The 121,896-nt window shown below is 46.4% G+C and overlaps 3 protein-coding genes across 5 annotated transcripts; 1 reads left to right on the forward strand and 2 right to left on the reverse strand.

The window, feature by feature from the left end:
• Positions 1 to 1,772: 1,772 nt before the first annotated feature.
• Positions 1,773 to 98,625, forward strand: BAIAP2L1 (BAR/IMD domain containing adaptor protein 2 like 1). Of its 2 annotated transcripts, none has more exons than XM_084762517.1 (14): positions 1,773 to 2,116; positions 33,198 to 33,273; positions 39,540 to 39,626; positions 76,987 to 77,048; positions 77,152 to 77,223; positions 77,827 to 77,964; positions 78,849 to 79,001; positions 81,347 to 81,514; positions 82,236 to 82,383; positions 84,465 to 84,672; positions 85,413 to 85,490; positions 88,737 to 88,929; positions 96,428 to 96,465; positions 97,048 to 98,625. In XM_084762517.1, the coding sequence occupies exons 1-14, from the start codon at positions 2,066 to 2,068 to the stop codon at positions 97,121 to 97,123; spliced, it is 1,548 nt and encodes a 515-aa protein (XP_084618643.1). In that variant the 5' UTR covers positions 1,773 to 2,065; the 3' UTR covers positions 97,124 to 98,625. The 2 variants fall into 2 exon arrangements, with proteins under 2 accessions (XP_084618643.1, XP_084618642.1); XM_084762516.1 differs by having other exon boundaries at positions 1,775 to 2,116; positions 84,462 to 84,672.
• LOC311586474 (uncharacterized protein) lies at positions 42,204 to 48,107 on the reverse strand. The gene is made up of 5 exons (XM_084762525.1): positions 48,023 to 48,107; positions 44,281 to 44,393; positions 43,099 to 43,195; positions 42,931 to 43,020; positions 42,204 to 42,725 (listed from the first exon to the last, which is right to left on the reverse strand). Exons 1-5 carry the CDS (start codon positions 48,053 to 48,055, stop codon positions 42,663 to 42,665), a joined length of 396 nt encoding a protein of 131 aa, XP_084618651.1. The 5' UTR covers positions 48,056 to 48,107; the 3' UTR covers positions 42,204 to 42,662.
• Positions 98,626 to 98,733: 108 nt separating the features above from the next.
• Positions 98,734 to 121,394, reverse strand: BRI3 (brain protein I3). 2 transcript variants are annotated; one of them, XM_084762528.1, is made up of 3 exons: positions 121,234 to 121,394; positions 106,740 to 106,842; positions 98,734 to 99,128 (listed from the first exon to the last, which is right to left on the reverse strand). In XM_084762528.1, exons 1-3 carry the CDS (start codon positions 121,358 to 121,360, stop codon positions 98,996 to 98,998), a joined length of 363 nt encoding a protein of 120 aa, XP_084618654.1. In that variant the 5' UTR covers positions 121,361 to 121,394; the 3' UTR covers positions 98,734 to 98,995. The 2 variants fall into 2 exon arrangements, with proteins under 2 accessions (XP_084618654.1, XP_084618653.1); XM_084762527.1 differs by lacking the exon at positions 121,234 to 121,394 and adding an exon at positions 107,119 to 107,419.
• Positions 121,395 to 121,896: the final 502 nt, after the last annotated feature.

The raw sequence follows: 121,896 nt of genomic DNA on the forward strand, positions 1-121,896 counted from the left end.
GCACACGCATGCAAGCAAAGCAGCTTACACATAACATAAAATTTGAAAAAAATAAAAAGAAGTGCCAGGAGCTACACCCCTATATGGCCTCTGCAAGATGAAAGGAGGACAGATATCATCAGTGTCTCAGCTGACCATGACTCCAAAAATGTCCTGCAACAGGGGGCCTGAGGAGATGGGTCAGTCTGCAAACATAGCGACCTAAGTTCGATTCCCAGAGCCCATGTAAAAAAGATACATATGATGGATATACTATCGCAATTTCAGTTCTGGGGATGTGGGAGACAAGTGGACTCTGGTAAGAGACTCTGACTCCAACAACAAAACCAACAAAAGTGGATATTGACTGAGGAATGACACCCAAGATTAACTCCTTGTAACACACACACACACACACACACACACACACACACACACACAGAAAACCTTATAATAATCTTGTGATTTACACAGTTGTACGGCTGTGTTGTTGTATGGAATTTTAAGTTATTCTCTTTTTTGTTTTAAGACTTATTTATTTATTTATTATGTATACAGTACTCTGCCTGCATGTACATCTTCAAGCCAGAAGAGGGCATCAGATCACATTATAAATGGTTGTGAACCACCATGTGGTTGCTGGGAATTGAACTCAGGACCCCCGGAGAACCAGTCAGTGCCCTTAACCTCTGAGCCATCTCTCCAGCCCTTGAGTTATTCTTTATGTTTCGTTATTCCAGTAATCGGATCTTGGCGTTGGTTACGTTTTTGACACACCTGGAACTTCCAAAGTTGCAGGTGGCAACTCTTTTCCTCCATCCATGAGAAGCTGTGCCCTGTGGAACTTGGAGGTGAGCAGAGAGAAGTCGATGAGGGAAGTCGATATGCATGCGATATGTGAAACACCCTCTTCTGAAAGCCACTCAAAAGCTTAGAGGATTCGCTTGCAGAACGTGGGCCTCGAGCTTTCAGGGTCAGCACTTTGTGACGGACACAAGACCAAAGACCTAGATGCCCTAGGTCCAGGTCCTGCTCTGAAAGGCACTGCAAGGGTGAGTGTAGGAGAGTGACTGGAATTGCGGGAAGGCCGGGAAAGGGCGCACCAAAGCCAACCCCCCACTCCTCTAAGCCTTAGGTGAGATGGCCTGGCCCATTGGACCCAAGAGCTTAAATCCCGCTGATGCCCCTGGAGTCTTTTCTAGGCTACACTCTACCCACCTCGCCTTGTACCCTTTCAGCCTCGCCCCCTCAGGTTGCTTGGCCACGCCTACTAGAAGCACGACCCTTCCATTCCTTGCTAGTCTCAGCTGGGGCGGCCCAACCCACTCCATCCTCGCTTCAGCACCGCCCATCAGTCGGCTAGACTACGCCTATGGGCTCAACTCTGCCCCGCCACTCTGGCGGCCTCTGCTAGGGCTGCTTCGTCCACTCTGTCCCGGCTTGTTTCGGCCACGCCCATCCGCCATGTAGGCCACGCCCAGCAGGCCATTTCAGGCTCCAGGAGGGGCGCGTCTACTCCCCTTGGTTTCTCCCTTCCGTTGGCCCCCTCAGTCCCCCACCCCTTCCTCCATCGCCTCAGCTGGGGCCAATCAGTCCTGCAAGCTGGCCGGGCTTCTGCTCCGCGCTGCAAGCCTCTAGGCCACGCCCACCTAGCGCAACAAGTCTCCTCCCAGTCCCCCCGCAGTTGCTTCTACGGGGACCGCCCCACCCACCAGGCCGGAGGCCGCCCCGCCCACTCCAACTTACCCAGCACAGACCACGCCCACCTCAGGTGGGGCTTCCCCGCCCTCTGGCCGGTCAGCCCCTCCCACTCCTCCCGCCTCAGGTGGGGCTGCCCGTCCTTCTGCTAGTCCCAGCCGCGTCAGGCTGCGTTTAACTTCCAGCTCCTCACAGGTCCCGGCGCAGCAAAGTTTTGACGTTTTGGCAGCGGAGACGCGCACTGGCTCTGTCCCGCTGACGGCCGCGGCGGCAGCCGACTCTCGAGGGCCGCTCAGTCGCAAGTCCTAGGCGCTCCCGCCGCCCGGAGTCCGGCGGCCACGAGGCCCCGCCGCGTCCTCCCGCGCTCGCCCTCCCGGAGGCTGCAGCCATGTCTCGGGGGCCGGAGGAGGTGAACCGGCTCACGGAGAACACGTACCGGGTGAGTGTGGGACTTGGCGGGGACCGAGACCGGAGAAAGGAGGTCCGGGACCCTTTGGGGTCGGGGTTCGGAGGCTGAGGGCGGAGGCTGGGAGGCTCAGAGACTTGGGGACTCCAGGGTTCCAGGCCAAGGAACGTGGTGAGCCCTGCTAAGCAGCTGACCACTGTCGCCACGGCGGGTAGGTAGAGATTCTTTTTCACTTTTGAGATAAAGTGGGGGACTTTCCATGGGAAGGGTCTCCCCTCCCCCTGGACCCTCGGAGACTCCCAGGGAGCCGTGTTGGGGGAAGGGGATTGGAGACGTGTACGACAGTCTGTGGGGGTCCCCGAGGTCCTTGTCCTCCCCACAACTTCTCTTAGTGATCAGTGGCTGTGCTGGTCTGTCCGTTGGGGGTAAACCCTTCCCAGATCAGAGAGAGGAGAGAGAGAGAGAGAGAGAGAGAGAGAGAGAGAGAGAGAGAGAGAGAGAGAGAAGCTAGAGTTTCCTTCGAGAAAAGAAAGCGCACAAGAATGTAGGGAAGGAACTCCTCCGTAATTAGGAATCCGTCGCCAGGCTCACCTGGCTCCCTGGGCTCAGGGAATTTTCTTGGCTGCCAGCGAGTCTGCTCTTGGGAAGACTTGAAAAGCCGTCCCCCTCTCGGACTGTTTCATACAAGCAGCTTTCAAATTCAATTTGGCTTTTCTTTTGGTTATTGTGTTGTTGTTTGCTGTTACCGTTTTGACACTTTTATACCTCTACACAATGTATTTAAGCACGTTAGACCGCGTTTGGCTTTTTTCTACCTCAGTGATTTGGGGAAGTTATTTGAGTCAGAGAGCACTGAGATTTTAATAAGAATTGACCTAAGCTGACAGAACGAGTGGTGATTGGTCGCTTAACTTGCATGTTATGTGAGAGAATTTTTCCAGAAACAGACATGGGATTAGTGGCCAGTTTAGTAAGTTTAAGTACTTATAAATGAATTCCATTTGAAATAAGATATGCGTTTAATCATCTGCTATTAATAGAATACAAAACAACTTTTGTTTTAATTCCACTTAGGCGCACACACAGACACACACACACACACACACTACCCCCAGCCTCCATGATTTAAAGTTCTCTAAATTTGCTTGTAGTCACGGTTAAATCACACTCTTTGGTCATTTCTGTAGATTTTTTTTTTTTTAATCCCTAAAACTGAGTTTCTAGATTTGCAAGTTCCTGAAATCAGAGGGGTTTGTTGACTTGCTGGAAAATCATATATTTTTAAATGTTATAGAAGCGTTTATTAAATGAGCGTGGGGGGGGAAGCAGAAGGAAAGAGGGGTAGGGTACCCCAAGAGAGAGAGAGACAGAACAGAGGAAGAGTAAAAGGAGTAGAGTGGAAAATAATTTTAAAACAACATAAAGATATTTTCAGAATCCACTGATGCTCCAAATTTAGCCACACCCCCATATGTGTACTATAACACTTAACATGAATTACATTTTCTAGATAGACTAAGTAGACCTTATTGTTATTATTTTGGAGGTTTGCAACTGTGACAAAAGCCTGTTCCTCTTGGTGTGTTTCCTTAATGAGCTGCAATTTTCAAAATGCCAGAAATTTGAATGTTTAAAGCCTTATGTTTCGAGTGAGATTGTTCCTACTTAAATGATCTGACGGTGGTAAAATTGGAGGCGTAGGCTGCTGACTCTTAACTCTTAGCCTTGGGGGAGACAAGTTACTCAGATGATAGTTAAGGAGAAACCGTAGCTGAGGAGTGTAGGTTATTTATTGTAGTTTGTATGGAATTGGAGTATCTGCTTAGGTAGAAAATACAGGAGCACTGACGTTTCTCAAACACACGGATTGTTTATCTTGCTAGTCTGGAAAGAAAATAACTTGAGACAAGCAATCAGATGTTCTGGGTAAACTGCTTTTTCTCACTTTTGACTGAGAAATCTTTGGTTGGGGTGTGTGCAAGCAAATTATAGTACCACAGATACTAACCACTTTGGCATGTCTTTTTATACACAGAACTCTGGGGCAAGAGGAAAATTGATTTTATTGTTTTGGTTGTGCATATTTGTAGACATAAGGCATAGTAAATCTTCCTTAGGATGTTTTGTTTTTCTTACTTATTTAAAGACAGGGTCTCACTACTTAGCCCAAACTGGCTTGCAACTTGATATGTAAACCAGGTTGGCCTAAGATTCAGAGGTCTACATTTCTCTGCGTCCTCCTAAGTGTTGGGGTTAAAGAGCTACCACTCCTGGCTGGTTTTTTGTTTGTTGTTTTGTCTGTTTGTTTGTTTTTGTTTTTCGAGACAGGGTCTCTCTGTGTAGCCTTGGCTGTCCTGGATTCACTTTGTAGACCAGGCTGGCCTCGAACTCACAGCGATCCGCCAGCCTCTGCCTCCCGAGTGCTGGGATTAAAGGCGTGCGCCACCACGCCCAGCTTTGTTCTTTGTTTCTTTCTTTTTGGTGACAGCTTTGGCTGTCCTGGAACTCACTCTGTAGACCAAGCTGGCCTCGAACTCACAGAGATCCGCCTGCCTTTACTGGGATTAAAGGCGTGTGCTGCCGCCAGGTCCAGCTCTGTTTTGTTTTTCTTTTCTGAGACACTCTTGTGTATGTAATCTAACCCAGCCTCCCTCTGAACTCACTATTTAGCCTAGGGTGGACTCAGACTCATGATCTTTCTGCCTCAGCCTCCCCAGAGCTGGGATTGAAAGCGTACACCACCATTCTGCCTCATTTTCATTTTGGAAAGTTCATAATAGGTTGAAGATCAGAGACCAGTGCTTTATTGGTTTCCATTCCCAGGTGTCAAAAACATTTCAAAAGCTTGCTAAGTGTCAATTGATTTTAACCAGCATTTCCTTGTTAGTATTTTAGGATCAGGTTTTCTTTTCTTTTCTTTTCTTTTCTTTTTAAATGTGGAGATAATGGGATTAAAAAAAAAAAAAATCACAACACCAGACAGGAGGTTCTATAATACAAAGTGAAGGCTGTTAGCTCATGGTTTGCCTCTAAGGACGTGCACAGTTAAACGTTGCATTTTCAGGGAGATTGGAAGCCTGAAAGGCCTTTTATTATAATCAAGGCTAGAAACAATTTAAGTTCAATTGCGAAAATTCTACTGGCAATGTTGGTGAATGGCGTGGTCTTTTAAAAACAGATTTCTCTTTGTGTTACCTAGCAGTCTACAATATTTTACTAACAGAAACACAACCTAAGCAGGTACGATTACAGAGGCCACCTGCAAATGAGATTTAATGTCTTGCCTGTCTGGGTTTTAGTTGTATGTGTGTGTTTAATACTCAAATATCTTTTAAATAAAGGAATAAATTTTTTTATAGCAATGGGAGGTTGGTTAAGTAGCGTGATCCTCTATGCAGTGTCAGATATCATATATATATATATATATCACATCACATTGGCTTAGTTTTTTAAAAAATGTACTTAGACAAATGACTACCTAGACATCCATGCTAACAAATAGCATGATAACGAGCACTGAAATATGACGTTCTGTTGATAATTTGAGTTTAGCCAACAACCCCAATCTCCTTCCCATGCTTAGTCTACGGTGTGCCCCTAATTTGCCCTCAAAAGCTGTTTTTATGATTTTGCACGGTTTTCTGATGAATGCACCCTTTAGTGAATGAGGGTGAAGTAAAGGTCAAACAACTTTGCCTAAGAGGAACCACCACCTTCCTAGCAGTTAGAACCTTAAATTCTTTGGGAAACTGAGGCAGACCGGATGTGGTACTGCAGGGACGCCCTACCTGTGTGAGTCTTATAATGAGCGAAGGGAGGAAAGGACACTCACAAAGGAAAGACAGAAAGCGATGTAGACACCATCTTCATCCATTGCCACCAGCATAGTAAGATCATCCTGTTAAGGAACTAAGGTACAACACACACACACACACACACACACACACACACACACACACACACACACACACACACACCTTAGAGAAAAAAAATACATGGAAGCTGGAGAGATGGCTCAGCATTTACTGCTCTTCCAGAGGACTCCAATTCTGCTCCTAGCATCCATGGAGGAAGAACACGCATTTAGTACCAACTGTAGTTTCAAAAGCTATCCTTTTCAGTCTTCACAAAATTATATGTGGTACCAAGGAACAATTTAGAGTGGGGTGTGTGTGTGTGTACATGTGTGTACATGTGTGTACATGTGTGTAAGTAGTGGAGAACAGAGGTCTACATCGCGTCTTTCTCAATCACTTTCCACCTTATTTTTGAGACATGAACTCTGACTGAACTTAGAAGTTCCCCCTACTAGCTACACTGGCTGGCTACTGAGCCCCAAACAGACGTCTGCGCTTGCATCACCAGTGCTGGGATTTCAGGTACACACTGCCTCCACTGAGTTTTTACGCTGTCGCTGGAGGTCTATACTAAACTTCTTAGACTTATGAAAAAAAAAAAACAATACTTCCCCACTGAGTCATTTCCCAAACCCCAATTTTAGTTTTAAAAAGAGTTGTGCAGGGCATGGTGGCACACATCATTAATCCCAGCACTCAGGAGACAGAGAGATGCACGTGGATCTCCGTGAGTTCAAGGCCAGCGAGGTCTGTAAAGTGAGTTCAGGTGACCCAGGGCTACACAGTTAGACTCTGTTTCAAGGGGAAAATAATACAACAAAATGCTTCACATAAAGCAGTCAGTTGGTAAATGTCAGCTTTACCAAGCTCCCAACCCCACCTTAAACTACTTTACCTTTTCCCCCATAAAATTTACAGCTGTAAGATATGCTGTGTGCCATGTTTATTCGTTATGTTTGTTCATCTCTCTTTCCTCCCCAACGGGAATGTGAGCCGTACAAGGTAAACAGCTTTGTATTGTTGTATTTCAAGCGCCTAGAACAGTTCCTGGTTTGAAGGTGTATTTGTTGAACCAATGCACATTAAATCAACTTAAGTGTTTAATCCTGTGTTCAGATCTCTGGCTCTCTCCTTTGATGTTTTCATAGAATATTTCCTGTCATTTTAATGCTACATCTACCCCCCAAAGGTAGATGTGGATTTTGTATTTATTACCGTTTTTTAAAATATTTATTTAAAATTTTATTTTATGTGTTTACTTGCATGTATCTATGTGCCCCACCTGCATACCTGGTGTCCGTAGAGGACAGAAGAGATGTCAGATCCTCTGGAACTAGAGTTACAGGCAGTTCTGAGCTGCCTTGTGGGTGCTGAGGGTTGAGCCCCGCTCCTCTGCAAGAGCTGCCACTGCTGAGCCATCTTTAGCACCAACCATTTTTAAATCGAAGAACTGAGATCTGGCTTCAGCCATTTACTCCCAGCGCCTCTGAATAGTGATTCAGTTTCTGGTGGCCAACAAATATACGCACCAAATATATTTTCATACTTTGGTGATCTAAAATATCACTCAAATTTCCCCCCTTTTCTGGAAATTCATCATCGTGGACGTGTTTTGAACAAACCTTTAAGGAGGAGCTGGGCGCGGTGTCACACGCCTCTTATCCCAGCACTGAGGGAGGCAGAGGCAGGTGGATCTCTGTGAGTTCGAGGCCAGCCTGGTGGTCTACAAAGTAAGTTCAGGGCAGCCAAGGTTACACAGAGAAACCCTGTCTCCAAAAATAAAAAAGGATAAAACTAAAAATGAAAGGAAGGCAGGAAGAAACTGAGATGCTTTTGTTCTTTTACTGCGTAGAGCAAGCCATCATCAGGGCCTGTGTTTCCTTGTTTGCTTTCTCAGTTTGAGTTTAATGGGGGTTGTGCAAGTGAAAGGGTCTGCTTTCTGGAGTGGACAGACAAGTCTGGTGTGGAAAGCTTTAAAATGACTTTATAAGAACCTTTCCTGCGGAGTGTACTGGGAGGCTAAGGCTGGAGAACGCCTGTGAGTTAAGAGCAGCCTCGGCCACAGAGTAAGATGCTATCTGAGAAAAGTAAAAAAGCAAGTGTTGGAGAGTTGGCTCAGCTGTTAGAAGTGTGAACTGCTCTTCCAGAGGGACCTGAGTTTGCATCCCAGCACGTGTGTTAAGTGCTCACAACTGCCTGCAACTCCAGCTCAAAGGAATCACATGTCCGCTTCTGGCCTCTTTGGGTACCTGCATACACATGGCACACACCCTCACACATACATGCGCGAACATACACACACATTAACACACACATATCACATAAATAAAAATAAACCATTTTTTAAAAATTAGTACCTTTTTTAAAAAGTAAAAACAGAGCCGGGTGTGGTGGCGCACACCTTTAATCCCAGCACTTGGGAGGCAGAGGCAGGTGGATTGCTGTAAGTTCGAGGCCAGCCTGGTCTACAAAGCGAGTCTGGACAGCCAAGGCTACACAGAGAGACCTTGTCTCAGAAAAAAAAAAAAAAGTAAAACAACAAAGACTGCTCTCTGAGGCATATTTCGTATATTGATTTCTGTAGCTCTGTACACTATTTGGAAATTCTATCTTTTCCTATAACTCTTCTTCCTTCAGGAATCCTCAAGATAAAATGAGATTTGCCTAAGTGTAGGCAACGTGCTCTTAGCTCTCCAGTGACTAAAAATGGGTGTAAGAACCCCGTGCCAGGGAACAACAGAAAGAGTTGCCAGGTTTTGAGTACGAATGGGAACAGCCCAGTAGTTTAGCTTTTTGTTTAGCAAAATAAAAATATAAAGCAAACAAATAATAGTTTGCTGTTTGCTATCAAAACACGTTTTTGTTGCTAAGGAGTTTTACAACTATGACAACTTGGCTGTGTCGCACCCTTCATTGTGAAATGAGGGAGGTTGGGCCCACTTAGAGCACTGGCACCCTCTCTCTGTGAGGTTTACGTAGCTTATTACGTTTATATCTGAGACACTTTTCAGTACTTAACATGAAGTCTGGCCTTGCGCAGACCTGCAAAGGAAACCTAATGTGTGTGGAGTTGAAAGGTCTTATTTTTTTCCCCCTCTGACATTCCATGTGGATGTTTATTCTGTAGATACAAAGTAAAAACTATCACAAAAGCTGCACTGACCTTGACTTAACTTGTGACACAGGCAAATACGTTTATTTGTAAAACTTTTTATTGAATTACACTTTATGTAAAGATAGACGTGCCTTAGTACACATGGCTCACTACCTTGTCACAAACTAAACACTGTGTGACGAGCACCCAGATCAAGAAGTAGACTATGACAAGCCCCCCCCCCCCCCCCCCCCCCCCGTCATCTGCCTTTGTGCCACCCTCCAGTCACTGTACCAGCATGGGTAGGCACTCTTAACCTCTAATGGTATTTGCTGTTTTATTTGTCCTTTACCCAGAGTGGTTATCAAATTCATCCATGTTGGTAGAATAATTGTCATGGTTCATTCTTGTTGCTGATGGATATTTTACCATCAGGATATGTCACGGACATGTGGGCTGTTTTCACGTTTCTCCAGGCTGTCACAAGTGATGCCTTACAACACTCTGGCTCTGGCACATGTCTGATAGTCAACAGTCCTCGCGTGTCTTGGGTATGCACATAGAAATACACTACGTGTGACACATTTGCATCTTGAGATTTAGTAGGAAATGCTGAGCGGTTTTCCACAGTGGCTGTACTGCTTGCCTGCCCCCAACTTCCCTCCAGGCAGCCTATGAGAGTGCCAGCAACTCTGTAGCCTTGCCCAAATATAACCTTGCCCCAAATTGATATTGTTGTTGGTCTTCGCTGTTCATTTTTGCTCTCCGATAGTTATGTGTAAATGAAAATTTGACATTCAGAATGTTTGTCCCAGCCGGGCGTGGTGGCGCACACCTTTAATCCCAGCACTCGGGGAGCCAGAGGCAGGTAGATTGCTGTGAGTTCGAGGCCAGCCTGGTCTACAAAGTGAGTCCAGGACAGCCAAGGCTACACAGAGAAAACTTGTCTTGAAAAATCAAAAAAAAAAAAAAAGTTTGTCCTAGACTTGCTGATGATGTTTCTGTGTGCTATGCCTACAGCCTCATGAATCTGGTAGGGGGACACATTGTCAGAGACAGAACCAGGACCTAGGGATTGTGGGTCTTGGGTTGTATTGTTACGGTTTTCACTATAGTAAAACACTAACTTTATTAGTCTCCACACTGTCATAACTGAATATATTAAAAAGTTTTATTGTGGAAGAGACATCCAAAACCTAGATGAGTTCTATTTAAATACACTGGGATACTTAAAATAGAGTGCAGAGTTAGTCAATTGGATTTTCTTGCTAATTGAATATTAATGAAAATACCTTTCTCTTTCTATGTAACTTTTCTTGGAAATATATAGACTTTATTGGTATGGACACAGTAAGCTGGTTTTTTGTTTTTGAGACAGGGTTTCTCTGTATAGTCCTGGTTGCCTGGACTAACTTTGTAGACCAGGCTGGCCTCCAACTCACGGAGATCCGCCGTCCTCTGCCACCTGAGTGCTGGGATTAAAGGCGTGTGCCGCCGCCACCACCTGGCGTAAACTACTTTTTAAAAAGTTTCAGTGAGTTACAGTTTAATCCAGAAATTTCAGGACTGATATCTGCTAAAGGAAATGTTTTGTGTCTCTGTCTATCTGATTGATATTCTCTGTGTGGGGGGGCATGTATATGCATATTTGTATGGATGTATACATATGTATTTGGAAGCCAGATGTCAACATCAGGTGTCATCACCAATTACTCATCACTGTGTTTTTAGACAGGGTCTCTCACTAAACATGGAGCTTTTTGATCATGTTAGCCTAGCTGACCAATGTGCTCTAGGGATGCTCTTGTGCCTGGGTCTCCACCCCCTGAGCTGGGATTACAGACATGGCTGCTGCTGTACTTGATGTTTACAAGGTACTAAGGATCCCAACTCAGGTCTTCATGCTTGCTGGAGGGTTCTATATCAATTAAAACATCTCTGTGGTCCAGAAAATGTTTTGTTTGTTTGTTTGTTTGGTGTGTGTGTGTGTGTGTGTGTGTGTGTGTGTGTGTGTGTGTATGTGTGCTTGTGTCCATGGTTTTGTTGTTGTTGTGTGCCTGTTCTTGAAACGAGGTCTCACTACGTAAATTCTAGGCTGGTCTAGAATTCAGACTCACAAATTAAAGGCATGTGCCACTACACCTGGCCAGAAATGTCTTTTTTTTTTTTTTAGTTTGTTTTTTGTTTTTTGAGACAGAGTTTCTCTGTGTACCCTTGGCTGTCCTGGACTTGCATTGTAAATCAGGCTAGCCTCGAACCCACAGGAATTCACCTGCCTCTACCTCCCCCGAGTGCTGGAATTAAAGGCGTGCGCCACCAGCATTATAATTGTATATGCTTGAGAACAAGTCCAAAAAGGTATACTTTTCCCCATTTCCCACATTTGTTAGAGTGTTTTTAAGACTGGTTTTCACTGATAGCAAAATATTTCCAAAATTTCTATAAAAATTCTAAAAAAAAAAAGTCATTCTGAATCTCATAATAATGCATAGATAACACTGACTGCTGTAGTCAACTCTTTCCAGAATATATTTCCATGTCGGTCAGTATTTGGTGCTTCATCATTTTGATGACTCCACAATATTCTAAAATTCTTCGTCATCATTTATTGATTCAGCCCTGTTGTTAGATATAGATCACTGCCAGGATGTTGCTATTAAGACGCTGCAGTGGGCGTGGCTGCAGATAAAGCTTTGTCCCAATCCAGGTTGATTTCCCAAAGTTCAATTCCCAGAAGGGAGCCGTGAGTCCAAGGGCTGCCGCATTTAAAGAAAAGATGCGCCGAATAATGCTGTAATATGCATTGTGCACCTTACCCTGAACTCCAGCCATTATAGAGCTATTTTAAAATTCCTTTTTTTTTTTAATCCAGAGAGAGATTTTATGTGTTTATCACAGAAAAACATGTCTATCAACAATGTATAGAATACAGACACCGTCTAGAACGCCCAAGATTTCAGGTCTACCACTATTAGTGTAATTTATAATTTGGAATTTATGGGTATTTACAAAGTAACCACATGGCATTGTGACTATTCAGACCTGTATGCCTCTGTTCTTATTTTCAGCAGCCTTACTTCAATATTTTCTGTTTCTCTACTTTAATTCTCTTTCTGGTTAGTCACTGGTTGTAACTGTTACTGTAGATAAGAGTGAGACAAGTGTAGATGAGGTAAAATGTTGCAGTTTTCTCTCTCTCTTTCTACAGGAAAAAAATGTTGCCAGTGTGTTCCCAAAACAAGGAGTAAAATGGAGGTCTAAAGGCTTGTTAACAGCCCGGAGAGCTGCACATTTGGCCCGGTAACAGCAGGAGGTTGAGATGCCCTCCAGTTTGTTGCTTCAACTGCTTTATTTATTTGGTGCTTTGGAGACTGAAAGTCCTGAAGCTATGAAACTTGGTAGCAAGAGCTAGAGAGATGGCTGAGCAGATAATAGCATTGCCATCCTTACAGTGGCCTTTAGTTTAGGTCCCTACCGCCCAGACACACTGCCTGTGATTCCTGGAGCCAACAGACTCTTCTGGCCTCCACTGCACTCACATGTACACCTACGCACACACATACACACACACACACACACACACACACACACACACACACACCACTTTTTAAAAATAAAGATCTGGCTGGGTGTGGTGGCACATGTCTTTAATCCCAGCACTAGGTTCGACTGTGTCCAGGTCACATTCTAGCGATAACCTGTGAAAGGTATGGGGAAGTTCATCTGATGAGAGTATACCCCCGGGACAGGTCCGCCACTCTTAAGTACAGAGCTGGGCCCGTGACTTCCTAAGAAAGTTACAGGCAACAGTCCTGTCACTTTCAGATGCTTGTCAGAGACTGACTCCTGGAGTGAAAGCATAGGGACCTGAGGTCTAATTCAGTTCCCATATAAAACCCTGGGCATGGCCACAGGCTTGCCTATGACAGCAGCACTGTGCAGCATAGAGGCAGGAGGATGGCAGGAACTGCTGGCCACTAGCCTCGCTCCAGGTATTAGGAGAGGCCTTGTCTCCAGGGAAGAGAGAGGACAGTGATAGAACACGATATCCCGTCCTCGTCCGGCCTCCACATGCGTACAGGCACACGAACCTGCTCACACGCAGGTGTGAATAAGGTAAACACTTACAATTGGTACTCATCACGTTCTCACAACTAAAATTGTTACCTGCTCCTTAAGCCAGGGGACTGAGAAAGTGGCAATAATAACAACAACCTGGTTTCAAACCCCTGTTATCTGTTAAGCATCTACCAAGCTTACCGCAAGCATCCATGATTGCTTCAGCTGTTTTCTGACGTACCACAGCTAGCTGCGCCCAGGCCCTGTGGTCAACACCAGAAACCACCGTGGAGAATAAAGCAGCAGGGTCTGCATAGCTAGAGACAGGACAACATCCCAAAGTTTCACACTTCCAGCCTTTGCCCTCAGCCTTGGCCTGCCCAGTGCCATCGACTGTTTCCTTGACCTGACCTAGAGTGGTGTTGCCTTTCTTGTTCGTTTATCTTTTTTTTTTTTCTTCCTTTTCGTTTTTGCAGTACTATGGATAAAACAGCACACTAGGCAATTTTTACTACCGAGTCATACTTGGAGATGCTCTACTACTTCTAACCCTCTTTTTCCTCTTCCTTTTCTTTTTTTCTTTCTTTTTTTTTTAGGTTTTTCAAGACAGGGTTACTCTGTGTAACAGCCCTGTCTGTCCTAAATTTCTTTGTAGTCCAAGCTGGTCTTGAACTCATAAAGATCCCCCTGCCTGTGCCTCCCAAGTGCTGGGATTAAAAGTGTGTGCCACTAAGCCTAGCTTTTTACATTTTTGTTTGTTTACTTTTCTTTCTCACTAAATTGCCCTAAGTAGCTAGGATCCCAGGCTTAGCCCCAGGCCTTGTTTGTCTAGTCATTTCTTTAAACTTTGTTTTGTTTCAAGATTAGACAAACAGAAATTATGTTTGAGAGGTTTTTTTTTTTAAGGCAATTTGTGCCGGGCATGGTGGCCCATGCCTTTAATCCCAGCACTCAGGAGGCAGAGGCAAGCAAATCTCTGTGAGTTCGAGGCCAGCCTGGTCTACAAATCGATTCCAGGACAGCCAAGGCTACACAGAGAGACCCTGTTTCTGTGGGGAAAAACCAAACCAAACCAAAACCAAAAAAGGCAATTTGTAAGACGCTTTTGAGATGTTGGATATCTAAAGAAGTTGATGAAGCTGGGCGTGGTGGTGCATTCCTTTAATTCCAGCGCTTGTGAGGCATAGGCAGGTGGATATCTGTGAGCTTGAGGCCAGCCTGGTCTATAAAGTAAGTTCCAGGACAGCCAGAGCTATACACAGAAAAAAAAAAAATCATGGCTTGAAAAACCAAGAGGAGGAGAAAGAGGAAGAGGAGGAGGAGACACAAAAAATTATATACTTTAGGGGCTGTAGAGATTGCTCCATGGTTAAGACTACATAGTGCCCTTGCAGAGGACCCAAGTTCAATGTCCAGCACCCCCACTGGTGGCTCACAACCACTTTAATTGCAGGTCCAGGGGATCAAACACCCTCCGATCTTTGTGGTCAGCCACATTCACACGCACATACCCACACTCAGGCACACACACAAATCTAAAAGAGCATATATTTAAAAGAGATTTTTGCTCCTCGTCCTTCGATCTGAGGATATAAGTAAAGATCATGGACGTCTTAAAATTATTTGATTTTCTAATTTTTTCTCTCTGATTACAAGGGGTGCAGTTTTAACGCACAGTGGAATCATCTGTCTCTTTGTCTGGGACTTGCTAGAGTTTTCCCAAGTATTCTATAAGAATGGAATCTACAAAGAGCTGCTGAACTAAAACAGCAAACAGCACGTGTGTGAAGTGAGTGCACTTGGATCTGATGAAGTTCCTGTCGCTGTTAAGTACTTTGGGGGGGTTCTAAACAAAGTTCAACACAGCATATAAATCGGCCTTTCCTGCAAATCCATTGTTTGTTTTTCTGTTTTGGGGGGTTTTTGTTTTTGTTTTTTTAAGTCTCAATATGTCACTCTGACTGGCCTGAGACTCACAGAAATCCTCCCGCCTCTGCCCTCCAACAGCAAGCGTGCAGGTTAGACCACTTAACCAAATGGTCTAGTATAGTCCTTCAGAGTGTATTTCCATTGAAAGTTGTTCTAAACCCAAGAATGACTCAATTATTATTTCCTTAATGTCTGCCCTTTTAAAAAAGTTATTTGGGTACATGTGTGCGTGCAGCAACACGCTTTTAGAGGATTGAGAACAATATTCTGGAGTTGGTCCTCTCCTTCCAGCCGTGGGTCCCACAAATCAAATTCGGGTTGCCAGGCTTAGTGGCAAGCCCCTTTGCCTGCTAGACCATCTCGCTGGCCCCGTGTATGCCTTTTCTGTGACAAAATTATATTTCAAAACGATATGCATTTCAAATGTTTGTGTGCATGCATGCATGTGCGTGTTACATGTGAATGAGTGCTGTTGTGTGCTTGCCACAGAAAACATGCGGAGATCAGATTACAACCTCTCATGTCTGTCCTGATCTTTCTCCTTGTTTGGGACAGGTTTTCTAGGCTAGTTGGCTTGGAAGCTTCAGGCAATTCTCCTGTCTCTACATCCTGTCTCCCCGTAGGAGTACCCTGGGGTTACAGACGCCTGCACCGCACAACCAGTGGGGTTCAAACTCAGGTCTTCTTTCTTGCACCACGAGTTAAGTTTACCTTCTGAGCCATCCTCCAACCCAATATTTGCATTTTCGCTTTTCTCCATCTTCTTTTGGATTGCCTTGGTGTTTTTTACACTCTTTCCCTTATTTGGCCATGCAACTGGGTCTCCCTTTCATTCCTCTTTGCAGATGAATGGCCCTAGGGAAAGGCCAGCCTTGATGCGGGCTTCTAATAAAGGATGCACAAGTGTCTAGGGTCTGTTGTTGTTTTGCTTTGACTTTTAGGTTTTTTGAGACTGGGTTTCTCTGTGTAACAGCCCTGGCTGTCCTACGCTTGCTTTGTAGACCAGGCTGGCCTTGAAATCACAGAGATCCTCCTGCCTCTGCCTCCGGAGCACTGGGATTACAGTAGTGCACCACTGCACCCAGCTAGTTTTTTTTAATGTTGTTTTAACTATCATAGTGGGAGGACTTTATGGAGTTAGTAGAATGAAATTTATGTATACATATTTTCCAGTTCTTGCCATGATCCACTTATTCTCATATTTATTTTTATTTCTGGAAAATACCAGAAGGAAAGGTGCATATTCAGATTCTGGTTGAAATGTTACTTTCACATTTAAAGTTATATAACTGATACTGTACTTTAGACTAGGAAGATCTATTTGCACGCTCATTCTTTCAAACAAAGCAAAGAGCATTATGAAGCCATAATGGAGACACTAGTATTGTAGTTGGAATTCTGGGCAGTTTTTGTTTTAGTCATAGATACTGTTATTCTCTCTGAAGTTCATAGTCTAAAATTCTGGAGTGACATTCCAAAATCCCCTGTCTGGTGGGCCAAATATATAGTTACAGTTGTATAGCTGTATGTAGCTACCTAGCATTATAGAGTCTTCTAACCTAAAGTCTGGTATAATCACCTGTACTTGAACCACTGGGAAAGAGGCTTAGAATAATTCTTCCCTGACACAAATGTTAAACTCGAATGTTTATAGTAGAATGCAGCTTTCTAGTCTTCAAACGAGCTATCAATCACTTTTTAATTCTTGGTTTTACTTCTCAGATGGCTATAAAGTCAGGATACCTATGCATGCCTCCCCGAGTTACTTTGGTTATTTAATTTTTGTTTTGGGGACAGAGCCTCACTAGCCCAGAATTGAACTCTCAATCTCCCAAGAGTTGTCATTATAGGCATGCACCTAACTACATTCTTCCGTGTTTTCATTTGTTTGTTTTTGTTGTTGCTCTCTCTCTCTCTCTCTCTTTTTTTTTTTTTTTAAATCATATGTGAACGGAAGCATGCTACTGGACACCTTCTGGAACTTGGTTCTCTCCGTGTACCATGTGAGTCCCAGAGATCAAGCTCGGGTCATCAGGCCTGCAGCTAAGCACCTTTACCTGCTCGGCCGTCTCAGCGGCCTGCTTATGTACTTCTTTTGGACAAGGTCTGACTATGCAGCCCTCGCTCCTGGAACTCACACTATGTAGTCCATACAGCCGTGAATTTGCCATGATGCTCTTGCTTCCTGAGTGCCAGAATAATAGATGTGCACCTCCACATACCCCCCATATGTGTGTTTTTTTAAATAATTGAGAACATAGATTTTATATATTAGCATGCTGATTTGAAAGCTCTGGAAAAAAAATATATATATATATATATTTTGGCAGCCTTGAAAACTTTACTCAAAAGGTAGAAACAATTGCAGGGCAGTCTCCTACCTATGTGGAAGAGAAGCCTTTTCATTTGGTTTTGTTGTGCTTTAGCTCCGGACGAGACCTTGCTGCCTAAACAAGTAGGGAGCAGGGGATGCCTCACGGCAGTCTGTTTCTTTTTTGTTTGTTTGATGGGGTGGTAGGCCAGGCTGACCTCTTGTAGCAGAGGCTAGCCTTGAATTCCTGATCTTCCTGCCTACCTTTCCCAAGTGCTGGAATTCCAGGCCTAGCCACTATACCTGTTTTTGTTGTTTGTGTTTTGTTTTGTTGTTGTTTTGGTTTGTGTTTTTGGTTTTTTTTGAGACAAGGTCTCTCTGTGTAGCCTTGGCTGTCCTGGACTCACTCTGTAGTCCAGGCTGGCCTCGAACTCACATCGATCCACATGCCTCTGCCTCCCCAGTGCTGAGATTAAAGGCGTGTGCCACCACGCCCGGCACACTATACCTGTTTTATGCGGTGCTTCGGATGAACAAGGCATGGTATGCAAGCACTCTGCCAACTGAACTATGTACCCACCCCCAACTTTTCCTTTGACAGTAGAATAGACGTTCATAGAAGCTGGATCGCACCGGACAGTATAAACCTTGTATTCTGGGTGGTCATATTGGCTTCTGACTCCTTGATTGATTATTGGGACTCTCAGGACAAGGTGCTCCTTTGATTGTCCCAAGAATAGTCCTCTACATCAGAGGGCTGTCCCTGTGCTTCGCTGCCTCACTGCCCCAGTACCTTCGTGTCAATCAGGCCGCATGGCTAGGGACAGGTCCGAGTGAGCCTACAGGCCTTTCTACGTGAGCTTTGTACCCTAAAGGACTACTTTTGCAGAAATAATTCTGTGTAACCAAAACCTGCCTTACGGAAGAAGGGGAAATGCTGTTGAAGTCATAATGAATGATCAATGGAGGGTTTTCTCTGGTCTGGGAATTTCCTATGGAAATTCTTTTTATAGAAGGACACAGTAAGGTTAAATTTTCTTGGAAACAAATGTTTGCCAAACACCTTCTCCACCCATAGCTAGGAAGACAGATGCTAATCCAGCAGATCTGTCTCAAAATGGGTGTGTTATCATTTTCTGCTAATGGGACAATTGATTTTTTTTTTTTACCCTGGGAGAGGCAATTGCTACAGACAGTGACATGGGCATAAAAGCCAAGGATACTTTCTGCTCATCCTGAACCCGTGTTCTCTGATGACAATGGGTGACCTCATCTCGAGGCATCTGACTTGAACTGTGACAATAGCTCAGTAGGCAAGCGTGAAAATCTAGGTTTAATCCCCGGAACACACATTAAAATAAAAAAATCCAGCCAGGCGTGGTGGTGCATGCCTTTAATCCCAGCACTGGGGAAGCAGAGACAGGAAGATCTTTGGGGCTCTCTGGCCACCTGTCTAGCTTAATCATGAGCCCCAAGCTAGTGACAGACTGTCTGAATGAATGAATGAATGAATGAATGAATGAATGAATGAGGTGGACAGCACCTAAGGAATGCATGGGTTGTTCTCTGGCTTCTATATACATGGAGTGTGTGTGTGTGTGTGTGTGTGTGTGTGTGTGTGTGTCTGTGCATGTGTGTCTGTGCATGTGCGGTCGCACACCAGCTGGATCATCTATCTATATGTAAACTGTTTAGCCACAACCAAGGAATAAGCAACTGCATTGTCCCATCCGGTAGCATTAAGGATATAGAGTGAATCTTTACCAGTCAAAGTGATGCTATGTTTTTTAAGCTGTCGATTTCTTTTGTTTATAACATCTGCTTATCAAGGGAGTCATATATGCCATGATGTGTATATGGAAGTCAGGGGACGGCTTTCGGGATCATTTCTTACGCTCCACCATGTGGGTGCTAAGAGAGGAGGACTGTGAGTTTGAGGCCATCATGGCTTACATGGTGAGAGCCAAGCCAACCTGGGCTGTGTAGTGAGACCCATCTCAACATAACAAGAAGCCAACTGTCTTCACTTCATATGGAGTCTCCATCACTGGTTATTCCATGTAAATGTCAATGCCCCTGCCTCCTCCTCTTTTTATTTCTGGTGTCATATAATCAGCTGAAAGGCCTTAACAAAACTGAGGTGTCCCTGTGATACTTGGGGGCTGTGTCACCTTCCAGCACTTCACAATACTCACTCACCCCCACTCACAATCACATTTTGTACTTTTTTTTTTAACCTTTTTTTGTTTTTTTGTTGGTTGATTGGTTGGTTTGGTTTTGTTGTTGTTGTTTGTTTTTGTTTTTTTCAAGACAGGGTTTCTCTGTGTAGCCTTGGCTGTCCTGGACTCGATTTGTAGGCCAGGCCAGCCTCGAACTCACAGCGATCCGCCTGCCTCTGCCTCCTGAGTGCTGGGATTAAAGGCGTGCGCCACCACACCTGGCTCCAGTTTGGTTTTTTGAGACAGGGTTTCTCACTCTGTAGATCAGGCTGGCCTCAAACTCAAAATCCACCTACTGGGATTAAAGGCTACCACTGCCTGGCCAACATTTTGCATGTTTTAATGGACACACACACAAATATATACATATTGTCATATAAAACATTGTATTTTGTCCAACTATTCCTCCACTGAATGGAAAACTAAAATACCACGGAGCTACCTCTCCAGCCCAATATGTGGTCTTCTGAGACTGGCTTCTTTACTGAGCATAGTAGAATTCACCCATGTTGGAGCTTGAGTCTCACTTGATGCCTTTTTAATAGCCAATTTTTCATTGTATGAATATAAAACGTTTTGTTTTTATATTCACTAGCTGATGGACATTTGGATGGTTTCTAATGAGGTGCTCTTTTTAAAAGAGGCACATTACTGTGTGGATAATAAATGACAGCTAGGAAGGACACAGGGTTTGGGAGCAAAATTCACAAGGATAACTCTGGTATTTTCAGATTTTGCAAGCCTGTTAAACCTTAGTAGACAGAGGGCAGAGCCTTGTAGCTTTTATGATTCTCTAGTGAAGCTTTTACTTTTGAGTTAATGAAGTTGCAGGCAGTGGCCCCATTACCTCATGCTTGATCTTCATGGCTAATTGGCCCACTGGGCCATTGTGTCTATAGCCGTGTGTTCAGCTGTACCTGTGGAGCTGGAGGGACAGCAAGCAGCAAGGCAGCCTGAACACACACACCTCGCCATAATACCGACTTCCAAAAACTGCCACCTCACTCCCTGTGGGACACTGAAGGTTGGCACAGCTCCTGTTCCTGGTGATAGCAGTGCCGTGGGGGTTAAACTCAGGTCCTTGACCTTAATTCACACATGCTTTCAAATAAGGTGACAGGGAGTAAACAGGTAATATCATGTAAGGTAACAACAAACACAGGAGCACAGCAAAAGCAAAGGGGACAGGGAGGCTGCAGTCACCGCTGCCCGAGGGAAGAAGAGGGTCAGGGTAGGTGTCTACAAGGTGAGTCGAGCCCCTTGGGCCTGGTGTCCAGAGCAGAGCCTTCAGCTGGGCGGAGCGAGTAATACTCCCCATGGAGGAATGGATGTGGCTCTTTGAGACTTGCAGCTTATCAAGGGCCCGGAACACGGTGGCTGGGGTGGAGTGTGGGGCCTCGGTTGCAGGGAATGGCCTGGTCCGAAGTATTTCTTTCTCACACCCTGCTGCCAAAACACAAAAATCAAACATGAGAAGTGGAGATAAACCCTTTACATTTTACCAGGATCTACGTTATATTGTGTCTCATCTTCTAATCAGATAGATTTTAGATGTGTCATCCTGGAGGGCTTTGCTTTTTGTTTTTGTTTTCGCTTCTGGGTGCTGGGGATCACCCAGAACCTGGTGCATGTGAGACAAGCACTCCCTTGAGCTATAACCTGAGCCACCAGATACATAGACTTTTAATACTGAAATTCAAAACAGCTTTTGGTACTTCTGTAGAGGGCTTGCCCATTACCTATCAAGTAGGCAAACGTTATAATAATTGAAAATATTGGCAAAGATGTACTAAAATGGTATTTTTGTGTAGCAGTTATGGGGTTATAAATTGCTGCAGCCACTTTCTTCCAGTTTGGTGGTATGTGTAATTAAATCCAGCACACACACACCGTGTCCCAGAAGTTCTGTTTTTGGATAAATTCTTACCTCTGCGTGTAGGAGGCATACAGTTTAATACTGCACAGCTGGTGGTAGCACAAGATGTAAGAATCAGTTTGCCACTCGGTGGAGAAACAGATGGACAAAATACAATGTTTTATGTAACAAGCGTGTTTACATTTGTATGTGTGTCCATTAAAAAGTACAAAATGTTAGCCAGGCAGTGGTGGCATGCACCTTTAATCCCAGCCCTTGGGAGGCTGAGGCAGGTGGATTTCTAAATTTGAGGCCAGCCTGATCTATAGAGTGAGAAACCCTGTCTCAACAAAACAAATCAAAACAAAAGGCAGAAAAGTACAAAATGTGATAGTGGGCAGTGGTCCGCCTGCTTCTGCCTCCTAGAGTGCTGGGATTACAGCCTCTCTTTTACACCTTTAAAAAAAAAACAAACTATTTTCTTTTAAAGAAAAGCCTGAAAAAAATGTATTTGTGTGTGTGTACATGTGTGATGTTAGAGCAACTTAGAAGTTTCTGTTCTCTCTTTCAACCATATGAGTTCTGTAGCACAAACTCTGGTCAGTCAGTGAGCTTGACAGCAAACACCTCCACCAACTTAGCTGTCCTGCTCACTCCAGATTCTTCTTTCTTCTTCCTCTTTTTGTTTTCTTGTTTTGTTTTGTTCTTAGACGGGAAACAAAAGTAGGAGATTAGAAATAACTCAAGAATGAGTATGGGTAAGGATGCTATTAGAACATTAATTACAAGCCGGTGTGGTGCACGCCTTTAATCCCAGCACTCGGGAGGCAGAGGCAGGCGGATCACTGTGAGTTCGAGGCCAGCCTGGTCTACAAAGGGAGTCCAGGACAGCCAAGGCTACACAGAGAGACCCTGTCTTAAAAAAAAACAAAAACAAAAAACGAAAGAAACTAACAAAAAGGTGAATTACAGTAAAAAAAAAAAAAAGTAATTTTTAAAAATACTGTAGCTATTTCCATAATATCTGATAATGCAGTTTCCTGACATGAAAGCATTTTTATCCCAGTGTGTTTCACAACTCACTTGAAGGAACTGTTGAGGAACCAGGGTGAGTGCAAAAGTTGGTAGTGAGCCCCTCTGGCTGCCCATTGGATGTTTATCAAGGTTTAAGATGTTATACCTCAGAAATCCTTAATCTCATCAGCAAATGGGGTAACTAATACCCAAGAGGTTAGGATCAAATAAAACTCAAGTCAAATGTTGGCTATAGAGCCAGGAATGTAGCTCCATGAGTATTAACAGATACTTCAAATGAAAACAAGCAATATGAGAATCAAAGCCTCTCAGCTGAATAAAGCAGATAAGAACACCCCTAACTTTCTGTGGTTGGCCCCTCTCTAGATGTTTTGTGGTTGTGACCTCTCTCATCCTGATAACGACATTTTGAGGCAGGAGAGCTGATATGTTTGTTTCCACGTTACCAAGATACTCCTGAGTCAACAGGAATCTGTTTGAAGATCACCCAATACTTTAGAGCTCTGCTCTTGCAATATTAATTACAATTGGTTCAGGGTGTACCAAGCAGCAGGTATTATGAAGAGTGGGTAAGTGCTCCCTAGAGCTGGGGGTGGGGCTTAGTGGCGGAGGGTTTGACTAGCATGCACAAGGTTCTGGCTTTGATCACAGAACTGCAAAAAAATAGGTCTGTAATAAAACAATAAGTCAGTGCTCCATAACATCAGATTATTACATTCAGTCTTCATACTTCTTAGGAAATAAAAAGCATCACTACTTCCCTTTTGTAAAGCAGGCTAAAGCTCAGAGAGGTGATGCTATTCACCCAATTATTCAAAGTGTGCCTTGCCCCCTATACTTGCCGTCCCATTGCTCCTGATTGCATGTTACAGATTATAGATAATACAAAAGGTAAGTAATGCCATTTGATAGATAATATAATAGATAATGTCACAGCACAGATTTGTGGGAGCCAAAATGTTACTCATCTTTGACAGGGAGCTTTTGTTTTACTTTGTTTTTGAGACAGGGTTTCCTCTGTGTAACAGTCTTGGTTGGCCTGAAACTCTTGTAGACCAGGCTGGCCTGGAACTCACAGAACTCTGCTTGCCTCTGCCTCGCAAGTGCTGCGAGTAAAGGTGTGTGCCACTGCCCAGCAACAGGGAACATATTTTTTTTCTTTTTTGGTTTTTCAAGACAAGGTTTCTCTTTGTAGCCTTGGCTGTCCTGGACTCCCTTTGTAGACCAGACTGGCCTCAAACTCACAGCGATCCTCCTGCCTCTGCCTCTTGAGTGCTGGGATTAAAGGCATGCGCCACCACGTCCAGTGAACAGGGAACATTTTTGTGTTTACATATTTGAATAAAGTTTTTGTTTATTTTGCTTTTTGAGACAGGGTCTTGCTGTGTAGTAGTCTGCCTTGGCTTCCATCTCTCAATCCTCCTGTCTCAGCTTCCTAAGTGCCGGGATTATTGGCATGTATCACCACAGCTGGCACAAATAATATTTCTGGTCTACCTTAATGCCTCAAAAACCCCCATCTCAGTTACCTAAGTTTCCTTGACTAGGCTTGTGCCCCACGTCCATGACGGACACAAACAATGTGACTCTTGTGGCCATCTGTTGGCCCTCAAGCAGTTGTCTCTTTGCCAAATTTGCTTACTAATTCTTTCCCCAAGGTTGAGGAGGCAATCAAATATTGGCAAGCTTAGGACAGGAGCAGCAGCTCCCAGCAACACTCAAGGAAGGAGAAAGCAAAGCTTTCTTCAAATGCAGCCTGTCTGAGAATAACCTCAGTTAACTCTTGTTACAAATGTTCTTGCCACACAACTTTAAAATCTGTCTCGATTCATACAAAGAACTGTATAAAATAACATAAAATGTAAAGCTGTGGAACTTGGCATTTACTTAGAGATTTGTAAATCACTTAAAGATTATCTTCTGTAAACAATACATTTTTAACTGCAAAAGACAAAGTACTGAAATAGCAAACAATTTGCCCTTAGTTATGTAGAGAACAGCCTTAGAAACTTCCCCCCCCCTCTGAGACAGGGTTTCTCTGTGCAGCCCTGGCTGTCCTAAAACTCACCCTATAGACCAGGCTGGCCTCAAACTCAGAGATCTCCCTGCCTCTGCCTCACAGGTGCTAGGATTAGAGGCATGCGCATTCTTACCGCCCCACAATTTTTCTTACTTTGAGATATAGTCTTGCCAAGTTGCTCAGGGTGTCCTTGAACTCCCTGTGTAGCTCAGGCTGACCTCCTACTTACAATCTTCCTGCCTCAGCCTCCCGAGTGGCTGGGGCTGCAGATGTGTACTGTCACTGCAGTTTATCTTTGCCAATCACTCTTTCTCCAGAGCTACTGAGTTTTTTTGTATAGAACCAAACCTTCTTCACATCAGATTTGTCACAAGTGGAATTTTACTGCCGATAGAGTAGCCTAGAATTTATTTTGTAACTGTAGGTGGTAACTATACTTTCTGAATGGAAAAGAAACATCCTAGTGGAAACTGATTTGATGGATTATACTGATTGGCAAGTAGTAACTGGGGATACATGTGGAGATTTTTTTTTTTTAAATAAAAGTACTGTTCAGTGTTTCTTGGCCCATTTCTATCTTTTCTAATTACTTTAATACACTGATGTCTTAAGTCTTCTGTTTTTTCCTCTAAACTTGAAAATGGAGTTGATCTTTCCTGCTAACAACCCTCCAGTTGTAGTCAGTGCCATAGCTTTGGTCTTAGGAAACCTGGCCACACCGCCTTAGCCTTTGACCCGATGAGTGCCTTCCTAAGACACAGGACCCATTCAACACGAAAGTGCGCCAACTGCTGCTGTAATGTCTTGCAGATTTCATAGTACAAAGGCAGTGTTGCTTTTTGTCCTTCGGCTTAAAAATAACTTGTAGTTCAAACTAAAATAACTAGGTTAATGGCCAAGAGCCAGTGTAGAAATGGATTTTCCACGATTGAAAGGGGCCAACATTTCTGTAGCTAAACCTAAGTAACAAAGAACTAAACTACAGGTTGGACTTTTCCAGATTAAGAACTCTAGTTTTCTTCTTCAAAGCTGGTTGTATAGCCTTAAGTCTCAGATAAAACCTATGAATTATTTAGAGAGTGATACACCATTTCTTGGTCTTTTAGCTAATAATGTGTGTGTTGCTAGTGATTTGTGTGTGGTCTTCAATGCTCATCATAAGATGTAAAAGTTATTATGTATTTCAAGAATCATATTTTTAAAAAATCAAATTATAAGCCAAGTGTGGTGATGCACAACTTTAATCCCAGCACTTGAGAGGCAAAGAAAAAACAGATCTTTGAGTTCAAGGCTAGCCTGGTTTACATAGTGAATACCAGGATAGCCAGGGCTACATGGTGGGACCCCGTTTTTAAAAAAAAAAAAAAAAAAAAAAACAACAACACACACACACACACACAATGTCTAGTCTTTTTTGTTGACTGCTTTCATACTTTAGGACTAGTGGTTTCCTCTTATTTTTAGTATATACACCAGCTTCATAAGAATATTGTAGGAACTTTAGATATACAGCATTCAAAATAGTTTTATTTTTCAATTATAAAGTGACCGTTTTCTAACGAAGGTTTTATTGTTGCTTTGAAATATTCACATATTTCAGGCTGGCTTCAAGCTCCTGTGTAGTAAAGGATGGCCTTAAACTTCTGGTCTTTTGCTGCCTCCCAAGTGCTGGGATCACACATTTGTCCCACCACACCCTGTTTCCGTGGTACTGAAGATGGAACTCAGGGTGTTATGCTCACTGGGCAAGTGCTCTACCAAGTAAGCCACGTCCTCATGAAGTTACTAGGTTTTAGGAATTACTGAGTTCTCCCGGATTGCTGATGGGATGGTCGGGTAGTCCAGCAGCTCTGCCTGCAGGCCTGGCAGCATCTCATAAAGTTAAGCATATACCTGCTGTGACGCAGCCGTTGGACTCCTGTGTGTTTATCCTAGAGATATAAAAAGTTATGCTCATACACAGGCCTGTACATGATTGCTCATATCAGCTTTAGTTGGAATAGATCTAAACTGGCGACAACCCAGATGCTCTTCTCTTCAGAAATTGGTAAGGAAAATGTGGTACGTCCAAACCATGAAACAGGTAGCACAAACAGAAAAGAGGAAAAGCTATTGATACACTTACCAAGTGGATACTTCTTAAAGACATTGTGCTGAGTGGGGGGAAAAAAAAACATTCTTGACATTCTCATGAGAACAGCTGTAGTGACTAGAATGGGACCCAGGAGATTTTTGTGTTGATGGGACCATCCTATATTACGGTTGAGGTGTTAGCTGTGCAGATCCATATGCATGATAAAAATGTGTACAGATAGTCCTCTCTCTGAGAACAATATGGGAATACAAAGACTGGCGAAAGTCTGGGGCTGGAGAGATGTCTCAGCAGTTCATCCAGGTTAGTGCCCAGCACTCATGTTAAGTGGCTGTAACTCCAGAGCCAGTGCACCTGACGCCCTGCTCTGGTCTTTGCAGGCACCTGCACTCATGTGCATAACCCACACACAGACACACAAATACACATAATTTGTTCTAGTTAGGGTTACTATTGGCTATGATAAAACACTGTGACCAAAGCAACCTGGGAAAGAAAGGGTTTATTTGGTTTACATTTCCAGATTGCTGTTCATCATGGAAGCAAGTCAGGACAGGAACTCAACCCAGGAAGGAACCTGGAGGCAGGAACTGAAACAGAGGCCATGGTGGAGCACCACTGACTGCCTTGCTCCTCATGGCTTGCTCAGCCTCCTTTCTTATAGAACCAGGACCACCATCCCACGGGTGGCACCACACACAATAGGCTGGGCCTTCCCCCCAGTCAGTCACTAATTAAGAAAATGCCCTAGAGAAGTGGTTCTCAACCTTTGGGTTGTTAGCACTACTTTTAAACTCTATTTTATTGGGGTTCTTATAGCTCTACCTCCCACCCATCCCCAACACTAGGTACGAGAGAAAGAAGGTTAGTGGGGGAGAGGGGGGAGAGTTCTCTTTATTCTAGCTGGTTAGGGTATTGGGGTTCTTTGGGGCAACACCAGTCTCAGTCGTCAGGATATCCAGCAGTCCAGCTAACCAACAAACTAGCGAGTGGCAAACGCAGCAGAACAAACCAGCAGCCTTCTTCCTCTTCCATCTGTCTCCTCGAAGTGGCCCTGGAGCGTTTTCCCCCTTCTCTCTGTGCTCTGATATATTTTTTTAATTTTATTGATTTATTCATATTACATCTCAATGATTGTGCTCTGATATTTATACCTTCTCAGAGTCCTCAGAATTAAACTTAACTGCAGCTGGAAAAGACCATGCCCCTCTTCGAAGCTGTTATCAGCTGACAAAAACCATTCGTGTGCCCCACCCCATATGCCACACTTAGAATTGAAACAAAACCTATTTACATAATATAACTGAGTTTTTTAAAGAAACCAAAGCTTCCACTACAGTGGGTCATGACCCCTTTGAGGGTCACATATCAGATATTTACATTACAATTTATAACAGCAGCAAAATTATAGTTATAAAGTAGCAACAAAATAATTTTATGGTTGGGGGGGTCACCACAACATGAGGAACCATATTATAGAGATACAGCATTAGAAAGGTTGAGAACCACTGTCTTACAGCTTGCACTTATGGAAGCAATTTCTTTCTTTTTGTTTTTTTATTTTTTGTTTTGTTTTTGTTGTTTTTCAAGACAGGGTTTCTCTGTGTAGCCTTCGCTGCCATGGACTCACTTTGTAGACCAGGCTGGCTTCAAACTCACAGCAATCCACCTGCCCCTGTCTCCCAAGTGCTGGGATTAAAGGCGTGCGCCACCATGCCCAGCTATGGAAGCATTTTCTTAATTGAGGTTCCTTCCTCTCAGGTGACTTTAGCTTGTGTCAAGTTGAAAAAAAAAAAAGCTACCTGGGTGTGATGGCGCACATCTTTAGTCTCTGCACTCGGAGGCAGAGACAGGTGGATCGCTGTGAATTTGAGGCCAGCCTGGTCTGCAAAGTGAGTCCAGGACAGCCAAGGCTAACATGGAGAAACCCTGTCTTGAAAAAACAAAAAAACAAAAGAAAACAAACAAACAAAAAAGCTATCTAGGTAAAATATTTTTAATTTACAAAAGCCAAATAAGGTTGTAGTCAAAATCCAAGTAAGATTATAGCCCATACAAAATTTCATTGTGGACTTGGAGATTAAGAACACTGCTTGTTCCTCCAAAGTCCTGAGTTCAAATCCCAGCAACCAGCTGGTGGTTCACAACCATCTATAATGATGGCGTGAAGGCATACATGCAGCCACAGTACTGTATAATACATAAATAAATCTTAAGAAAAAAAACAAAGAAAGAAAATGTCTTTGTGGGGGCTGAGGGGAACCAAGTCTAGGAACAATATGTTGTTTTGTGGCTTTCATAAAGTGGGTGTGTGTCTGTCTGTCTGTCTGTCTGTCTGTGCGCGTGCACGTGCAGGAACATGTGCATGACATAGCATGTGTGAAGCTCAAAGGATAACTTTTAAGAGTAGTTTATCTTCTTCCACCATGACTTCTAGGAGTCCAACTCAGGTTGTCAGGCTTGTACAAGTGTCTTTGCCACCTGAGACATTTCACCAGCGCACATACGCATATACATTGTCTTAATAACTCCCTATGAGGCTTAACCTATTTTAAAATTAAGCTTAAAGGGGGCTTAAGAAGAGACTAAACCAATAGCAGCTGTGTCTACAGAGCACAGTACTATATTCAGTGGGATACAGATGTCGGTACTGAGAGTTCTAAAAAAGAATGAGGCCCAGGAGCTTTGTGGCCACTTGTGGACCCAGGACAGCTGCCTGCTCCGGTCATACAAGATGGGAGGGTTTCCAGCTAGGCTAAACAGAAACACCCTTATGTTTTTCTTTCCCTCCGTTTGAGAGTGCACTGAAATGATAGCAATACAGAATAACACACATACACACATACACACACACACACACACACACACACACACACACCACATAAATCTACATATAGTGCAGAGATCTGAAAGGGAAATATCTGTTGACAAAAAAGGAATCTGAAGAAAATTTGGGTAATATGGCTGGAGATGTAGCTCAGTTGGTAGAGTGCTTGCCTAGAAGGCATGAAGCCCTGTGTTCTACCCCAGCACTACATAAACCGGGCACTGTGATGCCATGCACCTGTTAGCCCACTTAGAAAGTCTAGGCAGTGAAATCAAAAGTCCAAGGTTTTCCTTGGCTACATAAAGAATTTGAAGCTAGCCTAGGATACATAAGCCATGTGAGGGAGAGAAGGAATGAAACAAGGAAAGAAACGTGTCCTTTGAGTAATAACGGAGTGGTGGCTGGTTTACATGTACCCAAAGGATCCATAGGGAAGTATTGGGGTAAGTGATCCGTTCACCCTAGGACCCCAATGGCCAAGGGTAGGGACCAGGACAAACAGGGCCGGGATGTATATATGTACGTTTGTATGTATGTATGTTTGTATGTATGTATGTATGTATGTATGTATGTACATATGTACGTGGTTAAACTACCAGGTTCCATTTCCTATCCCAGCTGCCACTGAGAACATATCTCTTCTGCCTACAGACCAGAGATTTAATTTGAGGACACATTGGAGCCCAGGTCTTGAAAACACCAGAGCAAAAACCGCACAGAGGAATTTGGTGGACACTGGTTCAACATCCTCTGTTTCTCGCCCCCATTTCTGACTGTTAGAAAGCCTAACCATCTGTTGGATGCTCTCCTCTCCTTTCTGCCCAGTGGTTGGGAATTAGCAATGTCTTCGTAGAAACAATGGCCCTGAGTGCTGTCTATGGTCAGGCTCCCCAGGGATGTGCTGTCTACACACTGTGATGGCAGCCACCAGTCAACAGCCACCTAGCACCCACAGCTTTGCGGCAACAAGAAGAGCTTTACTTGTAAATATGAACTGACTTTTTAAAAAAGAAGTGTGTGTGTGTGTGTGTGTGTGTGTGTGTGTGTGTGTGTGTGTGTAATTAAAAGCAGCACCTATGATGACACACACACCTATAATCCCAGCACTCAGAAGGTTGAGGCAGAAGGATCATTAGTTTGAGACCAGCCAGGGATACTTAGCAAGACCTTTTCTCAAAAGAAAGCAAAATCAAAAGCTTAAAAAAAAAAAAAAAAGAATAAAAGAGTTAGGATGTAAATTTGAGAATAGTTTTCAGATGTAGAGCATAAAGAGGGAGTGGAAAAATAGAGAAAAGGTAAAGTTAGATAAATCCAGGAAGCATAAAACCTTCATCTGAGCTCCAAAAGAAACAAAAGGTAAAGCAAGTGTTTTCCAGATCTGACAGACCTATTTTCCACATGGCGAGAAGCCACCAAGGCTCTCATAAAATAAATGGAGAAGATACACATAATGAGGCAGACCAGTGTTCAATTTTACAGTGTAGGAAAAAAGAGATGGCTTCTAAAACAGGAAAGCCTGAAGCTGAGGATGTGACTCAGTCAATTAAGTGCTTGCTTGCAACAACCATGAGTGCCTGGGTTTGGATCTCCAGTAGCCATAAAACCCAAGCACCGCTGTATCCCAGTGCCATGGAGGTGGAGCCAGGTGTGTCCCTGGGTCTTGTTAGCCAGCTGGTCTAGCAGAATTGGCAAACTCCAGGTTCAATAAGAAACCTTGTCTCAAAACTCAAGGCGAGGAACACTAGAGGACACCTGTCCCTGACCTCTGGCATCCACACAGACATGCATACGGACAGCCCGAAAGAGTCGGCGTAGGAGAGCAAAACAGACAAAAAGACAACCAACCAGCAAAAGTGGATGCGAGAGAGAGTAAAGCAGCATCTTAAACGTTCTGAGGGAGGCAGATCAGTATACTATACTGCCCAGCAAACCAGCAAACACATGCCAAGGTAAAAGCAGCCCCGGGGGTAGTGAGATGGCACTTGTCACCAAGCCTGATGGCCTGAGGTCAGTCCCCAGGGCCCACAGGGTGTCCTCGTGTGCTGTGGCATATTCACTTTCCTCCTCTCCCTCCCTCCTGCATACACTCAATACATAAGTAATTTTAAACTTTTAAGTAGTTTCGGACATGCGGGGTCACGGATGCACCTCAGACATCATCCTTACGTGATTTTTGGGGACAGTGAGAATGAGAGCTCTCAATACAGGCAGCCAGATCGGACCATGCAAAGACGACAGCGTGGCCGACATGAGGGAAGGCAGGGCAGGCCAAGGGAGAGGACAGGGAGTCCCTGGAGAAGGTTCCAGAAGGGGAAATGACTTAGGAGAACGGTGGGGCCGTTCTATATATTTGAGAAAAAAGATTGACAGGCCCATGCTTGATCTGACCCGGCACGGAAACGGGTTTAAGGTAGATGCGTAGAAGCAAGGGGGAAGAGGGGCAAGCCGACTGTTAACTCCAGGAAAAACAAAAAGGCTTTATGAAGACAGGAAACGTGATCTCCAGTGCATTCCTTGCATTGCAGTAACCAATACTTACAGTCACAATAAATGCTACTGACGGACCAGAAAGTTGTCAATTACCCAGGCAGGATGGGGGGTGTCATAGAGAGGTAGGTCCCCCTGAGTTACAAGAGGAAGCCAGAAGTTACTGTCTAAAATTGAAGCCAAGTGAGTAGTCAAAATGGCGTCAGTAAAAGGGAGGAGCAACCACATGATTAGAAGCATTCTTGGGAGTAACAGCAAGGGTGAAGAAAGAGTAAGATGTGGGCTTTTTCCTTGTGATTTTTATCATTACTCAACTGTTGCAAGTTTTCATTTACCCTCTATTTCCAGTTACTAGTGGAGAGCCTTTTTGTCCCTCCGAGGGACTCGAGTAAAGATCTGACTCACCGAGTGTTGGCTCGCTGGCCACCTCCTACCGTTTGGTCATCTGCGAATGCTGCATACACGGGAGGAGGGGAAGGGCAACCCGACGGGTCCGCTTAGAACGATGAACACGGGGCAACTTGTTGGTCGGATATGAAGCAGGCATCTGTAGTCACCGTATTTAATGCATTCTTGGTCACAAAGCCACCATGGGAGTGCCTTGTCCTCTATTCTGTACAGCTTTAGGTAATATGAAAGCAAAATTGCCCTGAAGTTTTCTAAGTACTTGAGAGCCACAACATGTTCCCTTAATTATTAATTACGTTGAGATAGGTGCTCAGGCAGACTGTTTCCTAATGCTAAAGTGACAGCATCTACTTGCACCAGAGAGAATTATTTGGCCTCTAGGCTCACAGTCCCCACAGGGCACCGTAGGGATGTGAATGCTGGCTGCTTGCTCCACTTATAGCAGATTCTAGGCAACCCTTGGGTAGCTGAAAACCGCTGGATTATATGCACCTTGCTGCCTATTCCATCGGGTCAGAAAATCAAGTTCCTTGGGACTTTTACATCTGCTTTTTTGGGGGGGAGAGCTGAGGATTTGGCTCAGTTAGCACACCTGGAGCCCTAGTTTTGATCGCCAAAACTGTGTAAACCAGGCATAGTGATACATGCCTGTAATTCTAGCACTTGGAAGGTGAAAGCAGGAGGGTCAGAAGTTCAAGGTCATCTTCAGATACATAACAAGTTCCAGGTCAGCCTGGGATTCCTGAGACCCTGTCTCAAAAAAAAAAAAAAAAAAAAAAAGAGGCGTGGGGGTAGGGCATTTGAGACTCTGTTGTCTGTAAATCCTATTATATAGGAATTCCAGGCCGCACAGTGACAGAATCTAGATATTCCTCCCTCTTTTGCCTATTAATGTCTTTGTTTTATGTGTTTGTTTTTCAGAATGTTATGGAACAGTTCAACCCTGGGCTCCGAAATTTAATAAACCTAGGGAAAAATTATGAAAAAGCAGTGAATGGTAAGCATTTTGATTTTTCTGAATTGATCAATATAAAGCACATATGATATCTCTTAAGTTAATATTTTATTTACCTTTAAATACTTAACATTGAATTTTAAACAGCAGTGCAGAGTGGTACTAGCGTATTTGAAGTGAGTAAATTGAGTAATAGTAAAGGTACTATCAGTAACATATTTTAACTCTCAGATTGTGCTTTTTGATATACAAAATTAGGCTTTTACATCATTTTCATGAACTTTTCTACTTTTTAAAATAATTCTTTGTGAACTAATAATTTATATGTATACTTTAAAGTATTTGAAGTATTTGAATATGGCCAGGTGTGGTGGTGCCTCTAATCCCAGCACTTGGGAGGCAGAAACAGGTGGGTTTCTGTGAGTTTGAGGCCAGCCTGGTCTACATAATAAGATCCAGATCAGCTGAGGCTGTGTAGGGAGAAAAGCAAATAATAATAACATTTGAACATTAGTGTGCTGCTGCATGGGAATCATTCATGTATCTATATAGAAGAACTTTAGATGGATTATATTTTCATTTTATTTTGAGACAGAATCTCACTTTGTAACACAGGCTAGCCAGCTTTGAACTCCTCCCACACTCTGTAACACCTTGCTGATGCATCGTTTTTGCAGTAACACGAAAAATAATATTTTTAGCCTCAGTGGAAGAATATCTATGCTAAAGGTTGGGCTTAGGTTTTTGGTTTTTTTGACAGGGTTTCTCTGTGTAGCGTTGGCTGTCCTGGACTCGCTTGGTAGATCAGGCTGGTCTCGAACTCACAGCGGTCCACCTGCCTCTCCCTCCCGAGTGCTGGGATTACAGGCGTGCGCCACCACCGCCCGGCGGGCTTAGATTCTTATTGCAAAGTAAGTGCCTCGTTGAAACTGAATTTGAAACCAGGCCTGGTGGCTTAAATCTATAATCCCAGCTGCTTGGGAGTCTGAGGTAGAAGGATTACAAGTTCTATGCTAGCTTAGGCAAGTCAACAAGAGCTTGTCTCAGAGACGGAGAGAGCAAGAGGGAAGGGAGGGAGGGAAGCATGGGGGAGATGTCACAAGCAGCCGGCTAGCTAGGATGTACCTGCGGGATCACCTACAAGCCGGAGAAGTACTTGTCCAGCATCCCCAACAAAAAGGTAAGTGTGGCCCTCGGCATCTGCCTCTCGTTAGGACCCGGGTTGCTAGCTCTCTCGAAAAGGTTTTCACTGGGAAGACTGACAAGCAGCCGCTCTTGCCCTCCTGCTAAAACCGAATGCTGTTAGAATGCACTGATACCCACCCTAGAACACGGTTCGAGCCCTGAGCTATGGATGACAAGTCACTGGAAAAGCGGCCTGCATGGCTGCGCGTTTTCACCCTCAGCCTTCAGTACCAGGAAGTAGATTAAGGCTGGGATCTTGCTCCTCTTCTTCCCAGCCCTGTCTTCACCTTTGACAGGCACCTTTCCCTCTCCAAGAGCAAGAGGCTGGCCTCGCAGCTCTCCCCTGCTGACTGCCTAATCGCCAGGCCACAGAGCCGTCGCTGCCTCTCCGGTCCTCAGAGGAAAATCACCATGACCTGTAGAACTTTCTTCCCCTGTGTAGCCTGAAGTTCTTCCTGAGGCAGAGTTACAGACTGAGCGAGCCGCTTGCAGGTTAGCCTCCTGTTAACGGGACTTCTTCTCCCCGAAGGGCTCTTACCACTTCACCACCTCCTAGACACGGTTCTGGACTTGATAAGTTTTCCCAGGACTTCGCTGGCCATCTGGATTATAGTTTTGCTGAGGCCACTGATAATTTTGGATACGTGTATAAAATCCCTTGGTAAGAATCTGGAGTGAAGATGAGGATGCCACCCACAAGTGCGGTCAGCAGCTTATGAAGGCGGAGTGACGTGTGAAGGGCTGAGAACGAAATCTAGATCTCCGCCACAGGGATCTGAGCAGCCGTGACTGGTGTGGACTGGAGCAGGCAGGAGACTTTCCAAGCGCTCAAGCTAAAAGATACGGCATATCAGCAGAGAGGCACCGCTTCAAGCAGAGAGGTTGAGCCCTGGTGCCACACCAACCTCGGGAGAAGCTTTGAGCAAGTGGGACTGGACAGTGTCAGCTTAGCTATGTGTTGCAATGTAGCACCAGGCCTACTATTGCACGAAATACTGTAGCTTCCCAGAGACTTGGTGGCTGAAGGTGCCACCTTCTATTTCCCCTGTAAAGGCAAGACAGCTCTCTGGAGTCTCAGGGCTCACTCCACTGGAGGCTTGACACACCCTGTCCTCAGGTATCCCTTCTCCATCAAGACCTTATTAGGCCCTTAATGGCTTAGCATTTACTAGGTTCCAGTGCAAGCCGTGCTTGTTGGTACCGCACTGTCCAAAGCAAGTTTATTATGGCCAGTGTCCCAGGGAACCACAAACTTGAAATTTGGAGGGGTGCAGTTCACTGAAACTATTACAATAAAAGTCTGTTGTGAGCTTGCAGAATGTGGGCTTGTGGGAGCTCAGTGGAGGTTTTAGCAGAATAGAAACCCAATGAAACTGTGTTTTAAGAAAAAAATTATCATCCAGGTATGCCACATGCCTTTAGCCCAAGCACCTGAGTGCCAGAGGCAACTGTATCTCTGTGAGTTCGAAGCCAGCCTGGTCTACAATAGTGTGCTCCAGGACCGCTAGAGTTTCATAGTGAGACCCTGTCTCAAGAAACAAATGAAAAATTATATTGTAGGAGTATATATATAGATTACTGTAGACTGCGGAAGTGATTAAACAATCACTAAAATAGAATTCATAGGTTTCCTTAAACAGTAAGAAGTGGAAACTCTCACAAAGGGGGGGCAGAGTTATCAAAATACTATTTCACTCTTTATTAGTTCTGGATAAGTTATGTACTTTTAAAGTTAATTTAGCTTTATTATAAAATCAAAGCTATTTTGAAAGACTGAGGCTATGTAGTTTTGAATGTAAGTCAACAGTTAATTTTTTTAAAATCTCAGCTTCTTGTGTGGGTGTAAACCAGAAATTTTGACTGCTGTGTAATTCTGAACGCAGCTCTCCCACTAATGTGCCCTATCAGTACTTTGCAACTTAAGTCTTTCGTTGGAACATCATCTACGGAGTTGGCATTTCTCTGGCAGCGCCGTTGTTTTTAGGTGGAGTTGCTTTTTCTTCAGTTCCAGCTAAAGTACCATGATTTAAAAGCTGGGAAGGGAAGTACCTCAGCAGGAGCTGTGTGCACTACGGCTGACTCACACTGACCTTGGGGACAGCCTGAAATGTCTCCACTCCCTGAGCAAAAGGAGCTGATAGCATTACCCTCCCTTGTCTTAACATTATAGATTAGCTAAGTAAGGACTTGGAAAGCCTATATAAATGCTGTCTGTTACTGTTAAATACATTGTACCTTCTTCTCCAGTCTTAGAAAATGATAAGATAGCAGGCCACTGCATTTCTTAAACTTACATGCAGATTCAGTAAAAACTTTAATTTATATGTATTTTTAAAACTCTGTAGTAAATGATGAAATAAAATTACAGGGGCAGGAATTTGGCCTGTGATACCTTTCAGCTACACCTATACATGATAAATCCTCCATTTAAAAGGTGGACTGTTAGGTATGGGGATGCAGCTTAGTGGTAGAGTGCTTCCTTAGCATGTGAGAATTAAAAATACAAATAGGCGTTGGAGTCACGGCTCAGCAAGACTTGCTGCTCTCGCAGAAGACCAGCCTGAGTTTCGTCCGCATCACCATCGGGCAGCGCACATTGCATGTAGCTGCAGCTCCAGAGGATCTGATGTCCTCTTTCGGCCTCCGAGAGTGCCTGCATGTATACAACATAGTCACACACAGACATACACATACATATAATTTTTTGTTTGTTTGTTTTGGTTTTGTTTTTCAAGACAGGGTTTCTCTGTGTAGTTCTGGCTATCTTGGACTCACACTGTAGAGCAGGCTGGCCTCAAACTCACAGAGATCCATCTGCCTCTGCCTCTGCCTCTGCTGGACTAAAGGCATGCGCCACCGCTGCCAGGCTCATACATGTAACTTTTTATCTTAGTTAAAAAATAGGCACTAGAGCTGGGCAGTGGTGGTGCACACCTTTTATCCCAGCACTCGGGAGGCAGAGGCAGGCAGATCTCTGAGTTCAGGCCAGCCTGGTCTACAGAGTGAGTTCCAGGACAGCTAAGGCTACACAGAGAAATTCTGTTTTCTCTCTTCTCCACACATGTGTTCATAAATACATGTAGACACATACACATACTAATAAATCAGTCAATCAATCAATAACAACCTACGTTGTTGTTGTTGTTGTTGTTGTTTCATTTTTTGAAACAGGGTTTCTCTGTATAACCTTGACTGTCCTGGAACTCACTTTGTAGACCAGGCTGGCCTTGAACTCACAGAGATCCACCCGCCTCTACTTCTGCCTCCCGAATGCTGGGATAAAAGGCATGGACCATCAGTGCCAGGCAACAACCTAATTTCTAGCCTGGCCTCGTGGGAGGCATAGGTTTGTAATCCCAGCTAAGTGGGAGGCTAAAGCCAGAAGGGTTACAAGGTCAAGGCTAGCCTAGAAAACTTAGTTGAAACCTGGTCACAAAATGAAAAACACAACAAAAAGTCTTGAGTGTGTAACCCACTGGTAAAACACTAGCCTAGCCTTGAGTTCAGTATCCAGTACAGGGGGATACTTTTTTAAAAAACAAATTGGGACAAAACTGCAGTGTAGCTTCTGACTGTTCTGTGGGTAAAGAGAATGGGCCAGAAGCCCGTTTAGTTCCAAGTTCCTGTGCTCTCCAGAGCTCCAGGAAAAAATGATTTCTCTGCATGAAGGCAGGCTCTGAGTGTAGGGGAAGGGTGGAGATTTTTTTTCCTCCAAAATCACACTGGCTCTGGCTGGATCGTGTTGAAATGCTTGCTTGTCATACACCGTTCTCAGGCTTAATTGCCTGTAAAGCAAAAGAGGCCAGGCTGCTGTTTGCCCGTCTCCTGCGAACTTCATTAGAGAGCTTTGCAGAGCGGCCAGCCCTCAGCTCCACAGGGGACGTACCTCTTCCAAGTACCTTCAGGGTTTCAGGGTCAGTTTGAAGGAGAGATGGTTTTTACTTTTTGATTTTTTTAAGACAGGGTTCTTCTCTGTAGCCCTGACTGTCCTGGACTCACTTTGTAGACCAGGCTGGCCTTGAATTCACAGTAATCGGCCTGCCTCTGCCTCCCAAGTGCTGGGATTAATGGTGTGCACCACCATACCTGGCTTAGTTTTTACATTTTTAACTTATTTTAAATTGTGCGTGCCTGTGTAGAGGAGGGGGGGTACTAGAGGCTAGAGACATTGGATGCCTTGCAGCTTGAGTTACAGATGATTGTGAGCCCCTCAACATGAGTGCTGGGAACTGAACTTGGGTCTTCTGCAAGTGTAGGATGCACCCTTAACTGCTGAGCCATCTCTCCATTTTAGAAATATTACTATTTTTTTTTTAAGTTAAAGAACTGTATTTTTAGGATGATGAGAACCTAGCTTCTATGGCAGTAGAACCTTTGCTTGTTTCTGCTGAGCAATGGGGTTGTTTTTTTTTTTTTTATAAGTTTGCAATTTTCAAAATGCTAATGTATTTGAAATTTTATAGATTTTTTTTTAAACTCCCAGTAACAAATATGTTGGTTGGTTGTGACTCAGATAGCCTTTTACAGTGTTAGGGATTGAGCCCAGGACATAGTGCTTGCTAGGCAGGCACTCTGCACTGAGCCATGCCTTCAGCCCTCACCAGGGGATTCTAGGTAAACACTCTTCATTTCTTCAGACCATTTGGATTTTTGTTTTGTTTTGTTTGAGACAGGGTTTCTCTATAGAGCCTTGACTGTCCTGGACTTGCATTGTAATCCAGGCTGGCCTCGAACTCACAGGGATCCACCTGCCTTCGCCTCCGAAGTCCTGGGATTAAAGGCGTGCGCTACCACCGCCTGGTGGCATGTGCCACCTTTAGTGTGCTTTATTAAATGTGCTTTTGTGAAACAGGTTCCTAGGCCACTTGCACCCAATCTTCCTTGGGTGGTAATAATGACATGGCTGACCTCTAGTTCCCAGTCTGTTCCCAGCGACAGTTTGATGTCAGGAACACATGCCCTGGAACTAGCATCAGGAGTAGGCAGGGCTTTGTGAACTTTACTTGCTGAAACAGTCTGTTCTAGAACTTCTTGTAGCCAGAGGCACACTGGGATGCTGAACCTGTGTTACTTCCTCCTGTCCTTGTCTGAGTAATGATTTTGTGTTTCGCATTCCTGTCTAGCTATGATCCTGGCAGGAAGAGCCTACTATGATGGAGTGGCCAAGATTGGCGAGATTGCCACTGGGTCTCCTGTGTCAACAGAGTTGGGTGAGCCGACCATCCACTTATTTATTTATTTATTTATTTATTTATTTATTTATTTTTACAAAAACCTAGCCTGCTATACTGGGAGTTTGATAAGAGTATGTCAGGTGGCTCAAGTCGAATACAAAAGGGAACTAGTTGGGCACTGTGTTCATCTTGGCCCATGAAAACGAAGGGCTTTTCAGAGGGCAGACCAAGCCTGGAGGGACTCAGGGGGTGGGGTGGAGGACCCTTCCCAGGCCTCTTAGGAACTCTGCTCCTGCCTCTGCTGCCTGGGTTCTGGCCTGTCACCTCAAGCCACTGAAGTTCCACCTTGGAGAACTGTGACCTACATTTCGAACCAAGGTGGGTGAGACAGGCCTTGACCAGGCCAAGTGCTTCGGGTGACTCACCTTGTGGAAAATGACTCCTTGACTCCTTTATGCCGTGCTCTTGGCTCTCACTGCTTCCACGGTTGCCTTTGGTTGTGATTTTTCCGGTTTTGCTGGTATGAATGGATCCCCTGTGCAGGCTAGGAGGATGGCCACACCCTGGGCAGCCCCCACCACTGCCAAGGGAAGCTGGCCTTCTATTTACAGAGCTGTGCCACTTCACTGCGGTCATCTCCTGCAGGGCAGGGCCACTTTGCTAATAGACCCACATGTCACTCTCATCTTTAAAACTCCTGGGCTATGTTTTATTGTGCGGATGGTAAGAATTCTGCTTTAAGGATTCTGAAAAACATAGAGAAGAGAGTGAGTGTGTGTTTAAAGAGTAGCGTGTCCATCCCTGCTCCGTGCTCAGTAGTCTTGAGGCTTTTCAAGGTTGCCTGAGAAACCCACTGACCATGTTCAAAGGCAGGAACAAGCTAGAGGCTTGATGCTGGCGGCAGGCTGTGGGGTGTGCTGGGTTCGTGTCCTCCGGCTGCTTTGTGCCTAAAAAGTTGTAAAAGCATAGACAAAAGGCACAGTGTAAATCTGCCGTGGTGTTATGTGATGAGTAGCAACGCTGCCATGTTTAACAGAATCAATCGTATGTGGTTTTAAAAGCCCAGCCCAAGCTCTGTGGGCTTTGTGACTTTCCGGTGTCATGACGACCAGTAGAAACTCTGAAACATCATCAGTTTAATGACATGCATGCAGCCAGCCTTATGTAGCAGATAGCAATATTTTAGGCATTTGGGATTCCGGAAACAGCTGAGATGATAATAGGGTTCCAAAAATAAGATTAAATTAAGAAGAAGCATCTCATTGTGCCAGGCATCAGGGGAAAAAGGGATGGCCCTCTCATTAAAACATATGGTGCTCTGACTCACCACCACTCAGCTCGCTGTTTTAATGTTTTATGGGTCTTGCCACTGTTTAAATAAGACTCCTGTTCCACACCTTACTTTATTCAGCTGCAAGTTCGTAACACTGAATCAACTATTTCCACAGCAACAGTGTTGTTATAAACACCACCTTGAAACTCCAGTTTCAGTGGAGAAAGTATGTTGTGAAGGTTCCTCCTTCTGGGAGGAGGAAATGGACATAAAGTTCCTTCCAAGCTTCACTTTGTTTCTCGTTATCCATTTGTTTTTGTCCGCTCTCTCAGGGTCACTAGGGTTTGTTTTTCTTTTGTTGTTGTTGGTTTTTTTGTTTTGGTTTGGTTTTGTTGTTCTTGTTGGGGTTTTTTTGTTTTGGTTTGGTTTGGTTTTTTTTTTTTTTTTTTTTTTTTTGGTTTTGTTTTTTGTTTTGTTTTGTTTTGCCCATTTACAGTGCTTCCTTTAGATTAAAAAGTTCACCTCAGTAAGCCTTGCTTTGGGGAGGTCAATAACTTCTTTTGGCTTGCATGGTTTTTCTTTTTATATTGTTTAAAAATACCACACTATATTCACTTAAATTCCCAGTATGGAAGAATAGCAGGCAATTCACATTTTTTTTTTTTTAAAGCAGAAGAGGAAGGAGGAGGAGAAAGAAGGGCTGAGAAATGTGAACGTACTTGGCACACAAGCATGAGGACCTGAGTTCGGATCCCTAGTCTTCCATGCAAAAGCAGAGTGTGGCAGCACATGCCTGCAGTCCCATGGGTAGGGAGGCAGAGACAGGAGACGCTGGGCTCTGGTGGTCAGTTAATCTCCCTGAATAGGGAAACTCCGGATTCAGTGAGAGACCATCATCTGTCTCAAAAATAAGGTGGAAAGCAAGTAATAAAGACATATGACGTCACCTCTGACCTCCGCAGACATGCACACATGTTCACAGGTACTTGTACACACCTCTCTCCACCCCAAAAAAGAAAGAAAAAATAACCAAAGATAGATTGTGTTTCCTTCATTTTTTAGTACTTTTGTGTGGTTATTGCCTTTGGGTACTAGTACTCATAACCTTATGAAACATAAACTTTATTTAAGACTATTTCAGTTTGGTTTCAATTGTTGTGATAAAACACCATGACCTGATTCCTTAAAGTTGTTTTCTGACCTCCATATGTGTCCTATGGTCTACACACACACACACACACACACACACACACACACACACACACACAGGGACAGTACTGGCTAGCACACAAAGGGCCCTGAGTTCCATCCCTAGCACAAAGACTACAGTATAACTGCGGTGAGGCTGTGAATCCTTTCAAAATTTTCGTTCTGTGTGTCTTTAGACTCTGTTGGTAAAGATGGAGTGGATTCTTAGCTATAGATGGTTTCCACTTAGACAGGCCCACCTGGCATCCCTTCCCCTGTTGCTATGTGAGTAATTCAGTATGCTTTTGCTCAAACATAACAAAATGTCCAGCTTACAGTGATTTCAGCAAGAGGCATGTTTATTACTCCTTACAAGGCCAGGGGCAGCAAGTTCCTGCTCAGTCAATCGTCACCGAGACTCAGACCCCACCTCTTTCCTCTTGTCTTCATGCCGTTTCCTCGTGGCCCCAAGATAACTACCAGTCTGGTTATCACATTTGTCTCCTCGTTGTCTCCAAATACAGGAAGCAAAATGTCTTTTCAGGTGTGTCCTTTTACAAAGGAGCAACCCTTGCCCAGAAACCGCAGCGCACATTCTCCTGTGTCCCAGGTTAGGTCACACTCTCATCTATGTCCAGTTGCCAGAAAGGATTCCTTGGCGTGGCCAGCAAGGACTGCAGAGGAGAGGGCGCAGCTGTTAGGAGGCATCCCGACGTCAGGCATCTCTGGCATTAATGATCGAATGCAGTGGTTTTGGGTGAAGGGGAGAACATTACACAAATGTTCCCTGCAGACACTTGTAATGTCTTTTGTATGTGGCTCGGGTTGGAATGGCTTTCCCCGCCCCTCCCATGTGGACTGGTATGCATTTGCTCAGACCTTGTCACCTGTCCCACAGGCCCATTGCTCTTCTTTTCCCAGAAGACCACAGCTGTCCTTACCAGTCTGTTCCTTTTTCAAGGCGAGAGTCTAAGACAAAGGAAGGAGGGCATTAGGGATTTTTTTTTGTTTATTTGTTTCTTCCACCCACTGAGTTTTATTACTCACCTTTGATACTTTGTGACCATGGACTGCAGGGCGTTTCTCCTGTGTCTGCTTCCTTTCTTCTGCCCAGCACCTGCTTTCCTGTGTGAGTTCTGCAGCCCTGCGATTGAAAATTAAGGGAATACACAAAAATTAAAAACATCATTCATAAGGTCACTGCTGTGTACAGCTACCTGCCGTCAGCTGTACAGTCTCTTTTAGTGAGTGTGCTGTCAGACACTGTGCCCGCTTTTCTCTAGCCCACTCTTCCCAGGGAGAAATGTAAGACTGTCTCTAGTCACATTGTAGAAGTAGTAGCCAATCCTAAATACTTGTGAGTTGGGCCTGTGCCCAGCATTTTCACACACAGTTACCAAGTAGTTCTTATTGTAGGCCAGTGTGGTGGGTAACATGTACCTTCCATCTCTCACAGGCAAGGCCTAGAGGTGAGGTGACTAGTCTCAGATTGCTCAGTCAGTCGGTAGTCTGACTTTAGAGTCTGAGTTCCTATCCTAGGAGCCACTGAAGCCACAAACATAGGGGCCTTTTCATAAAAGGATGAAGCTAGGTGTGGTGGCTGATGCCCATGATCTCAGCACTCAAAGCCTGCGTTTAAGGTTAGCCTGAGCTACATAGTCACACCCTAACTCAAATAAATAAATAAATAAATAAATAAATAAATAAATAAATAAATAGGAAAAAGGGGGCTGGCAAGATGCACTTGCCATCAAGCCCAAAGCCCTGAGTTTGCTCCCTGGAATCAGGTAAGAGCATACACACCGTGGCAAGTTCTGCCCATATCCCAACCTCCCACATTTTTATGTCATTTTAAAATTTAAAAAAGAGAAAATTATCAGATTTGTTCTTAGTGGCAGAGCAGGCCTGGCCAGTGTGTTTAATGGTGACCAGTTCCCCTTGGAAATGATGGTTTCCTTCAGATTTGTCCGCTAACAGGAGTCAAGAAGTCCGTGATGCACTCGGGAGGCAGAGGCAGGTGGATTTCTGAGTTCAAGGCCAGCCTGGTCTACAAAGAGAGTCCAGGACAGCCAGGGCTCTGTGTAACAGAGAAGCCCTGTCTTGGAAAACAAACAGTGACATGGACAAAGCGCGCCCGCGCACACACACACACACACACACACACACACACACACACACACACAGCATTCACAAAGTGTCTTTTACTGCCCACTCAAGTTTAACTCTCACCTAGAGTGCATGCTGTCCCTGACCCCGAGGTCCTCAGTCGTTCCATTCACTCCTGGCAAAGTTTTTCTGAGTGATCCACAGGTGCAGTGTTCCCTTAGGGGTGGCTGCTGGGCCTAAGAGCAAACAGCAATTACCACCTCTGCTAAGGTTAAGAGATAAACCACCTCCATGGTGACCACAATGGGTCACTCTCCCTGGAAATGTACTTTGTAGCCAAACAAGACAGAGCAAGATTTGAGAAGCCCAACACCCGTACGGAGGTGGACAGGTCTAGCTGTCTTTATTGTGAAGGGCACACCATCCAGCTACAGCCCAGGACAGCGACGCCAGGCTACTGCTCACTACTACCCTGAGACCTCCCAGTGGGAGCAGCCCGTCACTGGAGAGACCTCTGTAGAGGTTGTGTTGTCAGTTCGCCCAGGCTGCAGAGCTTGGGCAACACTTGGCCTCGATGGCTGGGTAGGGCGCGCTTAAAGGAAGTGAAGGCCGCGCTGTGCAGGTTGTTTGAAGAGGAAATGAGATAACGTGCCTCCCAGCTTCTGACATATCAAAGACTATAAAGATGCCTCCATCCCCACTTTACAAACATTCGGGGAATCGGCAAACCGCACTAGTGCTCTTCTTAGACATTCTTTTCATTCATAAAGTAGGTAATGTGGGTTTGTAAGAATACACATTTTTCCACGATGACTCTTGTTTATTCATAGGGCAGTCATTCCATTCTCTCCTTCATATCTTTGGGGTTTTTTGTTGTTGTTGTTGTTGTTTTGTTTTGTTTTTTGTTTTTGTTTTCATTTCCCTTCCTTTTTCTTTGTTGTTCTTTTTCTAACTTCATAGCTGCCACATTTAACACGTTCATTTTAAATGCTGGCAGTTCTTGCTTCACATGGTAATAGTAACAGAGCGATGACTGTGCGAATTGAAACCTCGCAGTCATCTTAATATTCAGTGGAGAAAATTATGATTGTGGTGGGACCTTTAAAAAGATTCGGCTGAGTTGGGCAATGGTGGCGCACGCCTTTAACTCCAACACCCTGGGATCGGAGGCAGGCCAATCTCTGTGGGTTTGTGGCCAGCTTGGTCTACAAAGCAAGTTCTGGGGCAGCCAACACTACACAGAGAAGCCCTGTTTCAGAAAACAAACAAACAAAAAAAGTTTGGCTGAGCCAAGTATAGCAGCACACGCCTTAAATGCCAGCATTTGGGAGGCAGAGGTAGGAAGAGCTCTAAGCTTGAGGTCAGCCTGGTCTACATAGTGAGTTCCAGAACAGCCAGGGCTCCACAGTGAGACCCTGTTTCAAAGAACAAAACAAAACCTAACAAGTTTGGGTTGGGGATAAAGGTTAGTGGTAAAGCGCTTGCCTAGCATGCTTGAAGTCCTAGGTTCTGTCCCCCACACTGTAATTGGGGGGGAGGGGGGAATTGCTCAGGCCTGGTGACACATACCTATAATCGCTTGGGAGGCCAAAGCAAGAGGACAACATCACCATGCATGCATGCACATACACAGGTAGAGAGAAATTAAAATAGAAAAGAAATGAAAAACAATAGCCTATAGCCAAATGCCAGTGGAACTGATTGGGCTTAGCTGACTGAGCCAGTTGCTGTGCTCGGTTTCAGCCGACTCTGCATATGCAACCACAGGAACTAAAAGGAGCCCAGATTTATTGGCATATAATTGAAGGAAGTGGTTGTGATGAAAAGGATGAAGATGTTTCTGAGAAAATGATGCCAGCAAAATCCCTTCACATGAAAGGAACTCCTCAAGGCATTTTGTAACACCATGACCACAAAGGATACAAAGGTTACTAGCACAGGCCTTCTAACCTTTGACTCTTAGTCTCTGGAGGGATAAATCTTTGCCAAGAAGCTGACTGAGAGCTGGGACACCTGAGGCTCAAGATGGGCGGCTGTTTGCCAGCAAGTGATTTAAACCATCATGGCTACCTAAAGAAGCTTCTGTAAGGACCGGGTTGGGGGACTCTAGATAGGTGAATACAAGCTGGTTTGTGGCGTGGAGTGCCCAGGGGGAGAGTGGGAGCCTGCCCCCTGCTCTAAGCCCCTCTCCAGGAGTCTGTCTGTCCATCCGTCCTTCCTTTATTTCTTTTTTGGTTTTGTTTGCTATTGTTTTTAGATTTTTGTTTGTTTGTTTGTTTGTTTTTTAAGACAGTTTCTCTATTTAGTCTTGGCTGTCCTGGAACTTATGCTGTAGACCAGGATGCCCTTGAATTCAGAGATCCACCTGCCTCCGCTTCCTAAGCACTGGGTCTAAAGGCGAGCACCACCTCCACCCAGCCAGGAGTCCTTTCCAATGAATTAGTAATGCTTACCTGTTCTGGGAGACTCCCATGGCCAAACCCTTGGAAGCCAAGGTGGGAACCCCAGCTTAGAGCTGACAGGTGAAAGTGCTAGTGATAAATCTATTTCCTATCAGCTGCAAATCAGAGCAGCCGTGCGAGACTGAGCTCTCAGCCAGTGGGATCTGCCACTGTCATTAGATAGACAGCGTCAGAATTGAATTTAAGGCCATGCAGTTGTCATCCAGTACAGAACTGCTGTCTGGGTGTGTGTGAGCATGGCCACAACGCCTTCCGTGTCTTGAAAACACCGAGAGGAATTTGAGTTTGCCTTTTCCTACCCTGCACCCCACCCCCAATGCCTGTATTGGCGTTGTGCAACAGCTTTGCACACATGTCAGGTAAGTTCTCTGCCACTGAGCTCCATTCTCCATCTTTCTCATACGTATCTAATGGATCCAAACTTAGAAAGGATGTGACGGTTTTTTAAAGCACAGAAAAGATGTTCTAGATCCATATCTGAAGTTATATGAGAAGCCAGCAAGCACTGTTGGAGTTATTCCTGAGAAATTAATTGTTTGTTTTAAGACAGAGTCGTTATATAGCCCAGGCTTTCCTTAAACTCTTGGCTCCTCTTGCCTCGGCTTCTTAAATGGTGGGATTACAGGTATGTGCCGCCACACTTGGTTTACCCTAAACCAGCTCTGAAAAGAAAAGTCAACTGGTATGGTGGTACCCACACCCAAGTACTCATGAGGCTGAAGCAAGGGGAATCACAAGTTGAAAGACCACAAATTTAAGACCAGCCTAGGCTACATAATGAGTCCCTGCTCAGAAGAACAAAAAAACAAAACAAACCAACAAACAGAAATTAACTTTAATCCTCAAAGTTTCTAGTGATTTAAATTACATATCAAGAGAAAAGAAGGTAGGCTGGGTATAAAACTCGGTTGCTAGAATGCTTGCCTAACGCTCACAGTGCCCTGGGTTCAGTACCCAGACAGCATAAAAACAGACACAGTGGCACGTGCCTATAATCCTAGCACTCTGTTGGAGGCGGGTGTGTGTGTGTGTGTGTGTGTGTGTGTGTGTGTGTGTGTGTGTGTGTGAGAGTGATATATTCACAGTCCTTCTCAACTATATATTGAGTCTTCAGGCCAGCCTGAGCCACATCAAACTTTGTCTCAAAAATCAAAACAAAGGCCGGGTTTGGTGGCGCACGCTTTTAATCCCAGCACTTGGTCGCAGAGGCAGAGGCAGGTGGATCACTGTGAGTTCGAGGCCAGCCTGGCCTACAAAGGGAATCTAGGACAGCCAAGGTTACACAGAGAAACCCTGTCTCAAAAAACCAAGAAACAAACCAAAACAAAAACCGTTTAATATCATGCCAGCGCGTAAGCATGAATGATCCTGTCAGATGTTTGATAGGAAGAACTGTTTCTTACGGCGTGTCTGGACTTAACGGTCGCAAGCTGCATGATCCCAGCAACCACTGCCCTCTAGGAACTCAGTCCTCAACCACTTGGCCTCCCAGGGAGGACTAGACAGGGCGCAGCAGGTGACAGTGGTCTAACCCACGGTGTTTAATTGTTAAATAATAACTCACAGGGTCAAATGCACGACTGCGGGCTGCCAGGGTGTGACCTGCAGTCACACACATAAAGCCTGATGCCCGTCCACAGGTGCACAGCTCACATTGGCAGCACAAGGACCTCCAGAGAGGAAGGGCAGTGTGCGTAGGCTGCAGGCTTGGCTCTCGAGCGAATGGCATTTATTTTTTTAAACTTAGAGAGTGCTGAAAAGTTGAAAGAGAAAACAGAAAATGGCCAGAAGAAGGGTTTCTCTGTGCAGCCTTGGCTGTCCTGGAACTTACTCCGGAGACCAGGCTGGCTTCAAACTCACAGAGATCCACCTACCTCACTTTTTTGATATTTAATAAGAAATAAGCAGGGCATAGGGGAAGGTTGTTTGCATTTATTTATTTTTTAAAAACTACAAAAACAGCAACAAAAACCAAACTTTCTTTATATATATATATATATTTAGGTAGTGTTATTTTGTTCCAACTTAGTAAGCTACTCCATTATTTTGAGTTATGTATTTAATTTCTTTTTACACTTTATTTATTTGTATTTGTGTGTCTGCACACGCATACACATACATCATGGTGCTGGTATAGGGAGCAGAGGACAACCTGGGAAGGTAAGTTCTCTCCTTCCACAGTGAAGGTTCCAAGAACTGAACTCAGGTTGTCCAGCTTGGCAGTAGGCACCTTTACCCCCCAGGGCATCTCCCTAGACTCCAGACAAAATAAATTCTTCCTTCTAATCAGTACCCTGAAAGGCCAGGGATTTCTCCCTACCTCTTTCCTTTTCTTTCTTGAATTTTGAGGCAGTCTCATGTAGCACCCGCTACCCTCCAGCTCACAATCTTTGTGACTGCTGGAAATGCAGGCGCGTACCCCTGTGCCAGATTCTGTTTCCTCTTACTGATTTTCAAATCAACAGTCTTTAGTCTTCAAAGTAAGAGCAGAAAAGGGTATGAAGAAACGATCAAGGCTGGGAAGACCACTCAGTGGGTAAAGTGCTTACTGTGTAAGCATGAGGGGCTGAGTTCAGATTCCCAGTGTCTGCATAAAAGCCCTAGCGCTGGGGAAAGAGGATCTTAGGGCCTCACTAGCCAGAAAGCTCCTGGTTCAGTCAAAGACCCTGACTGAAAAATTAGAGCCGGGCATAGTAGCACACACGTGTTTAATCCTAGCACTCAGGAAACAGAAATAGATGGATCTCTGTGATTTAAAGGCCATCCTGGTCTCATAGTAAGTTCTAGGCTAGCTAGGGTTACATAGTGAGATCCTGTCTTAATAATAATAGTAATAATAATGACAACAATAATAATAGAAATGTGGAGAGAGGTAGAGGAAGATAGTCAGCATCAACCTCTGGCCTCCACACACATATTCACACATGCACAGAAGCATGCTGATTAGGAAAGTATAGCGAATAGATTCCTAAAGTGTAAATAAAACAGAAGAATTCATAGTGGCCAGTGAGCACACAGCAGAGCAGACTAGTTATGTCCAACCCAGATCACTTGATCTTTAGCTACAGATCAGGCTCATTTTAAGGAAATCAGAACCCTTCCCACAGAAAATAAAAAAGAAACAAATAGGGTGTCCATTGGTTTACCTGTCAGTACCCACGGCATACACATTAACCCTGTGGTCCTTGTCACAACCCTATGAGATGTATTTCATTAGCGTCATGTCCCTTTCACAAATGTAGAAACAGGTTCAAGGGGAGCCACTTGCCCCATTACCTAGATAACAGTTGACTAGGTCCTGGCTATGTGGCCTGTGATGCCAATTTAACTTTTTAAACTTGGGATTTGAAAATTACCGTTTTAGCTTATTTAAGGGGGTCGGGGGGTGCATGCATGGCACATGAACCGAGGCATGTGAGCGGAGGCAGAGCACAACTTGGAAGAGTCAATTCCTTCCTTCCCACGTGGGTCCTGGTAATTGAACCTGGATTGTTGGGCTTGGCAGCAGAAGGCTTTATCCACTGTGATGGAACCTCTAACACACTCACAGGCTTTGACTCATCATGGTGGGGAAGCTATGGCCGAGTTTGTAGCAATGGGATAGTTTGGCAGAACCAGACAAAACTATACCCTTTCACATCCACCACCAGAGACCCACTCTACTAGCTAGGCCCCTCATCCAAAAGGTCCCACTATATCCAGAAACAGCAACCCCAGTCGGGGACCTGCCGGTTGTGGTGGTGCACACCTTTAATCCCAGCATTCGGGAGGCAGAGGCAGGTGGATTGCTGTGAGTTCGAGGCCAAGACAGCCAAGACTACACAGAGAAGACCTGTCTTGAAAAAAAAACAAACAATGTACTTGTCACCAGCCAGCCCCTAAAATTGTTTTTAAAAACAGTCAATAACAATATTAGCAAAGATATACCAATCCAAGTGTGGTGGCACACGTCTTCAATCAGAGCACTTGGGAGGCAGAGGGGCTAATCTCTGAGTTTGAGGCCAGGCTGGTCTACACAGTGAGTTCCATGTCAGCCAGGGAGACCCTCTCTCAAAAAATAAATTAAAATGCACAAAAACTGAAGGCCTCAGATATCATTGGTAGGGATGTAAAATGGAACAGCTTTGTTGGAAAACAGCCTCAGTTCCTTAAGTTCCCATGTGGCCCAACAATTCTACTTCTTAGAGTCATATGAGAAACAAAATACATAACACCATGTAATCTTAAATGTGAACATTAATTATAGCCGATGATTAGAAAGCCAATTTGTGATCAGTCTCTATAGCAAAGTGTTGTTTAGCTGTGAAAAAACGGAGTACTGATACATGCTGCCACATGGTTGAGCCTCTAAAACATGCTAAGTCAAAAGAAGCTACATAAAAGGGTCTTATGTTGTATAATTCCATTTATATGACATATTAAAAAGCATTAATAAACACAAAGCTGAATTTGAAGTTTCAAGGGGAGCAAATGATGATTAGTGGGATTCTTTCTATGTGCTTAAAAATAATTGTGGGGGCCGGGTGTGGTAGTGCATGCCTTTAATCCCAGCACTTGGGAGGCAGAGGCAGGTGGATTGCTGTGAGTTCGAAGTCAGCCTAGTCTACAACGTGAGTCTAGGACAGTCAAGGCTACACAGAGAAACCCTGTCTCAAAAAGTAATAATAATAATAATAATAATAATAATAATAATAATAATAATAATAATAATAATTAGGCAGTGGTGTGGGTTGCACAGCACTGTGAAAATATATGATAAATGTTACTATTAACACTTTACTGACAACAACAACAAAAAATAAGTTAGGCTGGAGAGAAGGCTCAACAATTGAGAACACGCGCTGCTCCTGTGGAGGACCCAAGTTTAGTTTCTAGCACCCACAATGTCAGCTCGTAACCACCTGTAACTCCAGTTCCAGGGAGATCTGAGACCTCTGGCTTCCACAGGCATCTGCACTCACATGCACATTCCCCACACAAACGTGTGTGTGTGTGTGTGTGTGTGTGTGTGTGTGTGTGTGTGTGTGTCTGTGTGTGCATCTGTATTACATATATATGTATAATTAAAAAGTGAAAAAATTTAAAGAGCTGGCAGTGTCTCAGGAATGGTTGTGAGGCTGCGCAAAGCCATCCTAGTGATCCGTCAGCAGGAACTACCAAAAGGACAGGATAGAAAAGTGGCAGAAAGGGCTGAGTGTGGTGATGCACACCTTTAATCCCAGCACTCAGGAGGCAGAGGCAGGCAGATTGCTGTGAGTTCGAGGCCAGCCTGGTCTACAAAGTGAGTCCAGGACAGCCAAGGCTACACAGAGAAACCCTGTTTTGAAAAGCAAAACAAACGAAAGAAAGAAAGAAAGAAAAGAAAAGTGGCAGAAGGAGCCAGTTGCACTGTCCCAGCTGAGCTCGTTGAGAAGCTTTTGGTGAGACAAGGGTGTAAGAAGAAGAGATACAGATGAACTTAAACGTCCTTAATTAGCCAAATGAGTTGACATGGGTATTAGATTCCAATCTAGGGGTCAACTTTCTTTTTAAACAATTGTGACATTTTGCAGCAGACCTGGTCTTCGCCTATAGCACAGTAAAGGGATTATGAAAATACAGACATACAGAACCAGATTTGGGAGTGACCCTGGAGTAAAGGGGTAACAAGAGCTACAGAGCGTATTGGGGAAAGATGATGCCTCTGCATGAGGGTGGCAGAGAGACCGCAAGGCTAAGGATGTGTAATGTCTGGATGGGCTCCAGGGGGAGGGAGGGAGGGGGGTAGTTGAAGAACTGTGCTTTCTCCTAGGAATGATGGCTGACTCCCTTACCTGCTCTTTGGAGCTTGTGGAGAGAATCATGGGCAGTAATGTACAAAAGAAAAATGAAACCTTGTTTCTCCGTGTGTCTGTATGTGTCATTCCAAGTTGAAGAACTGATATTACTGGGATTAGAGGGTTGGGAGTTATTAGAATCTGACTCATATTGTAGAAACATGGGTTCAAAGGTACAGTACAAATTACTAGATGAGCAAGGAGGCACGGTGGATGACAGGCATTTACAACCATGACCTGCACCTCACAGGCCAGCAGTCCACTCCTGTGACTCTGCAGGGCCCCAGGGCTGGGGCGTCACTCAGTCACAGCTTCCACCTTTGTCACAATATAGTTTGTGACACACTATTATTCATTAATTCATTCTCTCTCTCTCTCACACACACACACATACACACACACACACTGGTTGTGGTGGCGCACGCCTTTAATTCAAGTACTTGGGATGGAGAGGCAGGCGGATCTCTGAGTTCAAGGCCAGCCTGGTCTACAGAGTGAGTTTCAAGGCAGCCAGGGCTACACAGAGAAACCCTGTCTCAACAAAACAAAACAAACAACAAACACCCAGATAGATATTAGATAGATAGATAGATAGATAGATAGATAGATAGATAGATAGGTAGATCTGATAGAGAAATAGATAGACAGACTATCTCATGTAGTTGAGGATGACCGCAAACTCTCTATGTAGCTGAGGGTACCCTTGAACTTCTGATCCTCTTGCTTCTCCCGCCGAGAGCTGGACTTACGTGTACATGCCACCATACCTAGCTAATACAGTGCTGACCATAGAGCCTGGGGCCTCGTCTATGCTAGGTAAACACTCTACTGAGTGAACTACATTTCCAGATTGGCCTTAGACTTAATATGTGGCTGAGGATGACCTGGAATTCCTGATCCTTCTGCCTCAACTTCCCAAGTGCAAAGATTGAAGGTGTGCACCACTGCTCTTGGTGTATGCACTGCTGGAGGTCTGATTTAGGACCTCACACACGCCAAGCATCGTTGAACCAACGAAGCTCTGTCCACAGCCTTTCTCCAATCCTCTGAACCGGAGCCTTGCTATGTAGCTCAGAGTAACCTCAAACTCAAAATCCTACCACAGCCTGTCCTGAGTTCAGACTGTACCACCATGCCTGGATCTTTTTCTGAAAATTCACTGTATCAGAGAAAATATTTTAATTTTATCTCACTTTTATTCTACTCAATCCAGTTTAATTTCCCATTCATATTAATGCTGTATAATTTACAAGCCCTCTGGGATGTTGAAAACAACACACTTTAATTTTGTAATGAGACTTAAAACCTACATTCTAAAAAAAGAACTATCTTGACTGAAAAATTAACCTAATAAGCATCAATTTTAGTTTTTCTCTTTTTATCTTAAGCTGTCTATTTTTACATAATTAAACCCATGGCTATAAATTATTTTGACTACCACCCCCCCATTTTTGAGATAGGGTCCCATGTATTTAAGGTGTCCTCAAAATTGCTGTGTAGCCAAGGATGACCTTGAACTTCTAATTTTCCTGCTTCCGCCTCCCAAGTGCCTAGATTACAGATGTGTGCCACTGTGCATGTGATTCTTGGGACCTGAGTCCAAACCTAGAGTGCATGTGCATGTGTGCCACATGTGTATGTGATTCTTGGGACCTGAGTCCAAACCTAGAGTTTTATGCATGTTAGATTCTACCAACTGAGCCATATCCCAGGACCTCCCACTGTTTCATGAGAGGAAAGATTCACTTTGACTATTTCTAAAACATACTTTTAAGCCTTTATTTATGATGATGATGATGATGATTATGATGATGATGATGGTGACAGTGCTTGAACCTGGGGCCCCACACTGATACTTAGAGTGATAAACAATTTGTTACCTTTTTTTTTTTTGTCACTGCCAAGGATTGAACCTAGGACCTCACTGACTGCTGGTCACGTGTTCTGCTACTGAGCTCTATTCCCCATTGGTGATATTCATTATTTGATGGCTGTCTGTATCTCACTGTAAATTTTCCTCTCTTAGAGCTTGGTGCTGGAGAGGAAGAGAAGCCCTGGGGGCATTGGGACTTCTTTTTTCTTGGCTCTTAGAGAAAGCTGAGCAGAGGAAAATTAATTCTAGATTATTCAAAAAGCCACATTAGACCCAAACCAGGTGATAATGAATGTATTTTCTTTCCTGTTTATTTTTCAGTTTTTGCTTTTACAATTTTTTAGATTTATTTATTGCTTTATGTGTATGGATGTTTTGCCTACATGCGTACATGTGTAGGTGCTAAGTTTTTATCTCTATCTTATTAGGGGTTCCTTAAGCCTCTACCTCCCTTCCAACCCTCTCCCTACAACTCTAGGTAGGAGAGAAAGAAGATTAGAAGGGCCAGGGGATGTGCATCTCTTTAAAACTTAGTTCTGGCTGGCTAGGGTCATCGGGTTCATGGGGAAAGTATCAATCTCACCTGTCAGCATATCGAGCAGTCCAGCAACAGCAAGTGTCTTCTTCCTCCTCGAAGCCCTCGTCTCTCCCTCAGAGCACCCCTTATCCCTCAAAGCATCCTCTTCTCTCCAGGCTCTGACATTTATACCTTCTCCACATCCTCAGAATTAAACTAACTGCAGCTGGCAAAGACCATGCCCCTCACAAGACAGTTATCTGTGGTAGATAAACTAAAAGCATCTCCACATCCCACATTTGGGATTAAAATAAAAACCTGTTTACATAACATAGCTGAGTTTTTAAGGAAACCAAAACTTCCACTACACACTTGTGTGTGTGCCATGTGCCTGTTGGATCCCCTGGAATGGGTAATAGTGGATGGTTGTGAGTCATCGTGTGAGTTCTGGGAATCAACCCTGGGTCCTCTGAGAAGAATAAGCAGTGCTCTTAACCACTGATCCATCTCTCCGGCCCCATTTAAAGAGTCCCTGCTGTCTAGTAAGCCTTGTTCTGGTTATGAAGATAAATAAACACAGCAAAAGTCTCTCTCCTCGGGGACTGTCTATGGATGACAGACACAAGGTGTGACACACCAAGCAACAGATGAGGAGCACTGAGCGATGGAGGAAGGAAGGGAGTGGAATTGCTTTTGCTGGCAGTAGACAAAATGTGCTTGGGAAGGTATATTTTGAGGCAGATGTCTGACACAGCATGCCAGTGACACCCAGCAAGTAGAAAGGCACTGGAGCTATTGTGGCCATAGGTCTCTGCCCTTGGGGGAAGTAAGGAAAGTGGGAAGGGACGAGATCTGCAGATTAAGAAGGAAAGGTGGGACAGGACATGGGGGCGGTGGGCCAAGGTAAGAACGCTGCCTTTCAACCTCAGTTAGAGAGAGGCGTGGCCTCCGAGGCCTTAGAATGGGTTTGTAACGGCTTGTCCTGGCTTCTGAATGAATTAATGGTAAAAGGTAGGGACAAGGAAACATAGTACAAGAGTGATATCCCAGTTCAGATGGAGCAGGATGGTGGATGGGAGTGGACGTGGAGACAGTTGTTTGCTGGTCCGCTGTGAGTACCACGTTAAGAGAAGGTCCGGGTGCCCGTTTCACCAACCAGAGATGTTGAGTCTTCCTTTGGAAGCTTGGGTCTGGACACCATTGTAAGCAGTCCCTGTAAACAGGACAGCCCCATCTTACGAGCCCAGCAACAGGAATGCTAACTAAGCCAGTTCCTGGGGCCTCCCTAGATCAGAAATATGGCAGTTCTCAAAGACCACAGCATGTCACACTCTTTCTTCTTATGGTCTTCCCATCTGATTATCACTAAGCCCTAGGAGGGACTTCTGTCAAGTCCCATAGACTCAGGCTGCTGCATAGGACAAGCTAGAGGTTGTGTGCTTCTCAGCCAAGCCCAGGAGCCCTGTCTGCTCTGAAAGCCCTCTCTCAGGTGACAATATGGAGCAGACAACCAGCATGAACCCTGTCTTACCTGTCTCAGGGCTTCTCTGTATGTGTGTGAGCTAGGACACCACTGGCTTCCGGCGGAGCCTTGGAAAGGCAATCCTACCACTGTAGCTTTAGCTTCTGTGTGTTCCATTCGCTCTGAGCTAAAACAGCCTCAAGGCCCAGCCCAGTCCTTAGCTGTGTGTGCCTCTGTGGTGCTGCCCAGCCTTCCACATTTCTGTTTTTAGACAAGAATTCAAATGTTCTGGTATTTTTCTTCTCTAACTTTTTATGACATTTTTGTTTAATTAGTTTGGCACATATCTCTGTACACACATTTATGAGTGTGCCGGGCACATAGAAGTCAGAGGGCAACTTGTCAGAGTCTTCTGTCTTTACGATATGTGAGTCCTCGCATCACCATGCTTGGTTGCAAGTACCAATATCCACTGAGCCTTCTCATCATCTTACCAATCCAGAGTGATGAGACTTCTGCCTACCATGTCCTGAGCACCATTTAAGCCTGTGTATTAGTTCCCTATGCATCATTTGATGACTACCTAAAAAAAAAAAAAGTAAAGGAAGGAATCGCCGATTTGGGTTCGTGTTTCAGCAGTGACAGAGTGGTAGTCAGTCACAAAGGGAAAGGTGTGAAAGAGCAGAGTAGGCACATCATGGCAGCCAGGAAGCAGAAAAAAACGAATAAAGGAAGCAACCAGAACAAGACATACTCCCCAAACACAGCCCCCAGGACCTACCTGCACAAGCTAGGCCCCACTTCCTACTTTTCACCACCTCCCAGTAACGCCACTGTAGTATGACTCCATCAAGGGATTCATCTGTTGAGTATGTCAGAGCCTTCCTGACGTAATACTCTCTGGGAATGTCCTCCCAGACACCGAGAGATGACCTTTCAGTCCAATCAAGTTGACAGTGATGATGAACAGTCGCCGGCACTCAGTAGAGCAAGCCTAATTTACCTTCCTTGTGAATTCTCGACTCAGAGTTGAACCAAGGATACCTAGTAGTCAGGATCACAAGCTCAGGGTCAGACGTAGGTCTCGCCCTCAGTGAGTACTTGTGTAATGTTAAGAAATCTGCCTGCTGGGTGCAGTGGTACAATGGCGCACGCCTGTAATCCCAGCTCTCGGGGAGGCAGAAGCAGGCGGATCTCTTGTGAGTTTGAGGCCAACTTGCTCTACAAAGTGAGTCCAGGACAGCTAAGGCTGCATAGAGAAACCCTGTCTTAAAAAAGAAAAAAGAAAAAAAGAAACTAAAAAACAAAAAACAAAAAATCTTCCAACCTTTCAAAACCTCAGTAAGTTCCTCAGGGCCTGGAAAGATGGCTAAGCAGTTAAGAGTACTTGCTACTCTTCCAGAGGACCCAAATTTTCTGCATGCTTACATTCACATGAACACATACATAGACACACCATACATGCAAAAAAAAACATTTTAAATAAGAAATCCACCTTAAGTATTATCACAGGCCCTGTGTTTAGCATGCTGTGCTTGAGAACAGCAGGTAGGCTAATTGGCTTAATTGTTAATCAAGAGTCAAGTGGGACATGACATTCAGTTTGCTTTCAGAGTTAGTTTATCAGGCCAGTGGCAGAAATGTCCCCTAAACCCTGTATCTCACTTCTTGTTTTTGAAAACTTGCTCTTAATTTTGTCTGCTAGGTGCACCACTAGACCGCTAGCATTCCATTGTGTAGACCTGGTATTCTGTTCTGTTGTGCTCCATACCTCACTGAGACTTGATTTTAAAATACCCAGAGGGCTGTTGTTAACTAATTTTTTTTTCTTTTCAGCCTATTTTTTTTAGTGCTTCAGCCTTACTGAATGAATAGATTTGAACTGTGTCCACATACCATGTCATTCAGTCACTACCCACAAGCCCCTGGCAGGCACTGATCTTTTTGCTGTATCTGGAGGTTTTCCTTTCCTAGAGTGTCATGCAGTTGGGATCACAGATTATTTAGGCCCCTTCACTGAACAACGCTCATTTCAGGTTACTTCATTCCCAGGTGTTCCCCTTGTAACCGAGCGCCTGAGGCAACCCTGACCTTCCACCATCACCCCACATCACAAGGAAGTATTGTGCCGGGTACCACTAGCCCAGCAAGTGATCAAAAGTGAATGTTCAAAGTACAGTTTCTGTTGAAACACATTGCACGTTTCTTCCACACCGTTACAAAGCCAGAAGACAGCCGGGTGTGGTGGCCCATGCCTTTAATTCCAACATGTAGGAGACTGAAGCAGGCAGATTTCTATGAAACCAGGCCAACCTGGTGTCCAAAGCAAGTTCCAGGACAGTCTGGGTGGTGGTTGTTGCACAGAGAAACCCTGTCTTGAAAAACAAAACAAAACAAACAAACAACAACAGCAACAAACCACCAGAAGGCAGTGACCATCTCTGTCTAATAATTTGAGCTTAACAGTTTCCCCTTTACTACAAACTAGAGCCACTCAGTGCACTGTTTCTGTTGGTCTTGTACAATCATTCATCATTTTAACAAAGGACAGTGGGGGAGAGGGTTTTGTGTGGCACTGGAGCCCAGCCATGAGGCTTCTTGTCTGTGTTTAGCAAGCACTCTACCTAGCAACTGCCAACTGAACTACATCCCCAACCCCTAAGAATAGTTTTTACAGAGCTGGCTATGGCACACATTCATGTACACAGGCTGAGGTAGGAGGGTCATGAGTTCAAGGACAGATTGAACTAAAGAATGAAACCCTATCTCAAAAAAATAGAAAAAAAAAGGAAGGCATAAACCGGGCGTGGTGGTGCACGCCTTTAATCCCAGCACTTGGGAGGCAGAGGCAGGCGGATCGCTGTGAGTTCGAGGCCAGCCTGGTCTACAGAGTGAGTCCAGGATGGCCAAAGCTACACAGAGAAACCCTGTCTCAAAAAAAAAAAAAAAAAAAAAAAAAAAAAAAAAAAAAAGAAGAAGAAGAAGAAGGCAGAAGAAAAGAATTATTACCTTTATTCCTTGAATTTCTCCCTCTATTAAGTGTTCTTTTTTTTTTTAATGTAGTTCTGAGTTTCTGACATAAAATATATCTGAAATTTTTATTTTAACGTTTTCTGCAGCTGAGGCCTATTGGTGACAGATTTTTGCCTTAAAAAAAAAAATCAGCTGGGCATGGTGATGCTCTCCTAATCCCAGCACTGAGAGGCAGGTAGATCCCTGTCAGTTTAAGGTGAGCCTGGTCTACATAGCTAGTTCCAGGCCAGCCAGGCCACATAGTGATGCCCTATTTCAGAATGCACATACATGCTTTCTCTCCCCACTCCATATGTGTGCTTATGTGTGTGTGTTTCCTGTATACTTAGAGGATAAACTCTAGGTTGGCAAGTCTTGGAATTCCTAGATGTTTTACTATCTTGGGTATTTTGCAGTTTGTGAAGCCTTAGCTGGCCTGTCATTCACTACATAGCCTAACTAACCTGGAGCTCATGTACCACCATGCTGCTTTGCTGGGGTTTTGTTGTTGTTTTGTTTTTGTCTTTTGACAGGTTGTCCTGCATAGCCTAAGCTTACAGACTTTGCAATCCTCTTACCTCTACCCCAAGTGCTGAAATTTCATGCTTGCACCACCACGGCCCACTTTACCTCTCTTAAGTGCTTTATGAGGGGAAGTGTGGTGTAACTCTGACCCTGTTCCTCTCCAGCCTTGGCATTTCCCACCCTCCGGCTTCCTCAAGAGTGTCTGTTTACCTTTGGTATTTTGCAGTTTGTGTGTGATATAGTGAGATGTCAGTCTTTCAGTGTCTGTTCTGTGTTCCCTGAGCTTTCTGAGTCTGTAAGTGGATATCTGCCATGAGGTTTGGAAAATAGGCTCTGAAACTTCTGCTTCAGATGGTTTTCCACTCCCGCCTGTCTCTGGGAAGATGGTCTTCCCTTTATGGATGTTTTACTCTTTTAATTGCTCACCGTTCTTGGCTACTTTATTCCTTCTCTTGTTTCGTTGTTCTTTTCTTTGTATGCCAGTTTTGGAGGGTTGTAGTAACTATCTTCAAGTTCATTGGTTCTTTCCTCAGCTACATCCAGTCCCTTGAAAACCCAGAGCATCAGAGGCATTCTACGTCCCTGTTTCTATCATTTTCTTTGATTATTTATTTGAGTTTGTCTCTGCTTATCGGTTCATGTTTCTCAGTTTTCCCAATAGGATCCTTGGCGTATTAAACAATAATTAGGGTTTTTGTTTGTTTGTTTGTTTGGGGGGGGGAGTTGTTTTTGTTTTGTTTTGTTTTGTTTGAGACAGAGTTTCTCTGTGTATCCCTGGCTGTTCTGGAACTCACTCTATAGACCAGGCTAGCCCCGAACTCATAGAGCTCTGTCTGCCTCTGCCTCCTAATCGTGGGGAATAAAGGCGTGCGCCACCACCACCCAGCTGTTCAAGGTCTTAGGCTTTGTTTTGGGCTGTGTCAGACTTCTAGTGTGTAGCCCGGGTCAGCCTAGGACTTGCTGTGTTACGCAGGCCGTCTTCACACTGGCAGCCCTCCTGTCCCATCCTGAGTATCAGCAGTGTTGGTGTGCTTTATTACACCCCGCTAAGTTATCAGCCTTGCAGTTTCACAATCTCCACCATATCCGAGTCTGGCTCTGATGTTTACCTTGTTGCTTCAGACTGTTTTTCTTTAGTGTGTCTAATTTTGTTAATGAAAATTGAATATAGCATACCAGATCATAGTAACAGTGGGAGACAGGCCTTTGGTGTGATGTTTTTTAGGTTTTTTTGTTTGGTTGGTTGATGTTTGTTTTGTTTTTAATCAGTCTAGGAGTTGGGATGTATTTGAAGTTGGTGCAGCTGTAACTGTGTCAGAGGCTTTATTTCTTTTCTCTTTGTCATTCCTCTCAGTGGAGTTCTGCAGCTGTAACCCAGGTCCCTTCCTGGGGCCCTGTTGATGACTGGTGTGATAAAGTCTTGGGAAAGGAAAACTTCATTCCTTTATCTTCCGTGGGAATCTTGAGTTGTTTGTGGAAGTTTCAGACAACCCTGAATACCTGGAATCTGACCTCTGGGAGAGCTTCTTAGCCTTCTTTACCCTGTGAAAAAGCTGGAGGGGGCTGAGGTAACTAATTGCCGTTCCCAGGACAGATAAGGCCTCACTCCTGTAGCTTGCCCTTGAAGGCCAGTCCACAACAGGGCTCTGGGCTTATTTCACAATGGCTGTGCTATCTCTATTGCCGGAAGCCTGAGGGGAATTCTTTCCATCTTTACAGAGAACAACCATTGGTACTCTTAAAGGTAAACTCTGGGAAGTCCCGGGGACTCCTTCATTATACTAAGTAACATTCTGGATGTACACAGGTGCTGAGAAGCCTGGCTGGCACCAGCACATCTTTCTGCAAATGTTTTGACGTGGCTGAAGCTTCCTGCTTTGAGCTCTCTGTGGGGAATGAGAGTCGTAAGACCTGCTCTTCTCCAGCCTCCACCCTCTTCCCAGCAACTTTGTGCTCCATCACTGAGATCAGCAGTAGCTTCTGACAGGCTAATGTGCCAAGCCAATGCCATTTGGAAAGTTTATTCTAGAGTTCCACAAATATCGAGTTGTTGCACTGGAGAGACAGCCCAGTGGTTAAGAGCACTGACTGTTCTTCCAGAGGTCCCGAGTTCAATTCCTCACATCCATGTGGCGGCTCACAACCATCTGTTATGGGATCTGACTTTTTCTGGTGTGTGTGAAGACAGAACACTCATAATTAAATAAATAAACATTTTTTTTAAAAAAAAAATCAAATTGTTTTTGTTCTGTTTGGGGTTTGTTTTGGGGAGTGTTGTTGTTTTTGAGACAGGGTCTCTACATAGTCCTGGCTGTCCTGGAACTCATTATGTCGACCAGGGTGGCCTTAAATTCACAGAAGTCTACCTGCCTCTGCCTTCCAAGTGCTGGGATTAAAGGCATGCAACACCAACACCCAGCTATCAAAAATTAAGTTTTATTTGAACTGTGTCTAAAAGAGACAACTCCAAGAAGAAGAAAAAAAGTCTAGGCTTATAATTATAATTTTTCAGTTTTTTTGAAACACAATCCTATTCTGTAGCCCAGATTTGCACCAAACTAAAAAATCCTCCTGTTTCAGCCTCCGGATTTCTGGGACTATAGGTATGAGCCACCACTCCCCACTATGACGGCAACCTTTTAAAAGGGATTTTTAACTTATTATCTTTAATTATGTGTATGCGCTTTGGGCGTGTGAACATGTGAGTGTAGGTACCCACAGAGGTCAGAGGCGTCAGATTCCCATGGAGCTGGAGTTAACAGCGGGTTATGAGTTGCCAGGCATGGTGGTAGGAACTGAACACATGCCCTCTGAAGGAGCAGTACAGGCTGTTAACTCCTGAGCCGTCTCTCCAGCCTCTGGCTGACACTTCTGTTTGACTCAGAGAACTAGTTGCTTTCGGGTCTTGACTATACTGATCACTTTATAAAAAGGAGGTTGCAGAGATCTTACTTTAAGTTCAACACAGATATCAGTTCACGCATCAGCACACTCCTTTCTCTCAACATTATCTCCAGCAAGCAGCACTGACGTCCCCAGGACCAGAATGAGATGGTCCACATCATCACTGTCATCTTCCCCTTCCTCTTTCTCCTTCTCTTCCCCTTCCTCCTCCAAAACTAAGTAGACACATGAGGGGCTGGTGAGGTGGCCCGGTGGGAAAAGGCCTGTACTGCTGACCTAAGTTCTATCTCCAAAACCTACATAGAAAAAGGAGAGAACCAAGTTGTCTTCTGACCTCCATGTGTGCACGCACGCACACATCAAGAAAATAAATGTAATTTTAAAAAATCTAACTAGGTAAATAAGGTTCACTCAGTTAAGCGTATGGTCCTGTAAACCTGCTATAAGTTGGGACCTTGAGGTCTTCCAGGTGCCAGATGTTTGTTCTCGCTAGAACAACACCCAAGGCGTTTGCCTCTGGTGAGTAGCAAATGTGCGCACACTGCTCACTTCCCTCTCGTCGTCGTTGATATAAAGGTCCTGTCTGTCTTCTAGTCCACTATTGTATTTTTAAAAATATTTCTCTTAGGGGAGCTGGAGAGATGGCTCAGAGGTTAAGAGCACTGGCTGCTCTTCCAAAGGTCCTGAGTTCAATTCCCAGCAACCACATGGTGGCTCACAACCATCTGTAATAAGATCTAGCGCCCTCTGTACCTGCAGACAAAACACTGTGTACATAATAAATAAATAAGTCTTTTTAAAAAATTTTCTCTTAACAAGAAATGAGGAAAACGTCCAGGCTATGCAGCATCTTATTCCTCATCCTAACTTTACATTCGTTAATAATTTTTCCTCTGACCCATCTTTACTGTGATGGTGGCAAAATGGTGATTTCCTAAAGCCGGCAGCCTCTCCTCACTTACTGATATTTGGCATTTTACTTTCGGCAGGAACATCTGTTGCCATGGACGCACAGGTCTCTGGATTTCTTAACGATCTATAGTTTATTACCATCCTTCACTGTTTTGATGCTCAGATTAGAGTGGGCCACGTTTGACCAAGCTGACTCTTGTGACATATACCTCCTTGTCACGTATTTGTTTATTCTGGGGGACACTGGCGGAATAATTATATGATGATTGCAAGACATTAATTAGAACTGGAGCACTTCAGTTGGGTTAAGTCAAGAATGATACCCATTTGCGCTCTACTTCACGGACAAGGCTACTTGTGGGGGTGTTCTGTTGTCTTAAGTTTGATTGGTTGGTTGTTGGTTATTTTTTGTTTTTGTTTTTGTTTTGTTTTGTTCCAAGACAGAGCTTCTCTGTGTATGTAGCCCTGGCTGTCTTGGAACTCACTTTACAGAGGTGGCCTTCAACTCAGAGATCCACTTGGCTCTGTCTCCCGAGTACTGGGATTAAAGGCACAACCATTCACTGCTCCGTGTTACTATTTGAAGAGCTCAGCACTGATCAGGGGAGCCACTTGCCTGCCTCTGGGGACTAAGAGCCATTTTTAGAGGCAGTAGAGCATTTCCTGTGTGTTCCCGTGTGTGTGTGTGTGTGTGTGTGTGTGTGTGTGTGTGTGTGTGTGTGTGTGTGATTAAGTGCGGGTGACTTGGATCTTCAGCATACACACCTGTTTGTTTAGTATAACATCTGTGTACTTTGCTTTTACTTTCATTGTACTGAGTGTGTGTGTGTATGTGTGTGTGTGTGTGTGTGTGTGTGTGTGTGTGTGTGTGTGTGTGCTCGCGTGCGCGCGCTTTTTTAAAAAATTAATTACCTTATTTATTTTCCATCCCTGTCACACTTCTCCCTCCTCTCCTCCCAGTTCCTCCCTCTCCCTTCCCCTCCCCACCATCCTCCTATCCTCCCTTTATCCTCAGAAAAGCCTTAGAAAAAGGGAGGCCTCCCATGGATGTCAGCCTGCTTTGGCATATCAAGTTGTAGTAGGACTAGGTACATCTCCTGTTGTGCTAGGCAAGGCAGCCCAGCGAGGGGAAAGGGCTCCCAAGGAAGGCTACAGAGTCAGATACAGCCCCTGCTCCTGCTGTTAGGAGTCCCACATGAAGACCAGGATGCACCATTGTTACACATGTACAGGGGGCCTAGATCTGTCCCAAACATGCTCTCTGTTTGGTGGTTCAGTCCCTGTGGGCCCAGGGTAGTTCGTTCTGTATGTTTTCTTGTGGTGTCCTTGCCCTCTCTGGCCCCTTCAATCCTTTGTCTCCCTCTGCCCTAGAACTCCCCAAGCTCTCCCTAATGTTTGGCTGTGGGCCTTTGCATATGTTTCCATGGGTGGCTAAGTGAAGCCTCTCAAATGACATCTTAGGCACCTGTCTGGAAGTATGGCAGAACACCATGAATAGTGTCAAGGGTGGGTTCTCTCTTGTGACACAGGCAGGCCTCAGGCTGGGCCGGTCATCGGTGGGCCATTCCCTCACTTCCTGCTCCATCTCTACCCCTGCATGTCTTGTTGGCGGGAGAAATTGCAGATCTAAAGTTTTTGGCTGGGTTGGTTCCAGTCCCTCCACTGGAGGTCATGCGTGCTTACAGGAGATGACCATTTCAGCCTCCGTATCCCCATTGCTAGGCATCTTAGCTAGGATCATCCTCACAGATTCCCGGGATTTTCCATTGCCCAAGGTTTCTAGCTCATCCCAGAGATTACCCCCATTCCAGTTCTCTCCCCCCATACTCTCTCCCTCTGTCCCCCCCCACACACTTGATCTCTCCTGCTCCCCTCTCCCCCTCCTCTCCCAGCAAATTCCCTTCCTCCCTCCCTCCACTTCTGATGTCTATTTTATTTCTCCTTCTGAGTAAGGTTCAATAATTTTTTTCCTTGGGCCCTCCTTGTTACTTAGCTTCTTTGGGTCTGTAGATTGTAGTATGGTTATCCTTTACTGTACAGCTAATACCCACTTAGAGGTGAGTACATAACTATGTTTCTCTTTCTGGGTCTGGGTTACCTCACTCAGGATGATCTTCTTTAGTTCCATGCATTTGCTTGCAAATTTCATGTCATTGTTTTTATTAGGTTAGTAATATTCTATGTGTAAATGTACCATATTTTCTTTATCCATTCTTCAGTTGAAGGGCATTTAGATTGTTTCCAGTTCCTGGCTATTACAAATAAAACTGCTATGAACGTAGTTGAGCAAATGTCTTTGTGGTATGGTGGAGCATCTTTTGTCTATATGCCCAGGGTGGTATAGCTGGGTCTTGAGGTAGAACTATTCCCAATTTTCTGGGAAACTGCCAAATTGTTTTCCAAAGTAATTGTACAAGTTTGCACTCAGCCAGCAATGGAAGAGTGTTCCACTTGGTACATATCCTTTTCGGCAGGTGTTGTTACTTGAATTTTTGATCTTGGTCATTCTGGCGGTCTAAGACGAAATCTCAGAGTTGTTTTGATTTGCGTTTCCCTGATGTTGAGCGGTTCTTTAAGTGCGTCTCAGCCATTAGAGATTCCTCTGTTGAGAATTCTCTATTTAGATCTGTACCCCATTTTTAATTGGGTTATTGCTTTGTTGGCATCTAGTTTCTTGAGTTCTTTATATATTTTAGATATCAGACTCTGTCAGATGTAAGGTTGGTGAAGACCTTTTCCCATTATGTAAGCTGCTCTTTTGTCCTTTTGACAGTGTCCTTCACCTTACAGAAGCTTTTCAGTTTCACGAAGTCCCAGTCATTAATTGTTGATCATAGAACCTGAGCTGTTCGTGTTCAGTTCAGGAAGTTGTCCCCTGTGCCAATGCATTCAAGGTTATTCCCCACTTTATCTTCTTTCAGATTTAGTGTGTTCAGTTTTATGTTGACGTCACTGGTCCAGTTGGACTTGAGTTCTGTTCAGGGTAATAAATATGGATCTTTTTATATTCTTTTACACACACTATCCAGTTAGTATAGCGCCATTTGGGGAAGATGCTCTCTTTTTTCCATTGTATAGTTTTGGCTTCTTTGTAAACAATCAAGTGGCCACAGGTGTGTGGCTTTACTATTGGGTCTTCAACTCGAGTCCCTTGATGAGCGTGTTGTTTTATGATGATACCGTGCAGTTTTTATCACTGTTGCTCTGTAGTACAGCTTGAAATCAGGAATGGTGATACCTCCAAAAGTTCTTTTATTGTAAGAATTGTTTTAGCTATCGTAGGGTTTTTGTTTTTCCATATAAAATTGAGTATTATTTTTTCAAGGTCTGTAAAGAATTGTGTCTGAATTTTGATGGGAATTGCGTTGAATCTGTAGATGGCTTTTGGTAAAATGGCAGTTTTTACTATGTTAATCCTACTGACCTATGAGCATGGGAGATTTTTCCATCTTCTGAAATCTTCCATTTCTTTCTTCAAAGGCTTGACGTTCTTATCATATAGGTTCTTCACTTACTTGATTAGAGTTACACCAAGATATTTTATATTATTTGTAGCTATTGTGAAGGGTGTTGTTTCCCTAATTTCTTTCTCAGCCTGTTTATATAAAGGAAGGCTGCTGGGTTTTTTTTTTTTTCTTTTTTCTTTTTAATTAATTTTGTATCTAGTCACTTTGCTGAAGGTGTTTATCAGATGTAGGAGTTCCTTGGTAGAATTTTCTGGGGGTCATTTATGTATACTATCATATCATCTACAAATAGCAGTACTTTGACTTCTTCCTTTATGATGTGCATCCCCTTGATTTCCTTCAGTTGTCTTATTGCTGTAGCTAGAACTTCAGGTACTGTATTGAATAGATATGGAGAGAGCGGACAGCTTTGTCTTGTCCCTGATTTTAGTTCAATTGCTTTAAGTTTCTCTCCATTTAATTTGATGTTGGCTATTGGCTTGCTGTATATTGCCTTTATTGTGTTTAGGTGTGTGCCTTGTATCCCTAATCTAAGACTTTTATCATAAAGGGGTGTTAGATTTTTGTCGAAGGCTTTTTTAGCATCTAATGAGATGGTCATGTAGTTTTTTTCTTTCAGTTTGCTTATTTGATGAATTACATTGATGGATTTACATATGTTGAACCATCCCTGCATCTCTGGAATGAAGCCTACTTGATCATGGTGGGTGATGTTTTTTATGTGTTCTTGAATTCAATTTGTGAGTATTTTGTTGAGCATTTTTGCATCATTGTTCATAAGGGAGATTGGTCTGAAATTCTTTTTATGGTTTAGTCTTTCTGTGGTTTAGGTATCAGGGTGACTGTGACCTCATAAAATTAATTTGGCAGTGTTCCTTCTGTTTCTATTTTTGGAATAATTTGAGGAGTATCGGTATTAGCTCTTCTTTGAAAGTCTGGTAGAATTCTGCACTAAAACCATCTGGCCTTGGGTTGCTGCTGCTGCTGCTGCTGCTGCTGTTGAGGTTGGGAGCCTTGGGCTTTGTTGTTATTGTTGTTGTCATTGTCGTCGTTGTTGTTGAGAGATTTTTTTTAATGACTATTTAAACTCTCTGGTTATATGGTTATAAGACTATTTAAACTTTTACTTGATCTTGATTTAACTTTGGCAAGTGGTAGCTATCAAGAAAATTGTCCATTCCACTTAGATTTTTCTAATTTTGTGGAATATAGGTTTTGAAGTAAGACTTAATGCTTCTTTGGATTTCCTCACTGTCTGTTGTATCCCCCTTTTCATTTCTGATTTTGTTAATTTGGATATTCTCTCTCTGCCTTTTAGTTAGTTTGGCTAAGGATTTGTCTGTCTTACTGATTTTTCTCAAAGAATCAACTCTTGGTTTCATTGATATTTTTTATTGTTCTCTTTGTTTCTAATTTATTAATTTCAGTCCTGAGTTCGATTGTTTCCTGCCATCTACTCCTGTTGGGTGTGTTTGCTTCTTTCTTTCCTAGAGGTTCCAAATGTCCTGTTAAGTTCCCTGTATGAGATGTTTTCAATCTCTTTATGAAGGCACTTATTGCTATGAATTTTCCTCTTAGCATTGCTTTCATTGTTTCCCATAAGTTTGGGTATGTTGTGGCCTCATTTTCATTGAATTCTAGAAAGTCTTCAATTTATTTATTTATTTATTTATTTATTCCCTGAGTAGTGTCACTGAGTAGTGAGTTGCTCAGTTTCCATGAGTTCGTAGGCTTTCTGTTGTTTCTGCTGTTGCTGAAGTCCAACTTTAATCCATGGTGGTCTGATAAGATACAGGGGTGATTTCAGTTTTCTTGTATCTGTTGAGACTTGCTTTGTGTCGAAGTATATGATCAATTTCTGTGAGGTGCTGAGAAGAAGGTATATTCTTTTGTGTTTGGGTGAAATGTTCTGTAGCCATGTTAGGTCCATTTGATTTATAACATCTGTCCATTGGTGAGAGTGGGGTGTTGAAGTCTCCCACTAATAATGTGTAGGGTCAATGTGTGATTTAAGCTCTAGTAATATGTCTTTTATGAATGTGGGTGCCCTTGTACTTGAGGCATATATATCCAGAATTTAGACATTAACTTGGTGGAGTTTTCCTTTGATTAGTATGAAGAATCCTTTTCTGTATCTTTTAGTTAATTTTGCTTGGGAGTCTATTTTATTAGATATTAGAATGGCTACTCCAGCTGGATTCTCAGGTCCACTTGCTTAGAACACCTGTTCCAGCCCTTTACTCTGAGATAATGTCTGCCTTTGCTGCTGAGGTGTGTTTCTTGTGTGCAGCAGAAGGGTGAATCCTATTTTTGCATCCATTTTGTTGACCTGTATCTTTTTATTGGGGAATTGACCCCATTGATATTGAGAGATATTAATGACCAATGATTGTTGATTCTTGTAAATTTTTTATGGTTTTTCTTTTTTTTAAGATTTATTTATTCATTATTATGTATTCAGTGCTCTGACTGCATGTACACCTACAGGCCAGAAGAGGGAGTCAGATCACATTACAGATGATTGTGAGCCACCATGTGGTTGCTGGGAATTGAACTCAGGACCTCTGAAAGAGCAAGCAGTGCTCTTAATATCTGAACCATTCTCCAGCCCCCCCCCCTTTTTGTTTTTTGTTTTGTTTTCCAAGACAGAGTCTGTGTTAGCCTTGGCATCCTGGACTTCCTTTGTAGACCAGGCTGGCCTTGAACTCACAGCAATCCACCTGCCTCTGCCTGGGATTAAAGGCATGCCATCTGTGGTCTCTTAGAGGCTACAAGGCATCTGCCCAGGTCCTTCTGGCTTTTAAAGTCTCTGTTGAGAAGTCAGGCATAATGTTAATAGGTCTGACTTTATATGTTACTTGACCTTTTTTCCTTGCTGCTTTTAATATTTTTTAAGATTTATTTATTTATTATGTATACAGTGTTCTGCCTGCATTTACTCCTGAAGGCCAGAAGAGGGCATCAGTTCACTCTATAGATGGTTATGAGCCACCATGTGTAGTCAGTGCTCTTAACCTCTGAGCCATCCCTCCAGCCCCGCTTTTTGTTTGTTTGTTTTTGTTTTTGTTTTTCAACACAGGGTTTCTCTGTGTAGCCTTGACTGTCCTGGACTTGCTTTGTAGACCAGGCTGGCCTCGAACTTACAGTGATCCTCCTGCCTCTGCCTCCCGAGTGCTGGGATTAAAGGCGTATGCCACCACGCCCGCTCTGACCCACTTTTAATATTCTTTGTTCTGTAATTTAGTGTTTTGATTATTATGTAGCAGGAGGATTTTCTTTTCTGGTCTAATCTATTTGGTGTTCTATAAGCTTCTTGTATGTTTATAGGCATCTCATTCTTTAGGTTAGGGACGTTTTCTTCTATGATTATGTTGAGGCTGTTCTCTGAACCTTTGAGCTGGGAATGCTGGGAATCTTGTCCCTCTTCTACTCCTGTTATTCTTAGGTTTGGTCTTTTCATAGTGTCCCAGATTTCTTGGCTGTCTTGTGTTAGGAACTTTTCAGATTTAACATTTTCATTGACCAATGTATGGATTTCTTCTATTGTATCTTCTATGCCTGAGATTCACTCTTCTATCTCTTATAGCCGGTTGATGATACATGTTTCTGTTCTCTTCCCTAGGTTTTCCATCTCCAGGATTCCCTCTGTTTGTGTTTTCTTTTCTTTTTTCTTTTTAAGATTTATTTATTGATTATTATGTAAACAGTGCTGTCTGCATGTACACCTTCAGGCCAGAAAAGAGCATCAGATCACATTATCAATAGTTATGGGCCACCATATGGTTGCTGGGACTTGAACTCAGGACCTCAGGAAGAGCAGTCAGTGCGCTTAACCTCTGAGCCATCTCTCCAGCCTTGTTTGTGCTTTCTTTATTGCTTCTATTTCTATTTTCAGGTCTTGAACAGTCTTATTCATTTCCTTCACCTGTTTAATAGTATTTTCCTGTATTTCTTTAAGGGATGTGTTCATTTCTCTTTGAAGGTCTCTATCATCTTCATAAGATTGTGTTTCATCTGGGTTAGGAAATCCAGGGCTTGTTGTAGTGAGATGGCTGGGCTCTGGTGCTTTCATATTGCCCTGGCTGTTGTTAATGCTGTTTTTATGCTGCCTTTAGCCACCTAGGTTTTTGCAGTTATAGGGTTAAATGCTGATTTCTGAGTTTATCTTTGTTAGATGGGTGGGTTTTGTTTTTTGTTTTGTTTTTGTTTTTTAATGTTTTTTTTCTTGGCTTCTGTTTCCTCTCGGTCTATCATCCTGAGTGGCCTGGAGTTCTGGTAACTAGCTAGTCTTCAAGTCCTATAGGGTGTCTCCCCTGGGAGTTTTGTGACCTGCATTGGTCTCTTGGGGTTTGGGTGCTACCCTTGTCTGTGGAGTCCCTAGTACCAACATGTCCTGGGGTACCTGGTGCTGGTGGGCATCCAGGAAAGCAAGCTGGGTGGTGGGCTGGAAAATGGAGTCCAGGGGGTAGGGTGCAGTTAAAGTCTGACGGGTGTGTTTTAGGGTAATGTGGCAGGCAAGAGCTTAGTGCAGAGGAGTCTTCCCTGTGTGTCTATGGTGAGTGCAGGCAGAGTTGTGGGCCAGGAAATGGAGTCAGGGTATGGGGTACAATTTGCTGCTGTTGAAGATGCTTTCGAGGGATTTGGCAGGCAGGGGCTTGTGGGGAGGTGTGGCTTACCTGCTGTCCCTGGTGCCCCCTGCCTCCAAGAAAGCAGGCAGGGTTGTGGGGTGGGAAATAGGGCCCAGGGTATGGGGTGCAGTTTATTGCTGTTGGGGGTGCTTTCAGGGGAGGTGGTAGGCGGGGGGCTAGGGGAAGGGAGCGGTTTACCTAGTGTCCATGGGTCTGGCAGTCCTCCGGGAAAGCAGGCAAAGTCGTTGGGCAGGAAGTGAAACACAGGGTATGTGCTGCAGTTTACCACTGTTGGGTGGTGTACTGATAAATCTTTTATTGCATTTTATTTATTTTGTGTGTGAAGGTCAGAGAAAAACTTATAGGAGTTGCTTCTTTGCTTCCACCAACTGGATCCCAGGGATTGAATTCAGTTGTCACTCAAGACTTCAAGCTCTTTGCCTTCTAAGCTCTTTTTAGTCCCCATTGCATTTTCTCCTTATCACATTTGTTCTCTGTAAAAATGTCGGATAAAAACACCTGGGCAGTGGCAGTACATGCCTTTAACCCCAACACTCCGGAGGCAGAGGCAGGTGGATCTCTGAGTTCAAGGCCCGCCTGGCCTACAGCGGGAAGTCCAGGGCAGCCAGAGCTATACAGGGAAACTGCCTTGGAAAAAGGGGGTAAGAACAGTCAGAAAAAACTATCTATTTTCCCAGTACCATTTTTGTTCATTTTCACTTAAGTGCACACAGTATGACTTCAAGCCAACAGTAGCTTGGCTTCTACACTATCATCTTGCTGTCTGGTTCCACTTGTAGTAACACGTAGGAAGTGGTGTGTGACTCAGCCATTACTCTGTACTCTCTGGAAATAACAAATGTGTCATAATTATCTGTGACCAGATATAAATGGAAAGAGTTCGGCTTGGTTTTTCTCTTTCTTTCTTTCTTTCTTTCTTTCTTTCTTTTTTTTTTCTTTCTAAATGTCTGCCTGAATTCAACATGTGTTCTTTGCTGCCTCTGTCCTTGGCAGGCTCCATCTGGCTCCTCCACATTCTTAACTGTGAACTGGTAAAGACTTATCTCACTGAAATATATTAATAGACCCGCTGGGTGTGGCAGTGCATGCTTACAATCCCAGCACTTGCAAGGTAGAGGTAGGAGGATTGTAAATTTGAGGACAGCCTATATAACAAGACCCTGTGTCAAAGAAATAATTAGCTAGCCTTCTAGTGGGATCTGGGGATGTAGCTTAGGAAAAGAGTGTTTACCTAACATGCCATGCTGTGGGGTTCCATCTGCAGTACCAACCCAGGAAAAAAAATCAACAAAAGTATTTCAAACAAAAGTATCTCAGCCAGGCACGGTGGTACATGCCTATCATCCCAGTACTCGGGAGGCAGAGACAAGAGGATCTCTGTCAGTTTGAGGCCAGCCTGGTCTACAAAAAGAGTCCAGGACAGCTAAGACTACACAGAGAAACCCTGTCTCAGAAAAAACAAACACAAAAACTCATATGAGTAACATTCTTTTTTCTTCTTCTTCTTTTTGGTCTCTTTTTGAGACAGGGTTTCTCTGTGTAGCCTTGGCTGTCCTGGGCTCACTTTGTAGACCACACTGGCCCCGTACTCACAGCAATCCACCTGCCTCTGCCTCCCGAGTGCTCGGATTAAAGGCATGCGCCACCACGCCCAGCATGAGTAACATTCTTTAACTTTTGTTATTTAATACTTTAAGGCCATATTGCCTACTGGCCACATGCATAGCCTTACATAGCATTGTTCAAAATACTTGGATACATTCCTAAACCCTAAAGTAATACTGTTGTTTGCCACTATTTCTATGAGCATTGTCTTCTAGTTAAGTTCATGAATTTGAAACGTGTGTTTCACCTAAATCCCCTTGAGCCGTGGCTGTGGCTCTGTGGCAGGGCCCTGGCTCAGCATGGATGAGCACTTCAGCTCCATCTCCAGCACGGCAAACATTTTTTAATTTTAATAATAAATTCCTTATTATTGCACCTTTAAGAGTCTAACTCATTCAGATTAAGTCACATGGCTGTAAAGATATGAATTTCTTTCTGAGATGTTGGCTCCTAACCTGAAAGGAGAAAGGAAAAGATTTTGGCGCAACACGCGGCACACAGCTTCCTGTCGGGGCTTGCACTCCGTTCTGCTCCGTTTGAATCTGGCTTGTGCTTCCTCGGCTCTTCCCTCAAATGCTCTCTGTGCCTTTCTCCTTCTCAAGTATAATTCATGGAGAAGCAGGTTAGAGGATGTAGGGTAGAACAGCACAGACGCAGAACGTTTTCAAACCTGAAGTAAATAATTGCTCTACTGGGGAGTAAACATCTGGATTGAACCGAAAGGCAGTTTTGTGTCCTGTTTCAGGGTATGCCTTGGCAGCTTGCACAATCACGGCTAAGGTGTGTTTCAGTCAGTCTTTAAAACCAAGGACTCAGGGGTTACCACTGGGAGGCCGGCTTCGGAATTCCACACACCATGAGGGAAAAGAATAAATAGGTCAGGGGTTCCCGTCCTACCACTGTGAATAGCCCATTTCATTGAACCTGTCTGCGGTGGCAGAAACCACACAGGAGTATGGACAGTGGGAACCCATGGGAGGTGGGCGGAGCCGGCAAGGCAGAGTGCGGGAGTTCAGAGAGCTGTGCTTAGCACACTGCGCATTGCTCTGAGACCCACATTTGAGTGGGGCTGCGGAAACACAGTTCAAGAAGGGTCATGTTAGAAAGAAATGTGACCACTTTGCTTTCCAACGGAATTCTTCTGATGAGTTTCAGCCAAAATATTTTTAGATTTCCCCCTACTAAAAAGATCTTACTTGCCAAGAACTGAGTGCTTAGTTTTCAGATAATTGAAGTGTATTTTGTTTGTTTTTTTAAATCTCCAACTAGGAATCGTTTAGAGTTCAAAATAGATATAAAAGTAACTCTGAATGTCTCAGTATCTGAAATGACGTAGTAATTTAGTTATACTCATGGCCAGGTTGCAGCCTTCTCTTGTTTTAAAAAAAAAAAAAAGTCTGGGTTTTTTTGGGGGGTGGGTTATATGGACTTTTGGAAATTTTTGATAGCATCACCAGGATGGGAAGCTGATGAACATGGTGGGGAAAAAACAAAACAAACAAACCCAAATACTGGGGACTATTCTGCCACAACGCTACTTTATCCAGCACATTGTCTGGACCTTCTTAGATTCGCAGAGCTTAAGGGATAAAATCTATTCCTGTTCCTGATGGCCTAGGACTCCTCCAGGTATGTTTTCTCTGGGGGGGGGGTTGGTTTTTTGAGACAGGGTCTCTCTGGCCTTGGCTGTCCTAGACTCAATTTGTAGACCAGGCTGGCTTCAAACTCACAGCGATCCACCTGCCTCTGCCTCCTGAGTGCTGGGATTAAAGGCGTGCGCCACCACGCCTGGCTCCAGGTATGTTTGATAGGCGATTCTCTGTGCCCACCACACCCAGGGTTTAGACAGCTCTGGTCCATGGCAGCTTTCAGCTTGTAGCCCATGAGTCTGTTTATCTGGGACACTGTGGGGAGAAGAGGGAGGCTGCCTGTTCTTTGCTTTTAGAAAGACCTGTGGCACCACATAAAGTTGACCCAGAAGAGAACACAGCCCAGAGACATAAGAACACAAGCCATCCAGGAGCAAAGTAGAGGAGTCTCTCCTGAGAGACCTAGCCAGTGCACAGTACATGACTTTTTATCATGGGTGTGACACATAGGTGAGAGGTCTCCCACCATGAACTGGCTGGCTAGGGTTAGGTGAGATTAGGAGGCCCAGTGCCAGTGAGCTCACTCTTACACATGGAACACCCAAGACTGGATTTCTGAGATGCAAGATGAGAGAGGAGCAGGGCTGGCCTGGCAAGTCTGAGAAGCAGATGGCTGCACATGTTCCTGAAAGTGTGCCTGAATCACTCGTGCACTAGTGACAGCTGAAGCCATGGACTCTGTGCTCATTTTCTCCTTTCCCTCATTCTACCAGGGTCTTAGTGTGCCATCCGTTCTCATCCACAGCTGTTCAGCTTGCCATAAACATTCCTTGGGTCTAGCTGCTGACCTAAAAGCAATCCACCATTTTGTTGTGGTTTCATATGGCAGTGGCAGTCATTCCAAATGATTCCTGTTTTCCTACACACACACACACACACACACACACACACACACACACACACACACTTTTAATTTTTTGGTTTTTCAAGACAGGGTTTCTCTGTGTAGCCTTGGCTATCCTGGAACTCACTCTGTAGATCAGGCTGGCCTCAAATTCATAGTGATCTGCCTGCCTCTGCCTCCCAAGTGCTGGGATTAAAGGCGTGCGCCACCACGCCCAGCCTTTCCTTCTTATATTAACAAGACCTGTGTGGTTTCTAAGGCAGGTAGGTTGGCAGAGAGGGTCGTGTCTGCCTATATCAGAGGAAAAGCTTTAGCACGTGCCCCAACCATAAGACAGCTGGCCTTGCAGACCAGGTGCTCGCCCTGCTGCTTTCTGGAGGGAGGAACCTCTGATTCAGGGACTCTGTGTCATCCCAGGAGATCTGAGGCGGAACGCTGCCACTGCTGCAGTTTCCCCTGGTGCTGCTGATATTTTCCACAACAAATATATGAGCTAAAAATGAGAAAAAGAGGATGCTTTTTCTCTGTGATTATCAGATAATCAGATTACTCTGGGGATTAGATAAAAATAAATCCTCTGTTCCTATAATTAGTTACTGTGATGACTGAGCTAATCTTTTGTAAGATAATTTCAAAGTTAAATCACAGGGCGGGAGAAATGGCTTGGTCAGTAAGAGTGGATACAGGCACTACCCTTGTGAGAACATGAGTTTTTCTTAGTACCAGCTGTCAGGTGGCTCATGACCACCTGTAACTACAGATCTGACACCTTCTGGCCTCCAGGCATGCGCGTGTGCGCACACACGCACACGCACACACACACACACACACACAAACACATAAAAACCAAAGTCAGTTTTGGAAAGTTAAATCAGGTATATAAGACTTGGCTGAGGGAACGTGTAAAATAGAAAGACGAGGGTGACTCCAAAAACAGAATAGGTGTCCTTAGGCCAGGAGGACATTAGATAGTTCACATGTCCCCCTGCACCTTCCCTGGGGATCCATCTGACACTGCAATGGTCTTGGGTTTAGTATTTGAAGTCCCCGAGGGAAACTTTGTACCATTTGCTCCCACTGCTTTGTTTCTATTTGTGGCATCTTCCCATTATGTGTCTGGCTTTGTTCACAGGCCATGTCCTCATAGAGATTTCCGGCACCCACAAGAAGCTCAATGAGACGCTTGAGGAAAACGTAAGCAGACGATCGTTATGTTTTAAGAATGTATTTTATATACTATTGCCTAAAACTCAAATACAATATACATTTTTACATTTTTTTTCATTTTTGTCAATAGTTCAAAAAATTCCATAAAGAGATTATCCATGAGCTAGAGAAGAAGACGGAACTTGACGTCAAGTATATGAACGTGAGTGCACTCTTCATCCACCCTGGCTCGGGGGAGCATGTGTGCGCGCACGTGTGTGTGTGTGTGTGTGTGTGTGTGTGTGTGTGTGTGTGTGTGTCTGGGGATGGAACCCGGGGCCTGACGTATGCTAGGCAGGCACTCTACCACTGAGCTACTTCCCTAGCCCTTTAGAACTGTGTGTATATTCACCAAAGCACTACCTGGTGTCTAAAAACCTTTGAGAAAAAAAGAGAATTAAAAAGAAAAGGCATATTTATCTTTAGAGAGCTGGTCATAAGCAGAAACATTAGAACTATCAACTCCTAAGAATTCAGGTTGGGTGGAGGGGGTCTTCTGGGGTATAGATGGGGAAATGGTATGGACTGGCACTGTTTATGTTTGTTTGGGGGGGATGTTTGTTTGTTTGTTGGAGACGAGGTTTCTCTGTGTAGCCCTGGCTGTCCTGGATTCACTTTGTAGACCAGGCTGGCCTCGAACTCACAGTGATCCACCTGCCTCCCAAGCGCTGGGATTACAGGCGTGCGCCACCATGCCCCAGTGTGAGCAAAAGTGAGTCCATGGCAGCTTGTACAGTGCCCCAGAACAACAACACTTAACTTACAGGCTACTCTTAAAAGATACCAAGCAGAACACAGGAATAAATTAGATTCTTTGGAGAAATCTCAAGCAGAGTTGAAGAAGATCAGAAGAAAAAGTCAAGGAGGACGAAATGCACTCAAATATGAACACAAAGAAATTGAGGTGAGCTTTTCAGCAATATTTTTCTTGGTCAGTCATGTATGTACAGTTTAAGGGGAGGCTCGCCTCAGTCAGCTGTACCCTATCAGCTCCTTTCTGTGCTACTGCTGAGGTGAAATCTAAGCATTCCAAGCTGAGCGTGGTAGCACGTGCCAGTAATTCCAGCTCTCTTAAGGCTGAGATGTAAAGGTCTTAAGTTCTAGGCTAGCCTGTGCTACATAATAAGATCCTGTCTCAAAGAATAGAAAACAAAGGTTTCCAGAGTTTCCAGAGCAGGATTTTCCAGAGTTACGGTAACAGCACACGGTACTTACTGCCACCTCCCCTTAGCTCAGGGAAAAGAAGGAGACCTTTGTGATTCGCATGAGTCTTCCCTCCTGTTTGTCTGAGATAGGATCTCACTGTGTGGGCCTGGCTAGCCTGAAACACTCTGTGTAAACCAGCCTGGCCTAGAACTCACAGAGGTCTGCCTGTTTCTGCCTCTTAAGTACCGCTGTTAAAGGTGTGCACCACCACACTTGGCCCGACCGTACTCATTTTACCATGGGAGAATGCGGCTCAGGCTAAGTCCTAAGATTGGTACCTGGGACTGTGATCCAACCGGAAACTTTCTGGTCCCAGTGTAGTTTGCAGTAGAGGAGAAGTCTTCCCTAGAGGATGCCTTATGACAGCTGCTCAGAGGGCACCTTCTCTGCATGTGAGTCAGCAACTTAAGGATGACGGTGTCTGCTCGGGCCAGGTTACAAGGCTTCTGTCCAGTGTTTATCTGCATTGAGAGTCTCTCCATAATCAAGCTGAGCTGGGCGGGAAGATGGCAGGCGGCAGGTGTCGTGCCGTGCGGCCACCGGATGCCTCCCGTCACGCTTCTTAACCATTCCTTTTCATAGTACGTGGAGACGGTTACTTCTCGCCAGAGTGAAATCCAGAAGTTCATTGCAGACGGCTGCAAAGAAGCCCTGCTTGAGGAAAAGAGGCGCTTCTGCTTCCTGGTGGACAAGCACTGTAGCTTTGCCAACCACATACACCACTATCACCTGCAGGTGAGCGCGCGGCGGGGGGCACCGAGGGCAGTGATGGCTTTAGCTTGTACTCGGGAGTCCTTGCAGTGCTGCTCCCTTCAGACCTGCACAGTATAGAGCGCTGGGATTTTACAGAAATACAGGTGGAACGGAGGATCAAATGCCCACTGTCACTAATTTAATAGTTTATCCAAATTTAAAATCCCTTGTTTAAAAAAACACACACATTTGGGGCTGCAGTTGTGACTCGGTTGATAGAGTGCTTGCCCAGCAGGCCCTGGATTTGATCCCGAGCACACTATATAAACTGGGTATAGTGGTGAACACCAGCAGTCCCCAGGAAGTGAGGCCAGGAGGATCAGAAGATCAAAGTCAGCCTAAGCTACCTAGTGAGTTTGAGGCCAACCTGGGCTGTGTCTCAAAAAAACAAAGCAAAAAGACACAGTCAGCTTTGTATAGACGCCGATGGATCCTGGGTGTCACTGTCTTGACTAGGCCCAGTCACTGGGTGGTTCTAGACAACCATGGATCTGTAGCACTGGCTGCCCGAGACATGGCGGCAGACACCCCCCCACCCCATCAAGGAGTGAGTTTTGTTACTTTCTACTCCTGTTTATACTGCTCACTCATGATCACCCCAACCAAATGGCCGGCTTAGCTCCCTCCTCCTAACAGATGCAGCTGTGAGGTTAGAGCCCAGGAGCAATGACACGGCGTGTTAAATTTCCCTTCCTCCTTTTTTTTTTTTTTTTTTTTTTTTTTGTCCTTTTAATGCTCTCGGGCCTATGTAAGCATTCCACACTAGCATGACTGAGGTCCAGCATTCACTGCTGTTCATAAGCCAGTGATTTAAGGGCGTGTTCTGAAACAGGAGAAGTTCCAAAGGAGCTCGACTGTAAAGCCAGCTCCTTCTCAAGGGGAGAAAACCCTGCCCTTGTGGGTGCGTGTGTCACAAATTCGACAGGAGTTGTGTAATTTGAAGGACATGCAGCTTCCTAATTCAAATTAGATGCATGTGTGGACGCCTACAGTACATGTACAGGGATTAGAACAGTGCTGAACGGGGTTAGAAGCATGCATTCTTCCATGATAGAGACCGCCTGCTGTGGCAGAGTGACAGGGTCACAGCTGTGGGGGGGGCAGGGGGGGGGATAGAAGCAACCTTGATTCCATCCTATGGCAGTGCCCCCACAGTGCCAGGAGGTAACCTGGGCTATTTTTAGAATGTTCTAGTTACTGACAAGGTCTTTCTTAGATCCAACCTTGGGTCCCAGTAGTATTTTGTAGAGCAGTATAGACCAATCCTGCTTTTTTTTTGTACCAGAAGCATCATCTTCAGCTCTCTGAAAGCTGCCCCTGCTGCAGTCAGAGCATCCTGGTCCTTCCTCTAGCTAGCGTTAGCAAGTAGTCCTCTGTGTGCCACTCCCCAGCTTGTCAGGGTCACAAGTATTGCAAGTTTGAAAAAGAATAAGTAATGTTGTTGCCATGCAAATTAGCTTCAGAGAGGGAACCCTACTTCCATTTCCAACCAGAGTGCTGCCCTGGAAAGGGGGTTTATGGGAAGGTTTTGGGAGCCTCTGAGAGTCCCACTGCAGGAGTAGAGCCAGAGAGGCTCATGGGAGCAGGACCGGCCCCTCAGCTTCAGCCTCCAGAGTTTCAGTGTCTCACTCTGCCCTTTTGTCTCTCCTTTGTGCTGCCAGCCAACTATTGTGCTGAGCCTTTAGGCTGTGACAGGAGGCTTCCTTAGCACACACACCCCTGCCTGCCCCCTCCCACCCCACCTCTCCACCTGTAGCCTCTTTCCCACAGGTGGACTTCCTGGAACACAGATTCATTTGCCTAACACTTTCAGTCTTGAGCCTCTTACCACAATAGAGGTAGGTTTTAGGACTGTTGAGAGATGGTGATTGTCATTTCTAGGGACATCTGGAAAATGAAACAATCACAGCGGTTGCTTGGCTCTTCTTCCCTTTTAGCTTTTGAATGGTTTTTGCTTGTTTGTTTGGTTGGTTTTTTTTAGATGTACATAAGCATGCACACATCTCATGCATACTAAACATGTATTCTGCCTCTGAGCTACTCCCAGCCCCAGCAGATTCTTAATCATTATGGTCCTGCGTTAGCTGGATGTTCTGTATTCACGCTGAGGAAGCAGATACGTTCCGTTAGGTCCTGAGTCTGCCTCTTCAGCAGCTGAGACACAGTAGATGTTCATGGTTCCTTAAGCTGCTCACTCAATGAGACTCTGAGCCCCTATGCTCGGATAAATCCGTAATTTATCAATAGAGATGCTGTTTGAGGAGGCTTTCATCGGCTCTTCAAACAGTGTGCCTTTGTCTTTAATTTTGTTTCTTCTGGATTGACAGTCTGCAGAACTACTTAATTCCAAGCTTCCCCGGTGGCAGGAAACCTGTTGTGATGCCACAAAAGTACCAGAGAAAATCATGAACATGATAGAAGAGATAAAGACGCCCATGTCTACCCCAGTGTCCGGCACGCCACAGCCATCACCCATGATCGAGAGAAGCAAGATGGTAGGGATTGGTCCCCTTCTGCATGTGTCTTGACTGCCGGCCAGGCCTGGCCTTGGTGACAGACACCAGGAGCCCTCCCTTCCTAGTCCTAGGCGTTGTTTCCTGCCCTTTCCCCCTCTTCCTACAGAACTAGAATTGACTGTGCAAATGTTTGAGAGAACAGACTAGAAAACACTGGTGCCATTCAGTTCCTGGAAGACCGCAGCCGGAGGGTCATAAGTTTGAGGCCAGCCTAGACTACATAGTAAGGCCTTTTTCCAAAAGAGGAAGAAGCAAAATGATATGTCTGAGAATTACTTTAAAAATAATGCAGGCCTGGTTTGGGAATCTGGGTGAAGGCGTATATGAAAGAAGATTAGCCATACGTTGATTGTCAGCAAAGCTGTGTGCCAAACAGGTTAATATAATACATTCAAAATTCTTTCCAAAAAATGGTTTTGAATGTAGACTCCCGTAGCCAAGTAGCACTTAAGGGGGAGCCTGCCTAGACAGCTGTAATCCCAGCACTTGGGAGGCAGAGGCAGCAGCTCTCTCTGAGTTTGAGTACAGCCTGGTCTACACAGAGAGTTCCAGGACTACACAGTAAGATTCCTTCTCTAAGTAAATGAATACTTTTGAAATATTCACAACTAAGTAAGTGCAGTTTCTGCCATATGATAAGAAGCAATCCTGGAAATTTGTATTATTCTAATATTAGACTAATAATAATTTGTTTCTCCAGATTGGGAAAGACTATGACACCCTTTCTAAACATGTACCAAAGATGCCCCCAGCTCCTTCGGTCAAAGCCTATACCAGTCCTTTGATTGATATGTTCAATAACCCAGCAACAGCTGCACAGAGTTCAGAAAAAACAAACAACTCAACAAGTAAGAGATTTAGTCCCATTTCTTTTATAGAAATGTATTAAATTGTTCTTTCTATTTAAGTTTTTAAAGGCTTGTTTTTATTTATGTGTATGTGTGTGGTGTGAATATGTGCCTCATGTGTGCTAGTGCTCTTGGAAGCCAGGAGAAGGTGTTAGAGCCCCTGGAGATGGAGGTACAGGTGACTGTGAGCCACTCAGTATGGATGCTGAGGACTAAATCCAGGTCCTTTGCCAAAACAGGAAGTACTCTTAACCTCGGAGCCATCTCTCCAGCTCCCTTTTTACATTTTAAAAAATAATTTGTCAGACCGGAGAGATAGTGCCAGTTTGTTGCTGCTGCTGCTGCTGTTGTTTTGGTAAATGTATTATGAGGGAAAGGTAGACATGCAGGTATAGTGGATACATACGTACAGCCCTGGCCTTTAATAACTCATACCTCAAAGAAGAAAGGCTGGAGCTGAGACTGTAGCTCCATAGTAGGACATTTGTCTAGCACATGTGAAGCCGGGCGGGGGGGGGGGGGCAGGGAGAGGCAGGGGAGAGAGTGAGGGGGAGGGTCTGTATAAGGTCTAGTCTAAACCATAACACATTTGATATGTGACATGTTCTGTAGCCCTAATCTACCAGTAGATGACTACAAAGTAAATATTTTGTTGAGAAATATTTTAAGATTTTTTTTTTTAATGTTTTTTGAGACAGGGTTTCTCTGTGTAACAGTTCTGGCTATCCTGGACTCACTTTTGTAGACCAGGCTGGCCTCAAACTCACAGCGATCCGCCCGCCTCTGCCTCCCGAGTGCTGGGATTAAAAGCATGCGCCACCACGCCCGGCAAGATTTTTTTTTTTTATCATGTGCCTGTGTGGGGGTATATGCACATGAGCACAGTGCTTTATGGAGGCCAGTAGAGGCAGTTGTGAACTGCTTGCTGTGGATGCTTGGGACCTAATTCAAATCCTCTACAAGTTGAATACCTGCTCCTAACCACTGGGCTATCTCTCCAGCCTGAGAGGTGTTGTATTTAAAAATAAATAGGATAGAATGTGATAAATTAGCTTTACATAGTGTTCCAGATCTGATAGTTCCTTCAGTACAAATCTGGTGTTTTGTGCCCTGGAGATCATAGCATTCAGCTGTAGGGGGAGGTGAGACATTGTGGCAAGAGATTTCTATAAAGACAACCGGGATTGCTCAGCAAGGGAAAAGAATATCTTGTAGTTATTTGCTTTTGAAGAAAGGTAAAGTATTAATCCTTTCAAATAACTCTGGTTCTTTCTGGTAAAAGCAAAGTGAAAATTTCTGGCAGATTCAGTATTTGAAGTAATTAGAGACATGCTAAAGAATGGCAAAGCTTGTAATTGTTATGAAGATGCAGTTAGATAAAGCAGGTATCTTAAAGCCCCATGCCAGTTTCCTATTTCCTGGAATGGCACATATCAGCTTGTGTCTAAACTATAGTGATATAATGTAGGCCCGAGTGTAGGGCCTGTGGACTCAGCTGTCCCCAGTGGATACAGCTGCTGCCGTTTGTCGTTTGTGGTCTGGACCAGCCTTGGAATTCTTTTGGGCTCAATCCCCTGTCTGTCAGTGTCAGCATCATGGGGCCTTCCCCTGGAGGCTGGCAGGTAGCTGTACAGCGCTGAGGTTCTGGACAAGCAGATACCTAATAAGTTCTCAGCAAAGGAAACTCCAGAGCACCCACGCTGAGGTGAGAAGCCAGAGCAGCAGCGTTTCCAGCTCACTCCTTTTTCTTGTAACACCAGAGAAAGGCAGTGGGTCTAAGCTGTCACCTCAGCTGCCTCCATGCTCCAAACTGAAAGAGCAGCAAAATGTAGACACTTCACCTGTGAAGGGAGCGGCCTGGCTGCCATGATGTAGGTGAGCCTGGCCGTCTCTCGCAGGCGCTCTTAGCTGCAGGGCTCCCCTGCCCTCTGTGACGGATAACCTCCAGGCTGAGGCGTGTCAGTCCCCTCCGCACGGGCAATGTGGAAAGTCTGGAAGCAGGCCTCCATAAAAGGGTTGTGGAACTCGCCTGCCGGGCATCCTTTGGATCCTGACAAGCATTCCCTTGCCCACTTCAGCAGACACGTCAGAAGACCCCAGTTTGCAGAGATCAGTGTCTGTCGCAACTGGACTGAACCTGATGAAGAGGCAGAAAGTGAAGACCATCTTCCCTCACACCGCTGGCAACAATAAGACCTTGCTCAGCTTCGCCCAGGGGGACATCATCACATTGCTCATCCCTGAGGAGAAGGACGGCTGGCTGTATGGGGAGCATGACGCCTCCAAAGCGTAAGTGGGCACAGACTAACCCGCATCAAATGGCCCTCACCTCCGAGAGCTGCTGCCTTTCCTATACTTTGGGGGGGGGGGTTGGGGGTTGTTTTGTTGTTGTTGTTGTCCTTTTGTTTGTTTGTTTTTCCGACACAGGAATAGCCCTCACTGTCCTGGACTCACTTTGTAAACCAGGCTCAGCCTCCCGAGTGCAGGGATCCCAAGCCTGAGCCACCGCGCCGGGCGCCCTTTATACTTCCTTATTTTGGGGCAGCTGCTGTTATTACACCCGGAGCGGTTTTGTGCATGTAAATAGGTGAACTTGGTACAAGAATAGATATGATCAGATCATAGTATGTCACTGGTGGCAAAAGGCTTAAATGTTACTAATACTTATTGTGTATGTAAATACATGTGTGTGTATGCCATGTGGGGGTAGAAGGACAACTCCCAAGCTCTGTTCTCTCCTTCCAGCATGTTGACTCCCAAGATCATCAAGGTATTATTGGGAGGTGTGTATGTGTCTGTATGTATGTATATATATGTGTGTGTATGTGTCTCTGTGTCTCTGTGTGTGTGTGTGTGTGTGTGTGTGTGTGTGTGTAGCAGATACTTGAGAAGGCCTGCATTTCATTCAGCCCCTTTGTGACTGGCTAGCCTGCCTGAGCTGTCATCAGGGTATCCCCAAGTGCGAGTACTGCTTATGTGCCTACCTCAGGCATCACAGATGGGTCTCTCTTCTTTATCTTCACCTTCAGGAGGGGCTGGTTCCCCTCATCATATACGAAGCTGCTGGAAGAACATACGAAGGAAGCAAAGTCTATCCCTACACCAAGGTAGGTCATGTGGCCCAGCTCCGCCAGCCACTGAAACCTTGCCTTGACCCTAATGTCCTCAGACAACATTAGAGTTACAGTGCAGATGTGTAGCCACCCTGGGATTAACGTTCGGCACTTGTGTGACGCCCGGCCCACCAACTCCCCACCCCTCCCTGTGCCCACCAGTTGCAGCACTAAATCCACAGCGCACATTCACTGCTTCTTATCAGCAGCCGGTGACCCTGTGCAGCACTCTGGCGCGTCCTTTTTCTCTTCACCACAGAGACATTTGTGCTTCTCAGGGTCCAGCCTCGATCCTCTATTATCTATGTCCCCTGAGCTATTTCATCTACCTTTTTTTTTTTTTTTTTTTACATTTTATTTATTTATTTCGGTGGGGGAGAGAGCAGATGCCACAGCACACGTGCAGAAGTCAGAAGGCAACCTGCAGGAATCTTTCCTTCCATCATGTGGGCTCCTGGGCTCAAACTCAAGTCATCAGGCTTGGCAGCAGGAGCTCTTTCCCACTGAGCAACTCACCAGCTATATTCATTTACCTTTATACTTGCAACTGCACCAGGAGACCTCCTCTGTCACCTACATGCTGATAGTCCCCAGTTCTTCAGTCCAGTCTAGGTTGTGACCATAAAAAAATAGCCATCCTGGAAAGATGGCTCAGGGTTTAAGAATGCAATCTGCTATTGTAGAGCACTCAAGTTCAGTGCTGTCAGTCAGGTGGTAAAACATACATTTCAAATCTTAAAAAAGAAAAAAAAACAGCATATATGTATATACATATACAACATATACATATGTGTACATATACATATATGTTGTTTTAAATGAAAATCCCACTCATTCTATTTTACCAATAGAGACTCAGGAGCCAGATGCTGAGGTGAAAACCTGCTAGCTCAGAGAGGCAGAGAGAAAGAACCCAGCTGATCTTCCTACTCAACTCACGTCCCAATGGAGAAGGGCTAAAAGCTTAGCTGACAGACCAGGAGGAAAAGGCCAAACAAGAACAAGGTCAAAGGCTTGCTAACTCAAAGCTTAAAATGCCAAAGGCCAAGGAGCTGAGGAGCTCAAGAGCTGAAGAGGTGAAAGCTAAAAGCCAGGCTGGAAGATGGCTCAGCGGTTAAGGGCACTGCCTGCTCTTTCCGAGGTCCTGAGTTCAGTTCCTTGCAACTACATGGTGGCTCACAACCATCTATAATGTGATCTGATGCCCTCTTCTGGCCTGCAGATGTACATGCAGATAGAGCACATGTAAAATAAAATAAATAAGTAAATATTGCTTGGGCAGTGGTGGTGCATGCCTGTAATCCCAGCACTCAGGAGGCAGAGGCAGGCGGATCTCTGTGAGTTCGAGGCCAGCCTGGTCTACAAAGTGAGCCCAGGAAAGCCAAGACTACACAGAGAAACCCTGTCTCAAAAAAACAAAACAAAACAAAAAGCCCAAGAGCTATAGAGCGCCTTCTACACACTGTGTTAAATACCCAACTCAAAGTCCCTCCTGCTCTTTAATCCCTGTCAGCTGGCTTCATGTTCCACCTCTTGACCTAGGGCTAACTTTATTAAACTCGGTATACAGAAAGCTCTTGGTTTAAAGGTGTGTGGAAGGGCTCAGCTGTACCAAACAAAGCACAGTTTTTTTTAAAAAAGAGATTATTTATTATTATGTATACAGTGGTCTGTCTACATATACACCTGCAGGCCAGAAGAGGGCACCAGATCTCATTATAGATGGTTGTGAGCCACCATGTGGTTGCTGGGAATTGAACTCAGGACCTCTGGAGGAACAGTCAGTGCTCTTAACCTCTGAGCCATCTCTCCAGCCCCTAAAGCACAGGTTTTTACAGTTCACAATCTCAGAGATCACAATAGGATCAAATATTTTGCAAAACACACATGCACACACACAAACACACGCACGCGTGCACACGCGCACACACATGCACACACACGCACACACATGCACACACACGCGCACACACACGCACATCTTAGAGATAGTCCCAAATACTTTAAATTGCAACTGTATAAGATAGGGCTCTACTTTAAAACCGAGGAACAGGAAATTTTAAGAACTTGCTCACCAGATGTAGTGGTGCATGCCTTTAATTCCAGCACTAGAGAGGCAGAGGTAGACAGATCTCTGTGAGTCTGAGGCCAGCCTTGTCTCTAGAGTGAATTCCAGGACAGCCAGGGCTATATAGTGAGGCCCTGTCTCAAAAAAACAAAAACAAAAAATCCAGACTGGAACTCAGTCATAACCTGTCCAGGCTGAAGTGTGGATATTTATGGTCTTAGGTGTTTCTAGCTGGCTGCCCAGTGGACCCTCAGGAATAACAAGTCCACACTGAACTGGCCATCTTTACCATAAACTCCCTCATGCATACGACTCTCTGACCTTTGGACCCTCAAATGCCATGCTCAGCATCCCTCGGGCTCTCTCCTCAGAAAGCATCTCCATGTGTTCCTTTTTTTTTTTTTTTCTTTTTAAATCCCAGGTGCTAAATCATCCAGGCATTTGTTTTGTTTTAAGATTTCTTTATTTAAGTATACAGTGTTTCACCTGCATTTATACCTGCGGGCCAGAAGAGGGCACCAGATCTCATTACAGATGGTTGTGAGCCACCATGTAGCTGCTGGGAATTGAACTCAGGACCTTTGGAAGAGCAGGCAGTGCTCTTCACCTCTGAGCCATCTCTCCAGACCCCCATCTGTTCCTTATCTAGCAGAGTCTAAACATGCTGTTGTATCAAGAAGGAAAAACTGACTATTGGGGGAGTGGGTAAGAGTTGTTTTTTGAGACAGAGTCTCAATAAATAGCTAAAGGTAAACACAAATGTATATAAACACACACACACTTGAGCATAATAAACTACTATGCATGTGTGCAGTGCCGTGCTGTAACCCACTCTCCCTCACCTGTTTCTTTCATGTGTGTGGTTGTTTTGATTTCGTGTGTGTGTGTGTGCACCACATGCATGCACAGTGCCTTCAGAGGCTAGAAGAGGGCATCCCTGGACATGGACATATAGATAGTTGAGATCCACCATGTGGATGCCGGGAATCAGTGGGGGCCTCTGGAAGGGCAGCCTGTGCTCTTAACTGCTGAGCCGTCTCTCCAGCCCCACTTCATCTTTTTCTGTCAAGTCACTGTCACCCTAGCCCTTGGCCATGGGATGTTTGGGGTATAGGAGTGAGTCCAGGTGGTATGACCTTGTCTGACCTGGCTCCCTAACTTTTGGCTTTGAGCCCTGCCCCAGTGAGAAGCATCAGTACCGTGGACCTGACTGAGAAGAGCAGCGTGGTCATCCCTCCTCCTGACTACCTGGATTGCCTGTCCATGGGAGCCGCCTCAGACAGGAGGCCAGACGCTCCCAAGATGACTTCTACTTCTACCTTCAAAGCCCCGGTGTCCAGACCAGATGCCACAGCCACGTCTCCCGTGAGTGCTGACGAGAGGCCCTAGCTGGAGGGGCGGGCTCTGTTCACGGCTGACGGGGGATGCGGCCACTGGGTTCTCTTCTTCACAGACACATACTCTCCCAGCTCCTCAGCTCTGAGACCCCTTCTCTTTTTACTTTACCTTGTGTAGGACAGTTGACACCATTAGTTTTCTAGGTCTTGTTGGAACTTTCATGTCTCCTTGATTTTTTTGTCTTAGTCTTCTATGCTTTTAATCCTCTTCCTCTGCATTTTGTTCCTCTTCTGAAAAGGGAGTGGGGACTGAGCTTAAAAAACGGGGACTTTGTGCCGGCCAATGTGCAAACATTGTCTTTAGTCCTAAAGCACCCCTAAGAAGGAAAGTGGAGAGCTTGGGCTCCTAGCCACCTCCTTGCCCTTGGCAACTGCAGAGGGAGTGTCTACAGAGCCTCCTCACCCCCCCACCTCCCCACCCACCACCCATCCCCCACCACCACTCCCGGCACGCTGTGGGCTCTTGACAGACTAGTGAGGCCGCAGCTTCCTTGCAACTTAGACCCTAGTGAATGGAAACAGACAATAAAACAAAGAGGACAAAAGCCATGCTAAGAATGAAAACCCGGAAGGTACTAATGAACAGGGTGACATCCTGGGTGGGCGTGGCAGGTTAGAGTTCTTTAAAGTTCAGCATCCCATGATGGAGTGCTGAGAAAGGGGAAAAAAGAAAGCCATTCTGAGTGGGGGCTGCACCAAGGCCTCCAGGGCTCCCACTGAGAGCAGCATGCTGGCTGGAGAGTCAGGCCTCGCTGGGTCGCTGGGTCTAGGCTATAGGGAGGGGCAGGACCTTGTTGAGCCTGTTGAGAAGCAAGAGCAGCCTCCTAGACACGTTCCTGCATCAAGAGTCGGCCTTCTGGCCGGGCGTGGTGGCGCACGCCTTTAATCCCAGCACTGGGGAGGCAGAGGCAGGTGGATCGCTGTGAGTTCAAGGCCAGCCTGGTCTACAAAGTGAGTCCAGGACAGCCAAGATTATACAGAGAAACCCTGTCTCAAAAAACCAAAAAAAAAAAAAGAGTCGGCCTTCTGTCCCGAAGGACAGTGGGCATCATAGAGCAACAACATAAGTGGCTGTGGTCTCTCTGAAGTGACATTAAAGCTGTGACAGGAAAGAGCCACTGTGCAAAAGTCCCTCGGTGACGTTTATGAGGCAGAGAGCAGAAAGTTAAACGTTGTGTGTGATGCATGCACACAGGGAATGGAGCTAGGAGACATCTCGCTGTAGGTCAGGGGGACATCCTCCTGATTTTATCTTCAGTGAGTACACCAGAGGAGAAGATAGAGAAAAGGAAAATGGCCGAGGAGTCACGGTGCATCCAGGCATGGGAGCCTGGTGTGCATCCTCAGTGTCCAGTCTGAGGAGACTGAGACAGGAGAATTGCCATGAGTTCAAGACCAACTTGGGGCATGTAGTGAGTCTCAGGCCAACACAAGCTGCCGAACGAGATCTTGTCTCAAACACACAACTGCTGTCACCGCTTCAAGTCTAGCTTGTGTAGGGTTGGGCTCACACTGAAGCCCACAGAGCAGCGGTGGCTACAGGGCTTTTGTTAAAGACCAGAGTCTAAGTTTTGTCCCAGTCCCTTTGTAAAATCTAAAGTACCTAATAGCTACATCCTTATCTGAGGTACACTTGGGCCTAGGGGTGTAGGTTTGTGGTAGAGTACTTGAGTAGCATGCACAAGACCCTGGGTTTCATCCCTGGCACCACAAATGATGACGACGACGATGAGGATGATGATGATGATGATGATGATGATGATGATGGTGATAGCAGTAATCTAGGAGGCTAGGAATATAGCTCAGTGGTAGAGCAATTTGTGAGAAACCCTGCATTTGACACCCGACGCCATTCAAAAAAAATAAAAGTATGGATTTGGTTCAGTTCAGTTTTCTGAAAGCTAGAAAAATTATTAAATAAAAATTTTAGTAATACTCCTATTTCCAGGATATGATTAACATTTAGTTATAATTCTTTTGATAGATTTAGATAAATATAGGTGGGTGGATGGACGGATGGACAGATGGTAGATATTTTCACCTCCAGTCCCAGCCTGACACCCACACACAGTACAATGACAGCATTTGCTCCTGCCACACCAACTGAGCTGCTGCTCCTGGACCCTGCCTGGGCTCTGCTGTGAGCTGGCCTAGCTGAGTAGCTCAAGGGTGAAATGAGTTACAGGAGCATGGGAAATGGAGAAAAAGGGGAGCACAGAAGAATGGCAGCCACTTCCTGGGTCTTGCAGTGGATTGAGAAATATGGCCATAGAGTCTCTAGCGGTGGTTATCAGCAGAAGGAGGGAAAGGAGCTCGGAGCCCTGATGAGACACATTCCACTGCCTTCTCTGCTGTTTACCAAGGACCCGATAAGATGCTATTGCCTTGCTGATGCAAAGGATAACGGAAAATACCAGCTAGTAAAAAGCCGGAAATCACTAGAAATAATGAGGGTGCAGTTCAGTTGTTAGAGTGCTTGCTTAGCAGGACTAAGGCTGTGGGTTCCATCCCTAGCACACATAAACCCTGCATGGTGGTGCACACCTGTGATCCTAGCACTCAGGAGGACCAGGCATTCAAGGCCAGGGCCAGCCTTTGGCTATGTGAGACCCAATCTCAAACAAACAAACAAAACAACAATTGGCTTTCAAAACCCAAAGGCAGAAATACTTGAGAGTCCCTGCCCAGGCTTAAGGGACTCCTATCTGAATCCCATTAAGGATGGTTTGCTTTGCCTTATCTTAAAACAGAGGAGAAAAGCCAGGCATGGTGTCACCATGCCTTTAATCCCAGCACTCAGGGAAGCTGGGGTTCGAGGCCAGCCTGGTCTACAAAGTGAGTTCAGGACAGCCAAGGCTACACAGAGAAACCCTGTCTCTGGGGGAAAAGAAAAAACAGAGAAGACAGACCCCTGCAGAAACGCAAAGGGTTTCATGGTTCCAGGGTGAGGTTTGTATTCTGTTTTCACTGCTCGTAGAAAGGACAGACGCCTGTTGAATATTTCAAGATCCTACGCAAACCGCAGAGAATTACCACTCACACTGGTCCTTCCACTGGACAGGCCCCACATAAAATTGCTACCAGCTCAAATCAGGAGTCCTGGGAGCTCAGGTAGGGAAAGCAAAGGGGCCCCCGTACCACCACCAGCGAATTAGCACTGCGTCCCGGAGGGTAACGGAGGAGCAAGCGCAGTGGCCGTTTTTGGTTTGGTACTCTGTGGGGTTTTGTTGATTTAAATATTTTTTTATATTCTCATTCATAAGGTTTTTTTTTAATTTTACATTTTAAGGAGTGTTTGTCTGCATGTATGTATATGTACCATCATGCATGCCGGTGCCTGAAGGAAGTCCAGAGAAGGCATTAGATCCCCCGAAATCCGAGTTACAGATGGTTATGAAATACCATGCTAGTCCTGGGAACTGAAGTTGGGAAGTAGCAAGGGCTCTTAACTACTGAGCCGCCTCTCCTTGTTTTGGTTTTTGTTTTGTTTTGAGTTCAGGGCAGAACTCATAGCCTGCCCTGCCTTCTGCTTCCTGGAAGCTACACTACAGACATGTATCTCCACACCCAGGGAAACAGTTGTTCTTTTGAGTTTCAGGTGTCTTGCTGTGTAGGCAAGAGTGGCTTTTAGCTCAAACTCCTCCTGTCTTTACCTACGGAGTGCTGAGATCTCAGGCATACATTACCATGCTGAAACGGCAGCCATCTCTTTTAGGTGCTCCAGGTCCCCTAGGCTTTCTCGGCAGGACCCAGCACTGTGGGTAGCACAGCCCCTTACTCCTATGAAAGCGTCTTCCCGAGTCCTAAGCAATGAGCTTTGCTAAGTGGTTAAGCTGAGATCCACCTTGTAAGGGATCAAGCTCTTGGCCCTGTGCGTCTCCACAAAGACTTAAACAGTAGGCAGGGGACAGTAGAACAAAGAGCACGTGACCAGTGTGCGCACACATGTGCACCAGGCAGTCAGGAAACCCCCACTCTGCCCTGTTACCTTATAGACACTGGCAACCCCCCATTAATTGGCTCCCTTTCCAGTCGCAAGGCCACTGCCGCCCCGGTGTTTTGGAGGCAGACCACTCCACTCTCCTAGCGGCCTGCCTGGCCCCATTTGGGCACCGTGGCCTGAATCATCCCATGTTGTTCTATGTGCTCAGTGACCAGCATCTTACTAACTGCCAGGAGATGGCACAGGACGGGAAGCCGGCCCTGCCTACGTGCCATGGTAGCCCTGGCTGCAGGGGAAGGGAAGAGGGGAACGGGTTTAGGAGCAGTAGTCATTCCTGCTAGGAAGTGGGAGGGATGAACTGGGATGGGCAGAGAATCATGGGGTATTGTGAAGTCACCCTGAGGGACTGAGAGCTGCTGGAGGGGTAGGGCAAGGGAGTTAGGCTTCTGACAGTGTGCTCCAAGGCTAAGCTACACTTCAGGCCACTGCCAGCGCCACACAGCGGAGGGGCTACCTGAAAACGCCCAAGCAGATGGTCCTGGATCTTTGCTGCGGCATTAGGTCCCGAAACACCTGTTGGAAGTTGAAAACGCACCTCACCGCCTGACCTGTAAGGGAGCATACTGCCCAGTGCCAGAAGCTGTCTCAGCTCAGCGCTACACCCAGCATCCCATGGGAAAGGATTCCATCACAGATCACAGCCCAGGAAAAGAGGCCATCCAGAATTCGCAGTACAGTTTTTTCTTTTTTTAAGATTTATTTATTTATTTATTTATTTATTTATTTATTTATTTATTATGCATAGTGTTCTGCCTGCATGTAACACCTGCAGGCCAGAGGAGGGCACCAGATTTCATTGTAAATAATTGTGAGCCATCATGTGGTTGCTGGGAATTGAACTCAGGACCTTTGGAAGAGCAGGCAGTGCTCTTAACCTCTGAGCCATCTCTCCAGCCCACAGTACAGTTTTCTATTGAAAGCCATCACAGCAAAGCACCTCCAGTCAGGAATCTGCCTATGCCTGCTCTTCAAGTTAACACCTTATTAAAGGATAACATACATGTGCATGCACCAAACACACACAAGAATAACCATAAAGAGTACACATTTTTTCCCAGTTTTTAAAATCAGAGTCATATAGCCCACGCTATCCAAAATCTTGCTGTGTAGCCAAGAGCGGCCTTGAGTTTCTGACCCTCTTGCCTCTACCTCCCCAGGGCTGAGATTACAACTTGGCGCCACCATGGCCGGCTAATGCCGCGCTGGGAATGGAACCCAGGGCCTACTGCACGCTAACAAATGCTCTAGCAGCCGGACTGCAGCCTTAGATCTTTGTTTGGGAGTGGATGGGGGAATTGCGACAGGGTCTCACTGTGTGGCCCAGGCTAGCCTCAAACTCTTCTGTCCTAGCTTCCCAAGCGCTGGGCGTATGTGTGTTGGATACCAGACCTGGCCTTAACGTGAATTTCCTTGAAGTGATTGTAGAATCAGCAACAGATCAAGAAATAACATCCCCAGCTCCCCAGGACCCCGGTGCATTCCCCACACAGTTACTGTCTCTTCTTTAAGACCAGAATCACCGTGTCCTGGTGCTGAGGTCTCACAGGGACAGATCGGATGGGAGTCATGTGCTAGTCTCCTGTTGGACTTCTGGGCGCTTCCACGTGGGGCTGTGAGAGAGGCCTGTCCAGAGCGTGTTGGTACCTGTGGCCACACAGAGACTTTACTTTCAAGGATTTGCTGTGCTTGGTTCTCTTAGTGCGCTGAGTGCTGAGGCATCCCAGCGCCTTAAAATTCACCAAACTTGTAGTCTCAAGAGGGTGGGCGGCAGGTGTTGCCAGGTGGACGGCTTTCTAGTTTCCAGTTAAGGATATGGTGCTGTCCTCCTCAAGGCCACCAGCATAGGTCAGTGTTTGCACAGGGGAAACAGAAGGAAGTGGTTTCCAATGGGAAGAGGCTGCTTGTGATAAGTGAGGTGGCCTGGGGCTGCGAGGCTGCTCTTCTGGTTTGACTTCTGAGTACCCAGAGGCTCCTTCCAGGCTGAGGCTGCGGCCTGTCTTGCTGCCCCAGGCAGTCCAATCATGCCAGCAATTTGAGGAGGCAGGCCAGACCTCCTGATGTTCTTTAAAAAAGAAATCATAAATGGCCCTTAATCATCCCTATCACATGAAGTTACATCAGAGGCGACTTGTCCACAGGCCCGCTAAAGAAGCTGAGTGCCCTGCAGGACGAAGTCACTCACGCCACTTCAAGCCTGATTAAGATGTGCCAGGCCAGGCAGTCGCTTTGTGCTTGTGATGAGCGTGCACGAAGTCCTGTGCTAGATGACTACCTGAGGTCACAGCCCAGGGGCCTCCAGCCTGCTGGGTTCAGTATTTAGGAGGAGATGCTGCCCTGGGGGAGTCCTGGCCCAGGCTTCAGCCTCAGAACTCACACTAGCAAGGGAGGTACTTGCTTTGAATCCACAAGTGCCTACTGGGAAGCCTAGGAAGCTCTCCAGGGGCTTGAGGACAGCTCTGGCTTGGCTCTGAGGCACTGCGTGATATTCTACTGCCCTCTGCTGGGTGGTGCGGAGTCAGCTGCACATGCTCTCTGATCTCAGAGGAACAGCAGGAGTTTGACATGGTAAGACTTTCAGAATTCCAGAAAGGTGGTACAGACCAGTCCCCCAGCCAACAGCCTAAAGGTGTATTGGAGGGAGGTGGTACCCATGTCCTGCTCAGGGAGGCCCAGAGCTCCGCCACATACCTGCAGGGCTTGGACAGATCCTCAATTTGGAAGCCCCGCCCCTTGTTGGATCACCCCCTACCCCAGGATTGAACTCAGACTTCTCATGAGCTAGGTTAAGTGCTCTACCAAGCCACACCCGAGTCCCCAGACAGCTCTAGCAGTTCACATCAGTCTCCCAAACCAAGCTGTTACTTTCATGTCATTATTGAGGCGCTTGAGTGTGAGACGTATCTGCAAGCTTTTTCTTCCTTGCTATGGCTCTGTTGTTTAGTTTGGTAAGATCTGAGTTTCTGTGAGCATTCCGGATGTCCCAGGCGGACCCGTGTGTGAGCACGAATGCCACACTCTCCAAGGCACCTCTTTATTCCACCTCCTGACAAAGGGCCCTCAAAGCTCTAAAGCATGTCCTCCTCTTGGCTCATTTTTTGGAATGATATGAGGCAATCTTAATGAGAGATCATGGGATATTTTTAAACATGAATAGCTTTACAGATTCATTTTTATGTGTGTCTGCACGTGTGTGTGTGTGTGTGTAATGTATGTATGTACACACGCACAGACATGAGTGCAGATTCCTGGCGTCAGATCCCCTGGAACTGGAGGTAGCGGTGCTTGTGAGCTGTGTGTGGGTGCTGGGAACTGGCCTCAGCTCCTCTACAAGAACAGCATCATTCACTGAACCCCATCTCCAACCCATGGGTGGCTTTAAACTTAACTTCCCCTGTCTTTTACCTGCGGGCATTATTAAAATGTCCCATTTTGAAGCCTTCCATAATCTTTCTGTCTTTCCCAGAGTGATGCAAACGGGACCGCAAAGCCGCCATTCCTCAGGTACGTATACCTTGTGCACAAGGTCGGCATAATGTTGCTTTTCTGCTAAGGAAGCAGCCAGTTGTGCCCCATAGGCCCTTCAGAGATGGAGGAGACCCCGGCCACCTTTCCTATCACCACCGGCTTTAACCAGTCTGGGTGTGGAGGGACAGAGCAGCATGGTTCCGATCTAACCCATGGCAGGGTGGCCTGTCCCACAGGGCTCCTTCCATCAGACTACACAACCTCTTGTGTAACGTGTTCCCTAACTCTATAGTAAACTGCCACACACCCGTGTTCAGAACAGGGTCCAGGATTTGCATGCAGTGGGAAGATGGCTCAAAGAATAAAGTCCCTGCTGCACAAGCCCAAACCCCCAACACCTACATAAGACAGGGCATGACAGCATGCATCTGTGACCCCAGCACCACGCGATGGTCAGCCTGAGTGAACACTGAGTTCCAGTTTCAAAACAGAAGATGGAGTATGAGAGAAACACCCAGCAGTGCCATTTGGCATGCACACACGCCCAGATTACACACACAACATCTAATCCCTGCTCTGAAGCAGTATTTCTAATTTTTTTCTTTTCCTCTCCTACAGTGGAGAAAACCCCTTTGCCACCGTGAAACTCCGGCCGACAGTGACGAATGACCGATCAGCACCGATCATTCGATGAAGATGCAAAAGACCGTGCCAGAGCCTTTGCCCAAGTTCTCACCTGCAAGACGGTAGTTGTATGTTGCAGGACAGGCGCAGGCGCTCTCAAAGCTTCACAGGGAGTGCCTGGTTTCAGTGAACCCCACTTGAGCAAATCAGTGTGTCTTCTCAGTTTGACAGAGCTGGGTTTCCATCTCTGTCTTTAAGGTAAAATGAGTAGCTTAGTGAATAGATCAATCATTTGAAATGTTTCCTTCCTTTTCTATTAAAAAAGCAGTTAATTTGGTTCAAGTTTTTTGATTTTTATCTTTAAGGAATTGCCAGAATAAGGGTTGGTCAGTCTGTGCTTTTGTGCCTGGCTTTCTGTAGCTGGATGCAAGTAAGACCAGTGTTTTATTTTATAAAGCCTGTGTTTCTTACATAGCATGATGTTCATCTTCTAAAGAAAATATTAAGTTTGCATCACAGCATGCAAATCCAATAAGCGATATAAATTATGAAGCTGTATTAAACATAATTTTTAAATGACCCCATTTTAACTTTTTGATTCTACAAATACAGAGCTCTCAAAGATGGAGAACTCCAACCTCACTGGCAGGCACTGCTGCAGACAGAGTGCCGAGACAGGTAGCCCACTCCATTGGCACTTGTAAAATTGCCTCCAGGAGCTCCTGAACTCAGTGTTACCCGGGCTGCCAGCAGGGGTCTCAGCAGCATGTAGGAGGGCTCCGCACAAGTAAGGTGACTAAAGGTCCACCATTACTTCTGGGAATACCTCCTGCCGTTCAGGTTTTTCCATTTCTTGATCAGTCACTGGCCTGTAATCGGCTGCTCTGAAGCCTAGTGGTCAGGAGCAAGGCTGTTCAGCCTAACACTGTCCCACGGTCAGACTTCTGGCTGAGACCAACGTCTGCTCAGGCCACTGCACAGAGCCTTGAGCCAGCGACCAGCCTGTCCCTACCTCCCCAAGACGTAGACCTACTTTGGAATAGCAAATAATTAAAATCCACCCTCAGGACGGTCACTGTTGGTAGAAGCCTGTTGCTGCTCACCAGCGAAATCGCTTTTTTCCCAAGTTGGAAACTTGTCTTTCCAGCTGGGCCAAGCAGTGCCAGGCTCACATGGGAGGACAGACCTGATGGCCCCATGAAGAGCAACTAGTGCAGGCCTGCCCATGCCGAGATTAGAGCCCGGGTCATGCCGTGTGAGGCTGTGCGATCACTGTTAGGCAAGTATCCAGGCCTAACAGGGGAAACGGACCGGGTTTGAAGTATGGCCCTTTCCTCTGTGATCCACGTGGAAGTGCAGGCTCGGGCGGGAAGCCCTGTGTGCCTTCAGATACGCAAAGGAGGGGGAGCGGTGCCCAGAGCTCACATCCTGGCTCTGTCCACAAGTACAGAAACCAGTCTGCTGTGGAGCGGCTTCCCTCACAGGTCACTTACCTTGACTCATGCCCCAGCTCTGTAAACAGCAAGGTTAATGTTTGTTTAATGTAAATAATAAAGGAGATTTTAAAACACATGCTCTGAGCAGTGATACCTGAGGATATCAAGGGTGGCCTCTGCACGTGTGACATGTCCCATGACAAGACCTCTGTGTAAGCAGTGGGCAAACAGAAAAGCCACACAATGGTATGAATCTCATTTATTTAAAACAGTATTTCTCACCATTCTCAAATCGAAGACTGCAAAAAATAAAAGCAGCACTTTCTTGAGTTACCCTTAGCCTCAGGGCAGGCCGCTGCCTCCCACCTCTGCGTCAGCCCTAAGCTGAGTCTATCCCATCGCACTTTACAAAACAGTCCTGAAGCTTAATCAAATAAAACTATTGTACACAACATTTACATTAGAAAAGATAGCTGAATGTAGGAAAACTGGGCGTGTTGTTCCCTTTAAGTAAAGACTGCTCCGCAGTTGGGGCATCTTCGCTTCCTCAGTGCAAAGCAGCAGATGAACCCAAAAGGAAACAGGACGATGGCCAAGAAGATGCCCAGGCAGGTGAAGCAGTATTCCAGGACACCAACCCTGCAGAGAGAGAGAGAGGCAACCAAGTTAGGAGCCCCCAGCCTGGCAGCCAATAGGATGTCACCGTATCCTTCCTTCTGTGAGGGGGGGGACAACCCCCACCACTGCCTACACAGAACACCTGCCTGACACAGGCAGCCTCCCCCGCCTCAGACAGCCTGGAGTGCACAGTACTGGCTGGAGCCAGTATAAACTACCACTGTTACTGAGGGCACCGTGGGCAAACTCAGAGAGCGCAGTTGAAAGGCATCACCTAATGTGAATAAAGGCAAGAACTCTTATAGAAAGAGGTGAACGGGGTGAGATGGCTCAGCAGTAAAGGCACTTGCCAAGAAAACCTGATGACCTCAACTATCAGGTCTTAGAGCCGTGGAGCCTTTGACTTCTGCCTTCACACACAACAGAAACAAGAGCGACGCAAGTAAGTCTATAAAAATCCCCACACCTCAGGAAAACAGTTCACCCCAGAAATGAAGTCTACCCTGGCGTGTTTGCTGGGCTGGGGATGGAAGCCTAAGCCTCCTGAGGAGCACGTCACATGCTCCGTCCCTGGACGCTTGTGCTTCCCCGATGCTGAAAACCTTTAGGTTTCTTTTCTGCCATCTACGTGTTTTAAATGTGATCATCTGGCTGGTGTGGAGTTAAGTGAAAGACTCAGCCATGTTCACACAATGTACAGAAAGTCCCCTGAGAAACTGTGAAGCGTCTTGTAAGTCAAGTCTACTTCCAACATTGGATAACATGGAACGCAGAGACACGGGGACGTTACGCAAAGCCTGTGCCAAGCATGAATACAGGTCCAGTGACTTAACGTCATCTCTTCCCCCCCATGTGACCCAGACTGGCCCAAAACTCTGGCTTCTCCTGCCTCAGCCTATTTGGGATCCAGATCTGTGTCATCTCAGGTAGCTCAAGGCTCTATTCAAAAGTCCCAAAGATGGGAAGAAGTAAGGCTCCAAAGGCTCCTCTGGAGAGTTCCAGACAGCGAGCTGCCTGGCTGACTCTGCTCCTACTTCCGGGGGAGGGGGTGTGCCTGAGGACCCCTCCCAGCATCCTCTCATTCCTCCCCCCACCCCCCCTGTCTTACACACTACAAAACTGTCCTCCAGACCTCACTGGCTGCTGCTCCGTTTCCCACCTCACGGAGAAAGCAGGAAAGTGAGACCTTAAAAACCCAAACAGATGAGAGCTAAAATTGAGGACCTGAGCAGTCTAGTGTGCAGGGTCCCAGGTCTATGGCTTCCTAGGGCCAAGACAAACCTGCATGTTTTGGGAATCTCCTTTGCACAGTTCCTGAAGCCTGACAAGCTCTGCAGGTCAGGAGGCTCTGGACAGGCAGGTTTGGGAAGCAACCTTACTCCCCACTGCTGGGGGCTTTCTACTCCACCCGCACCGGGCTTCTAGCAACTATGAGCTGCATCAATAAGGATCCTTGTCAGCAAAGGAATCACCTTTTGTGTGGTTTGTGGGGCAAGGGGGAGGATTAAAACAGGGTCTCTGAAACTCCCTGTATAACTGAGGATGACCTTGAACTTCTCCCCTCCTGCCTCTACAGACATGTGCCACCAAGGCCTATTTTCTCATGACTCTTACAAAAAAGTCCCTCTCTTAACTGCCACAAGGTCAGGAGGTCACCACCCTTCCTTGGCCTACCCACAGACTGGGCAGGCCTCCACCCAGCTGCAGGGCTCTCTCTTAGCCAGTAGTAAACTGGTGGGAAAAAAAAAAATCAAGCTGCAAACTACCTGAGGCTGCTCCCTGCCTTCAGACAGCAGCTGCCACCAGGCACCAGGGGCAGGGCCTTGGGACCAGAAATGTCCAGAGCGGCTGGCAGAAGGCCAAGTGGCTTCATCCTTCCATTTCTCCGAGCATCTTCACAACTGTCCAGTCTCTAGATAAAATTCTAAGAAACTCTGGTCTGCATATACCAGTTAGAAAATGTTCCATGAGTTTTGGGCATAGTGGTATGCACCATAACCCAGCACTTGGGAAAGGCAGGAGGATCAGAAGCCCAAGGTTACCCTCAGTTACAAAGCAAGTTAGAGGCCAACCTGGGCTACATGAGACCTTAAAAGGCTAGGAAGGGAAAGGAAAAGAAAGAAAATGTCCCACACAAAAGAGCATTGGGTCAAAGGGAGCAAATCTTGCTTTCTGATTGGATTACTAGGATTAGTTCTTCAATACCTTAAAAAAAAAAAAAAGGAGGAACACTTGCTAAGCTGCTGCCAAGAGAGGGGCAGAACCCCAAAAGTGGCTGGGCACACGAAGATAATGCCAGTATGTGGGGTTGGGGGGGCCTCCTCGTTGTCCTGCACCTCATCCCTCTGCTGTAGCTCAGGACGAGCTTCTAGGACAGTAGCACACCCTTCCTCTCCTGTTCACACAGACACAAGCCAATGTCTCTGCTGCAGAGCCAGGGACCCAGGAGGGCAGGGCAGGCCTCTGAGCGCAGTGGCCAAGGCCAGGGTCCTGCCTCAAGGCCTCACACCCTCTGTCTCCTTTAACCGTGCCCATGACATCAATCAAGGGCCACAGCAGACCTAGCTGACCTGCCACTGTTGGGCCTCCAGGCACTGGGACAACTCTAAGCATCAGCCATCACATATCTGAGGTTCTGTCAGAACTCAGAGCTGGGAAGCCATGCCACCTTGTGCTGACTCCATAGTCACACGTGGCCAGACCTGGCACTGAGTGCCCTGTGCTTCTCAGGGAGCTGTCCCCTCGACTTGCTCAGGGCTGCTCAGCTCTGGGAGGACTAAGTGAGGGCACCCCTCCAATCACTCATGGGAACCAGTCACCAGAGGAAGTCAGACATCTGCTGGCAAGCAAGAGTCTGACATATAGCCTCATCCCAGGAAAGGAACTTGAACCCAAGTTCTGAACAGACTTCAATGGACTAGAGGAATAGGGAAGAGTCTTGGGCTGGTCCTCTACCTCCAGCTCTGCGCGTGAGAAAGCACTCATGCCCCCAAGATCCTACGCCCTCAACTCACAATTCCAAATGCCCCAAGTTCTGGAAGCACAGCTTCTCCTAACCTGGATGTATGACCTGAACATATGCGAGGTGATTTATAGTCTTTTTGTTTTGCTGTTTGCTTAGTTTGTTTGTTTTTGTTTTTTGGAGACATGCTCTCTCTTCATAGTCCTGACTCTCTATGTAGACCAGGCTGGCCTTGAACTCAGAGAAAGCCGCCTGCCTCTATCTCCCGAGCGCTGGGACTAAAGGTGTGCGCCACCACCGCCCAGCTCCTAGTCTTAATAGATCCACTTAATATGAAGATTCACTTCTTGCTGTAGAAATACTAATGTTTTAACTTCAGTTCTGCCCCAGATCTCTGAGGGAACATTGGCAAAAGTTTTAGTTTTAAAAGCCAACATCTGACTCCAGAAACACAATATGGCCTCTAAGCCAATCTATATTCAGCAAAATGCTGAATGCAGTGGCCAAGGCAGCAGCCCTAAGTGAAGACCCTGCCCCAAGCCAGCCGCTGCTGCCTCCCAGCAGGCCTGATCCCAGCCCCAGCAGCCTCGCTCTCTCTTCCACTACACGCTCCAAAAAAGCCTAACTCTGCCAGGACAAGTTTCAACTCTTTCAACTGGCTCAGAACTGGGCCTCTTGGCTGCACCTGGATGCCCCACCCCCACCCCACCCGTAGCAGGTCACACGGAAAGGGGAGGAAACAGCACAGAGTTAGGAAAGAGACTAACTTTGAAAGCTTTTACAAATAACTCCTAACTGGAGCCTCCACAAGCAAGTGGCCACTCAGCCCTGACATCTGCCAGACAGGTGGGCCGCAGGAGAGACAGAAGTGGGCAGAGGAAGGTGAGAGGGACGCTCTGAGCTGCAGGAAGATGTGTACCCATGCAGAAAGGTCTATCCTGACTCCTGTGTCCTTCCAGAACCCCATTTCATAGGTACAGCCTGACCCCATCTTACAGGTGGATGAGGTCGGAGCTGCACCTGAGGCCATACAACTGTGGAAACGTGGCAGGGATCCAAGCAGTGAGGGTCTCTGGTTCTGGCCCCAGCCCTCCTGATGTTTAAGTGTTTCTCCCAAGCCCAGGAGCCTCGAGGCACCATCCGGCCCTGGGAACCACCTGCAGCGTTCCTAGGACAGGAAGGACAACATCTCCAGGAAGAGGGATGGAGGGCTTCCTCCAGCAGCTACTGACTAAAGTGAAAGCTCACCAACAGAGCCACCAACCAAATGACACACTCAAAGAGCATCCCCAGGGCAGGGAGCACCTCCCTGAGGTGTGCAGTTCACAACACCGGACCCAATATATCCTGCCACCTGGACACAGGTCTCAAAAGCCCACCTACCAAGGCACAGCACAGTAGGGGGGGGGGCAGGGAATTGGCAAGGGTGTATGGCCTCGGAGTCCCAAGACTCAGCTTTGTACCACACTCCCAGAGCTGGGAGGTGCCAGCTAGGACTGGGCAACCAAGTGGGCCACCCTCAGATCGCATGCCTTGACCAGCACGCGGCCAAGACACTGGCCTCCACCTCTTGCCAGGCATGGGCAGCTCCCTCACCTCCTTCCTCAGGCACAGATGGGACAGAGCAGTCCTTTCCCTACCCACTGTTATTAGAAATGTAAGGCTGCCAGGATTCCACCTTCTCCAGACTCACAGCACAGTCTCCACAGCACCCACCCAAACCCTCCCTCAGCCCATAGGGGCTTCCTATCAATGGCTCAGTGCTGCAGCCAGACCCTCCCCCCCCCATCACCTCCAAAACTAAATACCCAGTAACAGCCCAGCCAGTCCTCACGAGGAGCCTGTGCTGCCAGGCTCTGCACTCACAGCCTTGCCACCCAACCTGTACATGCCCCACCATTCCACTTGTGACCTGTGCTCCCAAGGCACGCTGGTCAGCCTCACCTGTCCTGCATCTAAGGACAACCCATAGCCCTTAGAGTGGAGGCGCCTGCCTCAGGGACCCAGGACCTTTGTGAATACACCACTTGCTGCAGGTGGGACTTGAAAGCGTCAAGGGGGCAGGAGGTGGCCGAAGGAAGCCCTATCTATGGGGGGTAAGAGAACTGCAAGTGTCTATAAAGGGAAGATAGAGTCAGGCTGCTTAACTGCGACTCAGACAGAATGGCAAGGTGACAAGCGACACCAGCCTCCTATGCCAAGTCTCACTCAGAGGGAATCACAGACGTGTGACTTGGACAAATTCCTGCCAAGCCACTAGGGAGGGACGGGACAGGGCCTGGCAGGCTACATCTGGACGGGAGAAAGCGTGGTCACATGAGAGTGTCCTCTCTCTTCTCGGCCCTAACATGCCAGAGAGGGGCAGGCTGGAATCTTTCAGGGGAACATGCCTGTCCCAGCCCCAGGAGCGCACGCACACACACACACACACACACACACACACACACACACACACACTCTCAAAACCAAAGGCAAAGCTGCCCACTCCTCCCATGCTGCTTGCTCCCCTACTCGCCCCTGCCTGGGAAAGGGAGCCCCATCCCCTGCCTGCTTTTGTCTGGTAGGGATCAGCCTTGGGGCCAGAGGCTGGCAGCCGCCGCCACTATCAGCAGCCTGCAGGGGTTCCAGGTGTGTCTAATAGCCTGTTCCTCCCAGCCAAGACACAAGTGGCCTGGGAGGATGCAAGAGTGGTCACTACTTTCCGGATCAGACAATCCCTAACTTGTCCTCAGAGGACCCAGCTTCCTTGACGCTGGATGCCTCCGCCCGGAGGCATAACAGTGGCTAAGTTCCCAAAGAAGGCAGCCCACAAGAGCCCAAGACCTTCCTGAGAGGGCAGCAGGCACAGCCTGACCTTGTCCCAGATTCTACGGGACTGAAGAACCCCATGAGCAGAAGCCACAAGCCTGAAAAACAACACAAGTCACTTCCCAGGGAAAGTGTTCTCCATCTAGACTGCAGCTGGATACCACACAGCTCTAGGGCTTCGATGCCTAGGCTGCCATCATCCCCATCTCCAAACTCTGAGGTCTGGGCCAAGATGAGCCTCGTGGGAACCACCACCACCCCCCGCCCAGTGTGTCCACTGATGGGAGAAAAAAAACCAGCTGCTTGTGGTAGGACCAGGATCTGGATCCAGTTCCTCGCCCAGCTGTTTGCTAAACAAAACAGACATGCAATCCTAGTGAGCCCCCTCCACTGATACGCCTTCTCCCCATCTGCTTGCCAGCCTGCCAGCCTGCCCTACACCACCTCTCCTTAAACTTGAAAGATCACCTAATATTTGCCCTATCCTTAGGGATCTGAGGACCCCCTCCCAACACTAGCCTCACCGCCACAGGAGGGTTCCCCGTTTCCCACCTCCAGGCAACTCCCCACTATCCCCAATGGCTCTCTGCACAGGGGACTCTAAACTGATCCCAAAAAAAGCTACGGCCACCTCCCAGTCTGTGTTTCCTCTTGTCCACCAGATCTACCTGGGGTGCCTCACAGCCTCAGGTGGAACTCTTGCACAGAAGTGCCCTCGGGAGGCAGTCAGCAAGACTAAGCTATCAGGGAGCCAGCCCATCTGCAGTTAGAGGGAGCAGCTGACCCCTACCCCTGCCCATCCCGGGGTCACCAGCTCCAAAAGCGGCAGCCAGGCAGTGACCCACCAACAGTGCCAGACAGACACCCCACACCTTGACTTGGTACTTGGGTCCCTGAAGGAGGGCTCTCTAAAACCATCCCTCAGCCTCCCCCTACCACCCCCCCCTCCACCCCATAATCAGCTCGGAGGGTCCAGTGTCTTCTCTCAAGTTTCTAAAAACACTAACTTCCCTATGGCTCCACTCTGCACCTCTGAAACACACTTTTGAAATGAAGCCTAAGTCCAAACAAGGGTTTCTTAATTCCATCTCAGAGACTTCGAACTTCCTCCTCCCAGACAAAGACTGAAACCCAGCCCTGCACAAGAGTCCCCACCTGGCTTATCTGGGTGACTGGCCAAGTCTGACTTGGAACCTGAATCCTCAAAGCCTGCCTAAAATGAGCCTGGCTGCATCTCTGGCCTTACATAAAGTTCTCACAAAGTTTCTGTCGGCTCCAGTTTAAGAATATTGGGGGGGGGGGGGAACCACACTCCAGCACGGAACAAAGAACCACGGAGTTTCCTTTGGGCCAGCTAGTGGCCAGGAGTTGCTAAGCCCTGGTCTGCATTTTGCACCCTCACAGCCTTTGCTCTCTCCTGGACACTTGGATCTCCCAAGTCCTTAGGCATACTGGCCAGCTGACTCAAGTCCCAAAACCTCCTTAATAGGACTCAACTGTAACAGTACACTTGGCGGAAATTGGAGGAAAACCCAAAATAAACCCTGATTCGCTGCGGATCCCAGAACCTAGGAGGAAAGACCATCAGTCTCCATTGTTAACATTCCTGCGTCCCACGCACTCGGGGTGCCATGCCTCCCAAATGCACTCAACTCACAGAAAAAGGGAACCCATCCTTCTGCCGCATAAAGTAGACTCAGAGCCAGGGGTGAGTGACCCCACCTCTTCCCACTGCAGCCCCTCCCAAGCGGGACTCCCTCCCAAGACTGGAGCCCGGCTGTGACCCCACCCCACCTCCCGCTGGCCTTTTGCAAGATCCCGGCACGTGCGTTCCCCGCCACCCCCCAGGCTTAAGACTTTACCTGCAGACCGGGCAGCCACCGACCACGACGATGGAGTTGGCAGGATACCGGGTGACCGTCCGACTGTGGATGTTATAGACCCGGGGGTGGCTGGTGGGGATCCCTGTGGGAGCGGAGGGCAGATAAGCACTGGGCTACTCGGCCCTCCTCCCTCCCTCTAAGCCCCCCGTGCTCCCCGCCTCCAACTGGGCTGAGCGTGTCTGCGGGTGGGCTCTACAAGCCAAGTGCAAACCCTCCGACACAAAGTTCACGGCCACCGGGGCAGGGCCTGGCCGGGGCAGGGCGCTCCGGGCAGCAGTTGCCCCAGCAGGCCCGTGCCGGGACAGCGCGACGCTCAGCCCGGAGGCCGCTCGGGGACCCCGCCGAGCCGCGGGCCCACCTGTGACGAGGTAAGGGTAGGGCGGCGGCGGGGGCGCGGTGGGGATGGCCCCGTAGCCGTGCGGGCCGCACGCATAGTCGCCCTGGCCGGCCTCCAGGTTGTAGGCGGGCGGGCGCTCCTGCAACAGGGGCTTGTGGTCCATGGCGGCCCCCGGGGCGGCGCGCCCGCCAGCTCCGGCCCGGCTGGCTTCCTTCGGCCCGGCGGGGATGGCGGCGGTAGCAGCGACGGCGGTGTCCCGGGCAGCTCGGCCCAGTGAGGCGCGCGCCGGGCGGGGCGGGCGCGCCAAGGCTTCCCCGCCCTCCTGCCGGTCACAAGACCGGGGTCACGTGGGCGTGACAGGGCGGGGCTACGGGCGGGGCTTGGGGAGGGTGTCTTAAAGTCGCCTGGGCTGTGTTGTCCTCGTTCAGCCCCTCCCCCGCCCTCCACCCCGCGAATCGTGGGCAGCCAGAGTTCTGACACTCGCCCCCCGGCCCCCCACCACCACGGCTGGATACCCAATAAGATCCTGATCTTTAATCTTTTTAATATTTGTATATTAATTTGGGTTCCTGCCTTCCACCATATGGGTCCTGGGATAGATAGGTTGTCAGGGTCAGCAGCAGGCGCCTTCACACACTGAGCCACCTCGCCCCGCGGCCTTTTTTTGTCTTCTTTTCTTTTGCACATGGTCTCGACCTCACTATATAGCCCAGGTTGGCCTGGAACTCTTGATCCTCTCGCCTCTGCCACCCAAACTATGGACCACCTTGTCCTCTCCACAAATTCTCCTCCCCACATCCCAGCACTGGGGAGTCACCACTCGTGGGGAGGGAGGGACCAGGTGAGCCCTTCCCAAGTCACGCACCTGCACCTGCGGTGTGCTGCTGCACACACACTCGGGTGGGCTGGGTCGGAAGGAGCACACTTGAGTACACTTGCCCACTAAATCCTACTCAAGTGCTGAGCACCCCCCCCCCTTGCCCCATTTTGACTAATTAAGTCCTTCTCAGGGGCTGTGGCTACTAATTAGGTAACTGCTTAGCTTTGGAGAACCCTAAACTTTATTCATCTGCTGTGCTTCTTTCAGGTTCTCGAATCTTCTTGACAGCCTGACCGACGGGAATGAGGTTCCCTAGGAGAGGACCGTGGCCTGACTTGGGTCCATGCCCCTGTGCCATCTCTACATAGCTACTGCCATGCCCCTTAGCCGAAGTATCCCCAAGCAAGGTGCTTGGTCGGTTAAAGTAAGATTTTTTTAAAGGCTGGGCTTCTAACATTGGAGCTGTGCCTGTAGCTTTGTTGATAGAGTGCCTGCCTAGCACACGTGAAGCCATGGGTGCCATCTCCAGCATTCCATAAGCCAGGTATGGTAGTGCATGCCTGTAATCCCAGCACTTGGGAGACGACTCAAGGCGATCAGAGTTTCAGTGGCATCCTCTACTACACAAAGTAAGTTCAAGGCCAGCCGCAGCTACAGGAGACCAAATCTCCAAAATCCAAACAAGGGAGAAGGAACAGTGGGACACTTAGGATCCTTCCCGCTTGTTGCCTGTGTATTTCCAGGGCCTTGCTTTGGTAACACCTCCCAGGTCCCGTCCTTTTTTTTTTTTCCCCCCTATGGTCTGTGGTTTTTTTGTTCCACTGTTGGGATAACTACAGTTTCTCAGAGATGCATTCTGTATTTATCTCAGACTTGTGATGCTCCTGTAATCTGCCCAGCGTGGGATTATAGGCCTGGCTCACTACACTTCAATTACTTTTATTTCAGCAATTCAACAGGGAGCTTCTCCACCAGGGCCTCTGACATCCCTGGCCATGAGTTTTGGCCCCGTTTACAGCACCAGTGAGGGGTCCTTCCTCTGAAGCGGGCCGCAGAGCTTATCAGAGAGTGGTTGGACACACCTGTAACAGGCTTGCCACTGCTGTACCACTAAGCACATCTTGCCTAGCCTGTTTCTAGTGCCGCGTGCATGCAGGATCCACACCTGAGTAATACAAAACTCCATCCCTTTATAACATTTTGAGTTCTTCCAAGCCCTTTCCCGTTTTTCTTTTTCTTTTTTTTTTTTTTTTTTTTTTGTATTCGTCATTTACCCCAGTGTCTCGTGGGGGAAGAACTGAGAGGCAGGTCAGCTGTACCCCCTGACTAAGAAACATTAGAGAGTACATCAGGGACAAGAATGTCTGTCTGTCTGTCTGTCTGGTCACACTCTGAAGGAGAATTGAGAGTTCCGAGCCATCCTGGGTAACATGTTGAGACTCTATCTCAAAAGAAACCCAAACAGGCTGGATGTGTGGCTGGCTCACTTGGTAGAGCACTCACCTAGCGTGCACGAGGCCCCAGGATCTATCCCCACCATTGCATTCATTAATTAGGCGTGGTGGCTCTAGCCTGTAATCCCAGCACTCTAGAGGTGGAGGCAGGAGAATCAACAGTTCAAGGTCATCCCCTGACTAAACAGCAGGATCAGCAAAGCCATCTGAGCTACTTGAGACTATGTCTCAACAACAAAAGAACTTGGCCCATGGGCTGGGCGTGGTGGCGCATGCCTTTAATCCCAGCACTGGGGAGGCAGAGGCAGGAGGATCACTGTGAGTTCAAGGCCAGCCTGGTCTACAAAGAGAGTCCAGGACAGCCAAGGCCACACAGAGAAACCCTGTCTCGGAAAAAAAACTGCCTAGCTTGGGGGAGTTGGCCCCAGGGACCAGAGCAAGAACTTCCCAGGATGCAAGAGCTATCCTGGAAGCACAAGGGGCAATCCCAAAAGGTGCGCAGCAGGCAGTTCCATGCCATGGCACTAATCCACTTGGGGTGGCCTGAAAGGGTCTCCAAGAGACACAAAAGTGGGGGCCCTCTTCAGGGAAGTGGGCTAAGACACTGTTGTAAAGAAGAGCACCCCAAGGATTGAACCACAGGACTCCCTGGGTTTAAACAGGGTGAGCATCCGATTTGCTGTGGGTTTTTTGTTTGTTTGTTTGTTTGTTTGTTTTTGTTTTTCGAGACAGGGTCTCTCTGTGTAGCCTTAGCTGTCCTGGACTCACTTTGTAGACCAGGCTGGCCTCGAACTCACAGCGATCCGCCTGCCTCTGCCTCCCGAGTACTGAGATTAAAGGCGTGTGCCACCACGCCTGGCTGAGCATCGGATTTGCATATTGGAAGATGGCCACCAGTGTCTACAGCCACAGCCTCCTGAAGGTGCCCAATCTTGGAAGCTAAGCAGAGTCAAGCCTGGTACAACATATGGATGAGAAAATGACCGGCAGCAGCAAAGGTCAGGGAGAATTTGAAAAGGAAGAAAACGGATAGCTAGTGAGGATTTGGTGACCTTTCCCAGAGGTGGTAGCTTGCACCTGCAATCCCAGCACTGACAGTCTGAGGCAAGAGGATCAAGAGATCCAGGCCAGCAAAAGCCCACCTGAAACAAAAAGACTAGGTGACTTCCTAGGAGGAGAGGTACCAAACCTGTGACAGGATGTTCACGCTTGTGGCTCAGAGGGCAGGTAGTAGACAGACGGCTAGCATCGGGCTGTGCACAGAGAAGAGAGAAGCTGTGCTCGGGGGAAGGGCCAGGCGGGTCCAGTTTCCTACATGTGTGAACCTGAGCCCAGCGCGTTCCTCCGGTGACACCTAATAAAGGCTGGGAGAGTCTGAGTGAGGATCGGAAGCATCAGTCGAGGAAGACACCTGACTTCCACCTCTGTCCTGCACACTGACACACACATACTCGTGAAGTACAAACGTGTGCACTCACGCACACACACACACACATACACACACACACTCAAAGTAAGAAAATAAACCATGGCCAGGCAGTGTTGGCGCATACCTTTAATCCCAGCACTCGGGAGGCAGAGACAGGTGGATTTCTGTGAGTTCCAGGCCAGCCTGGTCTACAAAGCGAGTCTAGGACAGGCAAGGCTATACAGAGAAACCCTGTCTTGAAAAACAAGAGCAAAAACAAAAAAAGAAAAGGAAACAGTCGGCCATGTAGGGATGGAACAGTTTTGGCTTGCTTGTTTAAGGTGGGCAAACCACAGACTATTCGTGAAGTTACAGGGTCCAGCAAGCCAGGGGAGGGGTGGTTGATAAGGGGACAGAGCCTTGTGCACAGCAGGGACCGGCCCTACAGGATTGGACTGGGTCACCATAGACTAGGAGCTATCACTGCGCCTCCCTCCCCCCACCCCACCCCCGCCACACACCCTGCCTTCTTCCCTTTCTCTCCTCCCCCTCCCCCTCCCTCCTACAGGGTGTTGAACTAATGCCCTGTGCACGCTCTGTGAGCACCCCACCCCGAGCTTCCAGCATGGAAGCACTCTACTGATTGTTGCTAATTTCTTCATGAAACTGGGAGCAAAGCCAGAAGCAGAGTCTGAGCCCAGAAGAGGAAGTGTAAGAAATAGATGGCTGTGGGACTCCCCCGGGGATGGCGTTAGAGCAGGCAAGAGGAAGAGCTACAGTGTGACTGTGGAGCCATGTGAGGCAGTGATGTCGGCATCCAGGGCAGAAGGGAAACCGTCCTGAAGATGTCTGTCTCCTCCTTGCCAGCCACTGGGCTGATGAGACAGTGGACTTCCTGGGACTTGAGAAAGTGGAACTTCCTGGGAAATCTCAAACTAAGGCATTGTGGTTTGAGGGGAAATGCTCCCCCATAGGTGCATATGTTTGGATTACGTGGTCCCGAATTGGTGGAACTGTTTGGGAAGGATTTAGGAGGTGTGGCCTTCCTGGAGGAGGTGTGTCACTGGAGGTGGGCTTGCCATTTCCAGTTAGCTCTCTCTGCCTTGTCCTTGAAGAGCAGATGTGAGCTCCCTGCCTGCCTGCCTGCCATGTTCCTCACCATCATGGGCATGGACTCATCTCTGACACTGTAAGCTCCCAATAAACTCTTTCTTCTACAAACGACATTAGTGTCTCTTCACAACATTGGGAACATTAACTAAGACACTGGAGAAAAAAGGCTGAGGCCCTGGGAGATTTAGGTGATGCAGCCTTCCTAAAGGAAGTACATCACAGCAACAAACAAGTAACTAATGCCGCTTAAGGGAGAGACTCAATTAAGTAAGTGTCTTAGCACTAGCCGTAATTATTATTTTGGTTACTCTCTTTCTTCCCCACCCCCCAAGGCAGGGCTTCTCTGTGTAGCCTTGGCTGTCCTGGACTCACTTTGTTGACCAGGCTGGCCTCGAACTCACAGAGATCTGCCTGCCTCTGCCTCCTGAGTGCTGGGATTACAGGTGGGTGCCACCGTGCCTATCTAGCATTTTGATTACTCTCAAGTTATAGTTCAAAAGTTTGCTAAAGATTCTCTCTCTCTCTCTCTCTCTCTCTCTCTCTCTCTCTCTCTCAGCCCCTTCCTCCCCCCCCCTCCTCCCCCTCCCTCCTTTATCCCTTTTCCTCTCTGAGACAAGGCCTCATGTATCCCTTTATGTAGCCAAAGATGCCCTTGAACGTCTAATCCTCCTGCCTCTGCCTCCCGAGTGCTGGGATTACAGCTGTGCACCACACACAGTTGATGGTATCGAAGCCTGGACTCGGGGCTTCGTGATGGTGGTAGCCAAATACATCCTCTAGTTTTTGCTAAGTGAGTTGACAGGGTGGCTGCGGAGGTACCGTGCATGGAGCTATGACCTGATAAGGTGCGACCGGGAAGCGCTGGGGTTGCTCAAGGCGTTCAGGGCATATCTTTTACTGTAGTGGGGTTTCTGATGAGATTCTTAGAAAATTGCAGGTTACAGCTGGGAAGGGAGGAAGGCCTTAAGGAAATGCAGCGAATTGTGCTGGAATTTCCACTTCTCAGCCAGAGAGAGGCTGCAAGCAGCTGCCTGGATGAGGGATTTTTCCATTCACGCGGCCCCCATAATATCCCCATCTTGCTATCGTGTCTCATGGTGACCAGACGTTAAAAATCCAGGTGTGGGCGGGGCCCCATTCCCTCCAAAGGTTCTTGGAAACCACCCTTCCTGTCATTTCTAGAACTCAGTGACTCCAGGTTCCTGGCACACAGCAGTTGAAATGTCTTTGCCCTCTTCTCTTGCCTCCCTAGGTCCCCTCCTCCTAAAAGGACACCAGTCAGTGTTTGCATTCAGGGCTCACGCTTGGTGTAGAGTGACACTGTCGTTTCCATGCACACAGGCCCAAGCCTCGGCCCTCCCACGGCGCACTCTCCTGTAGCAGCAGGGATCCCGCTGCCCTGCGCCACTGCCATGGCTGGAGCCAAGATATTCTAAAGAGAGACACGTGCGTCCTCCCTTCGGCTACTACGTTATAGAAACAGTGGTCTCCAGGGAATTGGAATCCCGCACTTCCTCACTCTCCCTCCCTGCCCAAGAGAAATTTGGAACCCGGGGTTCCAGCCAGAGCAGGAACTCATCTGACCGCTGGTCAGCTCACCTTGCAGGAGAGACTAGAAGCTGGGACAACAATGGGCCGGCGACGCACAGGGCCACACCTTTGTTGTGGTTAAATCATCAGCGTGGCCTAATAATGTTTATTATTAAGCCTATAATTGTTATTACGACAGTATTTTCTAACCCGCTAACAGTCAATCCAAACACAGACACCTGTTATATTTAAAATAGTCTTAGTTAACCTTGGCCAGGGCAGATATTAATCCCCTAAACTACTTCCCATATTGTGGCAGGCATCCCATACCCCGCCCCAATCCCATGCCATCTGCTTCTAATCTTTTCTATCGAGCTACCCCTCCCCTCCGTCATCCCAAACACCTGCTAATGCTCTTCATCGATGGCCAAACTCCGCCAAGACAGGGTAAGCAAGCCCTCAATGGTTCCCGCCTCACAAATATGTCAGTCAGATATCCTGGGCCGGAAGGCTGAAGATGATGGTCCAATATAGACTTTTGGGTGACTGTTCAGGTAGCAAACTGTCATTTTTCGTTTTGGAAGCTGCTAACCTGCACTTCCTGTTTACTAAGGTAATTAATTTTATTCCTTCGCAAATCTCTAATGGGGTTGAAAGCCAGATAGTTTAGTTTTACAATTAAGCTCAGTTGTTTAGGAGTTAAGAAGATACTATTGAAGCTTCAATAGATGTTGATTTAGGTTCACAACTTTAGACTCACCAAGAAAGAATAGATAATATTCTCTTCAAGGTTGCCAAATACTTTTTGAACAGACATTATGTGTGTAAGTCTTACCTATTGGTTTTCATAATTTCTCATAACCGTTCTTACTGTATTTTTTTTTAAATGGCCTTTTTAATCTAGACAGAAAAGGGGAATTGTTGGAGGTTGGTCTGATGTATTTTGATGCTAATTACTGCTTGCTGTCCCTGTGCCCCAAGACTCCTATGCAACCTTGCCTAACAAACTTCCTGTTTGACCAACAAAGGGCCATCACATCAGGGCAGGGCAAAGGGGATGGGCGTGGCTAAGGTTCCCCTGGCTTAGAGAGACAGAGAGTCTGGAGATAGAGAGAGACCAGGGCAGAGGAGAAGGAAGAAGGCCACACCATGGGTTAGAGAAAGGAAAAAGCACATGGATGGAGGGTTCAGCCCAGATGAAGAGCATTAGCAAGTGTTTGGGATGATGGCTGGGAGGCAGCTTGACAGAAGTTACTAGAAGCAGATGGCATGGGACTGGGGACAGGATATGGGATGGGATTCCTGCCCCAATATGTGAGGTAGTTTAGGGGATTAATATCTGCCTTGCCCCAGGTTAACTAAGGCTATTTTAAATGTAACAGGTGTCTGTGTTTTGATTTATTGCTAGCGGGTTAAAGAAATACTGTCATAATAATAATTATAGGCCTGATGATAAACATCATTAGGCCATACCGATAAAGTAACCCCAACACACCTTGGCCAGGACAGCTTAGCTATGCCGAACTCTTGACCCCTATTTAAACATTAACCTCAGAAACTGGAGATGGCTCAACGGTTAAGAACACTGGCTGCTCTTGGAGAAGAATTGGGTTCAAATCCCACCACCCACTTGGCAGCTCACAACCATTTCTAACTCCAGTCCCAAATGATCCAATGCCCTCTTCTGGCTTCTGAGAGAACTGCATGCTTGTGGTATACAGAGATACATGTGGGCAAAACACCCATTGACATAACATCAAAATTAAATTAAACCAGGCGGTGGTGGCGCATGCCTTTAATGGTAGCACTTGGGAGGCAGAGGCAGGTGGATCTCCATGAGTTCGAGGCCAGCCTGGACTACAGAGCAAGTTCCAGGACAGCCTGAGCTCAGAGAAACCTTGTCTCAAAAAAAATGTTTTTTAATTAATTAATTAAATCTCTTGCCTGCAGCCGGGCGTGGTGGCGCACGCCTTTAATCCCAGCACTCGGGAGGCAGAGGCAGGTGGATCGCTGTGAGTTCGAGGCCAGCCTGGTCTACAAAGTGAGTCCAGGACAGCCAAGGCTACACAGAGAAACCCTGTCTCGAAAAACAAACAAACAAACAAAAATCTCTTGCCTGCTTTTCCCTGTTATGCGTCTCTTTAATTGGTGTATTCGAGGCTGGGTGACAAAGCCTAGATCATCAAGGCTTTCTAACTGTAAAACTCCAATAACAGTAATCTGGGTGTGTTGGGAACTCTCCACAGCATGTCATATGTTGTATGTTTTCTGTCCTCTTTAGAGTCATCCCATGGAAGCATCAACACCCACCAAATTGTTTCCAAAGGAACCTGGGGCATGGGTGGCTTCTGTTGCCTTTTCAAAGAATCCTAGCTGTCAGACACCAGGTCTACCCCTTGCAGCTCTAAGACCATACCATGCTGGTCTGCACCAATTGTACAAAATGGAAATACTGTGTGTGTGTGTGTGTGTGTGTGTGTGTGTGTGTGTGTGTGTGTGTTTGCATTACTAAGGCCTCATACATGCCTACAAAGTTACCACTGAGCTATGCACTGCCAGCCCTCTTCACAGTCGGTTTTAGCCAAAAGTCCAAGAAGCAATCCTACTCACTAAGTTGCCCAGGTTGGTCTTGCTCTTACACTGCAGCCCAGATAGGCCTTAAGCTTGTCATCCTCCTGCCTCAGCCTTCTGAGTAGCTGAGGTTACAAGTCTGTTTCAGCAGATAGGCTGGCCACTGGTTCTAAGAGAAATACGTTCCTACAGAATAAGACGTAACCTGTTTAACTCAGAGCGTATCTTCTTTGGACCGGGGGGGGGGGGGGGGGGGGGGGCGTCGCAGAGGAATACAGTGGTTGTTTAGTGTGCACAAGGCCTCACTCATCACCAAAAGAAGAGTAAAAGTAAAAATAAGGGCTAGAGATATCAGCTGGTGCAGGCCTTGCCTAGCCTGCGTGAAGCCCTGAGCTGTATCCTCAGCCTATAAAACCAGGTGTGGTGGCATAATCCTAGCACTCAGGAAGTAGCGGGAGACAGATCAGAAGTTCAAGGTCAACCTCTCCTACAGCAAATCTCAACCTGTTGGGTCTCAGCCTCTTTGAGGGGTTGCACACCACATATCCTATATGTCAAATATTTACATTACAATCCATAGCAGTAAAAAATTAGTTATGACGTAGCAATGAAAATAGTTTTATGGTGGGGGATCACCATAACATGAGGAATGGTATTAAAGGGTCACAGCCTTAGGAAGGTTGAGAACCCTTGCTCTACTAAATAGTGGGTTTGAAGCCAATCTGGGCTACACAAGAGCCCGCCATTCATAAATAAAGAAGTCCTAGCCGGGCGTGGTGGCACACGCCTTTAATCCCAGCACTCGGGAGGCAGAGGCAGGAGGATCGCTGTGAGTTCGAGGCCAGCCTGGTCTACAAAGTGAGTCCAGGATGGCCAAGGCTACACAGAGAAACCCTGTCTCGAAAAAACAAAACAAAACAAATAGACTATGTATTTTCTTTCTTTCTTTCTTTCTTTCTTTCTTTTCTTTTCTTTTCTTTTTTTTTTTTTTTTAAGACAGGGTCCCTTTGTGTTAGCCTTGGCTGTCCTGGACTCACTTTGTAGACCAGGCTGGCTTCGAACTCCTAGCAATCCTCCTGCCTCTGCCTCTGGAGTGCTGAGATTAAAGGCGTGCGCCACCACACCCAGCCTATATTTTTCTAATAACCACAATTCTGTTCTATATCCACTTACATATCTTCCACACACTAAATTTTATATATATATATATATATATATATATATATATATATATATATATATATATATATGTTGTTTTTTGTTTTTTTTCTGAGACAGAGTTTCTCTGTGTAGCCTTGGCTGTCCTAGACTCCCTTTGTAGACCAGGCTGGTCTCAAACTCACACTGATCCACCTGCCTCTGCCTCCCAAGTGCTGGGATTAAAGGCATGTGCCACCATGCCCAACTCTGAATTTCTTTTTTTAATCATTGCCATTTCTATTAAAAACAAGTTAATGCAACTTTGACTTTGACTACAGTGTATACATGTTTTCTAAGGAGGGCCCCAGGAAGGGATGTGCTGAGGCAGAGGATGTGCTGGTCCCTGCGTGGGGGCTAGGGCAGTTATCAGCCACTGTGACTGTCCTCCAAATGTACCAGAGGAAGCCGAAACAAATATCATGCCCCTTTTGTTTGCAGGCTCTTCAGAAGAGCTGATAACCCATCACGTGGGCTTCTTGGCACATACAGGAACTGGGTACCTCACATGGTTGGGATTGTGACCAAAGAAGAAGGGGAAAAAAAAAAAGAGGAGGAGGAGGAAGCAAGCATAATGTCAAAGCCAGAGCTGGAACCAATTACAAGTGCCTGACTTGGGGAAGGACATGGCCAAATATTTGCTGACTAGCTACTAAATGTTTATCTTAGATAAACACTTTGGGGTTTTATGGTAAACCCAATGTGAGCCTTACAATTCTGCTGAGCAAATATTTCTAAGTATTTTATAAATTAAGCATATCGGTTTCTACACAACACATACAAGCATCTCTTTTGCTGAGTCGGGTGGTAAATCTTCCATACATCATGGGGGCTAGAGATGGCTCAGTAGGTAAATTGCTTGCCTTGTAAGCATAAGGACCTGCCTTCGAGCCCCAGAGTAAACATGGAAGAGCCAGGCATGGGATGTAGGCCAAGGCTTATAATCCCAGCACTAGGGAGGTGAAGATGGCCAGATCTCTGGGGCTCAGTTTCTAGGCAGCCTAATTTACAAGGCAAAACCCAGGCCAGTAAGGGACTTTGTCAGAAAACGTAAGATGGGTAAACTAGAGGAAAAATACCCACACAAATGTTAGCATCTGGCCACCACATGCTTGCGTCCCCACGCACAACTGCACCGTTATGCACAAACACACATACATGAATACACAAACAATCTTTGTAAGCCACAGATGTACATATTCAAATGTATATAACATCCTTTGTTCCCCATTTTCTCTGTGGGGACTGAATCAGGGCCTCAGCACACTAGGCAAGCATTCTGGCACTGAGCTACGCCCCAGTCTTCCCAGACTTCTTGAGGGACAGAGAGAGTCCAAGGACATTTCAACCGACTTTATTTTTTTTGTTTTGTTTTGGTTTGGTTTGGTTTGGTTTTGGTTTTTCGAGACAGGGTTTCTCTGTGTAGCCTTGGCTGTCCTAGACTCGCTTTGTAGACCAGACTGGCCTTGAACTCACAGCGATCCACCTGCCTCTGCCTCCCGAGTGCTGGGGTTAAAGGTGTGCGCCACCACGCCCGGCTCAACCGACTTTAGATATCGAGGCAGGCAAGGTGGAGGAGAGGACCCTGGAGTGGAGCACTGGTTCTTGTCAGGAATGTTCTAGGTTAGGGGCCTCCTGTATAACTTCGGCAAGAAACTGAGCCTCCTAAGCAGGAGACGTCACGCATGCTGACAGCGTTATAAGTGTTCCTGGGGCTGGGACACGGTTCATCAGTAAAGCGCCCGCCGTGCAAACTTGATGACCCGAGTTGGATACCTAGAATACATGTTAAAAAGCCAGGCATGGTGGCATGCCCCTGGAGTGCCGGCTGGCCAGACTAGCTGAATTGAAATGCCAAAAGCCCGTGAGTGCCTGTCTCAAAAAATAATAATAATAAAGAAAGAAAGAAATGAAGGAATGAATAAGGTTTGGGGCTTGAGAGGTAGCACACCCATGTTACAAGCCCGGTATTCCACATATGCCTGTAACCCCAGCTCCAAGGGAAGCGGAGACAGAGCTAGGGCTTCGTCACCTTTGTGGTCATACAGTATCGTTGGGGGGGGGGGTTGTTTAATTCCACAGTTCTACTCTGTCCATGGATAATAAGTTACCTGGATTTACAGAAGTCTTTTCCTAGAATAGGGGTGTAAAATTGAGCAGTAGAAGACTTGCCTAGAATCCCCCAGTGAGAGGTTGGGGTGTGGCTCAGTGGTAGAGCCCCTGCCTAGAATCCCCCAGTGAGGGGCTGGGGTGTGTCCCAGTGATAGAGCCCCTGCCTAGAATCCCCCAGTGAGGGGCTGGGGTGTGTCTCAGTGGTAGAGCCCCTGCCTAGAATCCCCTAGTGAGGGGCTGGGGTGTGGCTCAGTGGTAGAGCCCCTGCCTAGAATCCCCCAGTGAGGGGCTGAGGTGTGGCTCAGTGGTAGAGCCCCTGCCTAGAATCCCCCAGTGAGGGGCTGGGGTGTGGCTCAGTGGTAGAGCCCCTGCCTAGAGTCCCCAGTGAGGGGCTGGGGTGTGTCCCAGTGGTAGAGCCCCTGCCTAGAATCCCCTAGTGAGGGGCTAGGGTGTGGCTCAGTGGTAGAGCACCTGCCTAGAATCCCCCAGTGAGGGGCTGGGTTGTGGCCATCAGTAGACCACTGGCTTGTCATACATTATTAGCCTCTGGGTTTGATCCAGAGTGCTGCAAGAGGTCTCCTCCTTTGTGTTTAATTACAGTGGTAGCAGGGAACGAAGTAGAGCCTGAAGGCACACTTGTGACCAATTACTGATTATTGAATTTGGTGACAAACATGGATCCTCTTTGTTTGGGGCAAGCAGATAAGAGACCAGTCCCAACTGAGACAAATCATGCCTTTGCGCCCATAAGAATGTCTAGGGCCCAACCTGGAAATTATTTCTAGAAGACTCTTCATGTGTGGGGTGGCTAATGGCCCTGGTGTCCTCTTCTCAGTCATTTTTTTAATGTTGTCAGAGCCACCCAGAGCTAGTCACAGGATTTGAGATGGTACTGTCATGGGGTCTCGGCTTTGTGGAACAAGTGAGCTTGGGGACTTGTTGTGGGGAGGGGCTTTGACAGAAGAAGACGCCATGGGCTGGAGAGATGGCTCTGCCATAAAGGGCCTTGGGCATTTCAATTCACCTCTACAAGCATGAGGACCTGAGTTCAAATCCCCAGACTTCCACAGTAAGTCAAGCATGTTCCTACACAGACTTGTAACCACAGCACCGTGAAGAGGAGACAGGAAGATCCTAGTGGTGTTTGACTGAGATATCCCTCATAGCCTCGGGCATCTGGACACCGTGGTCCCCATTGGTGGCCTCTGTTTGGGAGATGTGGCCTTGGTGACGGAACTACACCCCTGGGGGTGGTCTGCTCTACTTCCTTCTGGCGCTTTGAGATGTGAGCTCTCAGCTGTTCCTGTAGCCAATATTCCCTGCCATCTTGGAGTTTTATCCCTCTGGCTCCATAGCCCCAAATTAACCCATCCTCTGTAAGCTGCTCTGGTCAGGGTGTTTTATTCTATCACAGCAATAGAAAAGTGACCAATACAACCCCTGAGGCTCACTCCCACCACTACTAGCCTAGCTCTGGGAGAGTGACAGAGTGGCTCACCCAAAGTCCTCTAGCCTCTGTGGCTGACACAGAGGCGTGTGCATAGAGTACACATATGCAACACACACGTGCCCACACACATGGAGGGAGGGGTGTCATGATAAAAGTTCAGAGAAGCCACCCAGGGTCCCAGTGCCTCGATTAAAAAACAAACAAAACAAACAAACAAACAAAACCACTGCTACTCAGCCTGGCATGGTGGCGCACGCCTTTAACCCCAGCACTCAGTGAGACAGAGACAAGGGGATCGCTGTGAGTTCAAAGCCAGCCTGGGCTACAAATTGAGTCCAGGACAGCCAAGGCCACACAGAGAAACCCTGTCTCGGAAAACAAACAAACAAATTTGCTCTTCCTGTCCCTTCCAATTCCCACCAAGCTTCTGCCTCCTCCTCCCAAGTCAGGGCCTTCAGAGCCGTGTCCCAGGGCCTCCTACCTGCTTCCTGCACCGTGGAGGCCATGGCCAGTCCCCGTAGGATGCTCAGGAGTGGCCAGAGAGAGCCGGAGGTTGGGCCAGGGAAAGCCCCTTTATGCTCCAGCAGCAGAGAGGCAGTGACAGACATGAAGGAGTGACCCAAAAGGACAGTGAAGAAGAGTCATGTCATTGAGAATGTGGGGGAGCCAGGCAGGAACTGGGCAGGCTGGGCCTCGCAGGGGACAGAATGTGGCCTCACAATCCTGCTCTGTGCCAAGGTTCTTAGGTTCTGAGCCTAAGGCTCTGGACTGCAGGAGGTGACACCAGCCCAGATATTTCATCCCACTGCCAAGAGATGTGATACACCCCATGATCCACAAAAGGGGACTGTAGAGCCACCGTGTGAAGATAAACTGCCACAAGGCAGTAAACACACGGCCTAGTGTCAGACGTTAGCCTGTGGCCCCAGCAAGGTCAGAGGGAAAAGTAAGAACTGCAGCCCTAATCCACAAGCAGGCAGCAATAGCCCCTGGGTTCCAGGAACTAAGTAAATATTGAAATAATATATAATCGGCACTTCAGCAATGCCTCCTGACTGCAGATATCAGGTCTAGGTATCCAGCCAGAATTGGAGCATGCCCCAGGCCCTCAGGAACCATGTCGTTCCCAGTACCCACATGGCAG

Source organism: Acomys minous (assembly GCF_964271855.1).
Source record: "Acomys minous genome assembly, chromosome: 16".
Taxonomy (NCBI): domain Eukaryota; kingdom Metazoa; phylum Chordata; class Mammalia; order Rodentia; family Muridae; genus Acomys; species Acomys minous.

Coding starts and splice junctions, on each gene's coding strand:
- LOC311586474 (XM_084762525.1), bottom strand. CDS start 48,055: ATGCAGCTTGCGACCGTTAAGTCCAGACACGCC. Junction 43,196..44,280: donor AGGGACAGCATGCACTCTAG/GTGAGAGTTAAA, acceptor TTTCAATCGCAG/GGCTGCAGAACTCACACAGG. Junction 42,726..42,930: donor CCTGTGGGACAGGTGACAAG/GTCTGAGCAAAT, acceptor TCTCCTCTGCAG/TCCTTGCTGGCCACGCCAAG.
- BAIAP2L1 (XM_084762516.1), top strand. CDS start 2,066: ATGTCTCGGGGGCCGGAGGAGGTGAACCGGCTCACGGAGAACACGTAC. Junction 39,627..76,986: donor TCCTGTGTCAACAGAGTTGG/GTGAGCCGACCA, acceptor CTTTGTTCACAG/GCCATGTCCTCATAGAGATT. Junction 82,384..84,461: donor AAAAACAAACAACTCAACAA/GTAAGAGATTTA, acceptor TGCCCACTTCAG/CAGACACGTCAGAAGACCCC.
- BRI3 (XM_084762527.1), bottom strand. CDS start 107,260: ATGGACCACAAGCCCCTGTTGCAGGAGCGCCCGCCCGCCTACAACCTG. Junction 106,843..107,118: donor CTACCCTTACCTCGTCACAG/GTGGGCCCGCGG, acceptor CCGCTCCCACAG/GGATCCCCACCAGCCACCCC. Junction 99,129..106,739: donor GGTGGCTGCCCGGTCTGCAG/GTAAAGTCTTAA, acceptor CTCTCTCTGCAG/GGTTGGTGTCCTGGAATACT.